At 53.8% G+C, this 121,896-nt stretch overlaps 6 protein-coding genes and 1 non-coding gene across 12 annotated transcripts; 6 read left to right on the top strand and 1 right to left on the bottom strand.

Annotated features, from left to right (window-relative positions):
- Positions 1-11,595: 11,595 nt before the first annotated feature.
- Positions 11,596-37,431, top strand: LOC117648060 (mucin-5AC). Its single transcript, XM_034390226.1, has 7 exons — positions 11,596-11,907; positions 28,904-30,503; positions 30,640-30,816; positions 30,901-31,054; positions 31,644-31,765; positions 31,883-31,950; positions 32,028-37,431. The coding sequence occupies exons 1-7, from the start codon at positions 11,846-11,848 to the stop codon at positions 32,338-32,340; spliced, it is 2,496 nt and encodes an 831-aa protein (XP_034246117.1). The 5' UTR covers positions 11,596-11,845; the 3' UTR covers positions 32,341-37,431.
- On the top strand, positions 37,091-50,296 carry LOC117648389 (uncharacterized histidine-rich protein DDB_G0274557-like). The gene is made up of 2 exons (XM_034390897.1): positions 37,091-37,174; positions 49,760-50,296. The coding sequence occupies exons 1-2, from the start codon at positions 37,091-37,093 to the stop codon at positions 50,294-50,296; spliced, it is 621 nt and encodes a 206-aa protein (XP_034246788.1).
- Trnap-cgg lies at positions 48,565-48,636 on the bottom strand. The gene has a single exon. It is a non-coding gene; the product is annotated as a tRNA-Pro (tRNA).
- A 4,562-nt stretch (positions 50,297-54,858) lies between the features above and the next one.
- On the top strand, positions 54,859-58,247 carry LOC117648045. Its single transcript, XM_034390201.1, has 2 exons — positions 54,859-57,619; positions 57,703-58,247. The coding sequence occupies exon 1, from the start codon at positions 55,032-55,034 to the stop codon at positions 57,129-57,131; it is 2,100 nt and encodes a 699-aa protein (XP_034246092.1). The 5' UTR covers positions 54,859-55,031; the 3' UTR covers positions 57,132-57,619; positions 57,703-58,247.
- Positions 58,248-65,278: 7,031 nt separating this feature from the next.
- Positions 65,279-68,254, top strand: LOC117648102 (calcium and integrin-binding family member 2). 4 transcript variants are annotated; one of them, XM_034390322.1, is made up of 7 exons: positions 65,510-65,550; positions 65,858-65,874; positions 65,927-66,091; positions 66,468-66,585; positions 67,192-67,339; positions 67,523-67,617; positions 67,983-68,254. In XM_034390322.1, exons 3-7 carry the CDS (start codon positions 66,006-66,008, stop codon positions 68,103-68,105), a joined length of 570 nt encoding a protein of 189 aa, XP_034246213.1. In that variant the 5' UTR covers positions 65,510-65,550; positions 65,858-65,874; positions 65,927-66,005; the 3' UTR covers positions 68,106-68,254. The 4 variants fall into 4 exon arrangements, with proteins under 4 accessions (XP_034246210.1, XP_034246212.1, XP_034246209.1 ...); XM_034390319.1 differs by lacking the exon at positions 65,510-65,550 and adding an exon at positions 65,279-65,450 and having other exon boundaries at positions 65,858-66,091; XM_034390321.1 differs by lacking the exon at positions 65,858-65,874 and having other exon boundaries at positions 65,501-65,550; positions 65,875-66,091.
- A 534-nt stretch (positions 68,255-68,788) lies between these two features.
- LOC117648199 (ubiquitin-protein ligase E3C) lies at positions 68,789-76,035 on the top strand. Of its 2 annotated transcripts, none has more exons than XM_034390539.1 (17): positions 68,789-69,290; positions 69,760-69,901; positions 69,984-70,190; positions 70,266-70,530; positions 70,609-70,762; positions 70,881-71,089; positions 71,164-71,348; positions 71,420-71,825; positions 71,912-72,132; positions 72,221-72,410; positions 72,495-72,728; positions 72,878-73,122; positions 73,202-73,414; positions 73,501-73,629; positions 73,713-73,839; positions 73,916-74,046; positions 74,140-76,035. In XM_034390539.1, the coding sequence occupies exons 2-17, from the start codon at positions 69,776-69,778 to the stop codon at positions 74,305-74,307; spliced, it is 3,210 nt and encodes a 1,069-aa protein (XP_034246430.1). In that variant the 5' UTR covers positions 68,789-69,290; positions 69,760-69,775; the 3' UTR covers positions 74,308-76,035. The 2 variants fall into 2 exon arrangements, with proteins under 2 accessions (XP_034246430.1, XP_034246431.1); XM_034390540.1 differs by lacking the exon at positions 68,789-69,290 and adding an exon at positions 69,297-69,385.
- Positions 76,036-76,533: 498 nt separating this feature from the next.
- LOC117648048 (CD109 antigen) lies at positions 76,534-119,835 on the top strand. 2 transcript variants are annotated; one of them, XM_034390209.1, is made up of 24 exons: positions 76,534-76,817; positions 98,572-98,616; positions 110,304-110,642; positions 110,877-111,057; positions 111,142-111,310; positions 111,394-111,506; positions 111,599-111,739; positions 111,822-112,301; positions 112,386-112,739; positions 112,827-113,078; positions 113,198-113,347; positions 113,431-113,570; positions 113,658-114,045; positions 114,136-114,312; positions 114,395-114,577; positions 114,671-114,907; positions 115,021-115,205; positions 115,282-115,576; positions 115,677-115,863; positions 115,947-116,338; positions 116,427-116,620; positions 116,710-116,884; positions 117,002-117,107; positions 117,196-119,835. In XM_034390209.1, exons 1-24 carry the CDS (start codon positions 76,783-76,785, stop codon positions 117,405-117,407), a joined length of 5,130 nt encoding a protein of 1,709 aa, XP_034246100.1. In that variant the 5' UTR covers positions 76,534-76,782; the 3' UTR covers positions 117,408-119,835. The 2 variants fall into 2 exon arrangements, with proteins under 2 accessions (XP_034246100.1, XP_034246101.1); XM_034390210.1 differs by lacking the exon at positions 98,572-98,616.
- The last annotated feature ends 2,061 nt before the right edge of the window (positions 119,836-121,896 follow it).

A 121,896-nucleotide genomic window follows, 5' to 3' on the forward strand; every position in this document is an offset into this window, starting at 1 on the left:
TTTCCGGTCGAGTGCGCGAGGCATGAATGAACTCTCGCGAGTACTCGCCAAACAGTACTCGGAAAAAGGGGAGGGGGGCGCCGGAAATCCACCGAGTGAATCATCATGCCGCCTCCGGTGGAGGCAACAAGCACACGTGATGTCAAACGCGTGCCAGAACGGAAGCCGCCGCCGGGTTCTACAAGTCAGTGATCCATAATGAGTGTGTTAAAGGGAAAAGAACCTCTCCATTCACAGGTTTTCGATAAGGAACGTGCGCACGGGTAGAACTAAAGCGTCGTATCATCCTCTGTTTTCAAAGCGTGATCCCACTCTCAAGACGCCACTGGGCTTTTTCTTCGTCATTAAAACAATCAGCCAAGTATTGTTACAGCACAGCAAAGGTAGTAGCCATTAGTGAAAAAGGGTTTTTTGTAACTTACGACCAGCGCTTGCCTATCACAAACAATTTTCACAGTATATTGATAGATTTGTACCGTATATTGAGGAAAAGCTTTTTCAAGAGTGAGTGAGGGAGTGCATTTGACGCTTAAAACCACACGTAACAGGATTATCCTCTCAAATTTTCCGTCCAAAAACATGAAAAAATTTCTTCTCTATGCTTCATTTTAAACGCTAACAGCTTCGAATTTACAAGACATTTTTAGTTTTGCCAGTGTGACTAAGAAGGAAACGACGAAGCGGCATCGGTGCAGCGCTAAGCTCTGCAGATCTATCAACGTGCGCGCCGACTTCCTTGTAGCGCGTGTGTGCGTGCGGTAGTCGCAGAGGCGGTCGTGTGACCTTGGCGGCGGCACTGCACCGCGAACATTGCATTGCGGTGCAGGTGCGCACTGCCAGCTTCTCTGAGTCCTCGGCGTCCTAGTCCTGTCTTCCTCGTGATGATGCCGTTTGATTGCGATTATGCGCCAGACTTCAGCCAGCCTTGACAATCCCGTTGACTCGCTCGGCACACTCGCGAGTCAATACTAAGCTTCTCTTCGTGTGAACAATCAGTTTCGTATGATCTCGATACTACGAATAGATTTAAATACTTTTGGTAGCATGCAGTGCTGAGTAAAAGCTCATTATCGTGACTTCACAGCGTTTCTCAGAAAATTGCTCATGCAGTGCTGTTAGTACGGTGAGTGTGCTTGCAGTGCCTTGAAGGCCGTTCCATAGCAGCCCCTCTATTTCGGCCAAGGGGGCGGCCTGCATCGCGTAGGCCAGCGCAGATTTGCTCAAGTGCCTGCATCGACTTCTTTCGAGCTCGCCTCGCCTTTGGGAATCCCTCGGTAGACCCGCATAGAACCCCGGCTAAGCAGGAAAGCAGTGCCGCCCCTCTTTTTTCGAAATACAGCTACACAACGCAACGATCCTGCCCGGCCCAAGGCCCGGCCTAGGCTGGTGGCACTGCAGGGCTAGCGGACATAATCAGACTTTCAAATGTGACGCCTCGGATGATGGTCGGGCCGCGCAGTGCCGCGCAGGGAGGGGGACGGGGCTGTCCCCAACGCCATCATAACTGTTCAAGGAGTCGGCCAAGACGTCGTTTGGAAGGGATTTCGTTTCCCTTCCGCGCGGAAATTAGCCAGCCGAGATCTCTTGCAAGTGTTGCGTGGGGTTTTCCTCTGCGGTGTGGCGGTCCTGTTAAAAGTTGCTCCTGGGGCGGGAAATGTCTAAATGGGGTGGGTGACACGTGCCTCCCTCCCCCGAGCCCACTCCCCTTCCAAGGACCGCCGTGCCTTGCTGAACCGAGCCTCTGCGTCCGAAGCCTCGCAATGGATCACGCCACAGTCCTAGTACGTTTCTATCGAAAGTGGATTGTGACCACCGAATTCGACGATTGTAACGAGCAGATCCTGCGAAGCTCGAAAGCGTTTCAATCATTTTACAACGCCAATTTCGACATGGCCATCGTTTTAAATTATATTTAACAGTATAATATTTCGTGCACTTTTCCTTTGTATACTAGAGCGTTGCTCCAGACTGTCAGCTTGCATCCACATAAAAGCAGGGTTGACCCTTTATTCAAGTCCGCACCATAAGCACAGAGCCTGTGTACTTTTTTCATACGTACTGTGACAAATGATTGAATTTTAAAATGATAATGGGAATTAACGGAGCCTTCCCCACCTCGCCCTCCCTAGAGCCTAGACGAGGCGGACACAACCCCTGGCAGTATGTGGGTCACAGGGTGCGGGGGAGGGACAGGACTATAGGGGTGGCGCGCCGTGGCGCTGAGGGGAGAGAGCCTTATGGCTCGTCGAGTTACTCGCCTGCTGCTTTGCTGTCCGATAAGCCTGCCTGTGTGAGTGAGTGCAGTACACTAACCTTTACCGCCACAGGGGGAGGGGGACGTCGTGTGGGAGGATGGCGTTTGATAGTGCTCGGCCGGTTTTAGCTCCGCGATGCGGAGGAGTGGACGAGGGTGTTGCGGAGGGCGGTAGTGCGTCGTGTTAAATTGATGCTGCCAGGACAATGCTGCGTGGATGCAGGTCAGTATGTAGATGACCTTCTGACCTACTTGAAGGACGGTCGACGACCCTTGGCACTCTCGTGTCGCCCTTGTTCACGCCGCTGGAGGATTGCGTATGGCAGCCCGACCATCCGGCAGTCAAGCGTTTCGCCCCGACCTGTGTGTGGCCCACAGTGTGGGAGCGAGGGAAGGGTTGCCGAGCAGGAAGTACAGACTGGAATGACATTGCGAAACGTCAAGTATTTTTAAACGACTGTTTTAAAGGTCTCTTTGTGAACCAAGTTCTATGAACTAATGTGGATCAAAATATGCACAGAGTAATTATGGGCTGATGGGTGAATCACTGATTTCTGGTGCACGCATGAGTACTGGTGAGTACACCTTGCATTACTCAGAAATTCCACTAAATGCTATTGAGCTCACCGAAACGAGCCACTATTGATCAATCTATGCTCTTGTGGAACCTGTTAGTATACTGAAGTGCGGAGGAGTTTGTGTGAGGGTGCTAGTGACATTTGGTACTGAGTCTTATTTTAGGTTCCGCTGTAGAAAGGACTCTAGCAACATGGGTGCGACATGGGACAAGTCCCCACAGCCGTCAATTCCGATCTGTGCAGTCATTTGCAAAACTTTTGCCGTGCCCTGGGACTTGTTGACTGGCAGACTATCTGAGCTGTTGACGGCGGGGGCGGGCCGTTTTCTGCTACTATTCATAAAAGCTTCGTCGCCTGTCAGGGCAGTGTCACGGCTCGGATCGAAATCGCCAGCAAAGTGGCGCGGCGCTGCACGGCCCGGTCGAAGAAGCTTGTTCCTTTTCATGCACAAGTACCTCCTCCGCGTGCTCAAATTTCATTTCGCTCGGCGAGTCTGTTTGGCGTGGCGTGGTGTGTGCGCGCGCAGTGGTGGCGGCTAGGAACGGTTTAAGCATCCTCGGACAGGAGGAGGGCCTCCCTTAAATCCGCTCCCTTTGGCGCGGTCTTCGCTGAGCAGTTTTCCTCGCCAGCGGACCGGAAATTCATTACAAAAAGATAATCTTTTGTGTGAAAAATGTCTCAGCCAACCTTTTACGACAAAATAGTATGCGCAAGAAGATTTTTAAAGTTACAGCCTAAATGGGAGAAAAAGGCTCTGCAACTGGATTCAAGGCATAGAATGTGCCTCCCCAATGAAAAATTTTAATAAATACTTGATAAGACATCAAATTTTTAACAAATTTTCACAGTGGGACCTATTTAGGAGAAAATAGCATTTTCACCAGAACCTCCCCTTAAAGGTCTCTTTGTGAACCAAGTTCTATGAACTAATGTGGATCAAAATATGCACAGAGTATGGGCTGATGGGTGAATCACTGATTTCTGGTGCACGCATGAGTACTGGTGAGTACACCTTGCATTACTCAGAAATTCCACTAAATGCTATTGAACTCACCGAAACGAGCCACTATTGATCAATCTATGCTCTTGTGGAACCTGTTAGTATACTGAAGTGCGGAGGAGTTTGTGTGAGGGTGCTAGTGACAATTTTGTACTGAGTCTTATTTTAGGTTCCGCTGTTAGAAAAGGACTCTAGCAACATGGGTGCGACATGGGACAAAGTCCCCACAGCCGTCAATTCCGATCTGTGCAGTCATTTGCAAAACTTTTGCCGTGCCCTGGGACTTGTTGGACTGGCAGACTAATCTGAGCTGTTGACGGCGGGGGCGGGCCGTTTTCTGCTTACTATTCATAGAGAGCTTCGTCGCCTGTCAGGGCAGTGTCACGGCTCGGATCGAAATCGCCAGCAAAGTGGCGCGGCGCTGCACGGCCCGGTCGAAGAAGCTTGTTCCTTTTCATGCACAAGTACTGTTGCGTTCTGTCGCAACGGGGCACAGCCCGAACCCCAAGTCCAAAATTGTCAAGTAAGCAAGAGTGCGCCGAGCAACCGCGCCGCGAGCCCGCCTGGCCGAGCGGGGCTCGCCAGTCGGTAAGTGCCAGCTGAGGGGCAAAGAGCGGTCCGAGGGAGGTCTGGGGCACACCGGAGCAGCACCAGCTATATCAGGTGATCCAGGCATCTTTATTCCCCACAACCCTTCAACCCTTAAAGGTCCCCCAGACCAGAACTGGGCTATACCCCGCAAAGTCCAAGCACTGCTCTCTAAACAGCCTGAGGGCGGTGCCTGGACTTGCACAGTACCTCCTCCGCGTGCTCAAATTTCATTTCGCTCGGCGAGTCTGTTTGGCGTGGCGTGCGTGTGTGCGCGCGCAGTGGTGGCGGCTAGGAACGGGTTAAGCATCCCTCGGGACAAGGGGAGGGGAGGGGCCTCCCTTAAATCCGCTCCCTTTTGGCGCGGTCTTCGCTGAGCAGTTTTCCTCGCCAGCGGACCGGAAATTCATTACAAAAAGATAATTCCTTTTTGTTGTGAGTTTTTTTTTTTCACGAACAGCTCGTGCCTGTGGCCACCACGGCGCGCGTGGATCCGAGGCAGGTACAGTGGACACACGGCTGGCCTAAAAAGGGTGGACACCCGGATTCAACACCATCCTTCCTTTTTTTTAAAAGAATCATACATTTATTGGCTTTCCAAAACTTTATTTTAACAGTACTATAAATATTCTGGGGCGGTAGCGACCCTCTTTTCCCCTAGATTGCTTTTCGAGTAAAACCAATAACCCTATCGCGCCCTTTATTAAGTGCATTGATCAATGCACGGAGTGTCTGCGGGTGCGGGGCGTCGCTGTGTCCGTGAGTGCGTGTGTGAGTGTGTGTGTGCGTGCGTATGTGTGCGTGTGGCATTGTGGCCATGTGAGGGTGGCGCAGACTCACCCCTCTTGCCTTCCCCTCGCGCTCTTGACACCCCCATCACCGTCGCCCAGGCGTTAACCTCCCTCCCCCTCCCCGCCTCCTCCCCGCGACCCGGCATGGCCTCGGCCTGCTATACGGCGAGGCGTGTGTTTACCGAAAAGCCCAATCCAAAACATTATGCAATTTGTAGAAGGGGATTTGCACTTGTTGGAGCGTGTCCTGGTCCCGGGTCCGCGGGGCCTCTGCTGCGGCTCGCTATCTAAAGCACGGTCCCGGAGGGCCGCCCTCTGCATTGCCTTGTGAATTAGCGCCTAATTTTTGTGTCTCTCCTTTGTTCCTCTAGGTGAGTTCAGTTTGGAAGCACGGACGGAGGTCTTGTTTGGTCAAGCAGCATAGCGGACTGGGTGAGTGAACGCGGGAATGGACTATTCTAGTCGTCGTCGACTAAAGAACAAAAAGAAGCACGAAGCTGGAAACGCAGCACTGAAAAACGAAACGTGGTTTACACCGCACCCACTGGTGTGGTCAAATGAGTGCCATTTTGCCCGCATCAGTTGGTGCAATCTAGACCACGTTTGGTTTTTCAGTGAGAGCACATTCAAGATCCTACCGACCTTTTCCTTTTTAATACAAACAAAGATCTGAGTATTATGACAACACAGAAAAGGTAGTAACCTAACCTTATTCACCTCAGTTATACCTAGTTTCTAACTGGGTATGCTGGTCGCCGACGCCTAGAATGGTCTGTTTGTGCTGTCGTGAGACTTCGTGACCGCACCTCGACATCCGTTCGCATTTTTAAGACGTCGATTAAAGTTTTAGTCGCGGTCGATGCCAAGGCAGGCCAAAATCAATTTAAATCGAGGAGGAGGGGGTGGCAAGCAGTAACGTTTTATTATTCATAGCAGTTCTGTGTTGCTTGCCCTCGACTGTGAAAACTCTGGAGGTCCTCGTTTTCTGGTCAGAGTGTCATTGCTCTGACGTGTTCCGAACATTTCGATGTATCCTGTACTTTTTCCTTTGTCAGTTCACTTTTCACTTTGACAGTTCAGCTGGTCACTGTGTATCTGGATAGAAACCATACGGATGTGGATGTTCCATCCTGTTCCGTTTTCTTTCCCCCACTCCCCTTTTGCTTCGTGCAATGTGCAATTTGAACGGCCTCCGGCTTGCCTAAGGCGCTTGCCTCGCCGGAGGGCCGCCCCATTTGACTGGGCCGCTGGAAGCCCCATCGTTTGGCTGGCCCGCCCCGCACAGTGGGCCAGAAGACCGGTGGAGGCGGCCAAAACTCTAAACGCGTTTTGAGCTCCAGAGTCGCCAAACGGGACTCGAACCGAACGTGTGACCCCACCAATGGATCGCTCTCCGAACGAGGAATCCATTGGTGGGGTCACACGTTCGGTTCAAGTCCCATTTAGCGACTCTGGAGCTCAAAACGCGTTTAGAATTTTGACCGCCTCCACTGGCCTTCTGGCCCGCTGTGCCGCGCCCCAGGCGCCCCAGGGCACACAGGGCGCCGTCTGCCGACCGGGGCGTTCCGGGGTGGGGTGGGGTGGGGGGCTCCCGGTGCAAAGGTGCGCGCTAACGGACATGTTTAAGTAATTGCCACCGCGTCCACGTCTTGAGTTTATCCAGAAGAGGGAGGAGGAAGCCTTTGAATTTGGGCGTAAATCTTTTTGATGAATTATACAGATGCATCTCGGGGTAATTTCTTCCGATGAATTACAATAAATTCAGATTGGTTGGTGGGATTTTACGAAATTTCCAACAGAATTCCTCGGAAATAACATATTTCAGTTCAGAGTATTCGGGAGTAATTTTTTGTGAGCTCTATTTTGTTTGTGTACAACTAGGAAGTCAGAATAAATTTTGCGTTTCTCTCAGAGTCATTCATTTCCTCTTTAGTGAGGCGCTGCGGTCCGCTCCCTCGGACTCAATGAAGAGTGTCTTGGCGATGTCGCGACGTCTGTCTCTGTGATTGCACCGACGTGGGTGGCGCTTGCAATTCCCTGATGTCGCTCCGCAACGCTCGCTCCTGACGCACAGTGGGCCAGAAGACCGGTGGAGGCGGTCAAAACTCCAGACGCGTTTTGAGCTCCAGAGTCGCTAAGCAGGAGTCGAACTGAACGTGTGACCCCACCAATGGATTGCTCTCCGAACGAGGAATCCATTGGTGGGGTCACACGTTCGGTTCGAGTCCTGTTTTGCGACTCTGGAGGAGCTCAAAACGCGGCTAGAATTTTGGTCGTCTGGTCCACTGTGCGTCGTCTGCAAACGAGACGTTTTTGTCCAGCTTGCAGTTCAGTGCTCTCGCCCATTGGACAAAACCTCGCCTCCAGAACAGGTCCAGTTTGAGTTCCGAGAGGACCAGCCGCTGTTATCCCCGACCGGGGCCGAACGGCAGGGCCGAGCGAGTCCCGAACGCGTCCCGAACAGGGCCCGAACCCTTCCGACATTCCTTTCAAGTGACGCTGCAGGGCATCCAAGACCTGCTATGCCATGCAAAGTGCGTGCGCGTACGAGTACCCTGCGGAAAACGGAGTGCACAGTGGGCCGGAAGACCGGTGGAGGCGGCCAGAACTCAAGACGCGTTTTGAGCTCCAGAGTCGCTAAGCAGGACTCGAACCGAAAGTCTGACCCCCACAAATGGATTCCTCGTTCGGAGAGCAATCCATTGGTGGGGTCACACGTTCGGTTCGAGGCCCATTTAGCGACTCTGGAGCTCAAAACGCGTGGATCGGGGTGAAGACCAGTGAGTTACTCTTTGTCGCGCTGGTGGCGCCCTGCCTGTCCGCACGCTGTCGGCGCGACAGTGTCGCGGATGGTAATGACGCGGGCTGGTCATTCATCCGGCCCGTCGCTCTGTCTCTCTCGCACCCCATCGGCGCGCCCCGCGAGTGCGAGAGAGACAGAGCGATGAAAGCTGCCGCTCGGAATCAGCCGGCAGCTAATTTGCATATCGAGCACGCTGCCGCGCGGGAGTGTGCACGACCGCAGTAGCAGATTCTTCATCGTGGCGTGTCGTGACACACACACACACACACACACACACACACACACACACACACACACGAGAAGTACCGACGACGTACCTGCGGGTCTCTGAGCCAGGGGCGTGGGAAAGGGGTACAGTATGACCGAGTGCGCCGAGAGGCGAGCGAAAGGAGAATGAGATAAGAGGGAGGAGAGGGAGATAAGAAAAAAGAGGAAGAAGAAGAAGGAGAAGCAGGCACGTGGCATGGAGCCGCCACATGTGTGCCTCCCCTCCCTCCGTCCGTCCGTCCGTCCCCTCGGCCGCCTCTGGCCCCGCCCCTCCCAGAACCACCCCGAACCACCCTGCACAATGCACCCCTAGGGTGTGTTCTCTTTGATATTTCTCCCGATATTTTTTCTCGATACAGGTCCCGCTCTCCCGCTGGCCGGCCGGTCGCGTGGCCGCGGCCGCTGCCGAAAAGGGAACGGGATAAAGTGATTCGGCAGTGCAGGGATTGTCGCCGGCCGAGCTGAGAAACAGATCCTCCGCACAGTGGGCGCTGGCGGCCAAAACTCTAGACGCGTTTTGAGCTCCAGAGTCGCTATATGGGGCTTGAACCGAACTTATGACCCCACCAATGGATTCCTCGTTCGGAGAGCAATCCATTGACGGGGTCACACGTTCGGACTGAGTCCCATCTAGCGACTCTGGAGCTCAAAACACGTCTAGAGTTCGACCGCCTCCACCGGTCTTCTGGCCCACTGTGCATCGCCGACCGAGCTGAGAAATGGATCCTCCGGGGTCGTCGCAAGTTAGGCAGCAACAAAAAGATGCTGAAAACTGTTTGAGTTTGACGCAGAATACGCAGCACGGGCGTCCGCTGTTTCGGTCGCTGACTTGGGCGCTCCGCCGCGGCAAAGTCTGGCAAAGAAGTCTGCTGCCTCTGCCTGGGTGCGCGCCGGGCAAATGTTTGCCTGCATAGACGAAGACAAATACCGTGTGCGATATTGGGTGGCCCTGGCGCTGCCTGCCTAATCAAACAGTGTGTCCCTTTCGGACCTCTCGCTTCTTTTATCGGCGTAGGTGCACGTGCCGACTAAGTCGTGACGAGTCCCGGTGCCCCGCGTCAGAGGATACTACCAGAGGCACCGCGTTGTCAGCATCAGCTGGCGGAGAGCACTCCTTGACTATCCGCGTCATCAGGCGCCACTTCACAGTGAGCCAGAAGACGCCGGCGCAGGCGGACAAAACTCGAGATGCGTTTTGATCTCCTGAGTCACTCAATGGTACTCGAAGCCCGCGTGTGACCCCACCAAAGGATTGCTCTCCGAACGAGGAATCCATTGGTGGGGTCACACGTCAGGTTCGAGTTTCGTTTAGCGACTCTGGAGCTCAAAGCGTGTCCGGGACTTTGGCCGCCTGCGCCGGCCTTCTGGCCCACTGTTCGCTCCTTGACTGTCCGCGTCATCAGACACCACTTGGCGCGCCGATCCGCGTCCTACAGTGGCTGCACGAGCTGCAGATCGACCCAGAGTACTCGTGAAGGGCTCTTCGCGGAAAAGGACCGAGTACGGATGAGATGAGAGCCTTGTCATTCGCGGATCAAGTCAGCTGTAGTAATCACACTGTGAAAGTGTTGGATGTCATTTCGCAAGTTATAGGCTGATTTTCCCTAACAAGGATGTCGTTGCAACAATTCATACAATTACTGTCACCTTTGCTTTGAGCTTTGATGAACATGTCTCCGATTTGTGATCAAATTTTCATTTGAAAGTGGTGAAAATGGCACTCACAGTTTTGTCATAAGACCCACTGACTCGATCATCCTGGACAAGTCAGCCAGTTGTACGTGGCTCGTCCCGTGTTTCTCGAGCTGGCTACTCGTTCTCTGGACGAAGACTGGACTGCTAACCTAGATCATCCTAGATAAATCCAACGCCATCTTTCTCTCCTACTCCTGTAGATTTCTTCAGAGAGATGATCGTAGACGTTGTTCGATCGGGAAGACAAAGCGGTGTTTTCACGGTGAGGCATTGCAGCCGGTCTTCACACTGACGCCAGCCTCGTCCAACACGGCGTGCTTGGAGATGCATTCCTGGACCGCTGCCCGGCGCGCTGCCTTGCCCGTGTTGCCCGTGGCTTGCCCCGAGCGGCCTACGTATTACAGTAGTAATTGATTCGGCCAGTAGTCAGACTCCGAACCGTGCCTCGCCGCTTCTCTCTCTCTCTCTCTCTCTCTCTCTCTCTCTCTCTCTCTCTCTCTCTCTCTCTCTCTCTCTCTCTCTCTCTCTCTCTCACTCTCATGAGTGCGAGGGAGACGGACGACTTCAGCCCGCTGGAGGGAAATGGAGCCCGACTACATTTTATCTAAGATGAAGGAGGTTGCACTTGGGCGGGGGCTCTCCGAGTCGCTAAACAGGCCTCGAACCGAACGTGTGACCCCACCAATGGATTCCTCGTTCGGAGAGCAATCCATTGGTGGGGTCACACGTTCGATTCGAGCCCCATTTAGCGACTCTGGAGCTCAAAACGCGTCTCTAGAGTTTCGCCGGATGTGCCGATGAGGGCGCACCTGATGCGAGCAGTTCCAGACCCAAGACTGCCTCTAGGCGACGGGGAAGTTTTAAGAGCAGTTAATGAAGATAAGGAGGCCTGGGGTTATTAAAAGGCGGATGAAGGCTGCGGATGATAACCAAGTTGGGAATAAGGCGACAGTAATATCAGCTGATTTAATGAGATGAATTATGGACGCCATATGCCGCCTCGCCAAGTTCGTTCTGCTGGTCTTCACTTGCAGTGCGGGTGTTCTGCCGTTCACTGGTGGGCCAGAAGGTCGGTGGAGGCGGTCAAAATTCCGGACGCGTTTCGAGCCCCAGAGTCGCTAAATGGGACTCGAACCAGATATGTGACCCCGCCAATGGATTGCTCTCCGAACGAGGAATCCTTTGGTGGGGTCACACGCTCGGTTCGAGTCCTGCTCAGCGACTCTGGAGCTCAAAACGCGTCTAGAGTTTTGACCGCCGTCGCTGGTCTTCTGGCCCACTGTGCTGTGGGAGTACAGGTACCTCCAAAAGTGGGAAGCATTCTCGGTGAGCTCCACTCGACGCACACTTCCGTCGCGCCGGCTCGTCCCACGGGCCCGGCGCTGCTCGCCACGGCGCGGCGCGGCCCCCCACCCCGCCACCTACCGCACCCTGCCGCCCCGCCCCCCGCCCCCCCGCCTGCCCCGCCCCGCCCCTCGGCTGGACGGCGGGCCGCTCCCCTCGCCTGCACCGCTGTTGGCTGCCGGGCTGGCTGCGTGGCTGCCTGCCTGACTGGCGGCGAGGCTGCCTGCCTGCCTGCCTGGCGGGCGGCTCTTGGCCAGAGGGGGATTTCGTGGATTTTGCCTCAGTCGAGCCGCGGAGTCGGCAGAGTCATGTAGCAGCGGGCCGCACGCTCGTGTGCTTCGCGCTGAGTGTGTGAGTGAGTGGGTGTTTTGTACTACAGTGTGGATGCAACAAGACGTGTGTGTTAGTGTGTGTGTGTGTGTGCAACGGCCTTGTGGATAGCGGCCCGCCTTGCAATGCTGCGATGAAGAAGATGGTGGTGGATAAAGTGATTTGAGTGAAAGTGCTTTTACAAAAGTGATCGACATGAATCAGTGCGACGTACAGTGGATACACTTGGACCCGCTTCATGCCAACCGATTCGACGAGTGAGTATCGCATTATCCAGCGGTAGTTATGTAAGTGGGCCGCGCTGTGCGCCGCTGTGCGCCGCGGCGACGATGACGTCCTCTGCGGCACTGCAAGGCACTGCACTGTGAAATGCACTGTGAAATGCAATGCAAGGCACTGCACTGAATGGCACTGTACTGCAAGGCACTGAGGAATGCACTGTGAAATGCACTGCAATGGACTGCAAGGCACTGCACAGCGCTCTGAAATGCAACTGCAAGGCAACGCAGGCCACTGTGAAATGCACTGCAAGGCACTGCAAGGCAATGTGAAATGCACTGCAAGGCAATGCACGCCACTGTGAAATGCACTTCAAGGCACTGCAAGGCAATGTGCAATGCTCTGCAAGACAATGCAGGCCACTGTGAAATGCACTTCGAGCCACTGCAAGGCAATGTGAAATGCACTGCAAGGCAATGCACGCCACTGTGAAATGCACTTCAAGGCACTGCAAGGCAATGTGCAATGCTCTGCAAGACAATGCAGGCCACTGTGAAATGCACTTCGAGCCACTGCAAGGCAATGTGAAATGCACTGCAAGGCAATACAGGCCACTGTGAAATGCACTGCAACGCACCGAAATGCACTCCAAGGCACTGCAATGTACGGCACTGTGAAATGCACTGCAAGCCACTCCAAGGCACTGTAACATGCACTGCGAGGCGATTCAAGGCCCTGTAAGACACTGCAAGGCACTGCAATGTAAGGCACTGTGAAATGCACTGCAAGCCACTCCAAGGCACTGTAACATGCACTGCGAGGCGATTCAAGGCCCTGTAAGACACTGCAAGGCACTGCAGGGCACGGCTCGCCGAACGTAATTACACTGTAATGGATTAGCGCAAGGATGCACGTGCCGACTTCGGTCAGGCATTCTCTCGAGACTGCTGCCTTGCACAGTGCCTTGCAGTGCAGTGACTGGCAGACTGGTTGACTTGGAGACTGGCAGTCTCCAAAGCTGACAGTTTTGGAGACTGGCAGACTTCAAAACTGGTAGACTTGGAGACTGACAGACTTGGAGACTTGCAGACTTAGAGACTAAGCAGACTTCAAAACTGGTAGACTTGGAGACTGACAGACTTGGAGACTTGCAGACTTAGAGACTAAGCAGACTTCAAAACTGGTAGACTTAGAGACTTGCAGACTTGGAGACTTGCAGACTTCAAAACTGGTAGACTTAGAGACTTGCAGACTTGGAGACTGGCAGACTTAGAGACTGGCAGACTTGGATACTGGCAGCGCCACGACAGCCTCACTGGAAGGAACCTCGGCCGCTTATTTTTTGCCGGGAAATTCCTGGGATTTAGCCGTTTGTGACTTGGGTCGCTAATTCGAGGCGGCGTTCTCTCTGCCCGCGGCGCGGACCTTTGGTTTGCCGATGGGGTCTTTGTTGTAACACGAGCCGTGTGTGTGTGTGTGTGTTTGTGTGTGTGTGTGTGTGAGTGTGAGTGTGTGCGGGTGGTGGGGATCCTGATCACTCCAGAGGGACCGTCCCTTACCGGCCCGTTGTGTGTACCTGGAGGGCCTGGAGGGTGGGTACCGCCACCCAGGTAAGAGGGGAAAAGGGGGGGGGGGCAACTCGTGATTGACAGGCGACAGCGCAGAGGGGACGCCGTGCAAGAATGGCGATCGGGCACTTTTTCCAACTTTTCGAGACGTTTCTTGGAGTGGCCGCGGCGCGTCTTGGGCGCTCTCCACCGAGGGGTGACCCACTGTCAAATTTTATGTACAATGATTGTGTGAATGTGCAAGAATGTGCAAGATTTCTGGCGTTTTTGCCACACATGTTGCCTACTTACAGGCGTTTTTGCCACCTGAATGTGGAATGTGGTCAAATTTTGTACAATGAATGTGTGAAGCTGTTCCCCCCTCGCTCTCCACGGATCGCGCGGTGTAGTGTGTGGGAACCGCGCTTTTTGTGCGATGCGATTTTTCTGTTTTGTTGTTTTTCGACCGGAAGGAAGCAAGGAAGGGAAGAACAAACATCGACTTGGGAGCGGGAGCTAGTCGATCGATCGATCGATCGATCAAAAAATTTCGATTATATACGAAGGGAGCGGAGGCGGCGTCTCCCTCGCCACAGACAGATGGACACACACAGCCCTTTGGGCTCCATTTATCCTCTGTGTGTGTGTGTGTGTGTGTGTGTGTGTGTGTGTGTGTGTGTGTGACGCGACGGAACGGGTCAGACGGGCGGGGAACGACGCCACCAGGTGACCCCCCCCCCCTTTTTTCCCTCCCCAACTACTTCACGTTTTTATTTCCTCGAGTTCATGCCTTTGGTTCGGTCGGGGACCTCTCTCCATTCCGGACGACGCGCTTCGTCTCTGTCTCTCTCGCACTCGTGGGGCGTCCCGCAAGGGGGAGAGAGAGAGAGAGAGAGAGAGAGAGAGAGAGAGAGAGAGAGAGAGAGAGACGACAAGGCGGCCGCGCGCGCCGAACCCAGCCCACGCGGAGCGTAGCGTACGGAATCGTTTGTTCTCGTTGGATCAACAGTCCGCGGCATTGTGGCACCGAAGCTAAGGTGATTTTGGGTGCAGTTTGCAGTGCACGCTGCACTGCGGACACCGCCTTGGACGCTGGACAGTGCTCGAGGAAACTCCGTGAGGTGTGGCTGGGTTTTCCAGCCCTGGACTCTCCAGAGTCCCATCACTGGGCTCTCCAGAGTCCCATCACTGGGCTCTCCAGAGTCCCATCACTGGACTCTCCAGAGTCCCATCACTGGACTCTCCAGAGTCCCATCACTAGGCTCTCCGGAGTACCATCACTGGACTCTCCAGAGTACCATCACTGGGCTCTCCAGTGTACCATCACTGGACTCTCCAGTGTACCATCTTTGGACTCTCCAGAGTAACCATCAATGACTCTCTGGAGTACATACCATCACTGCTGGAGTTTCACGTCACTGGAGTGTCCTATGGCACGCCACTGGACTGGCACGTCACTGGAGTACGTCACGTCACTGGAGTAAGTCACTTCACCGCAGTATGTCACGTCACTGGAGTATGTCACGCCGCTGGACTGACAGTGGACTGTCTCTAGAATGTCGCGTAGTCGCCCACGTGACGTCACCCAGGGCAGTGTTCGCGCGTCCTGAGGAAACGATGCCGATGGATTGGCTGGTGTGCGATTAGCGATAAGGTCAGTGGCCTGCATCGCCTCTCGAGAGTCTCGAGTCTGTCGAGGGCCGATAGCTATGCCAGTGACGTGGAGATAATGCCCCGACTCACGCTCACCTGACTGGCCGCACAGTGGGCCAGAAGACCGGCGGAGGCGGACAAAACTCTAGACGCCTTTTGAGCTCCACAGTCGCTAAACAGGACTCGAACGGAACGTGTGACCCCACCAATGGATTGCTCTCCGAACGAGGAATCCATTGGTGGGGTCACACGTTCGGTTCGAGTCCCATTTAGCGACTCTGGAACTTGAAACGCGTCTAGACTTTCGGCCGCCTCCACCGTTCTTCCTAGCAAAGTACGTAATGTTTCCGATAAGTCGCTCTTCGCAACTTTGCCTGTTCCCTTTGGCCTATTTGATGAGTAGACCGGAGCAAACATGGCCGAAGTCTCGTTGTCCGTGCAAGCACTTAGTTTTTGTTGCGTGACGCCTTCACGGCGTGAAGACCCGTGCTGCGCACAGGTACGCACGGTGCAATGGCAGACAGACACCTTGTTCTTGATTTGCTTTTGTGTCGTATTGTCACACCCCGTGTCACACCCAGGTGTCGCGTTGCCTGAGGTGGTCGTCCCTTCCGGGAAACAAAAGGGAGCATTGGTTCCCCTCCACGACGCACAGTGGGCCAGAAGACCGGTGGAGGCGGCCAAAACTCTGGACGCGTTTTGAGCTCCAGAGTCGCTAAATAGGGCTTAAGTCGAACGTGTGACCCCACCAATGGATTGCTCCCCGACCGAGGAATCCATTGGTGGGGTCACACGCTCGGTTGGAGTCCTTTTAGTGACTCGGGAGCTCAAAACGCATCTAGGGTTTTGGCCGCTGGCGCCGGTCTTCTGGCCCACTGTGCGATGGGTGGCCGTTCCTTTTGGCCGAGACGGACGGGTCTAGGAGGCGGCGCCGTGCCGTCGTCAGGTGTTCCAGTGATTTAGCGCGCCGAGGGTGGACTTGATTTCCATGCTAATTCGGCCAGGGAGTGATGAATCCAATCTCACTTGGGACTCGGTGCAAGCCCCGGCCCGAAGCCTGGCTCAGTCTGTCCGCCGCGCACAGTGGGCCAGAAGACCGGTGGAGGCGGTCAAAATCCCCGACGCGTTTTGAGCTCCAGAGTCGCTAAATGGGACTCGAACCGAACGTGTGACCCCACCAATGGATTGCTCTCCGAACGAGGAATCCATTGGTGGGATCACGCGTTCGGTTCGAGTCCTGTTCAGTGACTCTGGAGCTCAAAACGCGTCTGGAGTTTTGGCCGCAGCGTCCAACCTTAAACCTTAAACCGGTCTTCTGGCCCACAGTGCGGCACGCTCCGCAGAGCGGTGAGTGCGGGCAGCGGAATCGGACTGTACTGGGGCTGGAAGGCTGGAAGGGCGCTGGAGTCAGCTGCTGCTGAGGCTGACGCACCTGCTGGCCGCACCTGTCGCCCACGCGTGCCCGGCAGGCATGCCTGGGCCGTGCCGTGCCGTGCCGTGCCTGGCAGGCAGGGCGTGCCGCCTGCAGGGTGGCCGCCGCCCGGCCGGACAGACTGAGCAGCCGGCCGGCTGGCTGGCGGGGCCCAAACTGGAACAGGAAGGTGGGCAACAAGTCCCAACTCGAACCGAACGTGTGACCCCACCAATGGATTCCTCGTTCGGAGAGCAATCCATTGGTGGGGTCACACGTTCGGTTCGAGTCCCATTTAGCGACTCTGGAGCTCAAAACGCGTCCGGGATTTTGGCCGCCTCCACCGGTCTTCTGGCCCACTGCGAGAAACCCGCTGGAAAAGCGCATCCCCCGGCACGCGCGTGGCGTGGCGGCCCACGTGCGCGGTCATGCTCGGCGGTCCCCGTATCGCGTGCTGACGCCGCCATTGACGTATTTATGACTCTGCTCGCGGCTCCGCGACGCGCCGCGACGCGCCGCGGCTGAAGGGGCTCGGCCTCGCTCGGCCCCGCGCCTTACCTTTTATACGACCACACCCTTCCCTTTTTTGCGACATATATCGGCCGCCCTGAAGAGAGAGAGAGGAGAGAGAGAGAGAGAGAGAGAGAGAGAGAGAGAGAGAGAAAGAAAGAAAAAGAGAGAGAGAGAGAGAAAGAAAGAAAAAGAGAGAGTGAGAGAGAGGATATCTGGCTCTCTGTTGCTCTCTCTCTCTCTCTCTCTCTCTCTCTCATCGAATCGAATCGAATCGAACCTTCAAATCGAGCGCGACGCGGGCCAAGCAGCCCTCGATCCGTGGCTCGCGTCGGCTACTGAGTCACCCCCTTTGTGGGCCCCGGTACCCCAGCTGTTCAGTCACAACAAAAACCACCCCCTCTCCCTCTCCCCTCCTCTCTCTCTCTCTCTCTCTCTCTCCCTCTCTTTTGTCGTATTTTTTCCCCCGCGGCGTTTACCTGGGAGGGTGTTACCCCTTCCCCTCCGCTCCCTGGCTCCAGGATGGGCCGCCGCCGCGTCGCCGCCGGCTGCGCCGCAGACTGATTCCGAGGGTCGCTTTCGTCGCTCTGTCTCTCTCGCACCTGTACGGGACGCCCCGTGAGTGCGAGAGAGGCAGAGCGAACGAGTCTCGGAATGTGTCTGCGGCGCAAGGCCGAGCGGTGCCGGCTGGAGGAAGCCGTGGACTCCGTCATCGCGCTCACGAGCATTCCGGCCGAAAAACGGTTTTGGATTCGGGCGGGGATTAGGCGGGACCCCGCAAGGGGCGTGGCGGTCCGGGCTCGGGGAAGGGGGGCTCCGGCCTCGTCCTCGCTCACAAAGACAAGACCGGTACGTCATGAGACGGCACCGCATGCATCGCACGGTGGACCAGAAGACCGGTGGAGGCGGTCAATATTCCGAAAACGTTTCGAGCTCCCGAGTCCGTAAACAGGCCTCGAACCGAGCGTGTGACCCCACCAATGGATTCCTCGTTCGGAGAGCAATCCATTGGTGGGGTCACTCGTTCGGTTCGCGCCCCATTTAGCTACTCTGGAGCTCAAAACGCGTCCTGGGTTTTGACCGCCTCCACCGGTCTTCTGGCCCACTGTGCATCAGCGTCCAGTCGCGTCCTCCGCCGCCGAAGTCCCTCCCGGCCACCCAGCCGACATAAATGGTCTCGTTCTTCGCTGTTGTTGTTGCTACATCGCCCTGTAAAAGGCACCTTTTTATTGTTTTTGTTGCTGTCTGCGCTGCGTGGTCGATATTAGGTGACGAGTGTGTGGATAGGTGTGTGTACGGTTTTGTGTGATAGAGAGAGAGAGAGAGAGAGAGAGAGAGAGAGAGAGAGAGAGAGAGAGAGAGAGAGAGAGAGAGAGAGAGAGCTAGATGGGGTGAGGGTGCCACACGATGCACGTCGTGTGCACGTGCCGGATCAACATGCTAATCAAATTTGACAAGAGGGTGCGGCGGCGCGAAGCCCGGCGCTGCACTCCGAATCCTCTCCCAGGCCCATTCGCTGATTGCTGTATTTATGTAGTGTAGCCTCAGCGCGCGCGCGACCTCGCAAAAATACTGGATTGAGTGTCTCTCCCGCACCCAAGCGCGACGCCCCACGAGTGCGAGAGGGACAAGTTCGCCGGCGTCGTGTGTTTTTATTGTGTTTCGCGTGTGTTCGGCAGGCAGGCGCGTTTCGAGCTCCAGAGTCGCTAAATGGGACTCGAACCGAACGTGTGACCCCACCAATGGATTCCCCGTTCGGAGAGCAATCCATTGGTGGGGTCACACGTTCGGTTCGAGTCCCATTTAGCGACTCTGGAGCTCAAAACGCGTCCGGGGTTTTGGCTGTCTCCGCCTGCGGAAAGCTTGGCACGCGGCGCGGCCGGCGCCTCCTGTCCGTTTTTCCCGGGACTGTACGCGGACCTCGTCCTGCTCGGACTGTACACCGCACTGCGCCCCGCCTGCACTTAGAGGGGCCTTGGGAGCCTGCACTGTAGCGCAGCTGCAGCCGCGGCCTGCAGCGCGCAGCTCGTGACGCAACCTTGGCGGCGCGAAGCTGCACAGTGGGCCAGAAGACCGGTGGAGGCGTTCAAAACCCCGGACGCGTTTTGAGCTCCAGAGTCGCTAAATGGGACTCGAACCGAACGTGTGACCCCACCAACGGATTCCTCGTTCGGAGAGCAATCCATTGGTGGGGTCACACGTTCGGTTCGAGTCCCGTTTAGCGACTCTGGAGGTCAAAACGCGTCCAGAGTTTCGGCCGCCTCCACCGGTCTTCTGGTCCACTGTGCTCTGGCTAGACTGTTCACAGTGTGCGCCGCAAGGGCGCGTCCCGCTTCGCCGTCTATTTCCAACGCGTGCAAGGCGCTCTAGATTGCACCGAAACGTCTGAAAGCTGAAAGCGGCACCGTTCGGCCCTTTGCTCTTTTTTCGAGGCGGCCCAAGGTTTCCCGCCGGTTCGTCGCTCTGTCTCTCTCGCACCCCTTCGGGTCGCACCGTGAGTGCGAGAGAGACAGAGCGACAGTCTTCGGAATCAGCCAGCTGGCGCCGGGGGGCTGTGAAAACACACACGCACACACACTCACACACACGCGCGCGGCCTGGCCCAGCGCCCTAACCCTACGTGCACCGGCCCTGAGTTTTACTGACCGTTGAACGAACAGCCACGGCCAGCGCGTTACACAGTCTCTCTCTCTCTCTCTCTCTCTCTCTCTCTCTCTCTCTCTCTCTCTCTCTCTCTCTCTCTCTCTCTCTCCCTCCCTGTGTGTGTGTTGCGTGTCCGTGCCCCGAACGTAAGCATCGTGTTAGGTCCCCGCCGCCCTTTTTACCAGGAAGGCCGCCGCTAAACGCGCGCGCCGAATTTCCTAAGCCCTTCTCTCTCTCTCCTCCCCTTCGCCGCTCCGCCTTCCAACATTCCCCGCCTCCCCCTCCCCTCTCCCCCTCCCGGCCCGGCGCGGAATGCGACCGAGCTTGACACGGTGTTGTGTCGCGCTGCTGCCCTGGGATGGTGATTTGGGGCCGCCACTGTGAAAATAATTTTCGGTCGCCTCTCGGTGGCGGTTTCCATGCTGATTTTTCCTTTGTATGAACGCCGCACAGTGGGCCAGAAGACCGCGGTGGAGGCGGCCGAAATCTCGGACGCGTTTTGAGCTCCAGAGTCGCTAAATGGGACTCGAACCGAACGTGTGACCCCACCAATGGATTCCTCGTTCGGAAAAGAGTAGTAAACGAACGCGCTGCAATGTGCCCTGGGGCGGCCTGCAGCTAATCGCAGTGCAGGGCGCGCGCGACGTGGTTCCCCCCCCCCTCTTTTTTGCCCGCGTGCGCGTATTGCGTTCGGCCGATCGCTCCGTGTGGGCCCGGGTTCAAACACCGCCAAAAAAAGGCGTCATGTTTATTTTTTGTTTTCCTTTTTTCGGCGTGGCTTGTTTGTGGCGACCTGTCGCTGACCCGACGGGGCGTGCCGAGAGGGGGACGGGAGGGGAGGGAAGGGGGGGGGGATTATCGCTTGGAGGTGCCGCGGATAAGATAAGCAACGGTGCTGTCGTTGCCCTTGCCCGCCTTGCCCCATTTGGCCTCGCCGGCCGCCCGCCTCGTCGAGCAGTGTCGTGGGGATGATTGAATCGGCCTGTCTCTCTCGCACCCACGGGGCGGGCCACAGTGGGCCACCGGTGGAGGCGGCCAAAACTCTGGACGCGTTTTGAGCTCCAGAGTCGCTAAACGGGGCTCGAACCGAACGTGTGACCCCACCAATGATTTGCTCTCCGAACGAGGAACCCATTGGTGGGTTCACACGTTCGGTTCGAAGCGACTGTGGAGCTCAAAACGCGTCTGGAGTTTTGGCCGCCCCCACCGGTCTTCTGGCCCACTGTGCGGGCCGGCTGGCCCCACTTGTTGTCGGCGCGTTGACGCGCTGCAGCAGGAAGGCGGTCATTCCTTTTAATTATTCAAATTAATTTCTCAAAAACTGGTTCGGGCGTGCGGGTGCGGGCAGTGTGAGGGCGGGCGGCGTAAGGTGTGATAAAGACCTGCAATCGCTTCATCGCCCCTTGTTTTCACGGGCCTTGCCTCGCGCCGTGCCGTGCCGCGTCCTGCCCTGCCCTGCCCTGTCGCCGTGTTTACATAAGGCATTTGCACGGAACGGGCCGCGGCATATGAACACGGCAGCAGTCTGATTCCGAACAGTGCCCTCTCTCGCTCTCGTGGGGCGCTCCGTGCTGGCGTGCGAGAGAGACAGAGCGGTCTTCAGGGTCAAGGGGAAGGGTACTGTGCTATCAGTGTCGGCGCGTTCTTTCTCGTGGCGTGGCGCACGGGGCACAGTGGGCCAGAAGACCGGTGGAGGCGGCGAAAACTCTGGACGCGTTTTGAGCTCCAGAGTCGCTAAATGGGACTCGGACCAAGCGGGTGACCCCACCAATGGATCCCTCGTTCGGAGAGCAATCCATTGGTGGGGTAACACGTTCGGTTCGAGTCCCATTTGGCGACTGTGGAGCTCAAAACGCGTCTAGATCTTCGGCCGCCCCCACCGTGCGGGGGTCTTGCAGGCGGCGCGGATCCTGAGCGATCTGATCATCCGTCTCTCTCGCTCTCGCGGGGCGTCCCGTGCGGGTGCGAGAGAGACGGAGCGACGCGACACGCGCCCCGCGGTCGGACAGGCGGCGACTCGCGCGCATGCGCCGCGGCTGGGGTGCCAGGGGCAGGCCGGGCGGACAGGGGGTGCCCCACAGGCCTACAGTGCCTCTGCTTCCGCCCTTCCGCCCCGCCCCGCCACCTTGAAGACGCCCTCCGCCGCGACGCCGCCGCGCCCCGCGCCCCCAGGGCTCCTTCCGTCGAGGGGAGCAGGGTGGCGGCGCCGCGGTGGGTGCAGGGTGACGCCGTGCAGCGCCAGTTGGCCTGGCTTCCCACCCGCCTGTCTGTCTGTCTGTCTGTCTGTCTGTCTGTCTGTCTGTCTGTCTGTCTGTCTGTCTGTCTGTCTGTCTGCTGCACTAAGTTGTGTGTGAGGGAGGGAGAGAGAGCCTCCCCCTCTCCGCGGCCTGGACCGCCAAGCGTTTCGTGTTTATATCATCAGCTGATCGCCAGAGCGGAGGACTGGCTTCACCCGAACGCGCCCAGCCTATTTCCAATCCGTCTGTCTGTCTGTCTGTCTGTCTGTCTGTCTGTCTGTCTGTCTGTCTGTCCGTGTGCGCGACTCGCAATGCAAGTCCCATGCGGCGACCGCGCCTCGCTGCAGTCAACCTTGAACACGCGGCTAACCCTCCCGCCACGTCCCGCCACGTCCTCGTGGGTGTCCGCGCTGCTTGTCACAGTGGGCCAGAAGACCGGCGGAGGCGGTCAAAACCCCGGACGCGTTTTGAGCTCCAGAGTCGCTAAATGGGACTCGAATCGTACGTGTGACCCCACCAATGGCTTGCTCTTCGAACGAGGAATCCGTTGGTGGGGTCACACGTTCGGTTCGAGTCCCATTCAGCGACTCTAGAGGTCAAAACGCGTCTAGAGTTTTGACCGCCTCCACCGGTCTTCTGGCTGCGTCGCGCGCCGGGAAAAAAGTGCAGCGGAAGGACTGGTTGCACTGTCACACAGTTTGTCTGCCTGTCAGTCTGTTACTGCACTCTGAAGCTCGTAGGAGTACGTTTACATACTAGCGCCATCAGCGGACTGGCAAGAGACCAGCGGAGCGGAACTTGGCGAAGCTCGAAGATTGAAGCTCGAAGCTTGAAGCTCGAAGCCCGAAGCTCGAAGCTCGGCCCTCATTGTGCTGTTGGCTCGTAGGGACGCGCCGACGTCGCCGACACGCGATCCGGGCAGGTGAAGTGAACCAGAACGTTTCTTTATTTTCCCCGATGCTGCTGCGGATGCACTGCGATGCACCGCCAAAGCAACGTTGTTGTTGTTGTTTTCGCTGTTGTTGCTGCGCCTTGTGGTCGCGGCGCCTCATTACGGCGAGCCAATCAGCTGTCTCTCTCTCTTTCTCTCTCTCTCTCTCTCTCTCTCTCTCTCTCTCTCTCTCTCTCTCTCTCTGATTCCGAGCTCTGCTTTCGTCGGTTTGTCTCCCTCGCACTCATGGGGCTTCCTTTATAGGGACGAAAACTACACTCTCCACGGAACCACTGCAGACTGCAGCTGGAGTTTCCATGCGGTCTCTTCCAGTGGCGCCGGTCAAGAGACTGACCCCGATCCGAAGAGTCGCCTGTCGCTCCGTCTCTCTCGCACTCGCGGGGCGTCCCCTATAGGTGCGAGAGAGACAGAGCGACGAAACTACTCCACTCTGTTCGGAACCACTCAGCCGGCGGGTCACGAAGGCGGTGGAGGGGGCGGACCGGGGCGGGCGGACGCGCACAGTGGGCCAGAAGACCGGTGGAGGCGGCCGAAACTCTGGACGCGTTTTGAGCTCCAGAGTCGCTAAACAGGACTCGAACCGAACGTGTGACCCCACCAATGGATTGCTCTCCGAACGAGGAATCTATTGGTGGGGTCACACGTTCGGTTCGAGTCCTGTTCAGCGACTCTGGAGCTCAAAACGCGTCCCGAGCTTTGTCCGCCTCCACCGGTCTTCTGGCCCACTGTGACGCGCCCCGCCGGCGGTTCATCACCGTTTTTGAAGCCGAAAGAGAAAGGGCCTCGTAGGGCGTGTGCACGTGCTTGTTGACGGGGCGTGGCGCGGCGTGGCGCGGCGCGGCCATCGGATGCGACCGTGGTCTGCGAGCGCCTCCCCTACCGGTTTGACCACCCCCTCCCCCTGCTCCGCCCCGCCCCGCCCTGCCCCTTCCCCCGCCAGTTCAACGATCCTGGCCCGGCGGATGGGCCGGGATGCGCGGCAGTGGTGGGGGGAGGGGGAGGGGAGCGGGCTGAGCGGCGCGCGGTGCGCCGCCGTGCCGCCGCCGCCGTGCCCACTGTGCGTCGCGGCGCGCGCGCGCGCGGCGCAGCAGACAGCCCAGCGCAGCGCCGCCGCGCTGTTGCCGCGGTGTTGCCGCCTCGCCGACGTAAACACGGGATTTAAATCTCGCGCCTTCGGGGTGGTCGCCGTCGGCCGCGCGCACGGCGCACACCTCCACGCCGTGGCGTGGCGAGTTACGGCCCGTTGTTCCGCCGTTTACTGCCGGCCGCGGTGTTACGGTGTAGGAGACAACGGGCGGCGTAACGCCCTTACGCCCGCGCGGCCCCGCGGGGCGCAAAAGGCGCTGGCAGGACGACGCAACGCACGCACAGTGGGCCAGAAGACCGGTGGAGGCGGTCGAAACCCCGGACGCGTTTTGAGCGCCAGAGTCGCTGAATGGGACTCGAGCCGAACGTGTGACCCCACCAATGGATTGCTCTCCGAACGAGGAATCCATTGGTGGGGTCACACGTTCGGTTCGAGTCCCATTTAGCGACTCTGCAGCTCAAAACGCGTCTAGAGTTTCGGCCGCTTGCGCAGGCAGAGCCGCTAGTCGGAAGTCCAGCCTTGAACCTTGAGCGTGCACCTTGCGATAGGCCCCCGCACCACGGCCAGCCCGTGGCCGAGGTGGCAAAACCCCTTTTGCCCGCCGAGAGGCAGAGAGAGAGCGAGAGAGAGAGAGAGAGAGAGAGAGAGAGAGAGAGAGAGAGAGACGAGGGCACTGTTCTGAATCGAGCTGCTGCGGCCTTCGTGATGTGCGTGCCGCGGCGTGCCGGGTGTTCTTACAGTGGATGGACGGACACCGGACCCCTTCGAGGCTCCGTGCAGTGTGGCGGCGGCCGCGGGCGCGGGTCGGAGTGTCGGACCAGGGACCTCGGACGGACGGACGGACGGCCCGACAGCGGAAGGGAGTGTTTCATTTCGAATCCGATGGTCCCGACGGGACGCCTGTTTGATGATGACGACGCTCCTCCATCGCCAGCTGTTGCCCCCTCCTCCCCTCTCCGCCCCACCCTCCCCCTCTGCTCCCCTCCCCCTCCCCCAGCGCGCTGTGGAGGCGACCCTCGTCCCTTCCCACATACAGGCTTATGCTCATTACCCCGCTGAGGCCGCCCTCCTGCCACACTTTTCAATCCCTCGTACAGTGCGCCTACGTGTTCGTCACTCCGTCACTCCGTTCGTCACTCTGCCCGTCACACGCTGCACAGTGCACCAGAAGAAAAACTCTAGATGCGTTTTGAGCTCCAGAGTCGCTAAGTGGGACTCGAACTAAACGTGTGACCCCACCAATGGATTCCTCGTTCGGAGAGCAGTCCATTGGTGGGGTCACACGTTCGGTTCGAGTCCCTTTTATCGACTCTGGAGCTCAAAACGCGTCCGCTGATTTTGACCGCCTCCACCGGTCTTTTGGCCCACTGTGCAGGCAGCGTGATGGTGGGTGATTTGAGCGACGGAAGTGGAATCACCGCATCGCGGCCCCGGATCCGGCTCCGTCGTTCGGCACCACCACACTGGTGACGCGAGTCCGAAATGTGTATCGATTGGCGGTGTAGGCGCGAGAGAGACAGAGCGACGGAAGGGACTCTCGGGACTGGGAGGGAATCAGTCCGCCGGATTCTTGGATTGGGCTAACTATCGTTTAGGCGCTTCTACGAAGTAGTATCGAAGTACCCCTCCCCCCTGCAGGCTGATTCCGAGCGCTGCCCTCGTCGCTGTCTCTCTCGCACCCTCCCGGCACGCCCCGTGAGTGCGAGAGAGACAGAGCGACGAAATCGACTCTCGCCACCTGTCGTGCTGCACCTGCAGTGCACCTATACAGTGCACCTGCGCACCTGGCCGCGTACCTGCAGTGTACCCGCCAAGCCCTCGGCCGGGCGTGCCGCGCCTGCCAATGACGCAATGGACGCCGGACGTTTAACTTGACTCACAAAAAGCGCGGCCAGCTCACTTCCTCCATGACCCCGGCCTTTGGCGGCCGAGGGCAGGGGCGCGGGTTCAAATACCCGCACGACCACTCTTTTTTCCTGGCGTTGTGAGGGCGCGGGTTCGAATACCCGCACGGCCACTTTTTTTCCGGTGTTCTAAGGTCGCGGGTTGGAATACCCGCACGGCCACTCTTTTTCTTCGTGTTGTGAGGGCGCAGGTTCGAATACCCGCACGATCACTCTTTTTTCTGGTGTTCTGAGGGTCCGAATACCCGCACGGCCACTCTTTTTCCCGCTCTCGCCTCCCCGCGCGTGTTCGGGAGGTCGACGCGCTTCGCGTTGCGATGGTCGCGATGCTCCGCGGCGGACTCGCGGCCAGGTGGGGTGGCGCGCCGTGGCGGCCGCAGTGTAGTGGTTTCGTCGCTCTGTCTCTCTCGCACTCGCGGGGCGTCCCGCGGGGGTGCGAGCGTGCGAGAGAGACAGCGGACGGCCGGGTGGACAAACCGGACGGCGTTCACACAGTGCACACACAGTGCACCGGCCGGCAATGCAGTCGTCGCTCTGTCTCCCTCGCACTCACGGGGTGTCCCCTGAAGGTGCGAGAGAGACAGAGCGACGAAAACGACGCTCAGCCCGCAGTGCAATGCAGCAACGCCACTGTTAGTGCTAGTGCAGTGCCTCACCGCGCTACGTAGCGTGGCGTATGGAAATGAGTGCGCCCTGCGCAGTGTGTGTCGCTCTGTCTCTCTCGCACCCGTGCGGTATGCCGCAAGGGTGTGAGAGAGATGGAGAGGCGGAACGCCTTTTCGGGATCAGCCTGCTGCACAAGGCACTGCACTGCAAAGAGTGGTGCGCCATTCACCTTCACTGTCGACTCTCTCACTCAGTCTCCGTCGCACTCACGTGGCGTCCCTTCGACGAAACGCTGTGCGAAAATCAGTCTCTGCCGCACTCCTGAGGCGCTCAGCTCGGCACGTTTCGACTTTGTCACGCCAATCAGGTGTCCGCGATTTGAACGTAAGTCAAAGTGCTGACGCCGATTTTTTTCGAGTGGACGAGAAACGGTCCTGCCAACGCGCCCTACGGTCCATTAGGGTCAGCATTGAAAGTCAGTCTCTCTCTCTCTCTCTCTCTCTCTCTCTCTCTCTCTCTCTCTCTCTCTCTCTCTCTCTCTCTCTCTCTCTCTCTCTCTCTCTCTCGCTCACTCGCTCAGCTAGCGCCGAGCAGGGACGGGTCAGTCCTGTTCCCTCCCACTGATAGCGATGGCGGCCTAGCGGCGTGCATTTTGCCGTTTTGCTGCACTCCGCTGCATTACCCCATCCCGGCACTGGCCGGCGATGCAGTTGCCAAGGCGTTCTGCCCCCGCCGAGTGCGGGGCGCGCGGAGGTGGGGCGGGGCGGGGCGGGGCGGGGCGGGCTGAGGTACGCGGCGCGGCTAGCGTGCCGAGTTTCGCAAGGACCCCGACGCTTTACCGTCCCGACCTACCGCAACCGGCGAGGCGAAGCGGGGAAGGGAGGGGAGGAGAGGAGAGGGCAATAGCTCCCCAGTGGCGGGCACACTGTGGCGGCCGGCGGGGCTCGCGGGCTTCGTACTCCGCGAGTCGCCGCGTCCGAAGGTAAAGCGGCGGCAAACTGATGCCGAGAGTCGTTTTCGTCGTTCGGCCTCTCTCGCATCTTTTGGAGCTGAGTCGCTAAACAAGACGCGAACCGAACGTGTGACCCCACCAATGATTCCTCGTTCGGAGAGCAATCCATTGGTGGGGTCACACGTTCGGTTCGAGTCCCATTTAGCGACCCTGGAGCTCAAAACGCGTTCGGGGTTTTGACTGCCTCCACCGGTCTTCTGGCCCACTGTGCGTTGCTACAGCGTCGCGTTTCACGTGCAGCGACAATGTCGCCACCCACGTCCAACTTGGCGCCCGACTCCCCTTTGCTGCCGTTGGTTCGAATCCCGGTCGCGCCGTTTTATTTTTACACGTTTGGTGCGCGTCGCGTACTTCGCGGCGTCACTGCGCGGCCCACCACGGTCCGCGGCGTCCGCGGCGCGATTTGGCAAGCGTGGCGCTGACCTACCACAACTCGGCGGCGCCCCACCACGCCCCGCCGCACCGCGCCACTCCCAGAATGGCACAGTATTTACCCTTGGAGTCCGCGGCTCCGCGGCCTGGATGCCGCACAGTGGGCCAGAAGACCGGTGGAGGCGGCCAAAACTCGAGACGCGATTTGAGCTCCAGAGTCGCTGAATAGGACTCGAGCCGAACGTGTGACCCCACCAATGGATTCCTCGTTCGGGGAGCAATCCATTGGTGGGGTCACACGGTCGGTTCGAGTCCCATTTAGCGACTGTGGAGCTCGAAACGCGTCTGGTCTTCTGGCCCACTGTGTGCCGCCTCGCCTCGTCATGCCGCGGACGGCGCGGCCTGCAAGTTCGCTTCGGACGCACACATCGAAGAGCCGCGCCGCCGAGCCACCACCTTTGCCTTTTTGGTGGCGGCACTGTGGCACCTGCGGGGCGGGGCGGGGCGGGGCGCGGAGGGCGGGGCGGGGCGGGGTGGGGCGGGGCGCTGCATCGCGGTGAGGGCCCCGCCGCGCCGCGCCCCGCCCCCCAGGGCCCGGCCCTGCCGAGGGATCATTGCCCCCGCTTCGGCCGCTTCGGCCCGCAGACCACGTGGTGGCCCTGGTGCCCCCACTGGCGGGCCGGGCACGGCGCACGGCGCACGGCGCAGCCAGGCAGCGGACTGGGTGCGGCGCGCCGAGCGCGGCAGTGCTGCCATCTAGCGGCCGCGGCGGCAACTGCCTCAAGGCTCGTCCCTCGTCCCAGTCCCACCAGTGGGCCACCCCGCGTACCCCGCCCTCCGCGCGCCAGCCACCTCCCCGCCCCGCCCCGCCCGCTCGGAATGGAAGCGCGTTTTTACACCGAGGCTTTCAATCCGCTCGGGCTTTCCGCCGAAGCAGTTCGCTTGATTGCATTTCATCGCAGTTGATCCCACTGACGTTGGAGGTTAGCCAGGACGGGGAAGGGGCGTCTCCGGGTGGAGGTGCACTGCATTCTGTGCGGCTGTCATGTTGTTGTTTCCAGTGCGACTCTAACGTTGTTGTTGTTGTTTGTCTGTTGCAGTGGGGTCGCCGTGAACGGCTGCTCGGACTACTCCAGCTCCTCCAGCAGCGGCCACAGTGACATCACAGACCCCGGCTCGCCGTTCAGCGTGTCGAGCGAGGACTCGTCGGCGGCGCCCTCCCCCGCACGGACTACCCCTGCCGCCCCCACGCCCGCCCCCGCCGCCCCCGCCCTCAAGCAGGACCCCCAGAGCGCCGGGGGCGGCGTCGGCGTCGGAGCCACCGTTGGGGGCGGCAGCTGGGCCTGGGCCGGCGAGTCCGAGCTCGTGCAGGCCGTGGCCGTGGCCGTGTCGCCGCCCCCAGAGGCGCAGCCCGCCGCCCCCACCACCGCCTCCAAATGCAACGTGAAGCGCAACCTGGACGGCCTGGAGGGCCTGGAGGGTCGCCGCAGTCCCGTCAACATCAACAGCAACAACAACCTCCTCAGCAACAAGAAGCTCAAAGTGGAACCGGCACCTGCCACCACCACCACCACCGCCCTGTGTGTTCAAACCTCGACCACTCCTCCCTTTTTAGAGACTAAGAAAGAATGTTTTGTCAAAACGGAGGACGCCACTGAGGGAAATGGTGTCCAGCAAACTTTTGAACCAGACCATCGGGGGAAGATAACTCACTACTACAAGCCGAAGAAAAAGCCTGATGAGAAGCGGATACCTCTGGTTAAAGCAGTGACGATGGGGTTCACTCCATTTATGCCAATCATAGCAAATAAGGGCAGTTTACATAAAATACCTCCTACGCCTCCTGATAAAAGTGGACAGGTTATAAAAAGTGAACCATTAAGCCGAAAAATGATGGATATCAAAGTGAACTCAATTTTCAAATGTCCCGCTGCTTTTGACGTCAAAAAGGTTTCAAATGGTCTTCTTATGTCTTCTAAACTGCCTGATGTTGTGCCAAATGAAACTGTTCAAGCAAAGTTGGACCCTGATGACAAGAAATTGATTTCCATGCCCTCCCTGTTCAAAAGTGGCTCAGAAAAAATTAAGTCAGAACTAAGTTTAATCACCTCAGCTGTACTACCAGTAGCCCTGTGTAGTCGACTGGATGAAAAGTGGACCACTTGTTCCGAGTCCCCTTCCTCACCAAAGTCAAGCCAGACACCTGCAGTAGCCAGCACACCGCCTTTTACACCTGTGCCAAGCGAGATCCCCACGGTTGTCAGTGTATCGACTCCCACCAAACCAGTGAGCAATACCACTCCAATAGACAGGACAGTTTCTTCGCAAAGCTGCTTAAGTATTAGGGAGCAATGTAATGTTAAGGAAAGCAGACCAGGAGTTACCACGGATGTTGTAGAGAAAGTGTCTGAATCAGTTGTGCCCGAGGCTGTGATATCTTCGAATGGGCAGGCTGAGCCTGTGTCTGACCAATTGACTGTGAATACTGCCACCACCACCACCACCACCTCTTCGTTCCTGATACCTGCACCTGTAGGACCAAAATCTCCTATTTTATCGGTGCCAAAATCCATTCGGTTTCCAGCCCGCTCAGCTACAAAACCACAAGCAGAGCCCCAAGTGGATGAGGTGGTTAGTTGTCTTTGGACAGACTGCACACTGAGATTTAACTGTGATTCTTCTCTTCTGGAACATCTTCAGGTGAGGATCCAGTATTTTTCTTAATTTTCCTGGAGTAATATGTCTCTGTTACAAACTGTTTGATACTTACAATGTTTCAAATCAGGCACTGGGTTGAATACTTTTAAATAACCTTGAGTTGATTTGTGTGTTGCAGGGGGAGCATGTGAATCCTCAGAAGACTGATTCATTTGTGTGCCACTGGGTGGGCTGCAAAGTGTTTGGACGGTCATCATGTTCGAGATCCTGGCTTGAAAGGCATGTTCTTAGTCATGGTGGCAATAAACCTTTCCGATGTATTGTTGATGGATGTGGTATGAGGTTTAGCTCACAGGTATGGTATCAGTCTAGGTTTCCTTGTCTTTTGATATGTGTTGAGCGTATAATGAGAACTGAGTGAAATTTAATTCACCTGCAGTTAATGCTGGAGCGACATGTCAACTGGCACTTCAAGCAGTCTGAATCGCCTTCAAGTAATGGATCAGCACCTCGACGCAGCCTGGACACACCACCAAATAGGTTAATCAAAAGATGTGGAAAGAAGCTGAGATATAGAAGACAACCATGGTCAGGTATGTATTGGTATCAATCCGTTGTGGGCGTCTCTCTGCCATCTAACTACAATAAATATCTTCGTTCTTCGAACAAAAGTAAACTGATTTCTAGGGAAGAACATGTTTAATCACTATGATGTTGATTAGACTTATTAGTTTTACTAATGTGGTTCTGTTTTTCTTGCTTCATCAAAGGAGGGAGAGGTAAGACAGATAGTGAATTTCCCTCCATTGCATAAGCTTTATCGTCACCATCATCATTGGTTTTATACTTCTACTGGAACTGGTGTTAGTTGCACCTGCAAACTGCACTTGCATCAATACTCATGAACTGTAGCAAGCATCTGCTTTCCAAAATTTTTCTTTACTCTGCTTGCCAAATTTTGTTGATGAGTTGGATTCAGTACTGTAGATCTGGTTTCTAAGAAAGTTGTATCAATCAAATTTTATGAAGTTAATGGGTTCCCATTTGAAAGTTATGTTTAAAGTTTCTGCTTGCGTTTTGAACCATTTTACCTTCTCTTATCTTGTTTTATGTTTAACTAATAGAAATTTCATTGTCTAATTATTGTTAAAATGTTACTAAGGGATTTATTGTTTGTTACAGCTCGCCAGTTTGATTATTTCGATTCGGGTATCATGGAGGGACTTCAATACCAACTTGTTGTTCAAGCAGAAACCATGGATCTGGATAGAATGCCTGGAAGCAATGTTACTCTTTATTCAAAGGTACTCACTACATGAGATATTTCAAATTTTTAACATGGATCAAGTATTTTTTTCTTTTAATTTGTAGGCTGTTTTTGTCTTGTTGAGACCCATATTGAAGCCTTTATTCATTTTCAGATCATGGCTCAACGTGTGCAACCAGATGGAAGTCTTTCAGTTTTGTTACGGTGGTTTCCTAGGAATTGGTAAGTAATCAAATTAATTTTATCCTTTTATGACTGTGTCATTCAGTATGGTTCAGTTCCATTGTTTGTCTTTGCAGTGTGGAAGATGAGTGGGTGCTCAAGAGAGATGTGAGATCTACCCGAACTGTTCGACTAACAGAGTACCCTGAATCCGTCGAGTCGTTATCATCAGCCGGTGGTTCTGTGTATTCATCCCCTCCTTCATCACCAATTTCTGTGATTTCTGCATCTTCTACTGCTGAGTTTGAGGATGAAGCTCCCACTACCTCAACTTCGAATTTCTGGGTGCTAAAGGCTCCTGCAGCAATGGCAAAATCTGTGGCGGACTCAAAACCTCTACAATCCAGAAAATCAAGACGAAAACCTATCAAGAAGGCTGCTGTTACCTGAAGAAAGTTCCTCTTAATTAATGTGTTTTGCATCAGAGTCATTCCATTTTAAGTCACCTTGTGGTTGAATCATGAGGTTGTACCTTACAGGAATGACACTGAGACTCTAGAGTGATTCTTTACCCCATTTGTCTAATGTGTTAATATGATTATGCTAGTATTTCTTTTGTTGGCTCACTATCTTTGTCAATGCAAGATGAGTTGTGTTACTGGTGTTACTTTAAATATATAAGCACTCAGGAGTTTTCCTGACTGTTTTGTCACTGCCCTCTGCAATATGCAGTTCTGTCAATCATATTGGTTGGCTATGTGATATTGTAAAGGTTATGACTAACTTTGTCATCTCCTGGATTTTGTACTGACATTATTCCATGTGAAAATTTGTGTCTTTATGAAGGCAAAACTGGAGCACTTCATGTTCACTTACTTAAAAGCATACCAGTAAGGGCACTTTTGTGATAATCATGCGCTGAGGTCATTAAAATTATTGCCATGCTGGGATGCTTTCACTTTACCTGATTGATAAATTTGTTAAGTAATTGTTACTTAACATTGTACTGTCCTAGAAATTTTGAAAGCTTTTCCCACCCTGAATGCGACACATTTATATTTTGGAAAAGAGTAAAAATGTCTCCAAAATTTCATCCTTTAGATATCTTGTTATAGGTTTTTTTTTGTGTTTTTTATTGACTTTGGAAAAATATATGCATTTATAGAATGCTATATAGTGTTCTTGAATATCAAATTTATTTTTATGCTTAAAGTTTAAATGTCAACATCTCTCTCATTAAAAAATAAATTAATACTACATACTAAGAAACTTCAAGCCATGTTAGTGCCTTAGACTGAATTTCCAGGGTCCAACTTCTGAAATCTTGTTTGATGTTCATAATGTGGCTTTGAATTTCTTTTCATGTGTCAATTACTAGCTTGCTGGAATGGGTTGTGTTCATGGTGAAAGGAAAACTTTGAAGAGCTTGTGAGGATGACCTGTGTGCCAAAATGATGTAAAACAAAACAGCAGGAAGTTTGGGAAGTAATTGCCATTTTTCATTGACAATGTGATCCTTAGCTCCTTGTATCTATTTCGCTCTGATCATTTGGATCATAAGACTGACCAGTGATACATAGATATCCATGAAATAATATTGTCAAATGGGTGTTTGTTGAGAGCGGAATTGAGAAGAGATTGAGGATAGCTGGTAATACTAGGATGATGTATTCATGACATACCCCTGTTTCTACCCCACAATGTGTGTTCTGGTTAAGGAAGGTGTTCAGATTATGTACTTTTCTAAAGTTAAATTTCTTTGTTGATGTTAATCAGTGCAGTGTAGTTTTCAAAACTACAAAGTTAATATCTGCCTCTTAGCACTGACATTTTTATCAATTATGTGTAGTAAAGCATCTTGACTTCTATGACGTTTTTTTTGTATGTTTTCGCTGAAACACTTAAGGTGTGACAGAAATGCAGGTGTGTGTGAATATTTATCATGTGCTTTTAGTTTTGTTTCTTTGTTTCCAAAAGGACTTTGTTAATCTACTGTAAGTCCGGTCTTTGCAGACACCCAATGTTTTAAAAATAATGATTTGATGGATAATCCACATGGTTTTAAAGACGCTCCTGTAACTCTTAAACACGTTGTTACACATGTGATGAATCTCTAAAGTGAGTTTTGAATGTTAATTTTCTTGTGTGGTACAAAAAATATTGTGTAGTGATGTCACCTCTTTCAACAGGGTTATTTTTAATATGATTTTAAACTAGAAAATTTTTAATCTCTCTTCTCCCTCTTGTTTTTATTTTATTATTATTCTTGTGCAGATTGAAAATGATTTTAATCAATTCGAGGACAAATACCTTTTGTAGGCTATGAGCCGCAACCATCATTAACTGATTCCTCAAGTTTAAGTTATATATTAACAAATGTGCTTCAACTGCCAATAATGAAACAATCAGCTGCGTGACCACACTGCCAACGATGATTCGATGACGTCTGTGGGTGGATCTCTTAGTTTTTATTATGTTAAATGGGGTGGAGCATGCTATTTTTGAGTGTGCTTTACACCAAGCTTGAAGAATGCATACTTAATTATAGGTTTATGCTGTGTAGCATAGTTTAATCAAACTTCAAGTTGAAGTGATAATTTCAGCGATGATTATCGCTTAACTGTGTAAATAATAATGAGATGACCGATATTGAATGTGTTCTACTGTATTTGGATATTATTTAAGCCTGCATGGCAATTTAGCATCAGTGCCCATCAATGCCCAGTGTCATGCTAGAGTGATTTTGGAGTATACTGTATCATACTCTATGTGTACAAATGGATTATTTGTTATTTCTTTTGGAAACAAAACAATGATATTTTATTGTAAAACAATCACTGCCATCTTTCTAAATCAAGTGAGTGACTTGTGCCTACCACACTAAAAGTTTTCATTGAATGGTTAATTTGGATTCATGTCTCAGACTCAATCAAGGATGCAAAGAATAATGGGTTTGTGAAAAATAACCACTTTCAGCTTTGTGCCATAACACACTAATCCTGCCATTCTAAACCGTTAATAATAATGTGGTGTGGGTGGCACATACATATGTTTTGTTACTACTCATCAATTTTTCAGGAAAAGATATGTGCCCCTACACTTGATCTCTAAAGCTGCATTCTGCCTGAAGTTAAAACGAAAAATGAGAGAAACATAATTTGATATCGAGCTATGCTTTTCATTTCAAAAACTCAACTAGACTAGGTTTGATTAGTATGAAATTTCATTTGATTTGTACTGCTTATTACAATTATTGTTCTGACAAATGTCAAAATTTAGAGTAAGCTGTGGCACCTCTGTGTTCATGATGCAGTTTCAGTCTTTTACCCAGCGTGTTCATGTGTTAGAAGTAGCATCAAAGCATGGCCAAGTTTATGTGAGCATTCCACAAGAGACTGCTTTGTCTGATAAGCATTTAAAGTGCTTTTAATTTGCTCCTTAAAATTTGGAGCTTTAGTCTGATTCTTGAGTCCTGTTTCCCACAACAATTTTGTTGAAAGGGAACAACCTACTTGCAACTCTGCAAAATCAAAAGAATTTGTCTTGTCTTTCAACTTCTTCTATTTTACAATTTATTTGTGACATATTATCCTTTATGGCCATTTCTTGTTGAACTTTTGAAGTCATGTCATGCACATATTAATATCAGTTTTTGTGTGGTGTGGTAAGGGACCATTTATTCGTTCATTCAGTTTTTGTGTTCAGATCATTAATTTTGGTCATTCTTTGTTTTAGGTAACCTTAGGTTCTTCTTTTATCATGCTCAATAAAAATTGAGCTCATTTTTATGCCAAGGAAACCCATTGTGTTCTTTGTAGTGTTTGTGAGTGACTATTGCTTTCAATTTAAATGAATTTTTCAGAGTCATACATGAAAATTTGAAAGAAATGTCACTGACATTCTTTTATAGTTTTTTCTTTTTTTTTGGAGGGTCACTGCCAAACACTTGTTAATGAATTGAAAATGGAGTATGGACTATGTGGCAGCTCCATTGTTAATTTTCCAATAATAATGACAATTATTTGAGCTGCCTGTTACCTTCTCTTATTTTTTCTCTATTTTCCTCTGACTGTTAAAGTCATTAATGAGTCTGCAGGTTGCTACCAGTTTTCCACAGTCAGTTGTCTAGAAGTCTCTGTAGTTATGTCCAGAATTTCCTTAGTTCTTTTTGTCTTAAAAGCAATGTGTTCATTTTATTGATTAAGTGTAAAGCATGTTTATGTTTCAAGCAGAAAAAGAAACTGTCTCTTAAGGCCTTACGACTATGTGGACTTACCTGTATTCCGTGTAATGGTATTCATATCATTTGCAGTCTTTTTCCCATGCTCAATATCATCGTATTCATCTCTCAGTGTTACTGTACCTTTGTGTTGGTAATAACTTGTATTATGTATATATGATGTACATACAGTGTACATTACATGATCAATTCTGATTAAGCTATTTAATTCTCTCCAACATCAACCTGGTAAATGTATATATAGCCATTTAAGTTGTCAGTGCATTATTTTAGTTGAATTCCCTCCTTTTCATACATGTACTTCACATCATGTTCTGTGTTGTTTTGTTGTTTTGCTGTTTGTTGTTTTCCTCTGCTTTTCCCAAAAGGACTGATGGCCTCTTGCATGTGTTTCAACTCGAACCTTTTATTTTGAGTTGATTTCTAAATGAATGCTTTGTGTAAGTTTTCTGGACAAAATATATTTGTTTTCTTTTTGTCGTAGTATTGTGATAAAAAATAAAGAAATCCAGTGCTTTCTGGTTTTCATGATTGGAAGCAAGATGACATTGCATTATCCATGTGATGTTGCATGTACATTTGTGTTGATGAAGGCGTGAGTAGGATAGCAGTAGGTGGGTTTATGTTGCAAGTTACGAATAGTGCCTATCTCCCTTTTTTCAGAAGTGTATAAGTTTTCAATAGTACAAGTTTTTATAAGGTAAGGTTAATTTAATGTGTAAAAATTTTTTAGACCACTGGGAAAAACCATAACAAGCAAATCCTTTCTTGGTGAAAGGAAACAAGTTTGATTTATATGTCTGCTGCAAAAATGTAACACGCTTGAATTTGAAAATTTGTCTTTGTAAATGATCATTATGTTATATTAATAACTCAAAATTCATGGCTGACCAATATGCAAACCCAAACCCATGAACTGTGCTGAGATATCAGTAAGCTTCTGACTTTTGATCTGTCAATATGGAGCTGTTATTTCTTAGTACATCAATATATTTTTTGAAAGCCCAATCGGTGTTCTACAGTGGTGATGTCACTCAAAATTGTGTAAATCTTAGATTGAAATTTTAATCGAGCATTCTCTACTGAAAACTAGAAAGCCTGGGTTATGTAAAGTAATATTTATAAATTGAAAAAAAAGGAAAAAAATGTATGTTGTACAGAATGTAAGTCTCATTAATTGCAGAGATGGAGTCATATTGTGGAAGAAATGTTGTACGTTGTACCAGTCGTGTACTGTTATCATACTCACTTCAGATAGAAGACTAGGAGGTGTTGAAAAATATATCTATTATTTACTTTGATGTGGTTTTGTTTTATTCTCCTTTATTCTGCTAGAAAATGCCACCAAAATGGAAAACAACTTTGAAACTTACATAGCCGCTGACGGCGGGAACTCTTTTGCAACTCAGAGAGAGACGCGCCACCGAGGTAGGCCACCCATTTGACACGCTGGCTGGACAGAGTGCTGCTTGACAGTCCGATCAATCTCAGAGGTTCTGCACGAACGCTATCTCGCGCGGGCAGCGCCGCTCGCCGCTTTGGCTAGTCGGTCAGCGTGATGCTTGAATAGAAAAGAGAGACCTGAATAGAGGAGATGCCAAACTCCACCGTTCTACATTCGAACTCCCTCACGGATAAACTGCTCGGAACTGGAATGCCGGCCGCAAAACGACTAGAATTTTCAAAGCGCACAGCTGAAAGACTAGTCAAAACAGCAAACGGAGCTGCCCCCGCGAGAAAACGGCAGCAGACGCGCAGCGGCGGCGTTTAGAGACCGTTTAGAGCCGTAATGACCCTCGAAATAGTGTCAGGGTCCTTGAGGGAGTGCTCCAGCACAACATACACTCGAATTTGGGCCATTTTAAATTTTTAATTTGGTGTGAAAATTACTTTTCCCCGAGTTGATGAAGCTGTGGGCAGTTGGTTGCCTACCCACGCGGCGCATGCCCCAAGAATTCCAGTTTAGCGCCAGAAAAAGGCCGTTTAGGGCCGAAATGGACCCCAAAATGGTGTCAGGAGTCTTGAGGGACTGCTCCAGCACAACATACTCGAATTTGGGCCGTTTTTAATATTTGGCCGAAAACGGTAAAAAACCATGATTTACCTTAACATTTTTTCGACGAAAATGGTCGACCGCCTCCGATTTGTCTGAAATTCATATGGAACGTTGCTATGGGTCTTACAAAAAGGTTCCCAGTGCCCAACGGTCTTTGGCAGACTTTATTGGGCGTGAAAATGACTTTTTCCCGGGACGCCAGTCGCGCTCTGGTGCAGCGCAGAGACCGTGGACGATGGGTTGCCTACCTGTCGGGCGCATGCTCAGAAGATTCGAGTTTTTCGCTGGAAAAAAGACTATCTAAGGCCGAAATGGACCTTGGAATAGTGTCAGGAATCATAAGGGAGTGCTCCAGCACAACATAATACTCGAATTTGGTCCGTTTTAAATTTTCAGCCAAAACGGTGAGAAAAATAAGGAAAAACCAGAAACGAGGGTTCACCTTTCAGCATGCCAGCATTTTTGACGAAGCACACCTGTGCTCATTGCATAAATACATACGTGGCTTTGTTTGTTCAAATAATCAATTCGATCAATTAAAACTAACTGCAGCCGTTTTTCGCGCGGCGAGCGAGCAGTTGCCGTTCCACAGCCCATATTCGCCCCACTCAACATCTCCTTGTGCCTCTCGCCTGTTTTACGGCCGTTGTGGCTGCGACCTAGACTCCCAGGTGAGTCGCGGGTCATCGAGCGTCATACAACACGCCGTCTCTCTCTCTCTCCCTCTCTCTCTCTCTCTCTCTCTCTCTCTCTCTCTCTCTTTCTCTCTCTCCTCTCTCTCTCTCTCTCCCTCTCTACTCTCTCTCTCACTCACTCTCTCACTTACTTACTTACCCACCCACAGACACACACACACACACACACACGACGCTACTTCCTGATGCGTATACGTGCATGCGAGATCGGGAGAGGATATCCCCTTCTATTCCAGGAATCACGACTCCGCTGGAGAAGGAGGAGGAGAGCCCGAGTGGATTAATTCGTGGACATGGTCATTACTGCGCTGCTGCACTGGTGGACTGCACTTCGCTGCGCGGACGGCGGAAACGCAAGCACTCCGGCGCACAGTGGGCCAGAAGACCGGTGGAGGCGGAGGCGGCAAAAACTCTAGACGCGTTTTGAACTCCAGAGTCGCTAATCAGGACTGAACCTTTGGTAACTGAATTTGTTTTCCTTTACTTTCATGTAGAACTCTTTTGCACCAAAAAATAAATTTATTATTTTTTTAGCGTTTTATCTTTGTGTTGTATTTTTTTCCTTCGAGTAGTCCAACTTGCATTTCGATCAGCACAATTTTCGCCAGATTCAACAGTCTTTCCTAGTATTCTAAGATTGGCGGGCACTTTGCCGCGAGAGGCCGGCGCACAATGACTACGTGACCGATTTTTGTTTCGGAGGGGGCGGTGACGCCGGGCCGCGCAGTGATACAAGGTTGGGTTCGACAGGTCACGTCCAGGGGAGGGGAGGAGGCGGGGCCACAGTGGGCCAGAAGACCGGTGGAGGCGGTCAAAACTCCGGACGCGTTTTGAGCTCCAGAGTCGCTAAGCAGGACTCGAACCGAACGTGTGACCCCACCAATGGATTCCTCGTTCGGAGAGCAATCCATTGGTGGGGTCACACGTTCGGTTCGAGTCTTCTGGCCCGCTGTGCGTCGCGGTTGGTTCCGGTTCCGGTGCGGGACCCCGGTCGCGGATCCGATCCAGAGAGGTGGACGGACCGAAATTTCCGCAAGGTCGTCGCTTCGCTAGCTTCGCTCGGTCCGCACCACGCAGCACCACGCGTCCACGCCCCGTATGGGCGTCCCGTCGACCCGCGCGGCCTCAGGCCTCGGCCTCAGCAGCCAGCGGCAGCCAGCCCACTGACACACTGTGGCTGTCACTCGGAACAGACAAAAAAAAAGGTTGCCTGCGGAAAAAAAATCAAGCCGAAACTGGTTTTAATGTTTTCGCCCTGGACTTCCCCTTCGGCTCACTTAACCTTCCCGAATTTGACAGCCGCTTTGATCTGGACTTCCCTTTGGAAAATCTAGCCTCCGTGCAGAATACACGGCCACTGTGCTCTGTGGACTCCCCCTGTGGGCCAGAAGACCGGTGGAGACGGAAACTCGAGACGCGTTTTGAGCTCCAGAGTCGCTAAATGGGACTCGAACCGAGCGTGAGACCCCACCAAAGGATTCCTCGTTCGGAGAGCAGTGCATTGGTGGGGTCTCACGTTCGGTTCGAGTCCCATTTAGCGACTTTGGAGCTCAAAACGCGTCTAGAGTTTTGGCCGCTTCCACCGGTCTTCTGGCCCACTGTGTGCTGTGGACCTTTCCTGCGGATAACCGAAAACTTCCAGTGCTATGGCTGCGTGGGTCGTCGGATGCGGACGGTTCGACGTGGCCACACACCGTTCCCATAAATCACGTGACGCCCGACCCTGGTGGTGTCTCGGGTCACGCTGAACGCACGCGAAGGCTAGGTTAGGTTAGGGGAGATGAAACAGATCCCGCAGCACTGCGATGGGTTCAGGGCCGACGCGCCCCGCACCCGCAGCCACCCTTCGCACCGCCTGGGAGGCTGTTGCTGAACAGTGGCGCTAACCAAACGCACCGCTTGTGATCATCGAACGCCATATGCCCTTGAACGGACAGGGAATATCGGGACCCAGAGGCCTGGCCAGGTACAGTGGGCCAGAAGACCGGAGGAGGCGGCCAGCCAAAACTCTAGACGCATTTCGAGCTCCAGAGTCGCTAATCAGGACTCGAACTGAACGTGTGACTCCGCCAAAGGGTTTCTCGTTTAGAGAGCGACCTACAGGTGGGGTCACACGTTCGGTTCCAGTCCAGCGACTCTGGAGCTCAAAACGCGTCCGGGGTTTCGGCCGCCTCCTCCGGTCTGCTGGCCCACCGTGGGACGGGGAAGACGAGCAAGAGGAGGAGGACGGAGAAAGAAGTGCTCCAGATGGTTGGGCCCCCTTCCTGTCGGGGTCACTCTTCATTGCTATTCACGGCATGGCCGGGCACGGCGCGGCACGACACGGCACGGCCAACGCGCTCCGACTTGCACTGGATGGCCTTCGGGCGGACCGCACCGCCGTCGCGGTGCGGCGCACAGTGGGCCAGAAGACCGGTGGAGGCGGCCAAAACTCCAGACGCGATTTCAGCTCCAGAGTCGCTAAACAGGCCTCGAACCGACCGTGTGACCCCACCAATGGATTCCTCGTTCGGAGAGCAATCCATTGGTGGGGTCACACGTTCGGTTCGAGTCCTATTTAGCGACTCTGGAGCTCAAAACGCGTCTAGAGATTTGGCCGCCTCCACCGGTCTTCTGGCCCACTGTGCGGCGTGAGCCACGGAGCAGTCTGCACACTGAGAGTCGTTTTCGTCGCTCTGTCTCACTCGCACCCGTTGAGCGTCCCGTAGAGGTACGAGAGAGACAGAGCGACGAAAAACGACGCTCGGAATCAGTCTACTGGTGCGGCGCACACCGGCCGGGTGGATGGGCCCAGGGCAGCCCAGTGCAGGCAGGGCAGCACGCCGTAAGGACGAGAGCTCCTCGCTGCCCTTGACTGCCCTTTCGGGCTGTCTTTGGTGAATTTCAGCTGCCGGACTCATTGGCTGTCCTTCTGGCTGCCCTTTTGGCTGCCCTTTTGGCTGTCCTTTTGGCTGTCTTTTGGCTGCCCTTTTCGATGCCCTTTTAGCTGACCTTTTGGCTGTCCTTTTGGCTGTCCCTTCGGCTGCCCTTTTGGCTGCCCTTTTGGCTGCCCTTTTGGCTGCCCTTTTGGCTGCCCTTTTGGCTGCCCTTGCTGCCCTTTTGGCTGCCCTTTTGGCTGCCCTTTGGCTGTCCTTATGGCTGTCCTTTTAGCTGCCATTTATCCTGCCCTTTTAGCTGCCTTTTGGCTGCCGTTACAACTGCCCTAGTCTCAGCTGCTTTTGTTTACCTTTTTATCTGCCCTTTTGCCTGCCTTTAACTGCCTTTTTCGCCCGCCTTCGTCTCTCCTCATGGCTGTCTTTGGTTGCCCTCCTGGCTTCCTTTGGCAACGCCAGCGCCAGCTGCCCTTCTGGACACAGCGTGTGGCCACCCGCCGCATGGAACTCCGCCACACACACACACACACACACACACACACACACAGACGCACAGACACACACAGACGCACGACACACACACACACACACACACACACACACGACGCACAGACGCACAGACACACACACACACACACACGTGACCGCTGGCTGTGCGATGTGGCGGCGGTGGCCCCTGCTCACCTTGCTCTCCAAGCCCCGACGAGACGGTGCTCAGTGCGTGGTGGACGCGTCGTAGGAAGGAAGGAAGGAGAGGAAGAGGGGGGGGGGAAGGGAGAGGGGTCGCGACGGGTTTCTGTGGGCGCGCGGGTCGGATCAGGAAGCTATTGGCCGGACTCGAAAAAGAAAATACGAGCTGACTTGTTCCGGACAGAGCCCCGATCCTCTGGCGTCTAGGTCTAGCTTGGTTGTTTCTTTGCTCTCGTCGCTTCTTCTCATCCGTGCGGACGATGAAATTAACGAGCCAGCCACCGGCGTTTTGAGCTCCAGAGTCGCTAAATGGGACTCGAACCGAGCGTGTGACCCCACCAATGGATTCCTCGTTCGGAGAGCAATCCATTGGTGGGGTCACACGTTCGGTTCGACTTCAACTGTATGCTCGAGCGCTTCAGTTTGTTTCACCAGTGCAGTGGACGTCGTCGGGCACTGGGGCAGGCCCGGCCAGGCCTGGGCGGCGCGCCGCCGTCTTTCTTATTGTCTCCGAGTCAAGGCCAGGTCCGGGCCAGGCCTGCCAGACGCATCGGAGCAGGATGGAGAGAGAGAGAGAGAGAGAGAGAGAGAGAGAGAGAGAGAGAGAGAGAGAGAGAGAGAGAGAGAGAGAGAGAGAGAGAGAGAGAGAGAGAGAGAGACGAACGAGAAGCACAAGGTGGAGGTACCGATAATGCCACTGCAGGCCGCCGCGCTGGCCGCCGCCTGCAGACGGCAGGGTAGGCAACCGTCCTGCGTGTGTGCCACATGGTTGCCTACCCTGCCTTCGACAGGCGCTCGGAGCCTCTTGAACTTGAACTTAAGGACACAGTGTGCCAGAAGACCGGTGGAGGCGGCCAAAACTCTAGACGCGTTTTGAGCTCCAGAGTCACTAAATGGGACCCGACCCGAACGTGTGACCCCACCAATGGATTGCTCTCCGAACGGGGAATCCATTGGTGGGGTCCCACGTGCGGTTCGAGTGCCAATCAGCGACTCTGGAGATCAAAACGCGTCTTGAGTTTTGGCCGCCTCCACCGGTCTTCGGGCCAACTGTGCTGGACCACGGTCACAGTCGTAGGGAGCAGTGTCGCCGCCTGCGGACGGCAGGGTAGGCAACCATGTGGCACACAGGTACGACGGTTGCCTACCCTGCGCTTCGCAGGCGCTCCGGGCCTCGGCCACCGCAACCCACAGTGTAGCGGCTACACTGTAGCCCCGCCCTGCCCCCGCCCCCGGCCGGGCCTGGAGGGGCCTGGTGGGGTCTGGCCGGGCCCCACGCACCGCGCCTCCACGGCCTGCCCTTGGCATTGGCTGGCAGCAGCGGCAGTGCGCGGCGCGTTGGCACGGCGTGATCGGCACCTTTCAAAATGCACCGCCCGGCTCCGCGCGCTCCACCCCGTGGCTGGCTGCCTGCGTTGCCGGCCAAGGAGAAGGAGGCCCTCCGGGTGCTGCGGCAGACCGGAAGCACTGGCCGCCTGGGCGTTCCTCAAAGCGTACTTCATCTGCACAGTGGGCCAGAAGACCGGTGGAGGCGGCCAAAACTCCAGACGCGTTTTGAGCTCCAGCGTCGCTGAATGGGACTCGAACCGAACGTGTGACCCCACCAATGGATTGCTCTCCGAACGAGGAATCCATTCACCAATGCACGGCCGGACCCCACGCGTCACACGTCACACGTTCGGTTCGAGTCCCATTTAGCGACTCTGGAGCTCAAAACGCGTCCGGGGTTTTGACCGCCTCCACCGGTCCGTTTTCGCCTTGAACTTCACTGTCGTTGTTGTCCGAGGAAACAGCAGACAAACAAACGGCCGGCCGCGGTGTGTCACACTGGCCAGTGCGGGGGTTTCCCTGCCGGGTGAGAGAGAGAGAGAGAGAGAGAGAGAGAGAGAGAGAGAGAGAGAGAGAGAGAGAGAGAGAGAGAGAGAGAGAGAGAGAGAGAGAGTGAAAAGAGAGTGAGAGAGAGAGAGAATGAGAGAGAGAGAGAGTGAGAGAGAGAGAGAGAGAGAGAGAGAGAGAGAGAGAGAGAGAGAGAGAGAGAGAGAGGCGGTGGCGTTGGCCTTCGCCGATTAATTAGGCGCGGCGACAGCTCGAATGGCAATGCTGACTGACTGACTCGAGGCACTCGAGGTGCAGGAAACGAAACGGGCAGGGTTTTCTTCTGTCTGTCTCTCTCGCACCCTTGCGGGACGCCCCGTGAGTGCGAGAGAGACGGAGCATCTCGCGGGACAGAGGGACGAAGGAGCTGCTCAGAATCTGCCCGTTGCTGGTTTGTTAGCTTGGTTTTGCTTTTGATTCCTCCGCGTGCGTTTTCTAAGGTTGAGCATGCTGACCTCGCTGACCTTCTCTCTCTCTGTCTCTGTCTCTCTGTCTGTCTGTCTGTCTGTCTCTCTCTCTCTCTCTCTCTCTCTCTCTCTCTCTCTCTCTCTCTCTCTCTCTCTGCGGACGCGCATCCCTCAGAGAGCAGTGCGGCCCACGCTGCGTCGCGCCACGCCCAGCCAGCCGCTCATCACTCTGTCTCTCTTGCACCGCTGCGGTGCGGTGCTGGAGTGCGAGAGGGACAGAGCGCGTCTCGCACGAGGAAGAGCACGAGGAGTACAATGTGCGGTACTCGACCGTGAGGTTATAGTGGCGTAGTCGTTTGTGCACTTCCGGTTGGGATTCGCTGCCCTGGTCGATAATAAAGTATCGGAGGTGTTTAGCATCGATTACCCTTCGATTAATCGAAGGGTATTTTCAATAACTTGTTTTCCCAGACAGTAAGGGTGTAGTTTTTGAAAGCGCCGCCAGGTGGGATCGAACCCGCGACAGCCTTCCCTGCAAGCGCGCGGAATGCTGCTGCTGCTGCTGCAACACCGCGATCCTGCAGACGTCGCTTTTCTCGCTCTGTCTCTCTCGCACTCACGGGGCGTGCCGTACGGGTGCGAGAGAGACAGAGCGGAGCCGGTAGAGTGAAGTTCAGGGCCGGCCATCCCGGCTGTCGCTCCCGTCCTCGGCCGAGAGAGGTGTGTAGGACATGACTGATTATTTCATCGGAAGTGACTCGGTGGAACGCAACGAAGGATGTAGGTCATATGCCACACGGGGTCTTCTTATTATAGCTATACGTCACTCCGCCACCGCTGCAGCAGCACTGCGTTGGAGCCGCTACACTAAAACAAAGTTAACGTACGTTAATTGAAGTGTCATTAATTTTAAAAAAATTGAACGCGCCAAGGTTAATCACTTTTGAGAAATTGGCGCGATAACGTTAATCACTTTTGATAAATTAATCACTTTGGAAAACTTCACGCGTTTGTTAACGTTAATTACTGAAAAAGTAACGCGCTCGTTAACGTTAATCACTTTTGAAAAATTAACGCGTTAACGTTAATCAATTTTGAAAAAAATTAACGCATTAGCGTTAATTGAAAAAAAACCCTAACGCGTTAACATGAATTACTTTTGAAAAAAATTAACGCGTTAACGTTAATCACTTTTGAAAATTTAACACGTTAACGTTAATGAAGCATTTAGGCTGTTAATTAACGCCTTTAACCCGTTAATTAACGTTAACCGCCCTGCTTTTAACCGTGCGCTGCTGCACCGTAACGCTGCGCTGCTCCCCCTCTTCGTTTCGTACAGTGGTCGCCAAGTCCGGCCAAGTCTTCCTGGTTGAATGGTCCTGGAAGGCCAGGCGGGGCCAGCAGGCGCGGTGCGGCGCGGTGCGGTGCGTGGTCACCTGGCTCGCCTCCACCTCGTCCACTCCGTCCGGCAACAAGCGGCAGCAGGGCACGAGGAAACAATGATATGTGCCAAGTTTCTTACCATTTATTTTCCATGTTTTGGTTGGCGGTGCACAGTAGGCCAGAAGACCGGTGGCGGCGGTCCAAATCCCGGACGCGCGTTTTGAGCTTTAGAGTCACTAGGGTACTCCAATCGAACGTGCGTCTGGAGCTCAAAACGCGTCTAGTTTTGGCCGCCTCCACCGGTCTTCTGGCCCACTGTGCGGTGTTGGACTTGTGTCTAGTGACCCACGGACTTGGATAATTTTCAGTAACCTTTCAGGAGGCCGGGGTCGTAACTTGCCCGCTCGTGCTTCGATGCACCTTTTACACTAGGGTCAGTTTAGGGGTAAAACTGGGAGAAACGATTTTGGACACGCATAAAACATTTTCAAACACTATTCCGATATATTTTATCGCATCGACACGGCATGAATATTTAAAATGCAAAATCTTGTCCAGAATCGTCAAGAAGTATAGTGCACCATTCTTAGTCCCACTGTCCGACCCTCCTAATGCATTCTAAAACGCAGAACCGAGTGTGTGAGGAGAGCAACACATTGGCATTGCCCTTCCGCCCTCTCCTCTCCTCCCCTCCCTTCCCCTCCCTTCCCTTCCCCTCCCCTTCTAAACTGGTCACGTGGTTTGTGCTCGGCCCTTTCTGCGATTCACCTTGGCAGCGTCGTCCCACAGTGTTGTCGCCGTTTTGTTGGCTGCCGTGCAGTCCTAGTCCTGCGTATGTTGGGCGGCGACGCCCCCGCCCCGCCCCGCCCCGTCCTCCAACAAGTGCAAGTCGAGGCACAGTGACCCCTCGAGGCCGCGCGGCCGGGACCTTGTGTCTGGGCGGGGGCCTCGACGAGGCTGCCCCCTGCTGCCCCCTCCCCCTCCCCTCCCCCTCGCGGGGGCTGGGACGTGGTGAGGCGCGGGGCGTGGTGGAAACGGCCAAGCAGCCGACCGATTCCGAGAGTCGTTGTCGTCGCTCTGTCTCTCTCGCACCTACACGGGACGCCCCATGAGTGCGAGAGAGACAGAGCGACAAAAAAAGGCTTTCAGAATCAGTCTGCAGCCGAGGGGCTGGGGGAGGCCGGGGGGGGGGGGGGGGGGGGTTGAGCGCGTGGAGGCAAGGCAGGGCAGGGCCCCTGGAACCTCCTGGAGAGGCTCCAGGAGGCCTCGCCCGTGTTCAAGGCTTTCTTAAGGCCAAGGCCAGCATCCTTTACAGAAAAAATGCAATTTTTTTTCGCCTTTAAACATTGCAACAGCGTGAGGGGACACAGTCCTGAGGTCGCTGAGCAGGTATGCTATGAGACAGTCGCAAGCAGCGCATTTTTAAAAATACCACTAACGTAAGCGAATTTTTTGAAAAGACACCGATTACAATGAGTTGTTTTTCACCTGCTGACATGCACCTTCAGAGTCCACAAACACTCGGCTGTACAGACATGCAAAAAGGGTTTTACTGCGAGATAAAGACAGTCGAAACGACCGTCTGAAACATCGTCTGCAGTCTTAGCCTTGCTACGTCGCAGAGGGTTCAGAAAAGGGCAACGTAAATTCGCAAAGCAGGTTTCGAAAACTTCAACTTCACGAAAAATAACCGCAGTCGGGCTGAAGCGGTGGGAACTCTAGGCGCCAAACAAATTAAATTTAAAAAATTTTGTTTATTTTTTTATTCATTTGATTTTTTAAACCATTGTCGCTTACCGTAACAAGTACAGTGACAACTAAACGCCTAGCGCCCTCAAAATTAAGCTGAAGAAGAAGAAGAAGAAGAAGAAGAAGAAGAAGAAGAAGAAGAAGAGAAGAAGAAGAAGAAGAAGAAGAAGAAGAAGAAGAAGAAGAAAAGAAGAAGAAGAAGAAGAAGAAGAAGAAAAGAAGAAGAAGAAGAAGAAGAAGAAGTTAGTAGTTTTCGCGACAAGTCCGCATGATCGCCTGCCCGTCCCGCCCGCCGGCAGTGTCTTCGCCTTCCCGGCGGTGTTGCAGGTCTTTGTGGCACTTTTGGGGCTTCCCTTTGCGTAACCGGCCGCCTTGGTCGTAACGCTGGATGACGTCATCACAAGGATTAGGCCAGGATTAACGAGACAAGTAAAGGACACCCTCGAAAAACGGAGAGAGAAGAAAAAGAGCCGGTCGCCGCGTCGCACACTTAATGTTGTTCAATTTTGTACGAGAAGTTGCATTTTTTTGTGCAGATGGATTTTTTGCTCGATTTTCGTACGAAAGACTGCACGAGTTTCCCCATTTCTGAGTGAAATCGCGTAGAAATTCTGAAAAAAATTTTACCCGCACAAAAAAAATTGGAAAGTCTCGTACAAAATTTGTACCAAAAATTAATTGTGCGATTCAAACAAAAATTGGGAATGGGCCTGTCCGGGATTTGAACCCGGGACCTCTCGCACCCGAAGCGAGAATCATACCCCTAGACCAACAGGCCGCTGTGGGTAAGCCCCACGCCGGCCGCACAACAAGGCACGCGCGGATGCCCAGATAACGGGATGTTCCGCTCTCACCGCAAGCCCCTCCACGCTCCGACTCTCACCGGCCGGCGGGGCTCGGCGGGGCACGGCGGGGCAGGTGAGGCAGCGGAGGCGTTGAGGCACGACGGTCGCATCATCCACTACACCCTGAAAAAAAGAAGGAAAAGCCATGTCAAATCGACCGAAATTCGGTTGATTTTCGAGTACACAGAACAAACAAAAATTAATCTGGAAAAAAATTTTTGGCCGAAGGTTCCGTCGGAATTGCAAACTACCAAGAATCTTCGTGAATTTACAAGGGTTCTTTCAGCATCATTTTTTTCCCACGGGTGCTTTCGTAAATTTGGGAGACTTAATTTTAAGAGTGTGGTAAGAAATAGCGTTTCGACCAAGGGAGCACTCACCACTAAGAATTGTATGAGTCAAAAGAGTCAGGAATTTTAGCTAACAATAATTCTTAGTGAAAATTTTATTTTTGCGAGATGGACTAGAAAACAATTTTAAGATCGAAAGACGGGAAATTAGACATTGTATCACACCGTGTCTGCGTGTTTCATGTCAAGCACGCTCGCGCTCTGACATTCAAAAAAAAAAAAATGAAAGAAAAACTGAAAAAAATAATATCGGAAACGGAATGCAAGCAACAGGCATTCCCGCCGAGGATTACGACCCAAGACTGTCGTCTTTCTTCCTTTTCGCGCGTATAATCTCGCGTTTTTTCCCTCGCTTTAGTTTTCCACTGATCCTGCTCACTTCCGGCCGGCCGACCGACCGACCTGCTCCGCGTGGACGCCGATGTTGGCGGCCTTGTGACAGTTGTTGTTGTTGTTGTTGGCGGAGGAGCGCACAGTGGCGCGCTGAAGTGCTCAATTGGATGGTTGTTTAGGCGCCGACAAGCGCCGCCGCCCGTGGATGCAGTCGCGTTCCGTCACGAGTTTGTTTTCGGCCGAACCGCGAGTCGGCGCGCTCGGAAACCTTGTTCAAACAGTGAATTTGTTAGTGTACTTTGCAGGAGAATCGAGGTGAGACTGTGAACTCTCCGCTGTTTTGGAGTAGACAACAAAAATAGCATCTTAACAGTCATCATCATCACCATGTCATCGTCGTTATCATGGTCATGATCATCATGGTCATGATCATCATGGTCATGATCATCATGGTCATGATCATCATGGTCATGATCATCATGGTCATGATCATCATGGTCATGATCATCATGGTCATGATCATCATGGTCATGATCATCATGGTCATGATCATCATGGTCATGATCATCATGATCATCATTTAAATCAGCAGCATCAGCATTACCACCATCATCATAATCAGCAGCATCACCATCACCACCACCTCCACCATCAGCATCAGCATCACCATCACCATCAAGATACAAACGAAAACACTTTTGTCGTTCTGAATCCCCATTTCGCACAGTGTAGTCTGCGCACCGCGCTGCACGGCGTGCATGAGATTCGCTCGTCATGCACTCTCCAGGCTCCCCAGCCCACTACACCAGTTTACAGCTCTAGGTCAGAGCCGCGCCGGGGCATTGGCCAGGTATTGGCATCTCTGCAGGTGGCCTTGGCTGCGCCTTGGCTGTGCCCGCCGCTCGGGTAACGACCTTCGGGTGCCATCGGGTGCCTTCGGGTACCTTCGCACAGTGGGCCAGAAGACCGTCGCCGGTGGACAAAACTCCAGATGCGTTTTGAGCTTCAGAGTCGCTAAATGGGACTAGAACCGAACGAGTGACCTCACCAATGGATTGCTCTTTCGGAGAGCAATCCATTGGTGGGGTCACACGTTCGGTTCGAGTCCTGTTTAGTGACACTGGAGCTCAAAACGCGTCCGGAATTTTGACCGCATCCACCGGTCTTCTGGCCCACTGTGCTTCGGGTACCTTCGGGTGTCGTCGGGCCGCTTCGTATTGCCCGAGCCTTGTTGACCAGGATTAATTTATTGCCGTCGCGTGAGAGACGTGGCGTGTGAGTTTCCAGCTAAAGTTCATCACGTTCAGCATGCACACCCGCTCACACACACACACACACACACACACACACACACACACACACACACACACACACACACACACACACACACACAAACAAACACAAACACGCAAACGGGTGCGCGATGCGCGTGTCAGACTGATTCTGGTGGACTGGGGACTTGAATGCAGCGGTCGGTTTGCTTAAGGATCCTCTGGAACCCTAGGAAGAACAAATGTTCCAGTGTATGCACTGAATTCGATGCATATTCGAACTTCAGTTAGATAAACGTAACAAACAAAAAGAGACATGCTTTTGTTTTCCAGTCTACAGTGCTCGACAAGCAGAGAGTTTGGCTTTTCCAACAGTGTAGAAGAAGCAGCATTCCTGTCCGAAATAATGCAATTAAGTGGGCTTTTTTTTGTTCGCCACTCTCCCTTTCGTGCTGACCTTGCTCTTCGCCCGACTCGTCCTCGCCTCTTCCTTTCCACCCTCTCTGCCTCCCCCTCCCACACTGCACGACGCTCCAGCCGAGACTCCAGCCGGCACACTGCGGTGCCGCACTCGGCCGGCGCACAGTGGGCCAGAAGACCGGCGGAAGCGGTCTAAATCCCGGACGCGTTTTGAGCTCCAGAGTCGCTAAATGGGACTCGAACCGAGCTTGTGACCCCACCAATGGATTGCTCTCCGAACGAGGAATCCATTGGTGGGGTCACACGTTCGGTTCGAGTCCCATTTAGCGACTCTGGAGCTCAAAACGCGTTCGAGATTTTGACCGCCTCCACCGGTCTTCTGGCCCGCAGTGCGGTGTTCTCATGTCGCAGGCTGCGTTTCGGCATTCTCGTCACAAACAGCTCATTTCCCCATTTCTTCTTCCTCTTCAAAGAAACCCGGCGGGCTGCCGGTCTGCCCGGCGACGCATCGCGTCTTATTAAACTTGAACTTGTGGCCGCGTTCGAGGCCGCCTCCCTCCCAGTCGCCAAGTCGCCTGTCCCGTCCCACCTGGCGAGGCTTGGCTTGGCGGGGCGGGGCGGGGCGGGGCGGGGCGGGGCGTGGTGGGCCTGACTGGGCAGCCGCGATGTACTTCCGGTGTCCCAGTGCGTAGCGACTGCACTCCTAGCCCCCCTTTGTTACGTACTTACGCCCAACTCGAAGTCCCCCCTCCACCGCACCCCACCCCGCCGCGCCCCGCCCCGCCCCGCCCCGCCCCGCCCCGCCCCACCCCGCCCCGCCCCACCTCGCCCCGCCGCGCCCCGCCCCGCCCCGCCTCGCGCCGGACAAGGTGTGCGTCCTTCCTGCCGGCCCACTGTGTTCCCCTGCGCCAGGCTGCGCCACGTATGGTCACGACGCGGCTCCCCGGAAGTGAGCGACCGGACCGACGCAGCGGACGCAGCCAGCACACTGAGAGTCGTTTTCGTCGCTCTGTCCCTCTCGCACCTACACGGGACGCCGCACGAGTGCGAGAGAGACAGAGCGACGAAAACGACTCTCGGAATCGGCCTGCAGCGAGTCAGTGGTGCCAACGCCGCGCTGCCAATGCGGCACTACACTGCCGAAGGAGCGCTCTGTCTCTCTCGCACTCGCGGCGCGTCCCGTGAGGGTGCGAGAGAGACAGAGCGCTCCTTCGGAATCCGGTGACATTGCGGGCGCCGCGGACGCTGCAGCACCTGACCAGAATATGACGCGGTGTCCTCCGGGCCTTCCCGGCGCACAGTGGGCCAGAAGACCGGTGGAGGTGGCCAACTCTAGACGCGTTTTGAGCTCCAGAGTCGCTAAATGGGGCTCGAACCGAACGTGTGACCCCACCAATGGATTCCTCGTTCGGAGAGCTATCCGTTGGTGGGGTCACACAATTGGTTCGAGTCACATTCAGCGACTCTGGAGCTCAAAGCGCATCCGGGATTTTGACCACCACCACCGGTCTTCTGGCCCACTGTGTGACGATGTCGCATGGGCAGGGGCGGAACCAGAGGACCTTTGGGGGAGACCTTTTCGCTGTTGTTCTACCGCTTGAAACCGTCCCTGAATTCACTTAGATCGGAATCGGTGCCAGAACCGCCAGAACGAAACCAGGAACTGGCGGAAGAGGCTCTCCAGTGACGTCATTGTGGACACTGACACGACGCGAGTAATTGGCCTGTTTTGCTCTCCGTTTTCCGGACAGTTCCGGGCGCTTTTTTACCAGAGGGAGAGGGAGGGGGAGGGAGACAATTCATCCCTCATTAACCCCTCCCTAGCGGCCGAAAATTTTGGCAAAAAGCCACAAAATTGCTACTTTGCCTCTCCCAGAAGCCGGCTCTGGATCTGCCCGTGCTTTAGGCGGTTCTTGGCGCCCCACAGTGGACCAGAAGACTGGCGGAGGCGGTCAAAACTCTAGACGCGTTTTGAGCTCCAGAGTCGCTAAATGGGTCTCAAACCGAGCGTGTGACCTCACCAATGGATTCCTCGTTCGCAGAGCTTCCGTTGGTGGGGTCACACGTTCGGTTCGAGTCCCATTTAGCGACGCTGGAGCTCGAAACGCGTCTAGAGTTTTGGCTGCCCCCGCCGGTCTTCTGGCCCACTGTGCGCCCTCGCCCTCCAGGTCGGACGCCTTGATAACGAAAGGCGGTCACGACTGTCGCGGCGGCCTCACGGTTCGGGCGCCTTATCTTGGCAGCCTTGGGAACCTTGGCACCACACCTGAGTCAAGTCAAGTGTGGGCGGATTCGGCGGTGATGCACAGCAAGAGAGAAAAGAGTTCAAATTATTTTAAAACGTCTAAATTTAGGTAATATTTAGCTGAACAGCTACAGTATAGTGAATTTAATGTGCAAGAGGACAACTTCATCGGTCTCCTGGCAAAACCACTGTGTTCCGGTTCCAGCCGCGGTTCCGTCTCCGCCGTTTTTTCGTCCGCTGTCCGCTTCCTCCTCGCATCCTCCGTGCCCCGCCGTGTTTACTCCGCGCACAGTGGACCAGAAGACCGGTGGAGGCGGACAAAACTCCAGACGCGTTTTGAGCTCCAGAGTCGCTAAATGGTACTCGGACCGAACGTGTGACCCCACCAATGGATTGCTCTCCAAACGAGGAGTCCATTGGTGGGGTCACACGTTCGGGTCGAGTCCTGTTTAGCGACTCTGGAGCTCAAAACGCGTCCCGAGTTTTGTCCGCCTCCACCGGTCTTCTGGCCCACTGTGCCGCGGCCGCCCGATCCGCGGGTCATTGCGCTCGGCCAGCCCGGCCACCGGACTCTGCTGGACTTCCGTAAACAATGGCATTGAGGTTTCATGACGATAGTGGCCGTGCCGTGCCGCGCCGCGCGGGCGTCATGACTGGAGATTTGTAGCTATTGCGATGCACAGCGTTGTTCCTCGAGCAGCAATCAGCTCTGGCCACGCATCGGCCCCGCCGAGCCACGCCACGCCACGCCACGCCACGCCACGCCACGCCGCGCCACGGCGGTGACGGTGACACGGTGGCCTTGGCGCCTGCAGGGCGGGCAATAGGCAACCGCCGGCACAGCGGGCACGCCAGTGGAGCGGGATGCCTACCCCGCCGGGGGCTCCACGGCCCCTCGTCGGATAGGGCAGTGGCTCACAGTGGGCCAGAAGACCGGTGGAGGCGGCCAAAACTCTAGACGCGTTTTGAGCTCCAGAGTCGCTAAGCAGGACTCGAACCGAACGTGTGACCCCACCAATGGATTCCTCGTTCGGAGAGCAATCCATTGGTGGGGTCACACGTTCGGTTCGAGTCCCATTTAGCGACTCTGGCGCTCAAAACGCGTCGGGCCTCTTTGATGATGATGATGTTGATGTTACTAGTGCTGGCGATGATGAGACTTGGCCCCGATCCGCTCGGTACATATTTGCAGACACCGGCCGAGCCGAGCCGGGCCGGGCCTTGCAGCGCATTGTCGCTGCGTTGGGGTAGGTCGCGATCCGCGGCCAGACGCTGCCTCTGGTGGGGGCGGAGGGGGCCTGGCGGGGCGGGGGGCGGGGGCGGAGGGGCCTGGCGGGGCGGGGGGCGGGGGGCGGAGGGGGCCGGCGGCCCGGTGGTGGGGGGCGGTAGAAAAAGGCCCCGCTCCATTAGGCGCGAGCAGTACTTGGCAGATCGCTGCTAGGCGTCCGCGCCGCGCCACGCACGGCAAGGCAGCGAGAGAGCATCGCGAGAGCATCGCTCGTACGGAACAACGCGCGAACCGCGAAGCACCGCGAGTACCGCGAGCACCGCGAGCCCGCGTAGTCGCGACCGGCAAGTCGGCCGCAGCGGGTGACATGCGCCAGTGACACGGAAGTGACACGCGAGTGACACGCCATTGAGTGCCGCCCGAGTGACGCCGAGACGTCGAGTGACTTTGAACTTTGAACCGCGGCCACCCCGCCGTCGCCATGGAGACGGAGACGGACCAGATCCTGTCCAGGACGTCGCTCAAGCCGACGGCGCCGGAGTTCGTGCCCTCGGCGAAGCCCGACGGCGACCCCGCGGCCGTGGTGGAGGCGGTGCCGGAGACGGTGCCGGAGAGCCCGGAGGACTCCGACGACGACGTGCACGTGGTACTCCGGTCGCCGGGGACGTTCCTGCCGCCGCCCATGCGGCACCGCGACACCACCGACAGCCTGGCGTCCACGTCGTCCGTCGACAGCGACCGGTCCGCCGACAGCCCGCTCCGCGACAAGGACAAGGACGACGCCGCCAACATGGGCGACCGCTCCGACACGGGGTCCGAGACCGAGGACGCGCCGCGCGTCGCCGTCAAGGCGGCCAAGCCGGCCGAGTCCGCGGCCACCGCCGACGACGACCTGCCGCCGTTCGAACCGCCGGACGAGGAGCTCAGCCAGCGCATCGTGGACCAGGTCGAGTTCTACTTCTCCGACGTCAACATCACCAAGGACGCGTTCCTGCTGAAGCACGTCAAGAGGAACAAGGAGGGCTACGTGAGCCTCAAGCTCATCTCGAGCTTCAAGCGCGTCAAGCACATCGCGCGCGACTGGCGCGTCGTGGCGCACGCCCTCAAGCAGTCCACCAAGCTGGAGGTGAACGAGGCGGGCACCAAGCTGCGGCGGGTGGACCCGCTGCCGGCGTACGACCAGACCACGCCGTCGCGCACCGTGGTGGCCATCAACCTGCCACACGACAAGCCCACCATCGAGAGCGTGGCCGAGCTGTTCCGGTGCTGCGGCGACATCGCGCTGGTGCGCATCCTGCGGCCCGGCAACCCCATCCCCGCCGACGTGCGCGCCTTCGTGGCCAAGCACCCCGAGATGCACGGCGTCGTGTCCGCGCTGGTGGAGTTCGTGCGCACCGAGTCCGCGCTGGTGGCGGTCGCCAAGCGCGACTGGGACTGGCGCTACGCCGCCGGCGACCTGAGCGGCATGCGCGTCCTGGAGCTCAACGCGCCCGCCGCGGCCGCGCCGCCCGCCAAGAAGCGCGCCGCCAACAAGAAGAACATCCTGGGCAAGCACCCCGAGGACGCGTCCGGCTCCGAGGCCGAGGAGCACCGCTACATCCGGTCGCTGCAGCAGCGCCGCGGGTCGTCGCCGCTCGACTTCCACGGCCCGGGCAGCCCGGTGGCCAAGCACTGGCTGCAGCGGCGCTACTCGCGCGACTCTGGCTGCGAGGACAACCACGGCTTCCACTACCACCGCGCGCCCAGCTCCGGGTCGCTGTACGGCTCCGGGTCCGAGTACTCCCGCAGCCGCAGCAACTCGGCGGCGTCCTTCGACCTGGCCGGCGTGCCGACGCTGGGCGGCCGCCGCATGTCGGCGGGCTGGGACTCGGGGTCCGAGTCATGCTGCTCGGGGCGCTCCTCGCGCTCCAACAGCGCGGCCTTCATCCTGGACGGCGTCCACGGCGTGCACGGCATGACGGCGCTGCGCCGGTGCTCCGCCGGCAAGGACTCGGACTCGGACGGCTACGGGTCCTTCCGGTCCCGGAAGAGCTCCGCCGGGTCCGACATGAGCAGCCGGCGTGACAGCGGCGCCAGCACCGGGCCCTGCTACGTCGGCGGCCGCCGCGGCAGCGCCGCCTCCACCGGCAGCGGCGTCGACGACGACGGCTACCTCGGCGGCCGCCGCGGCTCCCACCAGGGCCACCCCGGCCACCACCTCGAGCACCAGCTGCTGCGCCGGATGGCCGCGCTGGGGCTCGGCGGCGACCACGGCCACCACGGCCACCACCACCACGACTGCTGCTCGTGCGCGTGCTCGCACCACCACGACCACCACGCGCACTCACCCACCGGCCCGGCGCCCGCCGGCTTCGGGCCGCGCCGCAACTCCGCCGAGCTGTCCAGGAAGCCGGCCGTCTTGTTCGCGGCGGCGGCGGCCGCCGCGGCCTCCGCCAGCCAGCCCACCGGCGGCAACCCCGAGCACGCCGCCGTGCGGAGGCTGTCCGGCGCCGGCATCCCCGAGAACATCATGAGGATGCCCCGCGGCCCCGACGGCGGCAGGGGCTTCACCAGGGAGAACGACATCCCCGAGGTGTGCTAGGAGCACCTGGTTCACCAACCTCACCCGCCAACGCACAGCCTGGGGGCTTCACCAGGGAGAACGACATCCCCGAGGTGTGCTAGGAGCGCCCGGTTCACCAACCTCACCCGCCAACGCACAGCCTGGGGGCTTCACCAGGGAGAACGACATCCCCGAGGTGTGCTAGGAGCACCCGGTTCACCAACCTCACCCGCCAACGCACAGCCTGGGGGCTTCACCAGGGAGAACGACATCCCCGAGGTGTGCTAGGAGCGCCCGGTTCACCAACCTCACCCGCCAACGCACAGCCTGGGGGCTTCACCAGGGAGAACGACATCCCCGAGGTGTGCTAGGAGCACCCGGTTCACCACCTCACCCGCCAACGCACAGCCTGGGGGCTTCACCAGGGAGAACGACATCCCCGAGGTGTGCTAGGAGCGCCCGGTTCACCAACCTCACCCGCCAACGCACAGCCTGGGGGCTTCACCAGGGAGAACGACATCCCCGAGGTGTGCTAGGAGCACCCTGTTCACCAACCTCACCCGCCAACGCACAGCCTGGGGGCTTCACCAGGAAGAACGACATCCCCGAGGTGTGCTGGGAGCACCCAGATTCCTCCAGCCTCATACGCCAACGCACAGCCTTGGTGAGGGGCTGAGCCACGCAAGAAGAAAGTGAGAAATGCCAGTTTTTGAAAGTCGATTCGAATTGCGGGAATTCGAGAAAAGTGCTGTGAGCCCTACAGCGGGCACGTGACTTACAGTGGACTCCCCTGTGGTCGGCGGCGCCTCGGCGCCTGTCCGCTTTCTTGAGTGCCAATTGTCTGTAAACGGTCTGACCGTTTCCGCGGTGCCGTTCCACTGTAAAAAGCTAGTTTTAATCCTCAACGAACTTCCGCTATAGTGTAGCAGCGAGGCGGATTAGAGTGTCGCGGCAGCACAGTGGTGTGCGCAGGCAGGCGGTTCTGCGCTGCGAACCTTCCCCTTGAGGGGATTCCCATTTTGGCGACGGTCGCGTCGACCTCGCGAGGCGCGGCGGAGAGTGACCCCCCCCCCCCCCTTTCGCGGCACTTTCGCGCCCTCCGCGGTCTGGCGGCCTTGAGCCGCTCTTCGGCCCGACCAAGGTCGCGCGGGGGCGGGGGGCACCGCCCTGCACCGCCCGTCCTTGCGGGGCCGCCACCGCACAGTGGGCCAGAAGACCGGCGCAGGCGGCCAGAACGCCAGACGCGTTTTGAGCTCCAGAGTCGCTAAACAGGGCTCGAACCGAACGTGTGACCCCACCAATGGATTCCTCGTTCGGAGAGCAATCCATTGGTGGGGTCACACGTTCGGTTCGAGGCACGCCCCTCAAGTCGATGCGGCGATTCCGCAACAAAGTTACATCGTCGGCGGCGCGGACACGAGTCCCCCGCCCGGCCGCCTCTTTCTGAGGGATTCTTAATCCGGTCGCCCTGTCTCACTCACTCCCCTGAGCTGCCCCACGAGTGCGACAGAGACGGAGCGACGCCGGCTGGAGGCACACTGGAAGTGAGCAGCGACCAGCAGGTGTCCGCTCTGCGGACTGACTCACTCCGAGAGTCCTTTCTCGTCGCTCCGTCTCTCTCGCACCTGAACGGGGCGCCGCACGAGTGCGAGAGAGACAGCGCGGCGAAAAAGGACTCTCGGAATCGGTCTGGGCCGGCCGCCGAGGCCGGCGGGCCGCGCGCGGCTTGGGCGGCGGCACCGGGCGGAGACGATTCGTGTCACGAACTCACGCGCGCACACACACACACACACACACACACACACACACACACACACACACACACACACACACACACACATGCAAAACGCACACATGCACGCAGGGCGCTGCAACATCAAACGAGAAGGTCATGTGCGAGGGTGACACGCGTTGACGCGACGGGTAAACAGCGTCGGCGTCCTCCGCCACCCCCGCCTCTCTCTCTCTCTCTCTCTCTCTCTCTCTCTCTCTCTCTCTCTCTCTCTCTCTCTCTCTCTCTCTCTCTCTCTCCATCATTCGGAGTCAAACTGTGCAGTGCGGGGCGCTCCGCGAGTGCGACAGAGACATGGGGCGTTCCCTTGACACGCTTACGGCCCTCGGCGGCCCTTGGCCCTTCGTGGAGGAAGTCCCTTATTAGCCCGTCTGCATTTTTGTAGGGCTAGGTCGGGCCGCGTCTGTCTGGGAGGGTTATTATCGGCCACCCCGCTTCCGAGGGAGGGGAGGGGATTGGCAGGGGAGGGAGGGGAGGGGAGGGAGGGGGAAGGGGCTTTCCTGCCCCTGGCCGCGGTGGCCGCAGGACGCAGGACTCCAGGGGGGCAGGACACCGACTAGTCATTGACCTATATATCCCGCCAGGAAAGCCCGCTGTGCGGCGCAGCCTCCGAGCCGCTCCGTGCCCCGCAGGGTCCACGCACAGTGGGCCAGAAGACCGGTGGAGGCGATCCAAATCCCGGACGCGTTTTGAGCTCCAGAGTCGCTGAAAGGAACTCGAACCGAACGTGTGACCCCACCAATAGCTTGCTCTCGGAACGAGCAATCCATTGGTGGGGTCACACGTTCGGTTCGAGTCCCATTTAGCGACTCTGGAGCTCAAAACGCGTCTAGAGTTTCGGGCCGCCTGCGCCGAGTCTTCTGGCCCACTGTGCGCCGCTCCGTGCCCCACAGGGTCCGCGGGGCTCCCTCCAGGGGGCCCGGGGGCCGCGGAGGAGGTGCCCCCGAGAGGGAGGTCGCGTCGGGCTGCATCAGTCGGTATGGGCCGTCACTGTCAGCGGCATTCTTATTCGCAGCATGGAGTTATGAATGGCACACAAACACACACACTCACTCACACACACACACACACACACGCACACACACACTGACACACTCGCATGTAGATACAACGACACACGTAGGCACGCACACACTACCGATCGGGTTGATGTGACGACAGCGCGATGCGCCATGGGCTGCCATGGGCGGACGCGGAGACGCCGAGACATCACCTGCGCGTCGTCGGGAGCGGCGCGTCGCCGTCCGTGTAGGCAGTGTAGGTGACAAGGGCGTCCATTGTCCCTGGGGCCCGACGGCCGGCCATCCCCGGCCCCACACTGTAGGGGCGTTCCTCCAGTGTCGCAGACGTTTTATATCGACTTGGACAGGACATAGTCTGGATAGAAAACCCCTTGCGATTTTGTAGAACTTTGTTATTTTTGAATTCATAGTTCATTCCCAAAACCTAGTTGAGGCCTATCAGAGAAGAGAAGTGACTAAGTATTTGAAGCATTCGTAAGCTTACTAACTAAATACTTCCCAATTTACGAACTACTCGGGATGCCAACTCAAATAGTTTTGCCCCCCCCCCCCACCGTTTTCCCTGCAGTCCTCGCACGGCGAAAAACGGGGCGTTCTGCCCATCCGATTCGGGGAACGCGGCTCGCTGCCTCCGCCCACCGAGACCCTGAAGAGAGAGAGAGAGAGAGAGAGAGAGAGAGAGAGAGAGAGAGAGAGAGGAGAGAGAGAGAGAGAGAGAGAGAGGAGAGAGAGGAGGGAGAGAGAGAGAGAGGAGAGAGAGAGAGAGAGAGAGAGAGAGAGAGAGAGAGAGAGAGAGAGCGGCCAGTCGGCTGGTGGTCAGACCCTGACCACCCTCTCGGCATGTCCGGTTGGCCAATCGCTTGGTCACAGCGGGCCGGCCTCCACGGCCTCCACGGGGTCAACGCCAACGGCGTGACTGCGGCTTTCCAAAAGCAGCCGGCCAAAACTCTTGACGCGTTTTGAGCTCCAGAGTCGCTAAAAGGGCCACGAACCGAACGTGTGACCCCACCAATGGATTCCTCGTTCGGAGAGCAATCCATTGGTGGGGTCACACGTTCGGTTCGAGGCCCTTTTAGCGACTCTGGAGCTCAAAACGCGTCTCGGGTTTCGGCCGCCTCCACCGGTCTTCTGGCCCACTGTGGAAGCTGCGTCCTTCCTTCCTGAACCGATTATTGATGGAAGAAGTTCGAGCGGATCGACGCGGGCTCGGCCGACATGGCCACGGCGAGGTGTCGAGGCCACCGAGCACGCAGCGTCGGCGCTCCGCAGCTCTGCGGCGCTCTGCGGAGCGGCGTGACAGGCAGATCTCCTTTCCTCCTTTTTACCCCGCATTCTCCGTTGTCTTCTCTCCTCCTTCCTCTTCCCCTTTCTTCCGTTCCGGCTGACCTCGAAGGCCGAAGGAGCGCGCCACGCGGCGCCACGGGCAGGACCACTGGGTCGGTATCGATACAGCGATACATTGAGAGCTCGATCGAGAGGCGCAATGACCCCGAGGTCGCCGCCGGCCGGCCTCGGTCTCTCTCTCTCTCTCTCTCTCTCTCTCTCTCTCTCTCTCTCTCTCTCTCTCTCTCTCTCTCCCACTTCCGTCACCTGGGAGTGATAAATTGGTCTGGAGACACTTTGCCAAAGTCGGCAGTGTTTTGTTTGGCAGAGCAGAAGCGTCGTCCGTCCAGCAGACGATTCTACCAAACTAAGGGCGATAAATCTATATTTATTTTGGTTATTTGTATGCATGCAATAATTGAGACAGATACTGGATGACCGACGCTGCGCTTTTCGAGCAAAACACTTACGTCTCCTTCTTGTCCTTTCGAGTTAGTTTCCGTTCCCACAACCGATTTTTAGTACCGCGACGTAGTCGGAAGCACACTAGGCGTGCCGAAACCCAAATTGCCGAAGTGGCGCCAGGATGACGTCACTTCCGGTCAAATTCATAGACTACTTCTCCTAGACGCCCTCTCTTCCGGCGCGTCTCTCGAAGACTCTCTCGAAGGCCGACCGAGAGGCGGCAGCGCTCCCCGGACCCTTTGATTTGAAGGAGGAGGACTGGACGCCCGCCTTCATTTCCTTCCACTCAATAGACGCCCCGTCACTGCAGTCAGGGCCCTGGCCTAGTCACACACACTCACACACACACACACACACACACACACACACACACACAAAACCACACACACACACGTCATGTCATATTCGCACTCGGTCACCGTTTGCGTGCCGGCAGTCCGTATATGTTCGCTGCGCAAAAGGAGTGCTAGGACCCACACACATGAGCCGCGCGGCTCGACTTGACCTCCCGCCGCAGCAACACCGCAACAACAACAACAAAAACAACAACAACCACGACGACAACAACAACAGTGCGACACTGAATCGCTCCTATTCTGCCGCCCGGGTTGACTCGCGTTCGTGAATCAAAATTGCATAACCGCGATCATTGCCTCGGTCGTTCCACCACCATCGTTCCGCCGTTGCAATCCGTATTACCAAAAAAAAAAAAGAAAAAAAAAAGAAAAAAAAAAAAAGAGTCGTTCCCGCCGGAACCGCTTGCTGCACTTCCCCGCAGAGGTTGCCAACTTCCCAAAAATAAATTCAAATTCAGGCGTCGCTGCCTCTTGAGCGGCGAGCGTAACAATACAAAATCATTTAATCGAATTATTTTTAAATTAGGTACCTAATGCGTAAGCGCACACTACGCCAAACCGCGTAAGAGATGCAAACGCCTAAATCTTTTTTTTTTTTTTAATTTTTTTTTTTTTGCGAAGTTGGTACCCTCCGCTTCCTCGCTGGTCATGACTCACCGCGCCGCGCCGCCAGGCTGACCTCCCAAAGCAGCATATGGCTGATGCTATCTCGACTGGGGCACTGGAACAGGTTAGGTCGCAGCCTGCTGTCAACTAACAGGCCTCTGTGGACACTGAGGGACTTTGAACACGACGTGTTCAAAGTCCTTTACATTTTGAGATAGGTTTTATTTATGTTTTTAAATTATGATTTTTTTCCCCCGGGCGGACGATGAGTTTTTCTGCCCTTATTTGTAAATGTGTACATTCTAGTTCCCTAGTTACTTCCCTTTCATTTCCTAGCCATAAGAATCGAACGATTTTTCTTGATTGCATCGTTGCCCGAGCGACGGCAATAATTGTAACGAACAGTTACCGTTTGGAATTAGTCAGTATGGTTGTGTTTAGTTGTTAACGGAGCGCGCTCGCTGGAGCATTGACAGTGTACAGTAGTTTGACGTTGCACGCAGGTACCGCTATTCCTTTGTCAAAGCGCCAGCGAGTTCATCTAGTAAATTAATAACGTTAATTAATAAGCGCGCGTTCGACGAGTACGACAATTTTGTGATCGAAAAGTATTGAGAGCATTGAGTCCTGTTGTTGAGGAAAAGTTACCCACTACGTTTTAAGTTGATCTGTATTTCTTAGAGTAAGTCGGAGTTTCCTGTGTGGAATGTGTGGGAACGCCAGTCTCGCGTCAAGTTGTAAATAAACCGTAGCAATAAGTCTTAGGTTAACAACGTTCCTTTTTGAAACAATGTGTCATTTTTTTGTGTTTACCTCTCTCACCGCAGTGTGGCTCTTATACGGTACATCTGTGATAAACAGTGCTGAATCGTTTTATTGTTTTTTTTTTGTTTAAGAGAAAAATAAAGATAAAATGCAACGATTTCCAATGACTTTGAGTGGTTCGTGTGCCTTGTACATAGTAATGTAACCAGCTGAAGAGCAAAGCCATCCATTTGTACATAGGTTTTTGCTCCCCAGTGTCGTTCTCATGTCGTGTCGTTCTAATTTATTTTTATTTAATATACACGTTGATACCTAAACGGTCTTCTTCATTGCCCCTTCCCGAACAACACGCCCAGAACACAGTGGGCCAGAAGACCGGTGAAGGCGGACAAAACTCTAGACGCGTTTTGAGCTGCAGAGTCGCTGCAGGACTCGAAACGAACGTGTGACCCCACCAATGGATTCCTCGTTCGGAGAGCAATCCATTGGTAGGGTCACACGTTCGATTCGAGTCCCTTTTAGAGACCTTGGAGGTCAAAACGCGTATATAGTTTTTTCCGCCTCCACCGGTCTTCTGGCCCACTATGCAAGGGGGGACATTGTTTACCGAATCGCTAAGCACATCTTGACCACACACGTGACAGCGGAGCTAGCGGCCGCATTCGATTAGCTCGAACTTGACTGTTGTGTCGACCTCCGCGACTGCGTCACTTCGGTACCGTTGGCATAATTGCCACGTGCCGTCGCTCTGTCTCTCTCGCACCCGTACGGAACGGCCCATGAGTGCGAGAGAGACAGAGCGACGAAGGCAATTGGACGGCTCTCACGGCGTAACATGCAGCGCAGTGCGAGGCCTAGGAGCTGATTCCGGACATCTTTGCTCTGTCTCTCTCGCACTCAACGGGGCTCCCAATGAGTGCAAGAGAGAGAGAGAGAGAGAGAGAGAAAGAGAGAGAGAGAGAGAGAGAGAGAAGAGAAGAGAAGAGTGAGAAAAGCAATGTTCGGAGTCGGCTCACTCAGCGCCTGCGAAGCTAGGATAGGCAGTCCCGCTAGACAGCGGTGCACGGCGTTGCCTACCCGCAAGGCGCTCCCGTAGGCTTTTAAAGCTCCAGAGTCGCTAAATAACACTCGAACCGAACGTGTGACTCCACCAATGGATTGCTCGTTCGAAGAGCAACCCATTGGTGGGGTCACACGTTCGGTTCGAGTCCCATTTAGCGACTCTGGAGCTCAAAACGCGTCTGGGATTTCGACCGCCTCCTCCTGGTCCATCCAGTGTTGCCGCAAAAGAAGGCAGCGTGTTGACCAAAAGAATGCAAGGTTTGAGCATTTAAGTCCACAATTTTATTCGGCCAAGTAAGAAACACGCTAAGACTTACATTTCCCCGACACAACCGCTGAGGGTGAGAGGCTCACGCCACGCGCCAAGAAGAAGCATTGCAGGCTGATAACGAAACCGCGCTTCGGCGCTCTCTCTCGCACGCATGGGACGTCCCGTAGGGGTGCGAGAGAGACAGGAACCGTTTAAGAATCAGCCCGCCGCGTAGTGCGCCACGCCGCCACGCGCAGTGAGCCACACCTACCCGTACAGTACACCGCACAGTGGGCCAGAAGACCGGTGGAGGCGGCCAAAACTCTAGACGCGTTTTGAGCTCCAGAGACGCTAAATGGACCTCGAATCGAGCGTGTGACCCCATCAATGAATTGCTCTCCGAACGAGGAATCCATTGGTGGGGTCACACGTTCGGTTCGAGTCCCGTTTAGCGACTCGGGAGCTCAAAACGCGTCCGGGGTTTTGGCCGCCGCCACCGGTCTTCTGGCCCACTGTGCCCCGCCCCCACCTGGTCAACCCCTGAGTGGCCACACCCAGTCGGCGTCCGGGTCACCAGCCGTCTCCCTCGCACTCAGCGGTGGGACGCGTCCGAGGCGCCCCCTCCCTCTCTGTCGCACTTCCAGTCGCTGGCGGGAGCGAGAGGAGCGACAGACGCCCTCGGACGCGTGCTAGAGAGAGACGGGGCTAATTACAAAGGTAGGCAACCCGCGCCGCTCGGCCGGGCTCCGGGCAGCGGGGCGCAGTGAGGACCCCGTCGCGACGCCAGCAACAGGGTGCCAGGCCGCTGCAACACCACGTAGGCAGGCTGACGTTTCCACCCTGTCACAGTGGGCCAGAAGACCGGTGGCGGCGGCCGAAACTCTAGACGTGTTTTGAGCTCCAGAGTCGCTAAATGGGACTCGAACTGAACGTGTGACCACACCAATGGACCCCTCGTTCGGAGAGCAATCCATTGGTGGGGTCACACGTTCCGTTCGAGTCCCATTTAGCGACTCTGGAGCTCAAAACGCGTCCGGGATTTTGGCCGCCCCCACCGGTCTTCTGGCCCACTGCACACTGGTGCATTGTGGGAATATTTGCCCACTTACGAGGCAGCGCTGCAGACCGCGCTGTGCCAAAGTTCCAGGGGGACGCAAGCAAGGACGAAACCAGTAGTGACTGCGTTCTGAAAGCTCTAGAAGCTCTGCAAGCTCTGCAGGCGACGTCAGTGCAGGGAATCGAACCCACGGCCCGACAAGTGGAGCCGCAATCATGGGCAACAAACTGGTCACCTTCACGGAGGAGCAACTCAACGACTACCAGGACTGTACATTTTTCACCCGGAAGGAAATCTTGCGGTAGGTACTGTACAGTGTGAGCCTCGGAAACTCGGAAACTCGCGCCGGAGTGGACTCGACTCATTTCCATTCACGGAGCGCAACTGGCTATGTAACGGTGCCTTAGAGGCTGCAATTGTTTGATGCACTATGAAAACTACCAAGATGCATTTGTTTGATGCACTATGAAAACTACCAAGCTGCATTTGTTTGATGCACTATGAAAAGTACCAAGCTGCATTTGTTTGATGCACAATGAAAACTACCAAGCTGCATTTGTTTGATGCACTATGAAAATTACCAAGCTGATTGAACCAATATTTATTCGGTTTTCTCAATAAATCAGTCTTTTTTACCGAATTTAGCGTCGAATTTCCACTATATTTTTTTAAAACAGGGTCCACAAGAAGTTCCGTGAGCTGCAGCCCGACCTAGTGCCCCGCACCATGACCAAGGACGACGCCGTGCACGTGCGCGTCGCCAGAGATATCATGGAGCGGCTACCGGAGCTCAGGGCAAGTCCCCGACGACGCACAGTGGGCCAGCACTCTAAATGTTCTACAGTGAAGATTCTCCATATTATGGTGAAAATGTTCCATATTATGGTGGTGCAGCTGACCTCGTAACATACCATTGAGAATTCACCGTACCTTATAGATATTTTGACGAATTTTGTTGGTATTATGGAGAAAATCCCCACCATAATATGTTGGTGCAGCCTTTCACCGTAAGACATTTACAGTGAGAAGACCGGTGGAGGCGGCCAAACCTCTAGACGCGTTTTGAGCTCCAGAGTCGCTAAATGGGACTCGAACCGAACGTGTGACCCCACCAATGGGTTGCTCTCCGAACGAGGAATCCATTGGTGGGGTCACACGTTCGGGTCGAGTCCCATTTAGCGACTCTGAAGCACAAACGCGGCTGGAACTTTGGCTTTGGCCACCGGCGCCGGTCTTCTGGCACACTGTGAATCCCGCATGTGAGGACCCGCTCGGCGCTACTCCAAGCGACAGAGAGCGCCGAGCTTGATGGGCTGCCTACCTGCCAGGCTGCGATGCACAGCGCGACTGTGGAAGAACCCTTGGAAGCTGCACCATGTAACCGGCGTTTTCGATGTTCAGGAGAACCCATTCAAAAGTCGGATCTGCGAGGTGTTCTCCTCCGACGGCAAAGGCAACTTGTCGTTTGAAGACTTCCTGGACATGCTGTCCATTCTCAACGAGCACGCGCCCAGGGACATCAAGGTGTACTACGCCTTCAAAATCTACGGTACTGGAAGATTTTTTTGGCCTAAACAGGACTCGAACGGAACGTGTGACCCCCACCAATGGCTTCCTCGTTCGGAGAGCAATAATCCATTGGTGGGGTCACACGTTCGGTTCGAGTCCCATTTAGCGACTCTGGAGCTCAAAACGCGCCGAGACGGTCACTCATTTCGGATTCTCATTTCAGATTTCGACAACGACCAGTTTCTTGGTCCGTCTGACTTGCAGCAGACGTTGCGTCTACTCACGCAGTCGCAGTTGTTGCCAGAGGAAATGACCCAGGTGCGTTTCTTTGACAATCCTTTTTTTGTTAGCGACGGCGGAAATGTGTCCCATACCACTTCCATAACAAGCAGGGAGCAGCGTGGTCTCTTTTATACACTGAATGAAACGTTCATTAGCTCCAGCTACTAGTTAAGATGTTTGACAACACGTACAACCTGCTCCTCACAGGCGCGGTTTAAGGAGCCCCCAGTGTATTTTTTGCCTACCTACAGGGGCATGTAGGCGTTTCTAGGGAATCTAACCGGGACGATTCCTCCTCCCCCTTTTTTTACCTCCGCCTCTCCTTGAACCGCCTGCCTCCTCAGGCAAGTGTCACTCATCAAGATAAATATTCAACGCTGCAAAATATACTCTTGTTCCAGGTTTGCGAGAAGGTGGTGGACGAGTGCGATGTGGACGCCGACGGCCGGCTCTCCTACATGGAGTTCGAGCACGTCATCACTCGAGCCCCCGACTTCCTGTCCACCTTCCACATCCGCATCTAGTTTGGCGCGAACCGGAAGGAAATCAGGCAGCGCGGATTTCAGCGCCATCCGCCTTCTTCGTATACAACTTTCGAAGCCTACGGAGCACGCAACGCGATTCTTTGAACGAATCGATCCCTTTCCAATACCACACAATCATGCTGTTTTGAATAAAGGCGAATAATGGTTCTATGAAAAGCATTAAAATCATTTTCCGTCGAGTACCGAAATGTAGATTAAACGTTGCGCGCAACACCATCGTTCATCTTTTTCCATAGTGGAAACCTGGTGCTGGTGTTGCTGCTCAGATGCGGGGAATGAGATGCCAGATAGAACTTACCTCCGCAGTCCTCCTGCTCCGGATCGCTGACTCGCTCGCTGGTTCACTGGACTGGCTGGCTCTAGACCCGAAGAGCGCCGATGTAGGCGACGGGCGCGGGGCGGGGCGGAACACTCACAGTGGGCCAGAGCCAGAAGACCGATGAGGGTGGTCAAAAGCCGTCCGGTCTTGAGCTCCAGAGTCGCTAAATGGGACTCGAACCGAACGTGTGACCCTACCAATCCTCTCCGAACGAGCAATCCATCGGTGGGGGTCACACGCTCGGTTCGGGTTCTGTTCAGCGACTCTGGAGCTCAAAATGCGTCTAGAGTTTCGGCCGCCTGCGCCGGTCTTCTGGCCCACTCGCCCACTGTGCGGCGCGGACCACAACACTAGCAGACAGCAGGCAGATGGGCGCGGCCCATCAGCTGGATTATGGAACACTCGCACTGAGTGTTTTGTACTACAGCCACATCTTTGGCTGTTTTCTCTTTCTTGCTTCGCCCAGGCATTGCCGCTGAACTGCAGAAAAGCACTAGGCAGTGTGGCAGCATTTGAAACGTTGAATGGCTCGCGCTTGGATAGCAGACAGCAGACGACACAGTCATTTGTTCAACATGACAGCGAACTTGAAAGGCAGTGAAGTCATAGTTGTTTTTTGCTGATTCGCCAGCCCTCTTCTCGTTCTATATTTTCTCTTTGATTGAAAATGACTCGTGGATTTCCCCTATTTTTATGAGAGAAAGGACAGCCGTATCTTCTTAATACTTAATTTAGCAAGAAACAATTTTCCGTGCTCAATTGCTGTGAACAGCCGACGCCGAAATTATGCAAGTTGTGTTAATTTCCCAACACACGAACCAGTAAATAAACTTGCTGAGTCAAAGGTATGTCACGGTATCATTTGATGGCTCCTTTTCGAACAGAGTGAAGATTCAAAATCATCATTCTGCCGATCGGTTTAACTTACCACCAGGGCAAGGTTAGGTTTTCCTTTGTTTGCCCGTTTATTTTAGTCTGCTACAATGGTTATGTTTTTTGTTTTGTTATCATATGACTTATGTCAACTGTCGTGTAGAGTAACTTCAATTTAAGAAATTTATCTTACCTTCGTCATTGAATATTATAGTTGCTAAATCTTTTGCACCTCAATGCATCACTTTGTCTATTTGTCATCCGTGTCATCTTTGTGTATTTCATGGTAGACATGTAAATGACAGTCCTGCTTAATAATTCAACCAGAGTTCAATGTCTTCTTTTTTTTATTGAGGCGCAATCTCATATTTTATCCTTTTGTCACTCATGCTTTGTCTTTCTCATGCCATTTCTTAAATTGCAAGTGTTTTTATTTTTCAGAATTTGAAGAGTAGCTATGTCCTATTATAATTTTGATGGGGAGTTCCGGCGCATGCCGCAGCAGTCCCTTGGAGGCGCTAGCAAAGTTGAGGACAGAGGTGAACTTATTCGTAGAGCACATTTTGAACGTCAAAAAAGAGAGGTGAGTGTTGTCTTTCAGCATCTGCATGCACCATTTCTGTGCGAGTTCTTGCTAACCTTTGTGTTTTTATGTGCTCTTCTAGGAACAAAGACGCAAGCTCAACAGTGTCAAAGTAATCCAAGCATTAGTTCGTAGTTTTCTGACAAGGACAAGTCAAAAACGGTCAAAACGATCTGAATTTGATAGCTTATTGTCGAGTTGTGGGAACAATGTTGATTGGAAGACTTTGTGTGGTCTCACTTCGCGATTGCTATTCTTTTACTCCCCAGATGTAGATGAGTCGAGGCTGGTGAGTACTGAATCATTGAATCCTCCTTGATCTTGTTACTTTAACATTCTCATCATTACTGTTGTTGGATTACAGTCGAGTATTCTTGAAGCATTGCTGAAACAAAAAGCTGCAGTTTATGGAGCAGCTCTGAAAGCTGGTGACCCATGGCAATGGCGATTGCGCCGCTTACTCTTATTAAGTTTGCAGTATGTATGCTCAGCACGCTCAAAGGATGCCAACACCTTTCCACTGAGAGTGATAGAGGTATTTACGTCAATGGATCATGTCCAACAAGTCCTCGGTGCTCATGGAGCTGTCCAGCATATGAGTAGTACTTATTCCTTCCTTGTTGAGAAAGGTATGTCTTTTATGCTGCATGCCAAGGAACTTTGAAACATTGTTATGTAACGTACTCATTTTTCCTTTTCATCCCAAGGTTATATGCAATATGTAAGAGAACTCCTTGATAGCAGAACCCCGCCATTACTTGAATCCTCAACACATCCTCCTACACCACTTGTTGGCTGTCTTCTAGATATGCTTGTCCGACCACTACATTTGGTCTCTCAGACTACTGACCATAACACTAGGTAATAGAATATTTTTCAAAGTGAGATTTCTTTCATGTAGCTTTATTGCTCACAAGTGTAGCCTGCATTCTGACTAATATTGACCTTGTGTAATCTCTACCGTATTTTCTATTTTCAGAGTGATTTTATTGAAAGGATTCTGTGAGAGCATACTCTGCCCCCAGCTTACAGAACCAATCAAACTATTTGTATTGCCAGCCCTGTCTCAGCTCTCCAGTTTCCCATTTGTTGCCCTGACAGAAGCACTCTGTTATGATCTCCGAACTGTGGTTCCATTCACGTCAGTTCTGCTCTACTCCTTCTTGACGCTTGATCCGTCTAATCTTAGTAAGTCACTCTTTTCCTTGCCTTTGAAAAAATTTGCCTGCTTTAACTGTCACTAATTTTCTTTTCCTACTCAGGGCAAAATGAAATGATGCCCAAACCATTTCTTCAGAGCTATCTTCAGATTCTAGCATCTCTAACTTCTAAAATGAGTCAAGTGTTGCCACTTGCTGCCAAGCGGAAAGCTGATGATGATTCAGACCATGATTCTGATTGCGAAATAGACAACAGGAGAAAAGGAGTGAACAATGAGGAAATCCAGGTAAGATTCTAATGTTCTTATTTCCTGTTGTCTTCTGAACTATCTTTTACTATTATTGTGCAATGTTTCAGGTGATTGAAGAATGTGTCTTCCTCATCAATAACCAAACAAGAGTGCAAACTTTACTGACTTCTTTAGAAGCTTGTGCAGGCGATCCTTTAATCCTGCAGCCTTTATGTCAAGTTTGCCACAATCTTCTTGTCTCACACCGATCAGCTACTCATCGCTACCGCATTTTAAATTTGTTGGCTCTGAGACCATCATTCTTGCGAGCAGTTTGGACTGCAGTTTTGGCAGTCACCCAGACATCTATTTTTGGAGAAGCCACTCCCTTACTAAATGTAATTGCAAGAGGTGTTCAGACTACGCCAGATGATTCTGTCAAGATTGTCCCCCTGTTAGCTGTTTTTTGTTCACTGTATACCATGCTTCTGATCACTCTGCATGATGCAGAGTTTTACTCTGATCAAATAAGTGGTAAGATTTAAACTACAACACTTTCTGCTTTAAAAAAAAAATCCCTATTTTCATTTTATACTTGTTTTTCTTTTGGTGTATTTCAGCTTTGGGTGTGCCTCCTCAAATTATGCCATTTACATTAGATGAATTAATTTTCATAAGTCTTCGGCTGAAGGAAGTGAGCCTAGGCCTGGTCGAGCTTGCCTTTCCAGAATCAAGGCCATCTGTTCGGGAAGATTATCGCACAGCTGTGACCACTCTTCATGACCATCCCATTGTATCCCCTACTGCTCAAGACACTCAGATGTGGTCACATCTCTTCAAGGTAAACTCCAGATTTAGAGTTTTAGTTCTATTTTCTATCTTGTAAATCACCATTGTATAAGTTACCTCAATTTTTCCCCTTTTCTCAGGTGGTGGTTGGACTTGTACAACAACTTCATGCACGTGATTTGAGAAGACAGTTCTGTCCAACAGACCACTGGATATCAAAGCAAATTGTCATCCCAATGGAAAAACCCAAAGACTTCATAATTCGTAGGCAACGGTTAAGAGCGTATAGACCATTCCAGACGATCCGTGTCTTTACTCGCGACGAACTGGGTAATGTTATCTCTAACTTGTCTTTTAAAACTTGGTTAGTAGCAATGTTGTTATGAGTTGTTAATTTTGTTTGCTTTGTTTCAGTTGACGGACCGCCTCTCACAACAAAAGAAGTCAGGGTTTTAACTATTCTTAGGGAATTACCATTTTTAGTAGCCTTCCAGGAAAGAGTTCAGGTTTTCCAATCTCTAGTTTATAAAGACAAAGTAGAACACCAGGGAGAGGATGTTCAGTTCCTCCTCGGTAGAATTATAAATTTAAATGTAAGAAGGTCCCATTTATACGAGGATGCCTTTGACAAGCTCTCTCCTGAAAATGGTGAGTTCGTCAAGTTTTCTCTCTAGAAGAAGAGTCTACTTGTTCTATTTAATATTATTGTCATTGTTTTTATTACTTATTATGAATACCTTGTGATGTATTGCAATTTAAAGATTCATGAAGCATATGTTTGCTTTTTTGTTTTCTAGAACCTGACCTGAGGCTCAAAATGAGAGTGCAGTTAACTAATGTTGCTGGAGCTGAAGAAGCTGGAGTTGATGGTGGTGGACTCTTCAGAGAATTTTTATCTGAACTGTTGAAAACAGCCTTTGATCCAAATAGAGGCTTTTTTAGAACAACTAATGACAATTTATTGTATCCCAATCCCAATGTGCATCTGATTGTTGAAGATTTTACACGTCACTACTATTTTATAGGTCGAGTTCTTGGAAAGGTATAGTAAACAGTGGTAAAAACTTTTTCTTCTATCTATTTTTTGTTTCACATTTTAATTGAAACCTGTTCTTTTCCAGTGCTTATATGAGAATCTTTTAGTTGAATTGCCCCTGGCAGAGTTTTTCTTATCGAAACTTATTGGAAGGAATTCTGATGTTGGTGTGCACCACCTGGCATCACTTGATCCTGTCATGTACAAAAATCTCCTTTTCCTCAAAAACTACAAGGAAGATGTTGCTGATCTGGGTCTTGATTTCTCTGTTGTGAATGATGAGCTTGGTGAGACAAAGGTATGATAGCTTAGTGTATATGTATATTTCCCATGTATGGTTTATTATTCTGTCCCTCATTAACACCTTTCATTTCATTGGTTTAGGTTGAGGAGCTTAAACCAGGAGGCTCAAATATTCCTGTAACATCCGTTAATCGAGTGGAATACATCCATTTAATGGCTGACTACAAATTGAATAAGCAAATCCGAGCACAGTGTAATGCTTTCCGGCAGGTCTGTACATGTCTTTTTCAGTCAGCCCTTTTTCCTCTTCTGGTTTTTTCATTTGTTGTGACTCTTTTTGTCTTAACTTGCAGGGGTTAGCAAATGTTATTCCTTTAGAATGGATTCAAATGTTCAACAACAAGGAAGTACAAGTTCTTGTTTCTGGTGCAGAGATTCCTGTGGATGTGGAAGATTTGAAAAATCACACTAACTACACAGGTAGTTTTTATTCTATTTGATCTTTTTGTCTTCTGCCGTCAAATTCTTATAATTTATGAAATTTTTGATGTCCTAGGTGGTTATGATACAAATCATGAGACAATACGATTGTTTTGGAAAGTTGTTCACAATTTCACTGACATCCAGCTTCGCCAACTTCTTAAATTTGTTACAAGTTGCTCTAGACCTCCATTGTTAGGTTTCAAGGTGGGCTTTAACTTTATCTGTTGTTAAAAAAAAATGTGACAGCCAAAAAGATAAACAAATCAAACCCATAATCATAATTGTTCTTTGTTTCAGGAATTGAATCCTCCATTTTGCATTCAGCATGGTGGAGGTGGTGATAGATTGCCAACAGCATCAACATGTATGAACTTATTAAAACTACCAGCTTTTGAAAATGAAAATCTTCTTCGCGAAAGGCTGTTGTATGCCCTTCAGTCAAACGCAGGCTTCGAATTGAGCTGAACAAAAATTGAGGTCCTCAACAAATACAGTATGTTGAAATCATGTAGTCGAGTGATGTTGGATTTATCATCTCCTCATTCATGTTAGCAAACCACACATGAGCAAAAATGATTTTGGTTTACATTTAGTAGTGAATGAATCCTTGCATCTTCCACTGGTTAAATGTTGAACCATATTTGTCTGTTTTTTGACCATGATGATTTTGTGCTTTTGTGAAAATTGAACTAATCTACTTCAATGAGTTAGGATTCCCTCTAGAATTGTTCGCTTATAGTGCACCAATCATTGGGCTCGAGGGCCTCTCCCCAAGTTTATTTACTGAGGCCTTTCAGACCATTTGTGGCATAAAAGCCCAATTCATTTAAAAACAAACAAAAAAAAACTTGTTTTTTAAGTTTAAAAACCCAATAAAATTACTGTAGTCTTGGTGGGGGGTTGTACTTGACTGAAATGAAAAACTGAAAAAATGGACTATCTTTCTATTTTAACAAAAGCTTAAATTACTTTCACTCTAAAATCTACTTACCGTATTTGAAAATTTTATCTTTTGAGTTTTTCTGACTGTTTGTCTTTCCTGTGATAGATTATTGTTACTGTTCACTGTGCAATCCAAGGAAAGTAAGAGGAAGGAAATGATTTTTTAGTTTTATGTTGTTTTGAGGACTGTCTTGTACTGAATTTAGGAAATCAAAGTGTTGCAGCTGGTAGTTGTATAGGATTTCTTGGATGAAATCATTTTTTACCTGCCATTTTTGTGGTTAAAATTTATGTGTAACTGTGCCAACTGCTGTTCTTTGAACTGCTGACAGTAATATATTGTTTGCTGCTGTCCTGTATATCGTCAAGTTTTAAAAGTGTGTCACAGTATGGTGGCAAAATTCTCTGAACTTACAAACTTAACTGCAAAGTTGTAAAAGTATCGAAGTTCGATAGCATTCAAGTTTTAGAGTGGAAATTCACTTGTGAGACATTGTGAACCTCTCTTATAACACGTACCGTACTTGTTGCTGAAGACATTTCTCAACTTTGACTGAGTGGGAGTCTTGAAATCTGTAGTGTTCTTAATAATAGCTTAGCATTTTTATCAGTGCGGTTTCCTCCTTTTCTTTTTGAGATGGTTTTAGAATTCCTTTTTTTTTCTGGTTAATATTGTTTGTTTTGAAACTCAACTGCACTGATTAAGTGGTTATGTGACTGCTCTGACTTCCCTTGCTTGTGTTAATTGTATAGCTTATTCAGTTGAAAATGTGTTGTTATGGGAAACTTGATTTTCTTACTAAGGAATCATGACGATTGTTTATGAGCTTTTGTTTGCAGCCGGCCAGTTTTGTAAGCTGTAATCTTGTTTTATAAAGATTGTTTTGAAACAAAATCGCTGAATATGTTTTGTGTCCTCTTGAAATATAATCGTAAGAAATCAGTTCATAGATATTCTGATGACTACATTAGTAAAATTTTTATCTTTGTTTTTGTATATATAGAAGTAATGTATTCTTCAGGATACCTTTGTCTGTGGTAATGTTCATAGTAATTTAAGTGAAAACAAGGGTGCCGATGTGCTAGATGTAGTGGTAACGATGAAATAAGTTAAATTTTATGAGATGTCTACCTATCTGGCATAAATGAGAGTACCTTCTCTTTCCAATTATGTTTCGAGGATTGTGCAATCTCTTGTGAATTGCGTTTCTCTTTATTGTTGCCTGAAATTATATTTTTCAAAAACTACAACCTTCTTTCTTTTCCTTTTCTGATCCACGCATTCAGTCACATTGTTTAAGAAGTGTCAGCAGTTTCTCTGATAATATTATTATGAAGTTCACAAAGAGAGAAAATTTTGCGGTAAACCTTGGCAGTGTAAAGAGTACGAGGGTCAAACTAAAGAGTCACAGACATCCACTCGCTGACACCTGGACTTGACCAGTCAAGGATAAATTTGAAATTGGCGCTACATTCGGGCGCACTCGCTTGAAAACAAAAACCCTGCTCGCAACCTTCGCCTGCTTCCAGACACTGGAATGAGACTCGTTTTCCCGAGGTAAATGAAAATTGCTGTCTCTTTGGTGAATTGAAACGTAACTTCCCCGATATGTCTTGTGCTTTCCGTGGTTCAGCCAGTAGCGCGTACGCACGGCAGGGGTTCCGAGTTTAGCTTTTGCTGTTGGCAGTGCCGGAGAGGCGTCGACCGCCCAACAACAACAACAAACGTTCCAGTCGGCGCGCTGCCGCCGCCGCCGCGACCGCGAGCGCGCGCGAGTCGAGGTGTGTCCGTCGCGCGAGGTGGAGGGGAGAACTTCTAGGCGGAGTCCGTCCGTTCGTCGTTTAGTGATGTGTTCAGAATGGAATTCGGCTGAAATTACGCGAACGCGGTCTTAAGTTTCGCTTCGTGTTGTGAGTGGACGAGCACTGACCAGGAATAACAGTGCCCAGCCCAGCGGTTCGTTGCGAGAGTGCGTCGATTTGAGACGGAGCAGCAAAATGGACACGGGGACGCTACCCGTCGGAGTACCCAGGTATGCAAGGGCGTCGCCGCACCGCCGCCACGCACCCGCGACGCCCAAAACTTTGGCGCCGGGTTGTTTGGACCGAAACCCGTCGGGAGGTTTGCAAACCTCGCGTTGTCAGGCTGATTTTGCGGTGCTTTGGAGCCTCGCCGCCGCGGTGGAGGGGCTTTATTTACCTCACTGGACACGGGCCTAACGGCAGGTGGTTCCGTGTCCAGGTTAGGGGACGCTGGAGGGGTGTTTATTTTGACGGTTTGGAGGCCTACGCGGTCGGTTTTCGGCGTGTCACAGCCCGGTTTGGAGCGGAGGCTCGTGGTTTTCTGTGCGAACGTGTGCGACGTGTTGTTGGTGTACCTGCAGAGGCGGTCCAGTCTTACAATCCACCTGTAAGAGCCACTCCTTGTCATTGTTGTCAGGGTTGGGTTAAGGTGGCCTGCAGACCGATGTGCTGTCTGTCCCTCCTTACTATAAAAGGATCATTGCTGACCTACAGCTGGACACTGTAAGTCAGGTGATGATTAAAAATTGATGTTTATTAATTAACGAACAAGCTGAAGGAATGCTTAAGTGTTGTGGTTACGGAGTCTTTGTTATTATTATAGCTGCTTCTCTTGGACTTGGCCCAACGGTTGCAATTTAATTTACAAATTTGCATATGCTGAATGGATAATATATCATTGCACCTATTGTGCTGTTTGCCAATCTGTCAGTCTAGGTCCTTCGCACTAGACTTGAAATATTGTTTTCATCTTTAAGTGCCAACCAGTGCGTCAAGTTTTAATTTGGAGTAAGAGTTGCATTTATAGTTGTAATTTGTAGGTTTTTATGCAAGGGATAAGTCAATTAATTTGTTTAGCTTCTCTCTAAGGTGAGTGCGCAGCATTGGCAAAGAAGCTGCGATGTACTTTGTCAGTTATTCCGTTGGCTTATGTATCTTTTCAATGCCTAGAGGACGGAGTCAATCACTCCTGCCCAAAAAATGCTGCTCTTTTTACTGTGTCTGTTTTGCCCGTGCTGTGTGTGGCCACTGGGGCACGGTCTGGAAGTCCTGGGCCATCCACATCCAGGATTTATTTTATGAGACACATTGCACTTTGCATCCCCTCGGAGACTCCAACGCGGGCGGGCGGCTGTCGCACCGCAGAGGGACCGTCTCTAAATGGCGAAGGAAGACCGGTGGAGGCGGCCAAAACTCTAGACGCGTTTTGAGCTGCAGAGTCGCCAATCAGGACTCGAACCGAACGTGTGACCCCACCAACGGATTGCTCTCCGAACGAGGAATCCATTGGTGGGGTCACACGCTCGGTTCGAGTCCTGTTCAGCGACTCTAGAGCTCCAAAACAAGTCTAGAGTTTTTGCCCCCCGGCGCCGGTCTTCTGGCCCACTGTGCGTGGGTACTTAAACATTCTCGAAGCAGCGAAAACTGGAACATGGCGCCAGCCTGGGCTTTCGCAAGCAGTTGCACGTAAAACTTCTCCTGCTCACTTTTCATTTTTTATAATTTTTTTGTCGTCTGGCGGTATTTGAACCCGCAGCCGCCTGGCTTGGCTTGGCGCCGCGGCGTGGGAGGCTGGCTGGGCCGCCTGTCCGTCGCTGTCCCCCACACTGCACTGTGCTTCGCTGCTTCGCTGCCGCGCTGCGCGGTGTGCGAGAGAGACGGCACGCCCTGTAATTGCTGCCGGGGCGGGCCGCCGGGCGTTGGCTGAGCCGAGCCGCTGCTTCGGGACTCGTTTTACAATTATCGGAGCGCCGCGAAGGGGGAGCCAAACTGACTGAAAAGCGCTGCTGCCGGGGATCGAACCCGCGACCCGGCGCACAGGGATAATTTCGTATCCATTTACGGGTGACCCCCGCGACCCCCCGACGAAGGCAGGACGCCGTCCAGTGGGCCAGAAGACCGGTGGAGGCGGCCGAAATCCCGGACGCGTTTTGAGCTCCAGAGTCGCTAAATGGGACTCGAACCGAACGTGTGACCCCACCAATGGATTGCTCTCCGAACGAGGAATCCATTGGTGGGGTCACACGCTCGCGGGGCCCAGTCTGTCCAGCAGTGTCGTTAATTTGGAGTTAATGTAATTGAAGCGTGTTCATTTGCTCCGATGATGGTGAATTTCGTCGGGCTCGAAACGAGAAAATAATTAAACAGGCGTGGCTGTTTTGTTTTTGTTTGTTCTCTTTTTTGCGGTGTACGGTACACACAATGCGAGGGTGAGCCGGTCTTTTCTGCTCCGTGCGCTGATGTGTGGCCCTTGAAAGCCAGGAGTGGTGGAAAAGGGACTGAAGTGAAGGGTTGAGGGGGAAGGGAAGGGAAGGGGCTCTCGGCTGTTGCTCCCTCTCGCCGTCTCTCTCCAGCTCCAATGATCGCACGGGGCCCCCCCCCTCTCTCTGCAGACTGATTTCGAGAGTCGTATTCGTCGCTCTGTCGCTCTCTCACTCGTGGGGCGTCCCGTATGGGTGCGAGAGAGACAGAGCGACGAATACGACTCTCGGAATCAGTCTGCTGATGGTCGCGCCGTGGCGGGTAGGCACCCCGCAGCGCACAGAGTAGCAGCATCCGCCCCCACCTCCCAGCACAGACACACTCTCTCTCTCTCTCTCTCTCTCTCTCTCTCTCTCTCTCTCTCTCTCTCTCTCTCTCTCTCTCTCTCTCTCTCTCTCTCTCTCTCTCTCTCTTTCTCTCTTTCTCTCTTTCTCTCTTTCTCTCTTTCTCTCTTTCTCTCGTCACGTGTTAGTGATTAATCAAGCTGCTACTATACTACTTTTCCGCAGCAGTGTAGTGGCGGCGGTCGGCTGGCTGGACGGGGGAGGGTCGCGCGGCGGCGAGGTGAACGGACGGACGCGGCTGGCCCGCCGAAATCGAAATGCCGAAATCTCGAGTGGAGATGGGATTCGTAGTGATAAAGTTTACGATGATCATCCCCCCTCCCTTCTCACCCCCCCCTGTCGGCGTTGCTGGAATGAATGCCATGGGGGACAAGGGGCGGTCGACGCTTTTGTTTTTCTCATTTTTGGCGTCGGATATCTCGCTCCGTCTCACAGTGGGCCAGAAGGCCGGTGGAGGCGGTCAGAATCCTAGACGCGTTTTGAGCTCCAGAGTCGCCAAATGGGACTCGAACCGAACGTGTGACCCCACCAATGGATTCCTCGTTCGGAGAGCAATCCATTGGTGGGGTCACACGATCGGTTCGGGTTCAATTTAGCGACTCTGGAGCTCAAAACGCGTCTAGAGTTTAGGCCGCCTGCACCGGTCTTCTGGCCCACTGTGCGTCTCTCTTCTCTGCTTTATTCAAGGCTTGTTGTGTTGGAGGGCGAATTGCGCAAGGATATGTCGGGCGGAATGTGCGTGGCGAGGGCGGGGGTGGCGAAGGTCACCCCTTTCGCTCTCGGCGCGCCGGAGAGCGGCGCTGTCTCTCTCTCGCACCCTGACGGGGTGCCCCGTGAGTGGGAGAGAGACGGAGCGGCGTTCGGATGCAGTCTGCGTGGGTGTCTATGACCGCGCGCCCTCCCGGCATGAGCCCAGCCGCCCTATCGGCCCGGCCCACAGTGGGCCAGAAGACCGGTGGAGGCGGCCAAAACTAGACGCGTTTTGAGCTCCAGAGTCGCTAAATGGGACTCGAACGGAACGTGTGACCCCATCAATGGATTCCTCGTTCGGTGAGCAGTCCATTGGTGGGGTCACACTTTCGGTTCGAGTCCCATTCAGCGACTCTGGAGCTCAAAACGCGCCTTGAGTTTTGTCCGCCTCCACCGGCTTCTGGCCCACTGTGCAGCCTGGACGGGGCTGTGTTTAACGGTTTGGATACGCGGGGCGTGCTGCCTGCCTGTCCGTCTGTCCGTCTGCCTGCCTGCCTGTCCGCCCGTGTCATATAAAGCCGGGTCCTGACGCCCCGTGAATGTATAAGCGCATTGCGCCCTCCCGGGCCTCCCTGTCTTCTGGCAGACTGATTCCGAGAGTCGCTCCGTCTCTCTCGCACTCGTGGGGCGTCCCGCGTAGGTGCGAGAGAGACAGAGCGACGAAGACGACCCGAGGAATCAGTGTGCTGGTGCCGTCAGCGAGCACGGGGCGCGTGGAGCGGATCGAAGGGTGGGTGAACACACCCTGCTGGAAGGCTGGAGCAAGTTCCATGCGCCATGGGTTTGTCTAGACGCTGCCATGAGAAAAGTGAAGAAAACGACGGCTAGCCATGGTGGCCGTGCACAGCGGGCACCGTTGTGCTCCACTCATGGCTGCTGACTCACTGGCCGTGGGAGCTCCTCGCACTCGCGGCGGCCATGCCCTGCCACAGTGGGCCAGAAGATCGGTGGAGGCGGCCAAAACTCGACGCGTTTTGAGCTCCAGAGTCGCTGAACAGGACTCGAACCGAACGTGTGACCCCACCAATGGATTCCTCGTTCGGAGAGCAATCCATTGGTGGGGTCACACGATCGATTCGAGTCCCATTTAGCGACTCTGGAGCTCAAAACGCGTCCGGGGTCTTGACCGCCTCCGCCGGTCTTCTGGCCCACTGTGCCTGCCGTGTCGCGGCGCTGGCGGCCTGCACGGCGCCAGCAGGCGTCGCCGCGGCGTCGCGGGGCGGCCGTCCATGAGGGCTGAGGCACTGGCGGGGCTTCGCGTCGTCGGCGACTCGACGGCACGCACCGCCCTAGTGGCCCTGCAGACTGATTCCGAGAGTCGCTCTCGTCGCTCTGCCCTTGTCACACTCACGGGGCGCTCCGCACAGGTGCGAGAGAGACAGAGGACGATCCTCGGCCAGTGTGCCGGCACTTGGCGGCCTAAGGGCGGAGGGCGCCGGGAAGCGGCGCGAGTCCGCCGTGTTGTCTTGCACAGTGCGAAAGAAGGCCGGCGCAAGCGGCCAGCACTCTAGACGCGTTTTGAGCTCCAGAGTCGCTAAACAGGACTCGAGCCGAACGTGTGACCCCACCAATGGATTCCTCGTTCGGAGAGCAATCCATTGGTGGGGTCACACGTTCGGTTCGAGTCCCATTTAGCGACTCTGGAGGACAAAACGCGTCTAGAGTTTTGGCCGCCTCCACCGGTCTTCTGGCCCACTGTGGATGGCGTGGAATACGTAAGCGCGAATCCTCCTGGCGGCCTCGCGGCCGAACCGCAGCCCCGCGGAAATGGCCTCGGGGACTGCATGGTGCACGCGTCCGTCTCTCTCGCACCCCGACGGCCCGCTCCACTAGTAACTGAGTGAGAGAGAGAGAGAGAGAGAGAGAGAGAGAGAGAGAGAGAGAGAGAGAGAGAGAGAGAGAGAGAGAGAGAGAGAGAGATGGAGCGAGCCCGCCGCGTTGCCAGATTTGGCTATGCTGATTGCCACCCCCTTTATCCGGGAATCGGCACCGTATGTCGCACGCGTCCACCCTCCCGCCTGTCTCTCTCGCACCGCCACGCCGCGCCGTCCCGGTCAGTCTGTCTCTCTCGCACCGCCACGCCGCGCCGTCCCCCGTCAGTCTGTCTCTCTCGCACCGCCACGCCGCGCCGTCCCCCGTCAGTCTGTCTCTCTCGCACCGCCACGCCGCGCCGTCCCCCGGTCAGTCTGTCTCTCTCGCACCGCTACGCCAGCCGCGCACGCGTCCACCCTCCTGCCTGGCTGCAGCCTCGCTGTCCCCGTTCAGCCGCCTCCCCTCTGCGGGCTGCCTTCGTCGCTCTGTCTCTCTCGCACCCTTGCGGGGCGGCCGGTGGGTGCGAGAGAGACAGAGCGACGGAGGCACTGGGCTGGAGGCTCCAGCGCGCTCCAGCGTCGTCCCTTCCTCCCGTCGACGCGCGGTCCGCGCTGCGCGGCCGAGCGCGCCGTGCAGGACCTGGCTGCCGCCGTCTGAGCTCGTAGTCACACTGTAGGTCAGAAGACCGGTGGATGCGGCCAAAACGAGAGACGCGTTTTGAGCTCCAGAGTCGCTAAATGTTACTCGAACCGAACGTGTGACCCCACCAGTGGATTCCTCGTTCGGAGAGCAATCCATTAGTGGGGTCACACGTTTGGTTCGAGTTCTGTTCAGCGACTCTGGAGCTCAAAAAGCGTTTAGGGTTTCGGCCGCTTCCACCGGTCTTCTGGCCCACTGCGCAGCGGCCAGTCTTGACCTTCCCTCGCCGCATCTGGAGCAATCTGGAGGGTGACTTTGATTGGACGCCGCCCGCTGCGAACGGCCAACCCTTTTCTTGGGGTGTTTGCGTGTTGTCGAAGGGGAGGCCGTGTAATCTATTCCGGAGGCGTCACCGCTGCATTTATTTATGGCATTCATCTTTTTTTTTTGCGGGGTGTTCCGCTGCCGCGGGACGTGCGGAGTGCGGGCAGGTTTGTTGATCCAGGAGCGGGGCTGGCCAGCCTGACGGTCTGGAGGCGCTCCTCCAGCAGGTGGTGCGCGTTAACCCCCATCGTCCACTCCAATTTCCCATCATTCCGCCAAAACCCACACTTGCCAAAACCCTCACTTGCCAATGCCCCCTCGTGCCAAAGCCCGCACTTGCCTAAAGCCCCCACTTGCCAAAAGCCCCCACTTGCCAAAAGCCCCCACTTGCCAAAAGCCTTCACTTGCCCAAAGCCCTCACTTGCCCAAAGCCCTCACTTGCCCAAAGCCCTCACTTGCCTAGAGCCCTCACTTGCCCAAAGCCCTCACTTGCCTAGAGCCCTCACTTGCCCAAAGCCCTCACTTGCCGAAAACCCTCACTTGCCGAAAGCCGAGGGGGAAATCACTCTTAAAAACTGTGACCCGACTACTCCCTATTACGTTCTATTACGCTATTACAGAAGGCTTATTACGCTCGAAAATATCCAGATTTAGTCTAAATTCGGACCCTAAATAGGGAAAATCTTTAAAAATTTGGCTATTACTATTACGCGTAATACTAGGAATCGGTGACCCGGCTATTACGCGAGTGATTTCCCCCTCGCCGAAAGCCCTCACTTGCCGAAAGCCCTCACTTGCCAAAAGCCCTCACTTGCCAAAAGCCCCCACTTGTCAAAAGCCCCCACTTGTCAAAAGCCCCCACTTGTCAAAACCCCTCACTTAAAACCATCTTTTGCCAAACCAAACCTCTCACTTGGCAAAACCCTCAGTCGCAAGGTTGGGGGTTGGCGGCCGCGAGACGAGCTCCGCCTCCTCTGGGGAAGTGGGGCTAGCAATAAGGCTCCATCTTTTAACCGCCGAGCGAACCTTGAAGTGAGTGGTGGAAATCAGCCCCGTATGGCCGCGGCGCGGCAGTCTGCCCGCCGCCCCACGGCCTCCCATCCCTCCATCCCGATTACGACTTTCATTATTTGGCCGGAGGAAACGGGCGGGCTGGGCGTCAACACCCGCGGAGAGAGAGGGCGAAGAGGGTTGGCCGACTTTACGACGAGCGGACCCATGGAGTCTGCACGGAGGATGCACCGTCTGGAGAAGTTACGGCTAATGAGACGTGAAAGGGAAGGCCTCCTGGAGAAGGGGTGCGCCGCTGGAGGAAAGGGTTGCTGGAGGGAGAAAGGGCTCGCTCGAGAAAAAAGGTACCCTTTTAAAATAGTGGTTTTTGAACGGGAGCCTTTTTGAATGGGGACCTTTTAGAATGGGGCGTGTTGCAACTATGAGGCTTTAGCAACTAAGGCCTTTTCTGAAACTGAGGCCTTTTTTGCAACTGAGGGCTTTTTTGCAAGTGAGGCCTTTTTTGCAACTGAGGCCTTTTTGGCAACTGAGGGCTTTTGCAACTGGGGCCTGGCCTTTTTCGTTCCTAGCGTCCAGCGTCCACTCACTGCAGACCTTCGTTGTGTTTCTGCTGCATTGCGCCGGTTCCCTCTCACCCCCCCCCTCTCCCTCTCCGTTGCAGTTTCTCAATTTCACACTTTTTCTGCCGGACAATTGTTCATTACGCGACACGGCATGCCGATGGCGTGCGCGTGAATTGCACGCGGAAAAACGAACGCGGGGAAGCGACCCCGCCTTTTTGTTCTGCAAATTCGCGTGCATAAGTTTTGTGTCGCTGGGCGCGATTTTCCCCCTCAGTTTTCCCCTACTTTTTTTTCTTTTTTGCCCCGTTCTTTTTTTGGCGCGCCTCCGGGAGGGTGGATTCGGGGAGGCATCGGGAATGAGGAGGAAGATCGCCATAACGAAAACAGTAATTCGGCCGGCCCGGTGTGGAAGAACGCGCCTCCGCCTGCTTTATTTATTTTATCCTAATTTTTTTTTGGTCTGAGGAAAATTGTGAAAATGCCTCGTAGTGTATACGCGGGAGGTGCTTTATCCTGGCACGTGCGTCACGAACGGAGGCAGCAACCAAAGCGCAACGCCAGCAAAACTCCTTATATTTTTTTTTCTGACGAGGAATTTTTACTTTTTGTCTTAATCATATGACATATGTCAAAAAAAAAAAAACAAGTGAAATTTCAAATTTCAATTTCAAAAAATTAATTTTTTGTACAGTAGCCTAGGCATTTTCCTTGGTGAAAGTGGACGCTTGCCTTTGGAGCTGCCCAACCCGCGCACCTGACAAATTTGTGGGGCCAGGGGCGCAACGCCGCCACTTACTGGGGAGGCTGGACCCACCACGCCTTTGAACCGAGTTTGAAAGGGGTGGCCTCGCTGGGAGAGACGGAGAGAGCCGGACGGGGGTGGCTCACCTTCATTTGCATGGGCTCGCTAATCGAGGCGAGAGAGAGAGAGAGAGAGAGAGAGAGAGAGAGAGAGAGAGAGAGAGAGAGAGAGAGACGGACGACTACTACACTGCCGCAGCGGTCCAGCGGTGCCCCTGCTGTGTGTGTGCAGCTTGCGATGAAACTGCGATGATGCGGTGCGTGCGGCACGCGCACACTCCCCCTTTTTCATCCCCCTCCCCTGCCCCTCCCCTCCCCCTCCCCCTCGCGAGGTCACGCGGCCGAGGGGTAGGTAGGGGTGGGTCGCTCTAGCCGCGCCCCGCTCCCCTCTGCGGCCTGTCGTGCCAGCAGACTGATTCCGAGAGTCGTTGTCGTCGCTCTGTCTCTCTCGCACTCGTGCGGCGTCCCCTATGGGTGCGAGAGAGACAGAGCGACGAAAACGACTCTCGGCGTCAGTCTGCTGTCGTCCCGCGGCTTGTCGTGGGGTGGACACGCTGTTTAGGGACGTGCCCCTTGTAAAGCTTCCCCCGGCCGGCGTCGTCGGCGTTTGGAGAAGCAGGGGGGCTTGATTCCGGAGGCCGTGCTTTCGTCGCGACGCTCTGTCTCTCTCGCTCTCGCGGGGCTATCGAAACTCGCCTCTGAAATTCTCAATATGCTCAGCGAACGTTTTCAGTACAACTTCCATTAGTTTCCTTTCTCACGGCATCCCAGGGCATCCCGCTGATACTGCATTACGCAGCCCCCCCTCTCTCTCTGTCTGTCTCTGTCTGTCTGTCTGTCTGTCTCTCTCTCTCTCTCTCTCTCTCGCTCTCTCGCTCTCTCGCTCTCTCTCTCACTCGCTCTCTCAGCCCTAAACGGGTTCTAATTCCAGTGGCGAGGGTTGGCGTTTGATGTGGAGATGCAGCGACCCACGCTTCCTCGATGAGGGGTTGGTCAGCCCGAGGCGAGGCAGCGGCGCCTCTGTAGACTGGATTCCGAGAGTCGTTTTCGTCGCTCTGTCTCTCTCGCACCCGTACGGGGCGCCCTGTGAGTGCGAGAGAGACGGAGGGACGAGTCTCGGAATTCAGTGTGCTGGACTCGGCACGGCAGGTGTTCCTGCCGATGGAGCGTAACCAGATCGGCCGAGCCAAGACCCGACACGCGCCAGCCGCATCCCTCCGTCTCTCTTGCACTCTTACTGGATGTCCATGCTTGAGAGAGAGAGAGAGAGAGAGAGAGAGAGAGACGAAACGGTTGCACCCCCACTGCACTACCACCACCACCGATTCCTTCCATCGAGCTCGCGTGCGGCCCCTCACCTCTTGCCCCTTACGCCCTCCCCCTCCCCGCCCCACAGTGGGCCAGAAGACCGGTGGAGGCGGCCGGAACTCCAGACGCGTTTTGAGCTCCAGAGTCGCGAAATGGGACTCGAACCGAACGTGTGACCCCACCAACGGATTCCTCGTTCGGAGAGCAATCCGTTGGTGGGGTCACACGTTCGGTTCGAGTCCCATTTAGCGACTCTGGAGCTCGAAACGCGTGTGGGTTTTCGACCGCCTCCACCGGTCCTCTGGCCCACCGTGCCTCCCCTGCCGGCGCCCCTCGCAAGCAGAGGCGTCGACACGAAGCGCAAGTCGACGATCTTGTTGACCAAAGTCTTGGCGCCGCCGCCGCTCGGCCGCGCGGTCCCCCGGGTGCACTTGCAGCACTTGCAGTGCCTCGCCGTGGCGGAGGGCCGCCGAGAGGGCGCCTGAGAGGAGCGCTCCTTGATTCAGAGAGTCGTTTTCGTCGCTCTGTCTCTCTCGCACCTTTACGGCACGCGCCGTGAGTGCGAGAGAGGCAGAGCGATGCGGAAACGACTCTCGGAATGGGACCCCACCGACGACGAGGACTCGGAGGATGATGATGAGATGGAGGAAGATTACCCCGCGATGGTGCCGGCATGGTGTGTGAAAAATGACCGGAGATGGGGCTGTCTGGACGGTGCAGTGCGTGGGCGTGGTGCGCGGGGGACCCTCCGGCCGGAGCACAGTGGGCCGGAAGACCGGTGGAGGCGGCCGAAACTCTAGACGCGTTTTGAACTCCAGAGTCGCTAAACGGGACTCGAACCGAACGTGTGACCCCACCAATGGATTGCTCTCCGAACGAGCAATCCATTGGTGGGGTCACACGTTCGGTTCGAGTCCTGTTTCGCGACTCTGGAGCTCACAACGCGTCTGAGTTTTGGCTGACTCCACCAGTCTTCTGGCCCACTGTGCGGGTCGGGGTGGGGCGTGGCGGCTAAGCAAATCGCCCTCGGCACAGCCCCTCTTTTTCCGGCTTTCGTTTCACTTTGGGTTAGCGGATTTGCCGAACGAGCGCCCCTTTCGCGGACTTCGCCCTCTCCATTGTCGCGGAGGGGAGCAGGACCAGGCAGGACCTGGCGGTGGGGAAAGGGAGGGGCAGGGTGTTTCGGGGACGTGCTACTGTATGGCGGCCCGCGGACGGCGCCGTCGGGGGGCGTAAGGCGACCTCAGAGTACGTATTAACATTCGTGCACCCCCCACGGTGTTGCGAAACTCCCACGGTGTTAGAGGATCCTTAGGGTCACCCCAGGGTGTTAGACAACCCCTCGGACAACCCCAAGGGTGTGGGTAGGGTTTAAGGCGACCCCCAGGGTGTCAGACAACCCCCAGGGTGTCAGACAACCCCCAGGGTGGCAGACAACCCCCCAGAGTGTCAGACAACCCCCCAGAGTGTCAGACAACACCCAGAGTGTCAGACAACCCCGGGCCAAAGGATTCTCCTCCTATCGTGGTCCTTCTGGTGGGTCCGCGGCTCGGTGCACGCGGAGGGCCGTCCTCGCCTGACTGTCCTTCCACGGATGACGGATGGATGTCCCTCCCTTGTGTTGTCTGATGACTTGATAGGCCGAGGGCGCGGCGGTGTCGGTGTCAGATGCCGGCCGGATAAACAGTGTGTTTGCAGTGTGAAAGATCGTGCACGTTTTACGTAACGCTATGGTGGCGTCCTTGTCGCTCCTCAGGGAATGCCGATGAGTGCGAGAGAGGCGACCTTGTTGCGTTGGTGCGGCCCGTCTGTGTCGAAGACCCCCGTCGTCTTGGAGGGGCATGAACAGAACAGGGGATGGATGGAGCGCCGTTTAGGGAAATGGGGCTGAGTTCGAACCGCGCTTTCGTCGCGTTGTCTCTCTCGCACTTTCACAGTGGGCCAGAAGACTGGTGGAGGGGTTCAAAATCCCGGACGCGTTTTGAGCTCCAGAGTCGCTAAATGGGACTCGAACCGATCGTGTGACCCCACCAATGGATTGCGCTCCGAATGAGGAATCCAGTGGCGGGGTCACACGTTCGGTTCGAGTCCCATTTAGCGACTCTGGAGCTCAAAACGCGTCTAGAGTTTGGGCCGCCGGTGCCGGTCTTCTGGCCCACTCCGCGCCGCTCCCCCTTTGGGGCGAAAATAGTCTTGCGCGACCCTCGCGGAGCGACAGCCCGACCGTCGTCTCTGTCCCGAAAAAAGGGAAATTTGTTTGCTTTATTTTTTATCGTGTCTTTTTATTTTCCGTGACGTTTGCACGTGTCCGTCGCGATGCGGGTCCGTGGCGAAATGGCGTCCGCTCGCCGCGTCAGTTATTGACCGATTTATTGGGATTGAGGGGCCATGGCGTTCTCCCCAGATTTTTTTCACTTTTTTTTCCGAAAAAAAAAAAAAGAAAATGGAATAAAATTGCGGGCAGGGGCGGACTGGTGGCTGGCCTCAAAGGCGAAGGGAGGGAACGGGGCCAAGCTTGAATTAAAAATGAGGGTGTGTTTGCGTCCGTCCGCTCTGCAGCGGGGGTGGGTTTCGTTCAGCCGCGAGTCATGGGCCGTGCCTCTGTCTCTCTCGCGCAGTCCTATTCGCGCCGTGAGTGCGAGGGAGACAGAGACACCTGCAGTGGCGTGCCACAGTGGGCCGGGGGCGGCCAGAACTCTAGACGCGTTTTGAGCTCCAGAGTCGCTAAATGGGACTCGAACCGAACGTGTGACCCCACCAATGGATTGCTCTTCGAACGATCGTTCGGAGAGCAATCCATTGGTGGGGTCACACGTTCGGTTCGAGTCCCATTTAGCGACTCTGGAGCTCAAAACGCGTCCAGAGTTTTGGCCGCCTCTGCCGGTCTTCTGGCCCACTGTGCGTGACTCGGCGCTGCGAATTAAACGGCAATGTCGTCTCTAATGAAGTTCTGTTAGTTTGTGGCAGACGGCAGAATGTTGGCGGTGTGTATGGATGGAGGCGGCGGGGAGTGGCAATGCGTCCCGCGGCCGGCGTCAGTGACCTTCGTGAAAGGAGACTGCTCTGCCGGTCTGTCTCTCTCGCACCCCCACGGACAGAGACGGTGCCGCCGCTGAAAACCGAAGGGGAGCGCGAAACCCTCTTCGGGTCCTTTCTAAAACGGGGTCCTTTCGAGGCGGCCAGGCCGTGTCCTGCGTGTGGCAGTTCAGCCCTCGTCGCTCTGTCTCTCTCGCACCCCCACGGGGCGCCCCGTGAGTACGAGGGAGACACCAGGACAAGTCTGCAGGACTTATGCCGGGAGTCGATGTCGTCGCTCTGTCTCTCTCGCACCCCCACGGGGCGCCCCGTGAGTACGAGGGAGACACCAGGACAAGTCTGCAGGACTTATGCCGGGAGTCGATGTCGTCGCTCTGTCTCTCTCGCACCCCCACGGGGCGCCCCATGAGTGCGAGGGAGACACCAGGACAAGTCTGCAGGACTTATGCCGGGAGTCGATGTCGTCGCTCTGTCTCTCTCGCACCTTTTCGGGACGACGCGTGAGTGCGAGAGCGACAGCGTCTGTTCGGAATCGGTCCGCGTGGTCGGTGCGGCTTTGGCCGGCAGGGGCGCACAGTGGGCCAGAAGACCGGTGGAGGCGGCTGAAACTCCAGACGCGTTTTGAGCTCCAGAGTCGCTGAACGGAAGTCGAACTGATCGTGTGACCCCACCAATGGATTCCTCGTTCGGAGAGCAATCCATTGGTGGGGTCACACGCTCGGTTCGAGTCCTGTTTAGCGACTCTGGAGCTCAAAACGCGTCTAGAGTTGTGGCCGCCGGCGCCCGTCTTCTGGCCCACTGTGGACAGCCGCGGGACACTTAGCTGCTGGAGGGGACGATGGAGGAGCAGGCGGGGGAAGCCGTGCGGGGCAGCCAAGCCCTCGCGGCCAGGCCCGCCCCAGCCCGCCCCAGGCCGCCCCAGGCCGGGCCGACTGAGGTGGTCGCAATGATTCCAATTTCGACAATCCAATCCCCTTAGTGTGACAAGCAGGCCCTTGTCGCCTCCCCCGGCCCTATGGCTCGGCCCTTCCCAGCCGCACCCCGCCGCCCGCCCCGCCCCGCCCACCCCACCCCCACCCACCCCACCCCGCCCCACCCCACCCCACCTCACCCCACCCCACCCCGCCCCACCCCGCCCCGCCGCGTTCCGCACTGTCGCCGGGAAATTAGTTTAAGCCCCGTCGAGGCGAGCGGGGTGCCCACTGCGCCGCGGCACCCGAAGCGGCCCGAAGAGAAGCACCCCGCTTCACTGATCGAGAAACGATGTCGCCGTTCGGGATTTGAGTTGAGCAAGCAGCCGAGAGAGAGAGAGATGCTTTGGTTTTGGTTTCGCCCTGCTTATCTTAATGTCCCTTCCCCTTTGGTCCTGCTGCAGGCTGCAGGCCGTGCAAAGGGTCGTTCTGTCTCTCTCGCTCTCACGGGGGGTCGTGTGAGAGAGAGAGGGAGAGAGAGAGAGGGAGAGAGAGAGAGGGAGAGAGAGAATCGGCTTGCAGTGCAGGTCCCCAGCGGTGGCTGCCCGCGGCTGTTTGCGCTGGATTATTTGCTATCTGGACGGGTGTAAGTCACTGCAGGACCCCCTGCTCCTCCCTGTGCGTGAGAGAGAGAGAGAGAGAGAGAGAGAGAGAGAGAGAGAGAGAGAAGAGAGGGAGGGAGAGAGAGAGAGAATGCGTGTGTGTGTGTGTGTGTGCTCGGAGTAAATCAATGAGATCGCCCGAGGCACATGACGCCCGGGTAAGCCGTGTGACTTATCGAGGGGTCCGCGCCAGCGCGTGTCTCGGCCGCAGGCAGGTCGCTGTATCTGTCTCTCTCGCACCCACGCGGACCGCCGCACGGGTGGGAGAGAGACAGAAGCACTGCCGTTCGGATGAGATTGAGGAGGCGCACTTGGGAATGAAGCTGTCTGTCTCCGTCTCACTCCGTCGCGGCACGCACCCGAGAGCCAAGGGCGCGGTGCATCCTCGTGGCCGATAACCGATCTGAGACACGGACTCAACAAGCTTCCCTCGGCAGACTGATTCCGGAGAGTCGTTTCGTCGCTCTGTCTCTGTCGCACGCATGGGGCGCGGCGTCCCTTAGGGGTGCGAGTGAGAGAGACGGCGACGAAATGAATGTTTGAAAAGGTGTGGTTATGCCGTAGCGCACACAGTGAACCAGAAGACCGGTGGAGGCGGTCGAAACTCCACGTGTGACCCCACCAATGGATTGCTCTCCGAACGAGGAATGCATTGGTGGGGACACACGCTCGATTCGAGTCCTGTTTAGCGACTCTGGAGCTCCAAACGCGTCCAGTATTTTGGCGAACTGAAAAAAATCCACAGTGTTTCATATTCTAATAGAATATTTTTGCAGTGCCTCCTCCGATTCCTCACGGTTGATCTCCTGGGCCGGGTGGGAAAATGGCGCCGTGGGGTGAAATGAGCAAAATCACGACGCGCAAGTCATTAGCGACAGCTGCCGGGGGCGGCACGGAATAGTAGTGCTATCTCTCTCACACTTAGGCGGGACGCCCCACGAGTGCGACAGAGACAGGGCGACTGCCGGCCTGTCCCTTCACCCCGCCCATGGAAACAGATGACGGCGGGACGGGGCTGCAATAGAAAACGGGTGGATGGAATAGATGGATGGATAGATGGATGGATAGATGGATGGATAGATAGAGACAGATGACGCATGGCGGGCGCGCTTTCAAGAGCCACAGTGCGAGGCAAGGCGTCGCTCCGTCTCTCTCGCACCTGTACGGCACGCCCCGTGAGTGCGAGAGAGACGGAGGAGAGTCTCGAGGACACGACATATCCGTCACCGCGGTGTGCCGCACCCAAAGGACAACACTTCACTGCTGCACTGCGACTTGAAGCGTGATTTCCTGCGTCCCTCGTCACTCTGAGATTTCGGGTTGTCACTTGGTGATGATTTCAAGACTGATTCATCGTTCATGCGCTGCAGGGACGCCGTCAAACCGATTTGATGGCAAAGTTTGTCAATGTCACACCAATTGCAATTAGTGTTGCGAGAAATCTGACGGCAGTGTCTTCTACACTCTCGAAAGCCAAAAAAATACTTCGCAGTGATAAGTCTTCTCTGGCTTTGTATTACAAACCACCCTGGCAAACTTATTTCTCCCTGGACCCTAGACGACCATGACTGCACAGTGGGCCAGAAGACCGGTGGATACGGCCAAAACTCTAGACGCGTTTTGAGCTCCAGAGTCGCTAAACAGGACTCGAACCGAACACTCTTCCCCGAAAGGAAGGCTCTGGAACCGCAACTGATCGCAGGTCGCCACTGTTTAGACTGGCGATCCCTGACTCTCTGGCGTCTCAACAGCACGTTACGCAGGGTGGCTCCAGTCACGGCAAAGCATCCTCCAAACAACGACGATGCGCCACTGCGCCGGAAGCAATAAAAATGAAAAATTCACCACACACACATGCACACAAACACACACTCAAACCGGCAGGGCGAACTTGTTTTAGGGGCTGGACACAGCCGTGCCGCGCGCGACCCCACAGAACAAGGAGGAAGGCAACTAAACAATCACACGGATACATGCACACACACACACACACACAACACACACGCACACGCAGGCGTGGGTGGCGGACCCAAAACCAACCCCATTTTATTTCCCCATCCGGAAACTAGAACATGACACTGACAGACGTGGACTCACACACATAGCGTGTCGCGGCCGCGAACACACGAGCAGTGAAGAGGTGGGCCAAGTGCGCGCGCACACACACACACACACACAGACGGACATTCAGGAACCGAAACCTATTTATTTTATCATAAATCATAACAGCTAATCACTCATCGGATCGCGGCTTGGGGGGAGGGGACAGCACTGGGGCAGCGGCCGGGGCGGCAAACCAGTCCTTACAGCGTGGCGGCCATCCGCAGCCCTCGCGGACGACAGTGCTCACTTTCCAGACGCGTTTTGAGCTCCGGAGTCGCCAAACAGGCCTCGCACCGAACGTGTGGCCCCACCAATGGATTGCTCTCCGAACGAGGAATACATTGGTGGGATCACACGTTCGGTTCGAGTCCTATTTAGCGACTCTGGAGCTCAAACCGCGTCTCGAGTTTTGGCCGCCTCTACCGGTCTTCTGGCCCACTGTGCGCAATGCCGGCGGAGTGTGGGATGGCCGGCCTAGCGTGACGGGCGTGCAGCGTGCCGCTCCTGGCCGCATGACTAATACGGAAGGTGACATCCCAGAAGGCGGACGGACAGACAGACAGGCAGGCAGACAGACAGACAGACAGACATGCAGCCGGGCGGAGGGAGGGACGGAGAGGGAAGACCGAGAAAGAAGTCTCGCCTCCCATCTTCGGCACGGGGACGTGCCCGCTGAAGTAGCGGCATGATTTTGAACTCCTCGGCGGGGCGGGGCGGGGCCCCGACGGTGCAGCAAAGCCCCGCTCCTCTCGTCACTGGCGCACTTGAACTGTCTTCTTCTCTCGCCGGACACAAACGCCCTCTGTTCTGAGCCGTCTGTGTTGAAGCTCGAGAGAAGGGCGGGAAAAAATAAAAAGAGAGCGCAGACGGTTTTTCGTTTGTGGTTCAAGGCGAGGTGTATATCCCTGGCTGCCTTTAGGTGACTTCTCATTGGCTTGCCGCCGCACAGTGAGCCAGAAGACCGGGGGAGGCGGCCGAAATTCTATAGATGGGTTTTGAGCTCCAGAGTCGCTAGAAATGACTCGAAACGAACGTGTGACCCCACCAATGGATTGCTCTCCGAACATGGGATCCATTGATGGGGTCACACGCTCGGTTCGAGTCCTGTATGGCGACTCTGGAGCTCAAAACGCGTCTATAGAATTTTGGCCGCCTCCCCCGGTCTTCTGGCCCACTGTGCACAGCTGCATTTGAGCAAGCGCATTTGTTTATCTATTTTGACTGAGTACCTACCTATCCCCGCGAGGAGGACCCCCTCTCCTCCCCACTTTTTCGTGAGTGATACGTTTGATTGTTTCTGTCATTTTTGTTCTCGTCGATTACTTTTTATTTCACTTGATCCCTTTTCCGGTGTGCCTGACACGGCCGCTGACCTGCCTAATCGTAGCACCCGCCTCTGTCTGTCTGTCTGTCTGTCTGTCTGTCTGTCTGTCTGTCTGTCTGTCTGTCTGTCTGTCTGTCTGTCTGTCTGTCTGTCTGTCTGTCTGTCTGTCTGTCCGTCCGTCCGTCCGTCCGTCCGCCTGCATCATGCGCCCACCTGTTTCCGATTCGATTACGCGTCGATGTATCGCGGCTCTTGTTGGCAGTGCCGCGGAAGTCCGGTTTCGGGTTGTCTCCTACGCTGCATTGTCGCTCAATTGCCGTTGCCATTTTTTTTACTCTTCCTCTTTCTATTTTTTTTACTTTTTTATTTTTTAAAGGGCGAAATGACTCGGCTTCTGCTTTCATCGCGCAGACTCCATTCATGCAGGGCATTGTCGTGGAGCCGTCTCGGCCGGATGACAATAATCCTTCTGGCAAGACCAGCACGTGTGTTTAGTTGTTGTTGCTTCTTCTGCCGCTGCTCGTGTTGTTGTTGTTGTTGTTGCTGGTCCAAGTGGAGGCCATTTACCCGCAGATGAAGGTAATGAATCGGTAGCGCCTTGTGCGGCGCGGCAATGTGTTCGGGGCGCCGCCGCCACGCGCGTGTGCTCACACACACACACTCACACGTGCACATGCATGCACGCTCAGACACATGCACGCACGGTGGGAACACGTGCGTGAGGCCTGTGGTTGAGGATGGGGCGTACCCTCTGCTCTGCCCCTCCTCGCCCTGTCCTCCCTCCCCTCTCTTCCTTTCCCTCTTCCCCCCCCCCCTCTCTCTCTGTCTCTCTCTCTCTCTTCCTCCCGCGTGCCGCGAACATCCTCCTCCTCCACCCCTTTTTTGTGGTTTCTCTCTCATTGACGGGCGCACGGGTCGGTTTTATTTCCCCGTCGCACTGCATGTAACGGACGAACACACACACACACACACACACACGGCCCGATGGTAAGGGCGTGCGTCGTACGTCGCCGCTCCTGGTTGCAGCGCGGCCCCTTCTTGCCTTCGCTAGGCGGGTGGGCGCCAACGTCACCTGGCTGTGCCTTGTCGTGCGACCACACCGGAAGTAGATCGTAGAGAGACGCTGCCCTTAGTCTGTCTAGAGAGGCGCTGCCGTAAGTCTTTCTAACTAGAGAGGCGCTGCCCTAAGTCTGACAAGAAAGGCGCTGCCCTAAGTCTGTCAAGAGAGGCCCTGCCCTAAGTTTGACTGACTAGAGAGGCGCTGCCCTAAGTTTGACTGACTAGAGAGGCCCTGCCCTAAGTTTGACTGACTAGAGAGGCGCTGCCCTAAGTCTGACTAGAGAGGCCCTGCCCTAAGTCTGACTAGAGAGGCGCTGCCCTAAGTCTGACAAGAGAGGCGCTGCCCTAAGTCTGACTAGAGAGGCCCTGCCCTAAGTCTGACTAGAGAGGCCCTGCCCTAAGTCTGACTAGAGAGGCCCTGCCCTAAGTCTGACTGACTAGAGCGGCACTCCCCTAAATCTAACAAGAGAAACACTGCCCTGATTGTAGAGAGGTGCTGTTCCCTGAGTGTTCTGCAGTGGCCTTTGCAGTGTGGCGTCTGTAGAGAGGCGCTGTATAGCTGCGAAGGGTCTCCGAGAGGCGGTCGGGGACAGAGGGCGGGGCGACGGCCATACCATGGAGGTTGCTCTGCAGCATGTCGCGGTTGCGACCCGCGGTGCCGCGGTGCTCGGGGGAGCAGCGCGCGGCGCATCACTGCGGAAGTTGGCCTCCGAGAATAGAAATAACAGTGGCGGTGCCGCGCTGCTCCGCGCGACGGCAGGACACGCCCGTGTTGCGATGCACAGTGGGCCAGAAGACCGGCGGAGGCGGCCAAAACTCTAAAGGCGTTTAGAGCTCTAGAGTCCGCTAAACAGGACTCGAACCGAACGTGTGACCCCACCAATGGATTCCTCGTTCGGAGAGCAATCCATTGGTGGGGTCACACGGTCGGTTCGAGTCCCATTTAGCGACTCAAAGCTCAAAACGCCTTTAGAGTTTTGGCCGCCTCCACCGGTCTTCTCACTGAGAATCCAAACGCTATGAGTATAGCGTCAATTGGTGCAATGCAAAATCATTGCACATGAAGTGCAATGCCTCCCCTTTGCCATGCAAAAGCATAGGGCATTTTCGGAAAGCATTGCACCTATGGTGCGATATGGCTCTGGCATTGCACGTGTGGTGCGATATCTCAGCGCATTGCACCATACGTGCTATACTCATAGCGTTTGGATTCTCAGTGCTGGCCCACGGAGCACCGCCACGCCACGCCCGTGCGTCGCGTCGACGACCGCGTTCCCCGCCGGTCACGGCGGCACTGCGGCACGCCACTGGGAGTCGCTCTGTCTCTCTCGCGCACCCAGGCGACGTCCCGTGGGTGCGAGAGAGACCGATGACGACGCTGGGAAAACAAACGTGGCGATGCACAGTGGGCCAGAAGGCCGGTGGAGGTGGTCAACATCTCGGACGCGTTTTGAGCCCCAGAGTCGCTACATGGGACTCGAACCGAACGTGTGACCCCACCAATGGATTGCTTTCCGAACGAGGAATCCATTGGTGGGGTCACACGTTCGGTTCGAGTCCTGTTCAGCGACTGTAGAGCTCAGCGTCTGGCCGCGGGTGCCGGTCTTCTGCCCCTTTGTGGGGCGGGTAGCGCATGGGCTGCAAGGCCCAAAGGCCACACAACAGACGGACAGACAGACGTAAGGCAGTCACAAACAAAGCAGCAGCAGTTCAGAGCCGCTTGGTGCATTCGGAGAATGGGTCTTTTGGGCCGGGCCGGGTTCCCGTGGCGGACCTACAGCCTACAGCGAGTGCAACAAGGACGGAGTGCCCCAAGGCGCGGTCCGAAAACGGGGCGTGGTCTCAACATGGGGCCCGGCGGCACAGCCTACGATGCGCCCCCAAGCCGAGCCCCACACACACAGCCTTGTGGCAAATGCTCACAGACAGAGCGCCCCTCGGCTCCAAAACAGCCCCGAAGCCAATCAGTGCCGGCCAGGGCCAGTGGACTGACTCCGAGAGTCGTTTTCGTCGCTCTGCGTCTCTCGCACCCATGAGGCGTCTCGTACAGGAGCGAGAGGGACAGAGCGACGAAAACGACTCTGGGAGTCAGTCTGCAGCCACGGCCGTCTAGGAACTTCCCCGATGCATCACCGGGGCGGCGTCCTCGCTTAGGCCCCGCCCCCGCCTGATTAACTCCCTGGCCGTTGCGGAAGAGGGGAAGTGGGGAGGTGAGAGGAAGGGGAGGGGAAGGGGAAGGAGGGGGGGGGGAGGACGTTAGGCTCCTCCAGCAGACTTCCAATCGGCGGCCGAAACTCCGCAGCCTGCCACCCCCTTGTTCGTTCACGGGACTACTTTCGTGAAAGGTGCGATAAAAACAGGAGGAAGTGGGGCTAGGCTCGACCGTGGCAGGCAGGCAAAACTCTCGACAACTCACTAAAAACGCGTGCGGGATTTTGATCGGCCGCACCGGTCTTCTGGCGAATACACTGTGCTGCGGCGCGGGCGGGGAGAGCTTGTCGCAGGTCAGGGTGCCGCCGGTAGCGCTCCGCTTGTCGTCCTGGATGGGCTGCCTGCCCGGCACTGCCCCGTCGACCGTGGCGTCCTGCCTTCGCCGGGGAGTCGAGGGGGTCGCCCATAATTGGATACGAAATTATCCCCGGGGCGGGGCTGGCGGGGCCGCAGGCTGATTCCGAAGAATGGTTTCGTTCGCTCCGTCTCTGTCGCACTCGTGGCGCGTCCCGTTGGGGTGCGAGCGAGACAGAGCGACTTATCGGCGCTGGTGGGGCGGTGTACAGTGTGCACCCGATCTGTCCCCCCAAGTCGTTGTTTGAATGGTTATTGTCTGGAAGCTCAACGATGTGTCTCTTGTTCCAGGTTGGTGGCGTGCGGACAGATGGACGGCAGTGCAGTGGCGATGAGGTACGGTACTAGTACACTGTACACTTGTACTGTCCGAGAGGGGAGGGGGGGGGGCGACAATGGCAGGCGCGGACTCAAAGGGGTGGGGGGGGGGTCGGAAGTCTAGGACGCCCCGCGAACCGCGAAGCCTGGCCGATCGAACGGTTGTTCGATTGGATTTGTTCGCGGGCCCCTCAGAGCGTCTCCAAAGAACCGTCTCGTCAATCTGTCTCTCTCGCACCCTTACCGGACTCACCGTGAGTGCGACAGACGCAGAACGGCGAGGGGACTCTTTCGGAACCAGTGTGTGAGGAGGCCGCGCTTCGATGAGCCGAACCAAAAGCTTCGATGAGGATCCCGGACGCTAAATGGGACTCGAACCGAACGTGTGGCCCCACCAATGGATTGCTCTCCGAACGAGGAATCCATTGGTGGGGTCACACGTTCGGTTCGAGTCCCATTTAGCGACTCAGGAGCTCAAAACGCGTCTAGAGTTTTGGCCGCCTCCACCAGTCTTCTGGCCCTCTGTGCTCCAATCCGGGATGCGTCGGGGTGCGCCCAGCCAGGAGCAGCAAGGCACCAGGACGGGCAGCGGACTGTGACCGCCTTGCCCGGCCCTGCGGGATGGTTCCTCCGAGCACGGCCTTCGTCGCTGTCCCTCTCGCCCCCTTACGGCACGCCCCACGAGTGCGAGAGAGACAGAGCGATGAGTGTAACAGTCGGAATGAGCCCGCTGCCCACTTCCCGAGGGCCTGCTCGTGCTCCTCCGGGACACGGCGACGGCGTGGCCGTTGGAGCGCGTCCACGCTTCCTCTCTTTGCCCTTTTGGGCGCTACCCGCTAGCAGGATGGGTCGTCGTGCTGTCTCTCTCGCACCCCAACGTGACGCCTCATGAGTGTGAGAGAGACAGAGCGACGAACGCACAACGACTCTCGGTAGCAGGGAGCTGGGAGCTACTGGCTGTGGCCTACGGTTTCCCCTGCTCTTGGACCTCGTGGACGAGGTTCCCAGTCGCCCTGTCTCCGTCGCACTCACGGAGCGGCTGGCGAATTTGTGGCACGGCGCCTGGCGAATAAGCGATAGGCAGCGCGCCGCGCTGCGCTGCGCGCGGCGGGACGGGCGGCCTATGTGCCGGGGGCCAAGACCGGTGGAGGTGGCCAAAACTCTAGACGCGTTTTGAGCTCGAGTCGCTAAATGAGACTTGAACCGAACGTGTGACCCCACCAATGGATTGCTCTCCGAACGAGGAATCCATTGGTGGGGTCACACGTTCGGTATGAGTCCCATTTAGCGACTCTGGAGCTCAAAACGCGTCTGGAGTTTTGGCCGCCTCAGCCGGTCTTCTGGCCCACTGTGACACGCCCTTGATTGTGACTGTATGGGTTCCTGACTGACAGCGGCGCGGGGCGTCGAGCACGGCGTCGTAGTCGCTCCCCCTCGGCGTCTCGGCGGCGGCGTCGGGGCGAGGCAAGGGTACGGAACTACACGCACGGCCCAGTGCAGTGTGGGCGCGTGTGGGGTTCCAAACAACTCGTGCCGCATTCCAGCTCCAGCGCCACACACACACACACACGCACACATACACACAGTGTCAGGCTAAGCAGCACGCCCCAGTGCCCCCGTGCCGTCACGAAAAACACGCGCGCGCGTGCGTGTCTACACATTCCCTGGACGCAACCCCCCTTACCCAGTCATCTGTCTCGCCCCTCGCCCCCGCGGCGACCCCCCCGGTTGTCAAAATCAGACCCTCTTCTGCCCAACCCCCCGCCCTCTGTCCCTCACTACCAGAAACAACAATTGCCCCGCACACACGTAGGGTACAGACAGACACACACACTCGCACACGTACGCACATACACATACACACACACACTCACACGCAGATGGACACGGGGTGCGCAAGCGCAGAGTGAGTCGTGCCGAACAGGGCGTTGTTGAGCTTGGCACGTGTCTCTCGCACACACACACACACTCACACACGCACTAACACACACGCACACTCACATGCGTGCGGCAGCAGGCAGGGTGGGTGGGGTCGACACGCGTCACCTTTAACAGGTAAAAATAATCCTTGCCTCCACCTCGCCGCGCGCTCCGCCGCCACCGCGTAGCACAGTGAGCCAGAAGACCGGTGGAGGCGGTCAAAATCCCGAACGCGTTTTGAGCTCCAGAGTCGCTAATGGGGCTCGAACCGAACGTGTGACCCCACCAATGGATTGCTCTCCGAACAAGGAATCCATTGGTGGGGTCACACGTTCGATTCGAGTCCTGTTCAGCGACTCTGGAGCCCAAAACGCGTCTTGAGTTTTGCGGCCGCCTCCACCGGTCTTCTGGCCCGCTGTGAGCTCGGGTTCGAATCCTTCTGCCGGCCTGCCTCCTCCGCCCCTGCCGGCTCCGACTCCACTACTAAATCTATCAAAATAAATCCCCCTGTCAAAAGCTGCCACCCTGGCGTCGTCCTTCCGTCCCCCCGACTCCCCGACGTAGTGCTAGCGGCTCTCTCCGATATTGAGAGGGTGGATGGAATTGAATAAATTATCGCGGGGCTCGGCGCACTCCGCTGCGGTCTGAACCTTGCTTCGTCGCGCTGTCTCTCTCGCACTCGCACTTCCGCGGGACGGGCCCCTGCAGTGCGAGAGAGAGAGAACCTCGGAGAGAACGACGGGCCACAGTGGGCCAGAAGACCGGTGGAGGTGGCCAAAACTCTAGACGCGTTTTGAGCTCCAGAGTCGCTAAATGGGACTCAAACCGAACGTGTGACCCCACCAATGGGTTGCTCTCCGAACGAGGAATCCATTGGTGGGGTCACACGTTCGGTTCGAGTCCTGTTTAGCGACTCTGGAGCTCAAAACGCGTCTAGAGTTTTGGCCGCCTCCACCGGTCTTCTGGCCCACTGTGCGAGGGCAGTGTCGCTGCGTGGCGTGATTGCGTTACGTCGTGGTTTGCGCACGGGCCCCGCGGCCTGCGGACGGAAGCCGCTTTTTGTAGCGATTTGATTGGACGAACGCGGCGCGGGGCGCGGCGGCCAGAGAGAGATGGAGAGAGAGTTGTCGGCAGCGGCTGGCTAGAGAGAGAGAGACAGAGAGAGAGGCTTCTCGGCGAGATCAATTTATGGCGCGGAACGGGGCGACGTCGCTTCTGTATTTCCCTGGCCGCCCTTTTGCCTGTCCGTCCGTCCGTCTGTCGACCGTCGAATTAAAACGAGTTAATGAAATGGAAGAGGGAGATGAGATTTTTCCTCGCGGACTCCACAGAAGCTGCAAGTTTCGCGCCCATTTCGTCTCGTCACCCTTGCAGTGGTAAAACGAAGGCGGAACAACAAGACCTGTGTGGCCCTTCGCTCTGTCTCTCTCCTACCACTTGGCCACGCCCCGTGAGTGAGAGAGAGAGACAGAGAGACTGTCCTAGAGTGCACCAGCAGCTCCGCGGCCGGCGGCGTTGTGGGGAAGGTGGTGTTGCTTTTGTTTTTGTTGCTGTTGTTGGTGCGTGCGGTCCGAGTATCGGTTCGTTTATCGCGTGAAATCAAACACAAACAACATCCCTCCTCCACCTCCTCCCCGGCGGCGGCTCGCTTGCAGTGCAGCGCCGCGCGGGGTGCGTGCACCACCACCCCTCAAGTCTCCCTCCCCCCCCGCCTTGCTCCCCCTCGCACCGTGGGCCAGAAGACCGGTGGAGGCGGCCTAAACTCCAGACGCGTTTTGAGCTCCAGAGTCGCTAAATGGACTCGAACCGAACGTGTGACCCCACCAATGGATTCCTCGTTCGAAGAGCAATCCATTGGTGGGGTCACACGTTCGGTTCGCGTCCCATTTAGCGACTCTGGAGCTAAAAACGCGTCTGGAGTTTAGGCCGCCTCCACCGGTCTTCTGGCCCACTGTGCGGGATGGCGAGCAAGGGGGAAATCACTTGTGTAATGGTCGGTCGAAGGGTCTGTAATAGCCCTGTAATGGCCCTGTAATGTGTAATACCTATGTAATGGGTGTAATATTGGTGTAATGCCTGTAATGGTCCTGTAATGCCTGTAATAGGTGTGTAATAGGTGTAATATGTGGGAAGAAAAATACAGAAAATGACTAAAACATGCGCGAAAGTCAGCGAAAAAGTCATTTGGCTGCAAAGTAATACCCAACGTCCGGATCGAGCCGAAAGCAAGCCGAAAGTGGCATGTAGGGTGTGTGTGTGGGGGGAGGGGGGGGGGGTGTCTCCTGTGGGGGCAGGCGAGGCGCTGAATTTGTAAGGAGGGGTAGTCTAAACCCTAATCTGGTTCAATATGTACAAGCTATTAATTGATTGGAAAGACAAAAGGTTCCTGTGGCCAAAAGACATTCTTGTCAAATGATATTTCGGCCAAGATTCAAATTCCCAATTTTTTCATGGAAAATGATTGATGCAAGGGCTGAATTTTATCAGGACGGGTTGTTGAGAACCGTATCTGTTAAATAGATAGTACAACCACTTCCCAAAGAATCCGACCAGCCCGGCCCGGCGATACCCCGCGCGCCCAGACGGCTACCTCCAGCGGCTACCTGGGCGCGGCGGAGTAGCGCCGACCGGCCGCGGCGGTTTGATTCTTTTACAAGCGGTATTAAAGGTATCGGGGGGAGGGGGGGGGGTGAAAGATCCCCCAAGACAGCTAACAACAGCGACCAGCTGAGGTGCCACTGCTGTACTACCTAGCGATACCCTGTGCCCACGGAACAAAATAGTCCCTCTGGAGGCTGAAACCTATTTCCAAGGCCGTTCTAGCAGCGTAATAGCCTTGTAATAGTAGTGTAATAGCTGTAATTGATAGGTAATTCCTGTGTAATTGCGTAATAGGTGCGTAATGGGCGTAATGATTGTAATTGCTGTAATTGATGTAATTGCTGTAATTGCACTGTAATGGTACTGTAATAGCAGAAATATCGATGTAATATCTGTAATTTGCGTAATAGGTGTAATTGTCTGTAATGATTCAAAATGTAATAGTCGGTCGACCATTTTCATGAGTGATTTCCCCCTTGATGGCGAGACGCGGCGAGGAGGGATTGACGATGCAGTGCGAGATGGATTGGCGTCGCAAGGGCCGAGGGTTTCCCCGCCGAGCGATTTCAGAAGGGCGGTTTGTCGCTCTGTCTCCCTCGCACCCTTACGGGGGGCCCCACGAGTGCGAGAGAGACAGAGCGACGACTCTTGTGAATCGCTGGGCGGTAATCGCCGCGAAGGGCGTCGCGGCTAAAGGGCCGCTTAGCGCGGAGCATCGCTTGAGGAGGGAGGGAGAGAGAGAGAGAGAGAGAGAGAGAGAGAGAGAGAGAGAGAGAGAGAGAAAGAAAGAGAGAGAGAGAGAGATTCAAGGGGTGGCGCGGCAGCCAGATGGCAAAGTCGCCTGCCGTAAAAGCAGCATCGCGAGCCGGCCTCGCCAAACGGCCAGCTGGCTGCTTGCTCTGTCTCTCTCGCACTCGCGGGGCGCAATGTAGCCCCGTGGGGGGTGCGAGAGAGAGGGACTGCTTGTGCGGAAATCGCTCGGCGTGATGCGGCCTCGCTAAGTAGCGATTCTCGTGATCACCTCCCCGGCACTGTACTTACACCGAGAATCTCCGAACGAGGAATCCATTGGTGCGGTCACACGTTCGGTTCGAGTCCCATTTAGCGACTCAGGAGCTCCAAACGCGTCTAGAGTTTTGGCCGCCTCCACCGGTCTTCTGGCCCACTGTGCGATGTCCGCATGCGCCGCGAAATCTGGATGCTTTGCCGGAGGGAGGGTGCGCTTACAGTGGTGCAGCAGGGTCCCGTTGGCATTGTCATGGCCCTCCCCGGGTGGAAAATGGAGGTTTTTGTGCCTCGGAGTAGGTGCGCGACGGGGCGCGGTGTGCCAAAAAAATTGGGTTGCTGGCGAGAAATTGGGTCGCGCTGTCATATAGAAGGGCGATTGGCTTCGGGCCGCCGTGTGTCCTGTCCACCCTAATGCGCTTGTTGTTTACGAGGCATGTTGTTGTTGCTGGAGCGGCATCTGCCCGCCCCCTGGAGGCCCTGCACAGTGGGCCAGCAGACCGGTGGAGGCGGCCAAAGTCCCATACGCGTTTCGAGCTCCAAGTAGCTAAATGGGACTCGAACCGAACGTGTGACCCCACCAATGGATTGCTCTCCGAACGAGGACTCCATTGGTGGGGTCACACGTTCGATTCGAGTCCCATTTAGCGACTCTGGAGCTCAAAACGCGTCTAGGGTTTTGGCCGCCTCCACCGGTCTTCTGGCCCACTGTGCGCTGGAGGCCGACGGTATGGATGGCCGGCCATTGACGGCCGTTTGCCCCGTGCTGGAATTCCGGCCGTTCCAGTGTGTCCGATGGACGTCCAATCCCCCCAGTGTGGTCGTAAAACTCGCAGTGTGGCTGCGGGGCCCGCCGAATGACCGGGCTGCTGTAATGCGTCACCTCGTGGTTGGCTTGTGTTGTTTCGTTTGGACTCTTGTTGTTGTTTTGTGATCGGCTCGGCCAAAACTGGGGTTTTAGTTGTTTTCGGCTGTTTTGACTTTGTTTTACGAGCTGAAACGTGAGGCGGGGCTGTTGTGTTTACTCGGTTGGCTATACCGCTGCGTCCAAGCGCTGCCAGGCGTTCGGGCCGACAGTGGTGTGGTAAATTTGCCGTTTACGCCCTCGCTTGGCGATGGCGTCGGCCGCAAGCCGGTTATTGGAATACAGGCTCTCCAAGCCCTGTTCAGTGGGCCAGAAGACCATCACAGACGCGTTTTGAGCTCCAGAGTCGCTAAACAGGACTCCAACCGAACGTGTGACCCCACCGACGGACTCCTCGTTCGGAGAGGAATCCATTGGTGGGGTCACACGTTTGGTTCGAGTCCCATTTAGCGACCCTCGGGCTCAAAACCCGTCCGGAATTTTGACCGCCCACTGTGCAACTGTGCGTCTGTGGCACAACTCTGGATCTTTCCTGGTCCTGCCCCCTTTCGCCATGTGCGCCCCCCCCCTCCCCGCCCCCTCTACCCCCCCTCGCCCGCAGCGTGCCCGATTGTCTGTGAAATGAAGGATATTGTTCCGATGAATTACGTGCGTGCGCATCCAGCGAAATGTCGTTTGCACTCGGAACGGAAAAGTACAAAGCGCAGCTTCCCCCCTGTTTTTGCCTGGGCCTTTTGGGTATTGACTGCGTGCGCGTGCGTCGCAGTCAGCCACGTGAAGAGGGGGGGGGGCGCCCCTTTTGGACATTTTCGTCTGCCTTTTCTATTCAGTACTTCCCCCGGCCCCCACCACGTTGCCGCCCTGCAGACTGATTCCGAGAGTCGTTTTCGTCGCGCTGTCTCTCTCGCACCCTACGGAGACACCGTGTGGGAGCGAGGGAGACAGAGCGACGAAAACGACTCTCGGAATCAGTGTGCTGCCTGCGAGAGAGACAGGGCGTCGGTATTGTGCGCCGCGTACTCGATGCATCACCGTGACTCAGTGGCCTATGGCTGCCTATGGCGGCGAAGGGGGAGTTTTGAACAGTGGAGGCGCGGGCCCGAGTGCATAATGCATGCAGCGCGCCGCACCCTCGAAGAAAAGGTGAGAAGTATGTTGACCCCGAAAAAAACGGAGAGAAATTGGTTATAGTGCCGGTGCACTGTGGGCCGGAGGACCGGTGGAGGCGGTCAAAATCCCTGGCGCGTTTTGAGCTTCCTGAGTCGGTAAATGGGACTCGAACCGAACGTGTGACCCCACCAATGGATTCCTCGTTCAGAGAGCAATCCATTGGTGGGGTCACACGTTCGGTTCGAGTCCTCTTTAGCGACTCTGGAGCTCAAAACGCGTCTGGAGTTTCGGCCGCCTCCGCCGGTCTTCTGGCCCACTGTGCAGTGTGGCCTACACAGCGAGTTACACGGCGAGACAGAGCGGCCGCTTGTGGGCTTGACTGGCACTGGCTCCGCGCGGCGTTTGGTGTTTGGTGCGTGAGTGGCGATGGAGTGCCCCGGGCTGGCTGGCCGCTCAGCCGGCAAGCTGGCCCCGAACTACACTGCTTTCCTCGCTCTGTGTCTCTCGCACCCGTACGGGACGCCCCATGAGTGCGAGAGAGACAGAGCAGCGCTCGGAGTCAGTCTGCTGGCAGCGGCGCGTCCACACAGGGCCGCGATTGACTGCCTTTCAAACAGGATATTGGACTCGGCGAGGTGCTCCCCATGTTCCCAAAACTCCCCGTACTCCCCTTACCCCTTACCACCCCCCCAGCCGCTCGCCACCAAGAGCCGCGGCTGTGAAGTTACGCGACGCGCGCTTTGGAAAACGCCCCCGCTGTTTTGTTTGGTTCCCTCCCACCGCCTACCCCTTTTCCCATCCATTTCATGTTTTGAAATTGTCATTTTTCGTGACCTTTTCACCGGTGACTTTTCGATTCCGACGACGAAAGGAGCTGGCCCGCTTCTTGTACTCACTGTACGCGCCTAGCCTGAAAAACACTCAATCACTAAGATTCTACCTCGGAAAACGTCTGTGCACTGTAAAAATTTGCTGTGACCTTTAAAATAGTTACGTAATTTTGGTCAGTGGCAGTCCCCCCTTTGCGACGACGGGTGCGTGGGTGGCCGACTGCCGCTGATTAGTCGCAGCTCCTGTTCGACTAAACTCCGAGCGCAAAAAAATATTTTAGAGTAATAAAAATAACACGTTAAACGAAGGGGGTTAAGCCCTAAACGGCGGGGGCGGTATTTGGGACTCTTTACTACTTGGGTGTGTCGGAAGAAGAGGGAAAGGGGGGGGGGCAGTTTGAGTGGCGCTGCGGTTGGATGGTTTTAACAACTCGACTTTCCGAAGGGAAACGACACTGTAAAGACGCGGCGCGCCGCCCCGATCGGGGAAGAGGGTTTATTTTGCCCGGTTTACGTGCGGTCGAGTCGAGGATCGAGTTCGAGAATTGAAGCGGAGGGGTCGAACCACTGCGCACAGTGGGCCAGAAGACCGGCACAGGGGGCCGAAACTGCAAACGCGTTTTGAGCTCCAGAGTCGCTAAGCAGGACTCGAATCGAACGTGAGACCCCACCAATGGGTTCCTCGTTCGGAGAGCAATCCATTGGTGGGGTCACACGTTCGGTTCGGGTCCGGAAAAAGAATGGTCACCCCCGCTTCCCCTCGGCGCGTGTCCACTGCCAGGATTTGCTGTTCCAGAGGTGTCCCGTGAATGTCGCCGAACCCCTAGAGCATTGCCATTGCCGAGGGTGTGGCAGCCCCGCCCCAGCCCTGCCGGCCACCTGATGATCCATCACGATCTGCCCCCCGCTGTCGTCGCGCTCTCTCTGTCTCTCTCGTACTCGTGGGGCGTCCCCTAGCGTCCCCTGGGGCTCGTCGGGGTGCGAGAGAGACGCACAGTGGGCCAGAAGACCGATGGATGCGGTCAAAACTTGAGACGCGTTTTGAGCTCTAGAGTCGCTAAACAGACCTCGAAACGAACGTGTGACCCCATCAAAGGATTCCTCGTTCGGAGAGCAATCCATTGGTGGGGTCACACGTTCGGTTCGAGTCCCATTTACTGGAGCTCAAAACGCGTCCGGGATTTTGGCCGCCTCCACCGGTCTTCTGGCCCACTGTGTGTTGCTGGCTCGGAAGTGATTACGGATGGCTGTTTTGGCACCCCCAGACTGGCGGTGTAAACAGGGAACGGACAGGGCGGCTGACGCGGTGCTGAAATACCCCTGCAGATAAAACAAGCGGCCGGACCGCCGGCCGGTCCGGCGGTCAGCGTGGTGGGCGGCGCGCATTCATCTTGGTTTACGGGCCGCCTCTGGCCGACGGGCGTCGCTCTGTCTCTCTCGCACCCCCAGGAGCCGACGGGACACCCCGTGAGTGCGAGAGAGACAGAGCGACGGCGGCTGGACTGGGGTGGCTGTAATGGATACACCCCGTGAGTCATGGTCATGCTGGCGTGCGATATTCAAATGCGTCGTGAGTCTTAATTATTTGCAGCGTGCATTCAGCTGGGCCGGAGGCGGCCATAACCATAGACGCGTTTTGATCTCCAGACTCGCTAAACAGGACTCGAACCTAGCGTGTGACCCCACCAATGGATTCCTCTTTCGCAGAGCAATCCATTGGTGGCGTCACACGTTCGGTTCGAGTCCTGTTTAGCGACTCTGGAGCTCAAACGCGTCGAGAGTTTTGGCCGCCTCCACCGGTCTTTGGCCCACTGTGCGTTGGTTCCTGATCAGCAGAGTGCACGCATTATGGCGGAGGTGGCTACAGTGTGCGTGCGACGCCGTGCGTTGATGTAAGGGTTCCGGGGGCCGAAAGGGGCGGGGGAGGGGGCGTCACTCGATAGTGCTCTGGCCGCCCCCATCGGCCCGTCGCACAGTGGGCCGGAAGACTGTTGGCGGCGGCAAAAACTCTAGACGCGTTTTGAGCTCCAGAGTCGCGAAGTGGGACTCGAACCGAACGTGTGACCCCACCAATGGATTGCTCTCCGAACGAGGAATCCATTGGTGGGGTCACACGTTCGACTCGAGTCCTGTTTAGTGACTCTGGAGCTCAAAACGCGTCTAGAGTTTCTGCCGCCTCCACCGGTCTTCTGGCCCACTGTGCGTCGGCCTGCTCGACTAGAACGCCCTCTCGCCCCTCTCGCCACAGGTCCGGCAAGTGGGGTGTGCATCCCGGCGCACTCTCTCTGTCGGCTTGTTGTGGGCTTTGGCGTGGCTGCTCGGCTCCGCTTTGGCCATCAGCCTTTTAATAAACCTCCTCCCCTCGCCTCGTGTGCCTAGCCTGGCCGGGACTCGCTCGAGTTGGAAAAAGAAAAAGACTTTCTTACAGTGGCGGCTCTCTATGCGCTCGCGCTGCAGTGTAGGCACCGCTTCCGCAATCGCCCCTTTCTTTATGCACCCCGCTTCCCGATTTAGTCCTCCACCTCCTCCTGCCCCTCCCGAGCGCACCCTTAACACCTTTTAACTGTTTGTTTTGTGCCTTTATTGGTCCTCCTCTTTCGTCTCGATGTGTGGAAACAGTCGACTAGTTTCATGAGCGGCGCGCTTTTTTCGCGTTTCCTCCACGGCTTTCTTTTTTTTTCGTCCCCGCGTTTTCCGTTTGAATGGGGCTCGGGTTTTATACAGCCCGGGGCGCTCTCTCAGTTAATGTGCTCCGGTATGGAAGAGGGGGAAGTCCTCGGGGGGAATCCCCAGAGGGCGATCGTAACGCCGCTGGTCTCGAGTCGCACCTATAGCTGCCGCCGTTCTGAGGGCGGTTGTGCCTGCCGAGCTTTGTAGTGGAAACGTGGGGAAACTGCCAAGTCTTATCCTTCAAGCACACCTCCTTTAAAAATACTTATCAAAAAGTTTAAATGTGTTTTTAAAATTACCTCGTTCTTTTTTATTGAAAAAATTTATGAGGCTGGTGGGAACCTGCAATGCTGATTGCTGATTTTTTTCTGTTGTTTGAGTTTTGAAAAAAGAAAAAATTGATGAGGCTGGTGTTTGAACCTGCAATGCTGATTGCTAGTTTATTTTTTTTTTTGTTTGAGTTTTGAAAAAAGAAAAAATTGATGAGGCTGGTGTTTGAACCTGCGATGCTGATTGCTAGTTTATTTTTTTTTTTGTTTGAGTTTTGAAAAAAGAAAAAATTGATGAGGCTGGTGTTTGAACCTGCAATGCTGATTGCTAGTTTATTTTTTTTTTGTTTGAGTTTTGAAAAAAGAAAAAATTGATGAGGCTGGTGTTTGAACCTGCGATGCTGGTTGCTGATGAGCCTTCTCCTCTGTCTGCAGGTGCTGGCTCGTGGTGGCGCTCGTGGCGCTGTTGGCCGCCTCCTCGGACTCGCAGCTGCCGCCCCCGGGGTCGCAGCCCTACGATGACCCCTTCTTCCAGCCGGCCGGCGTGCCGCCCCCGGGCGCGCCGCCCGGCGCCCTGCCGCCCCCGGGAGCGCTGCCGCCCCCGGGAGTGCTTCCGCCCCCGGGAGTGCTGCCCCCTGGAGGCCGGTCCCCCAACCTGCCGCCCTTCGACGTCAACTCCAACTTCATCCCCCGCGACAACAGCCTGGGCGGCGGCAACTGGGACGGCGATAACTGGTTCAACAACTGGCAGGGCAATGCCATCATCAGAGAAGCGTAAGTCCTTTGTTTGTTTTAGTGATAGCCATTACTCGATATATTTTTCTGTAGGAGTCGTTGTTATTGTCGTTCCTCAACATATTTTTCTATGTCATCGTGATTGCCTTTCCTAAATGTATTTTTCTATGTTTGTCGTTGTGATTGTCATTTCTCAACGTTGTGATTTTCATCCCTCCATGCATTTTCCTTTTCTACGGTGTACCTGAATGTTTTGTATTTGTTGTTTTGCAGCACCTACTTTGTTGTGGCCAGCAAGGTGGTGAGGCCTGGGCAGATCTACACGGTGGCAGTGACTGTGCTGCACGCTCCACTGCCCATCACTGTCAGAGCCTCCATCGCGAGGAACAGGGTCGAGTTGTCCACTGACAGCAAGGACGTCAAGGAGGGCATTCCAGAGAAGTTGATCATGAGGGTAAGTGGAGTTACCGTTCAACTTTGTCCGCTCTCTATGTTGCTTGTGCCTGCAATGCCTGACCACATATTTGTGCTCCCTCAGGTCCCACCAACAAGTGTTCCCGGTGACTACAAGCTGAGAGTGGAAGGTCTCTACGATGGAGTCCTTGGTGGCATAGCGTTTGTTAACGAAACCAAAGTTGTTTTCTCACAGAGGTCGATGACTATTTTTATTCAGACTGACAGACCAGTTTACATGCAAGGTCAAACAGGTAAGCCTTTCACATACTTCTATTGCCTTGATATTTGTAATTGGAATTTCAGGTTTCTTACTGTCTTTAACATGTTGTTTCAGTTCGTTTCCGTGCCATTCCAATTAATACTGAATTGCGACCTTTTGACGGAGCCATTGATGTGTACATGCTTGACCCTAATAGGCATATTATGAGGCGGTGGCTCTCTAGACAGGTACAGACATTTTTTTATCATGTCTTCAAGTTTGTGATGTTGTGATATAGAAAATTTATAATAACTATTGTTTTCTGCCTTTCTTTCTTCAGTCAAATCTTGGTACTGTCAGTTTAGATTACACACTGTCAGATCAGCCAGTATTCGGAGAATGGATTGTTCAAGTTATTGCTCAGGGTCAGGTTGAAGAACAAAAGTTCCTTGTAGAGGAATATTATCAAACAAGGTTTGAGGTACGTGCACTTGCTTTCTTTCAAGACTACTATTTTTCATATGCTCCTCAATTTTTTTGCTAATGTGATTATTTTCTTTTAGGTGAATGTGACAATGCCAGCATTTTTCTTTGATTCTGACCGTTTCATCCATGGAACTGTAATGGCCAACTACACCAGCGGTGGCCCAGTCAGTGGTAATCTAACACTGATGGCAGAAATACGTCCTAAACCAAGACCTGGATATCCGCCTCTTCCCCCTAGAACTGTCTTTTTCCATTTTGATGAATCGTATCCCTTTTGGTATCCAAGAGAAACCTTTGAGAACCGCTACAGGGGCCTGCCACACTTGAAATTCTTTTATGGAGTCTACCACTTCAGATATCCCATAGCAGAATTGCTGCCCTCCCAACTCACTGAAGAAGGGTTTGAGGTGACTGTGAAGGCAACTGTTGGAGAAAGATTCTTGAATGAGGTCATAGATGGGTACTCAACATCTCGAATTTACAAATCAAGACTAAAAGTAGCATTTATGGGAGGATCTCCACAAGTTTTCAAACCTCCTATGCCTTTTAAAGCCTATGTAAGCAATTATTATGAAATTCCAAATATGTGTTAAAATAAAACGCCATTAGATACTAATTAACTGTTTTTCTTAAATTTGCAGCTAGTTGTATCTTTCCATGATGGCTCTACTTTGTCCAAAGTGCGATTATTTGGAAGTGACCTACGCATTACAGCCACCATTGACATGTTCAATGGAGGGACCAGGCGCCTGGACCCCAGATCCATGCCCATTCAAGCTCAAGGGGATGGTGTTTGGGAACTGAAAATTGACTTGAAGTCTCAATTGGGTCTTGAGAAGAACAAAGACTTTGAATTATCAAACATCCGATCTATGAGGATACAAGCTACATATCTCTCTCAAGGTGATCGTGCCATCACTGAATTGTTGCTGCTTTCACATTATTCACCAATGCACCACCACATCAAAGTGTCCACCTCCACAAGCCATGCCAGGGTATAGTATATTTGAGACTTTTTCAAAATGCTTATTTATATAATGGCAACAAGTACTCACACAAAAATTTTTCTTTCAATATTTCAGGTTGGAGAGTACATTATTTTCCATGTCCAGAGTAATTATTTCATGGAAACGTTCAATTACCTTGTGATGTCAAAGGGAATCATTCTGTTGACTGGAGATGAAAATATGCAGAACTCCATTCGTACCTTTGCTGTGCCTTTGAGCGCCGAAATGGCACCTGCTGCAACTATTGTTGTATACCAAGTTGGACGATATGGCGATGTTGTAGCTGACAGCTTGACTTTCCCTGTCAATGGAATTTCTCGAAACAATGTATGTGTCTACCATGTGTGCATGTAGTATAATTAGTTACTGCATCAACGGTCTGCAGTGGCCTAACAGCAATAACAATAACAATATCTTAATAATTTTCTTTTTTTTTTAATTCCCAGTTTACAGTTTTCATTAACAATCGTAAAGCAAGGACAGGAGAGCGTGTTGAAGTGGCTATTTATGGTGAGCCTGGTGCATATGTTGGTTTATCTGGCATAGACAGGGCTTTCTACAGCATGCAAGCTGGCAATGAATTGTCATATTCCAAGGTAAGGTGTTTTGTATTGAGTAATAGCTACTTTTTGCTCATGGACTCCATGTTTATTAATATTCTTGTATTTTACACTCTCAGGTTATAGAGAAAATGTCCACATTTGATGAAAATACCAATGGCACACATGTTCACAGTTGGCTCTCTCATGAGGGTCTTCCTGATGACACAGTTTACTTCCCATCATCTACCTTTGGCATTGATGCTAATAGGACTTTCGAGTAAGATTTCTTTCGTAATTTTCTACATAGTCTTATCTTTTGTCTTCTTTTTAATGGTATCAATACTAATGATCTGTGCAATTACAGATACTTGGGACTTGTGGTGTTCACCGACATCATGGTGACTCGGCGCCCAGGGTTCTGCAATGCCACCCTTGGCTTTGGAGAGTGTCTTGATGGGCAGTGCTATCCGTTTTTCAAGAAGTGCGATGGCCAGTTGGATTGTCAGGACGGAACGGATGAGGCTGGTTGTCCTACTTACAATCGGACTGAAATTGGATTGTTCCGCAAGTACCGTTTTAGCAGAATTCAGAGACAGTATGAAAATGTCTGGCTGTACAAGGACATCAATATTGGTCCGCACGGCCGGTTCATATTTGACGTTGATGTACCTCATCGTCCGGCCCATTGGATGGTCTCTGCGTTTAGTATGAGTCCAACTTATGGCTTTGGCATGCTCTCTGCACCTTTAGAGGTAACATTTAACCCTACTATGGTGTTCAAAAGACTGTGAAATTTCTGTCATTTGATTAAAATGTGTCAATTTTTCTATTTTATTTTTCAGTATGTTGGTGTGCTTCCATTCTTCATAAATGTTGAAATGCCAACTGTGTGCCGTCAAGGTGAACAAATTGGTATCCGTGTCACTGTCTTCAACTATCTGACTCGCAATTTAGAAGCAACAGTTGTTCTTGCTGGGTCACGTGACTATAAGTTTGTTCATGTTGAAATGAATGGAATTGTATGTACTGATGTTTTTTTTGTGTTACGGAAAGTTATCTGATATGTATGAGCATAACTTCATATTTTTTGTTGTTTAATAGGTCCGTTCCTACAACCCTCGAACTTCATTTGGAGAGCATCAATTCTTCATTTTCATCAGAGCTCAGGATTCGGTTGTGGTTCATGTTCCCATTGTTCCAACGAAACTTGGAGACATTGAGGTCACTGTAATGGCATCTTCCTTGATTGGTAAAGACGTTGTTACCAGAAAGCTCCATGTCGAAGTAAGTGATCCTATTTTACTCATACGTGTAGTAACATTAGTGTGCATTACCAAATAAGTAAACATGCTATACCTATCTTTTTCTCGCCTCCAGGCTGATGGTCTACCACAATACCGTCACCAGTCCATTTTGTTGGATCTCAGCACTCGCTCTTATGTCTTCCAATACATGCATGTCAACATCACAGAGACTCCTATTATTCCTTATGAGGAGGATCGGTACTATATATTTGGTTCCAACAAGGCCACAGTGTCTGTTGTGGGTGACGTAGTGGGTCCCATTTTCCCCTCCATGCCTGTCAATGCGACATCTTTGATGAACCTTCCCATGGTAAGGAAATTTTGTTTCAGTACTCTTTGGGTAGAGCCCATAGTGTTCATATTGTTTCGAAATTATCGAAAGAATGGAGCAGAGGCTATAATATGAGTTTTTTAAATTTACAGGACAGTGCAGAACAATCAATTTTCAGTTTTGCTGCACATTTGTACACAACAATGTACATGCGTTACACCAATCAGCGCAATAGGCAACTTGAAAAGCAATCTTTCCATTTCATGAATATCTTGTATCAGCGTCAAATGTCGTTTATGAAATGGGACGGTTCTTTTGGACTTTTCCGTAGTGACTGGTAAGCTCAGTTTGCTTGTGCACATTTTGCTACTAATTGTTGCAGCAAATTCATTTAAACAATATTTTCTCTACAGGAACCAATCAGCGTCGAGTGTTTGGCTTACTGCCTATTCAGTGAGAGTGCTTCAAGAAGCCAGCTTTTACGAGTGGGAAAACTACATCTACATTGATCCTGAAATTATTTCGAAAGCTGTGTCTTGGATTCTTCAGCATCAAACTTACGATGGTGCATTTTATGAAGTGACCTGGCTTCCTGACCGTAAAGTTAATGATTCTCTGCATTGGCCTGATGATACTGTCACATCAAGGAATATATCTCTAACAGCTCATGTACTCATCACTTTGGAAACTGTAAAGGATCTCACAGGGGTAAGGATTATCATTCACCGATATTCCAACTTAATTTTCTTTTATTTGTTTATATGTTCCCTTTTTTATAAATTGTGTTTTATCTAATTTTTAATTTTAGGGTCTTGGTGGTAAGGTCGCACTTGCTCAAAGCAAAGCCATATCTTGGCTTGAGAGGAATATACAGTTGTTGGACCAGTTTGGAGAACCATATGAAGTAGCTATTGTTGCTTATGCCCTCATGTTGAGTAAGGCAGCCACTGCTGAAACTGCTTTTGGGATTCTTGCAAGGCACAAAAGAGAAACAGGTAAGAAAACTTGTGCTCCATCTTCTTAAATTTTACATTATGTTCCAGTGTAGTACTTACATGATGCTTCTTCTGTTTTATAGATGGACTATTTTATTGGGGTAAAGTTGAAGTGCCTGCTCCACCTCAGAAGCTAGAAAACCAGAAGCCCTTCTCCCTGCCGAGGTTGCCTTATGAGTACGATTCGAGTAACATAGAAACCACAGCATATGCCTTGCTGGTGTATGTGGCAAGGCAAGAACTCATGATGGACCGCATTGTGAAATGGCTCAATGCTCAACGATTGACTGACGGTGGGTGGGCATCCACCCAAGACACAGCCATGGCCATGAAAGCTCTTATAGAGTACACAAACCGTCAGCGCCTTCGTGATGTGACTCAGATAACTGTCACAGTGGAAGCTACGGCTTTGCCTGGTCAAACTAAGACCCTTCATGTCAATCCTAAAAATCTTGCCACTTTACAGAAAATTGAGGTATTTAGTCTCATATTTCTCTGGTACTTTTTTGGGTAACTTTTACCAATCGACGTTAGCTGTCAATGATTTGTGTTTTTTATTTCAGATTCCCGAAGCATGGGGAACCGTCAAAGTTCAAGCTAATGGTGCAGGTCATGCCATTCTGCAGATGACTGTGCAGTACAACGTAGATATTGTCAAGTTCCAGACTCAGCCTCCTGTCAGATCATTTGACCTTCACACCAGAGCCAATTTCCATGGCAGAAATCAGTCTCACATTTCATACACAAGTTGTCAGAGGTATGTAGAAATGGGTCTGCAATGTTTTCAGCTGTCACACGACTTTTCTATGGTGAAAAAACATGCTCTAACTCGTTTTCTTTGTCCAGGTGGACAAATTTCCAAGAATCTTCACGATCTGGAATGGCTGTGCTAGATGTTGCTATCCCAACTGGCTATATTATCCAGCAACAAAAGCTGGACTGGTACATACGCTCCAGACAAGTGCGCAACCTGCAGAGAGCGCGCTTTTTAGAGCGAAAGGTCCTCTTCTACTTTGACTATGTAAGTACCAAATACATGTAATAAACAATGCACTTGTATTGAACTAGGGGTCCTAGGTCAAGTCCAAATTATTGTGTGAATAGCAAAAAGTTAACTTTTCAAATATTTGTTTTACAGCTTGACACATATGACACGTGCATCAACTTCACAATTGAAAGATGGTACCCTGTTGCCAATATGTCACGGTACTTGCCTGTTAGAGTCTATGACTACTACTCCCCTGGTAAGCAAAGTATCAGTTGTCTTCAAATTGTGTAACTACGGTAATAATTTTCACCCATGGCTTGACACAATTGCTTTTTATTTTTCAGAACGCTTCAATGAAAGTATCTTTGACTCCTTGCCTACATATCTTCTCAATATTTGTGAAGTGTGCGGCAGCAGTCAGTGCCCATACTGCCCTATCTACAATATTGCAAACACGTTAGCTCAGCCAATGTTCTGGACTTTAGTGTTGCCTGTTGCCATATCTCTGTTCCATTTATTAAGGCCGAACACAATAGACGTATTTACTATACAGTGAAGGGAATTCCAAATTTGATTAGTATGTCAATCTTATTCATGATTCTCAGAGCTGGAATGCTAAAGCGCATTCCTAGTTTAAAAATCTCATTTTAATGTTAGAAAACCTGACACCAGTCTATTTATTGAACTACTGTTACAAGAATCTCGTTCCCTTATGTTCAATGTCTTTTAACTTCCTGTCTGAATCACCTTAAAACACTTTATTCCCTTCATTATTCTTAAAATTTGAAATGAGAGTAATTACTTATTGAACTTGTTTGCCAGTTCATCTAGGTTTGACTTGTCTTGGGTCAGCAAAACCCCCAAAGACTGAATTCTGATCAATTGTAAGAGTAAACATTCAAGTTAAATTGTTGATGGGTTTTAACTTAAATCAACAGTAGATTTAGTAAGTCTGTCTGGAGATATGTCCTCACCAGATTCCATCCATTCCTAATCATTTATTCTTTTTGTAAGGACCCACATTGTTTAGTTATTAGGTAAAGCTAAAAATCTCATATCAAACCAATTTTTGTACCGCATGTGATCTTGAATTCAGTCACAAGCTATAATAATCAAATTTGGAAGTGTTCTATGTTACTGTATTTAGAATTAAATTATTGACCAAATGAAGAGTTTATTGAAATTGTCATATCTTTTCTATGTATATTATTGAGTTGCCATGTTTTATTGTTTTGAATTGGATTTATTTTAATTTCCATCCGTCAATCAGACCTTCATTTTTTTACGAAGTGGTGTACTAAAGAGCATTGTCAAGTGTGAAGGACAATACTGTGCCGCTTTTGTGTTCATGCACTACTTTTGCCTAGAGTTACAATTGGAATGAATAAGGGTGTGTGCCGTAAATTTAATGTAATGGATTCAGTTCTATTTGATAATCTCCTCTTTCTTATCTTAGCCCGATAGTGCTTTGTTTTTATTATTAATGAAAGTTTTTAGTTAACTTTAGTGTGCTTGGAATCAAACTCTTCTTTTTTTTTCTTTTTTTTTAAAAAGAGAGTGCTGTGAAACATGAGTATGTAAGTGTGTATATTTTTCTGTGTAAGATACAGAGATGTAATGTTTATTACTGTTACATGAGATTTATGAAGTAGGAAGACCTTAGTGAGGAAGTCAAATGTTAATTGTATTTGTGGTCTGATGTAGAAGTCAATTCATGGTTCTTCCAAGTTCCATGGACAAATTTTTCTCCCATATCCTGCAGGATTATTTTATCACATTATTTTTGGAGGACTGTTGCAAAGTTTAGTTTTAGTCCCTAAATCAGGACAATCATCACTCAATAATTTCCTTCAAATTTTGTTCATCTAAATGCATTATGAACAATCTGTAAAAAGCAAAAAGATCTGTTTAAACTATTCAAAATCTTTTATCCCTCTCGCTCAATGATAGCGTTTTATAAAATTTTTAATACCTATTTGTTTTGAATGTTTTTACTCGAGCAACTTTGTGTTTGCTGCCTTTCAAGTGCCACACACAGTTTTTGAACAACTTTTGTACCTTTTAAGGAATCCCAACTTAATTCACATTTTTATACATTTGTATTTGTGTATAAAGCAGAAAACTCTTTGGAAAGTTCAATTAGTACTCTATTTGATGATATTTGTATAATTTTAGTAAAATTGCCTTGCTGTACACCTGGTCAAAAACTGATCACACAGCTAGAACATTGTAGCTGTGTTCTAATCGGTATTGCACTGACAAGAGATTTATCATGAAATTAATTCTGAAGTAGGGATTATACGGTGAATCTTAACTTTATATTTGCACCAGTCAAGACTCGAGGAATAGCAAGGTACCTAGGATCTCGAATGTATTTATGATAGCTAGCCTTTATGTTCTGTTTTTGTTTTGCTATTTCTGTTGTAATATTATCACGCCAAATGAGGGGTGAAGCTGTAATTGTTTCATGCTATGTGTACTGTAAGTCTTATCAGATTTTTATCATTCTTGTCATGAGCTCAAAATGTGATGTTATGTCTCTACTTCTGTAGACATGTTGGTCTTAGCAAACCAGTTTGATTAAACCTGACAATATTTCTTTTTCTTGATTTTAATTGAGGTTGTGCTAAGTAAGGGCTTCATGCTGCATTGATACTTGCAGTATTTACCAAACTTAAATTGAAGTTTGACTTTTTAAGGATTTTTGCAGCACAAGTGCGTTGTAGTCTGAATCATTAACCGTCCAATATAGATATTAGTTAATCTTTTGTTACCTTTTTTAGTTCTTTTATTCATAATTTACCAGTAGACTTGAATCTCCAAGGGGGATTCTATTCATTTCTCTACTTACCTGTGTCTGATTTTGAATCTCAATATATTTGTACAATTTAATATCCCTCTGCACGTGGTTATTGTAAATATTCTGGAGAGGTAGTTCATATGTGAAAACACTGAATCGGAAATAAATGTAATGACGAACTTTTCTTGAATGATTTATTCTAAACCCCCAGGAGGCGCCCTTCATTGGATGCTACCAAGTATAAGGATGACAATTATAACGACCAGCAGAACTGAGAAACAAATGATATTCATTACACAGAAGGGCCGCTTGAGAAAGTAATCCATGACCCCATCAGTCCAACTTCGAGACTTCTTCCCAGAATCAGCTCCCTCCTCTGAGCTTCTGTAACAGAAGCCAAAATCAAAAACAGTGTGATGCGGTAAGAATTTGCCAGTCCATGACAAAGTGACGACAAACCTATGTGGAACAGGTACAGTGATTTGGGACTGCGATGACGAAGAGAACATCCGACTGTCGCTTGAGTTGAGTTGCAGCGGGTTGAGGCTCACAGACATTCGAACTCGGCCCTGGAGTTTAAGACAACAAATTCATGGCGAAAATACACACCCAGTCACCCCCTATAAAAACAATTTTCAACATTTTAAATTTTTTTTTAAATTTCAGGGTTGCAGCACTTGGGGCTTACCGACGTGCGTCCCCGAGGAACGCCGGCCAGCGGCCAAGTCCCGGTGGCCACGCCCCCACTGGAAGCTGCGAACAGGTCGCCGTCGCGGCCCGAGCACACGTCGCCCGGCAGGCGGCTTAGGTCCAAGGACAGGTGCCCTGGTGAGGAAGAGACCGGTGGAGCGGCGGAACTCTAAACGCGTTTTGAGCTCCAGAGTCGCTAAACAGGACTCGAGCCGAGCGCGTGACCCCACCAATGGATTCCTCGTTCGGAGAGCAATCCATTGGTGGTCACACGTTCGGTTCGAGTCCTGTTTAGCGACTCTGGAGCTCAAAACGCGTCTGGAGTTTCGGCCGCCTCCACCGGTCTTCTGGCCCACTGACCCACGAGCCGCCTCGCGGCGCGGTGCGGCAGGTGGTGCAGCTGCAGGTGCAGGCGCGGCCGGTGCAGCCGACGGCCGCTGCGGTGCGGCGCGAGGACGCGCCTCTCCAGCGGGCTGTACAGCAGCGGCAGCTGCAGCTCCGCGCCTGCCGCGTCCCCCACACTGTGGCCCACACCACCCACCGCCAGCTGCGAGGCCAGGCGTGGCCAGCGGATCGGCGCGGAGCACACCGCGCCGGACTTGCAACCCCCCAGCCACCTGCCCGCAGACGAAGGAGAATTCGACCATGAGATCTCATGATTCAACGGGTCCTTTCTGTTTTCAGCGCAGAGTAAGTTCATTCCGACGACTCTCTAGAGATGAACAGTATCCTGATTGTTTGCGCCGCGGGAGAAAGATCCTAGCGGTCTGTGCTGTGCGACTCACTGTGGGCCAGAAGACCGGTGGAGGCGGACAAAACTCTAGACGCGTTTTGAGCTCCAGAGTCGCTAAACAGGACTCGAACCGAACGTGCGACCCCATCAATGGATTCCTCGTTCGGAGAGCAATCCATTGGTGGGGTCACTCGTTCGGCTCGAGTCCCATTTAGCGACTCTGGGGTTCAAAAACCGTCCGGGATTTCGGCCGCCTCCACCGGTCTTCTGGCCCACTGTGCCTCGGGTGAACCTACGCGCGCGCGACGAGCAGTGAGCTGCCGAGGTTAGGATCGCGTTCCGCGGGCTGTGCCATTGGCTGCGCCACTGGCAGGGCGGCCAGCGCCACGTCGTACAGGTGCTGCACGTTGACGTTCAGCACCAGGGGCCGCGCGGGCGGCGGCGACAGGTCCAGCGGCGGCGGCGGCGCGGGGTGCACCGGAAGCACGTCCACCCACAGGAGGATCTTGGCCTGCACGGCGAACAGAGAGCCAAGTAGCTATACGAGGTTCCGAATACGAGGGACTCTGTAGTCAATGCCAATCAACGATCCTGATCCAACCCGCCGCTGCCCGAACCCAACCCTCGACCCACTTCAACCCTCAGCACCTGAATCCTCTACACTGAAACCTTCGTCTTCTAAAGCCTCTCCACTCGAACCTCAGCAACAGCACACTGATTCCGTCGCTCTCTCTCTCTCTCGCACTCATCGGGTATAGGAGTGACGAAAACGACTCTCGGAATCGGTATGCTGCAGCGCAACCCCAAGGCCTACACTGTAAG

The sequence above is a fragment of the Thrips palmi genome, unplaced genomic scaffold (genome assembly GCF_012932325.1).
Source record: "Thrips palmi isolate BJ-2018 unplaced genomic scaffold, TpBJ-2018v1 HiC_scaffold_3, whole genome shotgun sequence".
NCBI lineage: Eukaryota > Metazoa > Arthropoda > Insecta > Thysanoptera > Thripidae > Thrips > Thrips palmi.

Bases quoted from the DNA above. Each gene is read 5' to 3' on its own strand.
- LOC117648060 (XM_034390226.1), top strand. From the start codon at position 11,846: ATGAATCAGTGCGACGTACAGTGGATACACTTGGACCCGCTTCATGCC. The intron at 30,504-30,639 runs GTGAGGATCCAG...TGTGTGTTGCAG, and splicing joins CTCTTCTGGAACATCTTCAG to GGGGAGCATGTGAATCCTCA. The intron at 31,766-31,882 runs GTACTCACTACA...ATTCATTTTCAG, and splicing joins ATGTTACTCTTTATTCAAAG to ATCATGGCTCAACGTGTGCA.
- LOC117648389 (XM_034390897.1), top strand. From the start codon at position 37,091: ATGGAGCTGTTATTTCTTAGTACATCAATATATTTTTTGAAAGCCCAA. The intron at 37,175-49,759 runs GTAAATCTTAGA...GCATCTTAACAG, and splicing joins GTGATGTCACTCAAAATTGT to TCATCATCATCACCATGTCA.
- LOC117648045 (XM_034390201.1), top strand. From the start codon at position 55,032: ATGGAGACGGAGACGGACCAGATCCTGTCCAGGACGTCGCTCAAGCCG.
- LOC117648102 (XM_034390319.1), top strand. From the start codon at position 66,006: ATGGGCAACAAACTGGTCACCTTCACGGAGGAGCAACTCAACGACTAC. The intron at 66,092-66,467 runs GTAGGTACTGTA...TTTTTAAAACAG, and splicing joins ACCCGGAAGGAAATCTTGCG to GGTCCACAAGAAGTTCCGTG. The intron at 66,586-67,191 runs GCAAGTCCCCGA...TTCGATGTTCAG, and splicing joins AGCGGCTACCGGAGCTCAGG to GAGAACCCATTCAAAAGTCG.
- LOC117648199 (XM_034390539.1), top strand. From the start codon at position 69,776: ATGTCCTATTATAATTTTGATGGGGAGTTCCGGCGCATGCCGCAGCAG. The intron at 69,902-69,983 runs GTGAGTGTTGTC...GTGCTCTTCTAG, and splicing joins TTGAACGTCAAAAAAGAGAG to GAACAAAGACGCAAGCTCAA. The intron at 70,191-70,265 runs GTGAGTACTGAA...GTTGGATTACAG, and splicing joins ATGTAGATGAGTCGAGGCTG to TCGAGTATTCTTGAAGCATT.
- LOC117648048 (XM_034390209.1), top strand. From the start codon at position 76,783: ATGGACACGGGGACGCTACCCGTCGGAGTACCCAG. The intron at 115,206-115,281 runs GTAAGCTCAGTT...TTTTCTCTACAG, and splicing joins GGACTTTTCCGTAGTGACTG to GAACCAATCAGCGTCGAGTG. The intron at 115,577-115,676 runs GTAAGGATTATC...TTTTAATTTTAG, and splicing joins CTGTAAAGGATCTCACAGGG to GGTCTTGGTGGTAAGGTCGC.